The sequence below is a fragment of the Fopius arisanus genome, unplaced genomic scaffold, assembly GCF_000806365.1.
Source record: "Fopius arisanus strain USDA-PBARC FA_bdor unplaced genomic scaffold, ASM80636v1 scaffold00001, whole genome shotgun sequence".
Lineage (NCBI taxonomy): Eukaryota > Metazoa > Arthropoda > Insecta > Hymenoptera > Braconidae > Fopius > Fopius arisanus.
In genome coordinates this window covers 820,459-931,797 of record NW_011887740.1, presented here as the reverse complement: position 1 = coordinate 931,797, position 111,339 = coordinate 820,459, and the positions used below count along the sequence as shown (strand labels likewise).

The 111,339-nt window shown below is 36.0% G+C and overlaps 12 protein-coding genes across 31 annotated transcripts; 7 read left to right on the top strand and 5 right to left on the bottom strand.

Annotated features, from left to right (window-relative positions):
• Positions 1 to 25,253: 25,253 nt before the first annotated feature.
• On the bottom strand, positions 25,254 to 29,077 carry LOC105266779 (tetraspanin-33). Its single transcript, XM_011305225.1, has 5 exons — positions 28,667 to 29,077; positions 28,405 to 28,608; positions 28,090 to 28,263; positions 27,820 to 27,951; positions 25,254 to 27,708 (listed from the first exon to the last, which is right to left on the bottom strand). Exons 1-5 carry the CDS (start codon positions 28,751 to 28,753, stop codon positions 27,472 to 27,474), a joined length of 834 nt encoding a protein of 277 aa, XP_011303527.1. The 5' UTR covers positions 28,754 to 29,077; the 3' UTR covers positions 25,254 to 27,471.
• Positions 29,078 to 29,445: 368 nt separating this feature from the next.
• Positions 29,446 to 44,390, bottom strand: LOC105264693 (glutamate receptor 4-like). 3 transcript variants are annotated; one of them, XM_011301960.1, is made up of 7 exons: positions 44,319 to 44,390; positions 32,400 to 32,494; positions 32,045 to 32,215; positions 30,977 to 31,203; positions 30,682 to 30,896; positions 29,999 to 30,249; positions 29,446 to 29,919 (listed from the first exon to the last, which is right to left on the bottom strand). In XM_011301960.1, the coding sequence occupies exons 2-7, from the start codon at positions 32,489 to 32,491 to the stop codon at positions 29,592 to 29,594; spliced, it is 1,284 nt and encodes a 427-aa protein (XP_011300262.1). In that variant the 5' UTR covers positions 32,492 to 32,494; positions 44,319 to 44,390; the 3' UTR covers positions 29,446 to 29,591. The 3 variants fall into 3 exon arrangements, with proteins under 3 accessions (XP_011300262.1, XP_011300099.1, XP_011300180.1); XM_011301797.1 differs by lacking the exon at positions 44,319 to 44,390 and adding an exon at positions 33,276 to 33,508; XM_011301878.1 differs by lacking the exon at positions 44,319 to 44,390 and adding an exon at positions 33,276 to 33,319 and having other exon boundaries at positions 32,400 to 32,505.
• LOC105264873 (uncharacterized) lies at positions 34,594 to 39,721 on the top strand. Its single transcript, XM_011302078.1, has 4 exons — positions 34,594 to 34,793; positions 35,092 to 35,356; positions 35,527 to 35,768; positions 35,924 to 39,721. The coding sequence occupies exons 2-4, from the start codon at positions 35,130 to 35,132 to the stop codon at positions 36,706 to 36,708; spliced, it is 1,254 nt and encodes a 417-aa protein (XP_011300380.1). The 5' UTR covers positions 34,594 to 34,793; positions 35,092 to 35,129; the 3' UTR covers positions 36,709 to 39,721.
• Positions 41,950 to 47,836, top strand: Bcat (Branched chain amino acid transaminase). 3 transcript variants are annotated; one of them, XM_011302286.1, is made up of 7 exons: positions 41,950 to 42,370; positions 44,183 to 44,302; positions 44,385 to 44,594; positions 45,078 to 45,308; positions 46,815 to 47,124; positions 47,388 to 47,542; positions 47,621 to 47,836. In XM_011302286.1, the coding sequence occupies exons 1-7, from the start codon at positions 42,350 to 42,352 to the stop codon at positions 47,810 to 47,812; spliced, it is 1,239 nt and encodes a 412-aa protein (XP_011300588.1). In that variant the 5' UTR covers positions 41,950 to 42,349; the 3' UTR covers positions 47,813 to 47,836. The 3 variants fall into 3 exon arrangements, with proteins under 3 accessions (XP_011300588.1, XP_011300506.1, XP_011300662.1); XM_011302204.1 differs by lacking the exon at positions 41,950 to 42,370 and adding an exon at positions 42,475 to 42,725; XM_011302360.1 differs by lacking the exon at positions 41,950 to 42,370 and adding an exon at positions 42,732 to 42,902.
• A 1,738-nt stretch (positions 47,837 to 49,574) lies between these two features.
• LOC105265124 (dihydrolipoyllysine-residue acetyltransferase component 1 of pyruvate dehydrogenase complex, mitochondrial) lies at positions 49,575 to 54,320 on the top strand. The gene is made up of 9 exons (XM_011302490.1): positions 49,575 to 50,471; positions 50,772 to 51,129; positions 51,239 to 51,413; positions 51,524 to 52,030; positions 52,326 to 52,502; positions 52,569 to 52,753; positions 52,825 to 52,925; positions 53,547 to 53,722; positions 53,973 to 54,320. Exons 1-8 carry the CDS (start codon positions 50,312 to 50,314, stop codon positions 53,714 to 53,716), a joined length of 1,833 nt encoding a protein of 610 aa, XP_011300792.1. The 5' UTR covers positions 49,575 to 50,311; the 3' UTR covers positions 53,717 to 53,722; positions 53,973 to 54,320.
• Positions 54,321 to 54,824: 504 nt separating this feature from the next.
• Positions 54,825 to 58,421, bottom strand: Pak3 (p21 (RAC1) activated kinase 3). Its single transcript, XM_011302613.1, has one exon. The coding sequence runs from the start codon at positions 57,859 to 57,861 to the stop codon at positions 56,359 to 56,361; it is 1,503 nt and encodes a 500-aa protein (XP_011300915.1). The 5' UTR covers positions 57,862 to 58,421; the 3' UTR covers positions 54,825 to 56,358.
• Positions 58,422 to 59,677: 1,256 nt separating this feature from the next.
• On the top strand, positions 59,678 to 67,600 carry LOC105265278 (lipase 1). Of its 9 annotated transcripts, none has more exons than XM_011302961.1 (10): positions 59,678 to 59,696; positions 61,108 to 61,152; positions 61,243 to 61,648; positions 62,430 to 62,628; positions 63,765 to 63,879; positions 64,849 to 65,098; positions 65,781 to 65,939; positions 66,115 to 66,199; positions 66,639 to 66,781; positions 66,842 to 67,600. In XM_011302961.1, the coding sequence occupies exons 3-10, from the start codon at positions 61,481 to 61,483 to the stop codon at positions 66,989 to 66,991; spliced, it is 1,269 nt and encodes a 422-aa protein (XP_011301263.1). In that variant the 5' UTR covers positions 59,678 to 59,696; positions 61,108 to 61,152; positions 61,243 to 61,480; the 3' UTR covers positions 66,992 to 67,600. The 9 variants fall into 9 exon arrangements, with proteins under 9 accessions (XP_011301263.1, XP_011301415.1, XP_011301188.1 ...); XM_011303113.1 differs by lacking the exon at positions 59,678 to 59,696 and adding an exon at positions 59,986 to 60,145 and having other exon boundaries at positions 61,108 to 61,146; XM_011302886.1 differs by lacking the exon at positions 59,678 to 59,696 and adding an exon at positions 59,986 to 60,145.
• Positions 67,601 to 67,701: 101 nt separating this feature from the next.
• Positions 67,702 to 70,723, top strand: LOC105265753 (lipase 3). Of its 2 annotated transcripts, none has more exons than XM_011303564.1 (7): positions 67,702 to 67,815; positions 68,203 to 68,401; positions 68,763 to 68,880; positions 68,953 to 69,115; positions 69,345 to 69,500; positions 69,996 to 70,226; positions 70,321 to 70,723. In XM_011303564.1, exons 1-7 carry the CDS (start codon positions 67,726 to 67,728, stop codon positions 70,489 to 70,491), a joined length of 1,128 nt encoding a protein of 375 aa, XP_011301866.1. In that variant the 5' UTR covers positions 67,702 to 67,725; the 3' UTR covers positions 70,492 to 70,723. The 2 variants fall into 2 exon arrangements, with proteins under 2 accessions (XP_011301866.1, XP_011301786.1); XM_011303484.1 differs by having other exon boundaries at positions 68,953 to 69,202.
• A 557-nt stretch (positions 70,724 to 71,280) lies between these two features.
• Cln7 (CLN7/MFS domain-containing 8) lies at positions 71,281 to 77,597 on the top strand. Of its 6 annotated transcripts, none has more exons than XM_011303918.1 (10): positions 71,281 to 71,391; positions 73,712 to 73,978; positions 74,558 to 74,699; positions 74,761 to 75,004; positions 75,212 to 75,300; positions 75,503 to 75,719; positions 76,185 to 76,284; positions 76,358 to 76,492; positions 76,652 to 76,761; positions 76,921 to 77,597. In XM_011303918.1, the coding sequence occupies exons 2-10, from the start codon at positions 73,947 to 73,949 to the stop codon at positions 77,433 to 77,435; spliced, it is 1,584 nt and encodes a 527-aa protein (XP_011302220.1). In that variant the 5' UTR covers positions 71,281 to 71,391; positions 73,712 to 73,946; the 3' UTR covers positions 77,436 to 77,597. The 6 variants fall into 6 exon arrangements, with proteins under 6 accessions (XP_011302220.1, XP_011302154.1, XP_011301992.1 ...); XM_011303852.1 differs by having other exon boundaries at positions 71,281 to 71,741; XM_011303690.1 differs by having other exon boundaries at positions 71,281 to 71,909.
• A 1,564-nt stretch (positions 77,598 to 79,161) lies between these two features.
• LOC105266190 (uncharacterized) lies at positions 79,162 to 83,273 on the top strand. 2 transcript variants are annotated; one of them, XM_011304181.1, is made up of 5 exons: positions 79,170 to 79,278; positions 79,654 to 79,804; positions 80,372 to 81,187; positions 82,574 to 82,737; positions 83,061 to 83,273. In XM_011304181.1, exons 2-5 carry the CDS (start codon positions 79,771 to 79,773, stop codon positions 83,172 to 83,174), a joined length of 1,128 nt encoding a protein of 375 aa, XP_011302483.1. In that variant the 5' UTR covers positions 79,170 to 79,278; positions 79,654 to 79,770; the 3' UTR covers positions 83,175 to 83,273. The 2 variants fall into 2 exon arrangements, with proteins under 2 accessions (XP_011302569.1, XP_011302483.1); XM_011304267.1 differs by lacking the exon at positions 83,061 to 83,273 and having other exon boundaries at positions 79,162 to 79,278; positions 80,372 to 81,218; positions 82,574 to 82,661.
• A 2,165-nt stretch (positions 83,274 to 85,438) lies between these two features.
• On the bottom strand, positions 85,439 to 87,001 carry LOC105266312 (uncharacterized). Its single transcript, XM_011304399.1, has one exon. The coding sequence runs from the start codon at positions 86,890 to 86,892 to the stop codon at positions 86,092 to 86,094; it is 801 nt and encodes a 266-aa protein (XP_011302701.1). The 5' UTR covers positions 86,893 to 87,001; the 3' UTR covers positions 85,439 to 86,091.
• Positions 87,002 to 95,278: 8,277 nt separating this feature from the next.
• LOC105266373 (uncharacterized) lies at positions 95,279 to 98,163 on the bottom strand. The gene is made up of 5 exons (XM_011304529.1): positions 97,841 to 98,163; positions 96,917 to 97,225; positions 96,664 to 96,809; positions 96,313 to 96,517; positions 95,279 to 96,096 (listed from the first exon to the last, which is right to left on the bottom strand). The coding sequence occupies exons 1-5, from the start codon at positions 98,013 to 98,015 to the stop codon at positions 95,660 to 95,662; spliced, it is 1,272 nt and encodes a 423-aa protein (XP_011302831.1). The 5' UTR covers positions 98,016 to 98,163; the 3' UTR covers positions 95,279 to 95,659.
• Between the last annotated feature and the right edge of the window lie 13,176 nt (positions 98,164 to 111,339).

Genomic DNA, 111,339 nt, shown 5'->3' with positions numbered 1-111,339 from the left:
AACAGATATAAATAAGGCCCAATATTTGAAATAATCCTCGTGGAAGACGCGTTGGGATATGTAAGTGATGAAAGGGCGCAACTTATGCATACCGTGTAAGTGACGCGCATGAATAATTCAGCCTAATAAAATAATGCAGACACGCTTGGGCGGAGAGTCAGCGCGCGGCTTTTAACCGATAAAAAAATAAAAAAAAGAAAGATAAAAAATCAAGACATTTTCTATGTATGAGCCAACTCCATCCTCCACCAATACCGGATAAAAACCCAACAAAAATAATGGAATAACTCGTGAATTCAGGCGTAACAAAAATTTTATTTCATCGATCCCGCCCATAAACGTTTTATTTACCTACTGCAGAATTGTATTACGGTGAAAATAGAATTGTCGCCATCGAATTACATCTGACCCGATCTAAGCTCTTTCAATTCCCGTGGACTCTTGAGGGATCAGACCGTGCCACCGGAAAAACTAAATAAAATAAAATAGAAAAAAAAACCGAAGGAGAAAAAAAAAAGAAAAGCGAGGAGAAATCGAAAGAAGGCGAAACGATCGGCTGAAAGTGGAAAGAACGATATCCGTCTGGGGAGACATTCAATCGCCCGAAGGAAAATCTTCTCCGATTCAAGATGTCCAGTTGTGTCGACACCAGTCATCCTCTTAATCGCCCCTGTGCCTGAAAACTATCGAATCCACCAATCGATTTTCCCCTCGATTTATGGATTCCCGGGGAATTCCATCCTAATTCCACTAAACGGAATTGTCTTGTTTATCGTTCCAACACTTTATTTCCGGCAAAATTTTACGAGCCATCAACATCTCGCCCTTCAAACTGGAAAACTTTTTAGTCCTCCCTTGAACAAAGGGGCGGCGTCATCCCTTGTGGGAGTACAATATACGTATGGGGTATGATAAATCGGACGTGGAAGCTTCGACAGTGAATGTATAAAATCCCGGTGTTGAAAACGACAAGCTGGGTAGTGAAAAGGGGGATGGTTTTCCAACGGTGTTATATGGCCGAGGGGAACCCAGCATTTTTTTTTTAAGCAGAAAAAAAGATGGTGGCTTTACCATTTTGTCAGGGTTATTTGTCATTCTGCCATCCAACGTCTGCATGGGTTCGTCCTTCCAGATACCTTGTCCAATCTCTATCTATGGGTATCGATTGTCATACCACTGTACTTAATACTGAGAGCACAACACAGATTTATCCCATCAATTGCTCCGAGAGCTGCAAATCTCTCTGATGAGATCCTCTTGCTCGGAGAGCATGTGGTGAGGTGATCCGTACAATAAAAACGTCTGATAATGTATCAACATTTTTATATGATGTCCTCAAATTCCAAATTTCCAAATTTTTAGCTAGACCTAGGAATAACTAAAAATTTGGAAATAAATATTCCTAGGAATTTTGGAATTTGGTTTTTATTAACAATTTCTTTCGGATATTTTTACACTGTTGGGAAATTATATTTGAAATGTCAGGGGAAAATACTTGAAATTTTTAACAATTCTTGATTGACGAATTATTTTTTCTTTTGTTGGAATGTTCTCGGAATTCTCGATTTTCAAGTCAGTACTAGGACTCAAAAACTGTAAAAATAAAATTTCAATTTATTTAAAATTCATTTGTATTTTATATTAAATTTTGGAAAATCGATTATCATTTGACATGCAAGGTCAATTTTTGGGATTTTCAAGATAAATAAATAATTGAATGACCAATTAAAATTGGAATTCCATTCAGACAGGTAAAATTGAATAATAAAATTCAGATTCAGCTGAGCTAGTGATTAAAATCCTCAGAAATTTCGAACAGTTCCCGTTGTTACCACACGCTATCATGACGTTCACAATTCTTCAAATCATCCCAACTAAAACGTTCTAATATAATTTCCACCCTTCAGTTGTATTTCCCTCCACTGAATATTTCACTATCCACCAATTGCATCACCCGCCTCCAACGCCTCCAGGTGTTTGTCCTGTCAGTCGATCCGCCGAGAAAAATAATAAATCTGCAACTAGATAAGAAATTATTCAATAAGAATGATATTCCGAAATTATCCCTCAATATTCATGATTTCGTGGCTCAATTGTGATTGATGTCTCATTCAAGATCCATTCTGATTGTCGCTTGAATAAACTTCCTGATCTCGCGAATGATGTAATAATCCCAATTTGGTATCCTTTCTATGTTCATAATCATCGAAAAGACAGACTCACCTCGCATAATTGTCCATTCGAAATGGAATAAAATAGGATGAAACCCACGCAATAAAATAGTCAGAGGAATACTCCACCGAAAATTTTTAATAACTACAATCTATATCTGCCCCAGCCACCACCGATTACCATGAAATCTCAATAAACACCTTGCATTCCGGTTGGGTGATTCAATTTGCGTCGGTGATCCAGTCAGATACGCTGATGGATATATCCAACGGCGTACAGTGTGAAAGTATGTATATTATAATCATAAAGATTGGGACGACAGGGAGTGAAGTGTTTTTGGTGCTTGAAGGAAAAGGCTTTCATCAGCATTTAAATTGACGCCACATTTTTTTACCGACCTCCAGCTAATGGAAACACGTGTGACGCAAGTACTTTCATCGTGAACGAGAACCATCAGTGAGGATAATTTATTTTTCACACGTTTACTCATTGTCAATTTCTCTTCACTAGGATCAACACTTCATGTGGCAACCGCTTGATGCAAATTGAATGTGAGAATTTACGCTTTCAAATAAAAATATCACAGAGTACTGTAATTTTCTCGGAGCTGTTGCATTTCCTTCCGGACTAGTGAATAGTTAAACGCTTTTTTATCTATATTTTTATGCACTTTTAACAAGCGGCTGTTGCAGTCAACTTTTTGAGAATGGCGCGCACTTGGACAGTAATAGTTTATAAACAATTGTCACAGGGATTGAGTTTATTTCGATTAGTTATTTGTAGTTGGTGTGAAAGAAATTTACTTTTAAAAAATCATTTTTAGAGATGATTTTTCGAGGCTGCCCAACAGTTTTATTTCCGCAATTTAAAAAAAAATATAATTATCAAAGATATACTATTTTTTTGTAACTAATAATCGAATATTATTATTAATAATTGAAGTATTAATCGACTATTTTCGATAATGATAATTATCGATAATTGATCATTTTTATTTTAGAGTCCTAGTGACATTACGTCTGAGACTGAAAATTTGCGAGCCGTGTGCAATTAATGACATTTCCTGACAATTATAATTATAATTGTTTTATTAATTTGAATAACCAATTCATTCGCAATGAACGTCTCTTGCAGATTTATTCTCGGTAATACTGTAGAACATGAAGCTCTTGAACTTTCGCTCACTCGGATCAGAATTAATACAAAAAATTCAATAAATAAAACGAATTGCTACCTGAACCTGAAAATATGTAATTCCCAAATCAAAGTTCCGGGATTCATAATCTCCTACTTCCACACATCAGACTTGCACTTATAAAAAACTAACAAATGCGTAATAACAAATAATAAATAAAAAAAAATCCAGCTTCTTTTCCACCGAAGACGTGCAGACAATCTGCATCTCTGATTCCAAAAAAAAAAACCTTCAAACGATATAAATATTATAAATATTCCCCGATCGAGCGACAGTAGCGCATGATCCACTTCCGCCATTCCAAGAAACCATGGATGATCAATTAACCGACACGTCTGGCTGGTAGATCCCTTAATCGCCCTAGCCAATGAGATTGCAAGCCCCGAGGCGATGAATCCCCCCATGCACCCCTCCATCAAAACGGGGTGGTAATCCACTGGTACATGTGACAGTGGCATCCGACCTGTTCCGAGGTTTATTACATCTTCAACAGAGATAGAAGAATCCCCAAGGATTTCCCTCAGTATTATTTCCACCGATGGAGAATAGTCAATCGTTTTCAGTCCGATAACTTGATATTTTTCAGGTGCGCAGTCTCGCGTGTTACAATTGAGCTTGAACATTGTCCCCCGTAGGGGGGAGGGGGAGGGGGGGATGGTTCAATGGATGCTTTCATAAGTTATTGATTGGCGAGAGCTGAGAGATAGTCGGCCCATTGGCTGTCAGTTGTCATGGCAACCGAACCTGCGCATTTCGCCTGAAACGTTTACCTTAAATGCCCGGGAATTACGCTACGTGATTTTCATCCCTCCGTTCTCACTCCCCCTACCCCCTCACCACCCCATCAACCCCATCATGGAGGACGCTTTAGCGATAATGTAATTTCGTGGAAACCTCGGCGATATTTCTCTCTCCCCTGATCTTCTCGTTCAGCTTCCTCCTCCAGCTACAGCCTCAATAATCATTCTCTTCTGCAAACGCTGCAGTTAATTCCCTCAGTTTCCTCTCGTTTCTCCATCGAGAACAAGTCGATTCGTCGTACTCTCCCCCATTTCTTTCCTTTTTTTTCATCTCCTCTTCATCTATTAAACGAGCCCAATAGGAAAAATCTCGGCGGATCTGATCTGGTGATGACATTCATCAGCCCATTTTTTTTTATACTGTCTTTTTTGGTTTCGTCTGATCATGGGAATTCATCAGGGGTGAATTGGGATGTGCCACACGTTTTGAGTTACTCGTCACGTATAAAATTTTATGCGGTTGGGGATGCGCGAAGACCACCCCCATGGGGGCTGTGCCGCAAACAGGGGAGTCCCCGCATTAGCTAACTGAGCCCTGATTCGTCCATGTATTCACCAGCCCCGGGAAAATGGTTACAAAGGACTTGTCGTTTGATTTTTTTCAAGCTTGGATGACAGTTTTTTTTTTGGGGATTAATCGCGGAATAGTCGCGGTATTAAGGGAAATTTATTCGATCAATTTTCCGGTGAGCCAAATCAATTTTATAGGGTATTAATTAATTTTTTTAGGTCATTTGAATTTTCGGGGAGAATGGGAATATTCAGGCGTAAATTAATTTATGAATTATGATTAATTTATGAAAAAAGAGATACTTGTGGAATTAGTGGAGATATTAGAGAGTCATTGCATGTTTAGGCGAATTGCGATTTTTTTTAATTACTCGAGTTAATTAATTTTTGATATTGATGTGGGGGAAAATTTTTGGAAAACCCATCCATTTACACTTTTATAGAAAAAAATCGTCATTTTTATTGGATATTAATTAATTTTTTCCGATTATATGAATTTTTCGAGGAATCGAAAATGTGCAGACGTAAATTACTTTATGCATTAATTAATTTTTAGGATTAATCTAAAAGAACATTCAGCGAATTAGTGAAAAAAAAATCACTCCAAATCCCGGAGAACTAAATCGTCGAAGTTTTATTGGACATTTAATCATATTCTAGTTTTTAAAATTTACTTGAGTGTTTTGGAAAATCCGAAATGTACAGAAGCAAATTAATTTATGAATTAACTAATTTTTGGGATTAATCTGGGGGAATACTGATGGAATTGGTGGAAAAAATTGGGGCCATTTGTGGAGTACCAGATCATCAGGATTTCATTAAACATTTAAGGGAATTCCAGTTTTTCAAGTTGTCTGGATTTTTAGGCAGCACAAGAATGTTCAGGATTAAATTACAATAAATTTTTAATTAATTAAGAATTCAAGAATGTTTTCCCGTATAGTCGGATTTTTTTTATGCAACTTATTCCTGCAATTTTTTTAATGCAACTTATTCCTGCAATTTGTTTAATGCACCTTATTCCTGCTATTTTGTTGATGCAATTTATTGTTATATGAAAAAGAAGACTGTCACCTCATTGAAAAGAAGAGTTTTTAATTTCAGGATTTTCCAAACTTCTGGAAATAATTATCGATGCAATTTATTTTCTTCACGTGAAAAACTTGAAATCCAACATGTGGCAGTACTTGACTCGGCATTTCTACGAATGAACATAAACTGCGATTTTTTAATGGGGTCTTTCCCTGGGCGTGGCAGCGTCTCGAATTTCTCGAGTTTCATATAGTTCTGAAAAGAATTTCGATCCCAAAAAAAATAAAACAGGCATATAGTTCCCCAAGTTTGGACATGAAATATCTGAATTAGTTAAAGATCTCTAGGTGTCATTTTTCACTCCTGAAATTCGACTAATGAACGTTAATGAATGTCCACAAGAAATGATCCGGGTAATGTATTCACCTCCCATTTCCCCAGTTTATCGAATGGTAAATGACCCCAGGAAATGGTGAAAATGGAATTGTTACTCTAGAAATACCGTCTCGTTAATTCGTCAATAAATTACACCCTTTCTCCTCTCTCACTTTTGGCCTGAGCCAATTATAATTCCGTCGAATTGCCGGTTGCTAATAAATCTCCAACGGAAACCGTATACACAAGGGAGAGTCCAGCAGGTTGATTATTACTGGCATCAGGTCTCCTGTAAGAATATCGCCATCCTTTTTTTAACTTCTCGTCTTTCATCGCCTGCCGAAGCTATGGAATTCACAAAAAACGAATCGAATGAATCAGAAAAGTCCAGTTTTTGGTAATTTACCCGGAGTCTCCATTACCCCAAAATTACTGCTGAAAGCCGATTTTTTAAACTAAAAATTACAATGTTTTCGTGGAATTTTCCCTTAATTCTTTTCCTTTTTGCCTCAATATTCCGGTAAAATTCATTGTACACTTGAAATTGCACAAAAATATTACAGCTTCTGAATCAATATAAATTAAGATTTCTTTTTTAATCAATAAAAAAAAATAATACGACTATAAATATTTAGAAATTTCTGCGGATAATGGCATTTGAGTAATAACTTCCCACGGAGTTCAGAGTTACAACTGTAGTAACTCCCGTATTTTTTTTTGTCTTTTACAGAAAAAAATATTCAATTAAAATGCCTAAATTATGGAAATTAATAAATATTAATAAATTCAATTGTACCGCCATTTTTCGTAATTGTTATTGAATATTTCTACTCGTGTACAAAAAGTTGTGACCAAAATTGAATTATAGTTTCAGCCATATGTCCACGAAAAAAAAACACTAAAATCATTTGACTCGTCATTTACAATTACATCCATTAGGCCTTTCAAAAATTCATCAAAGTCTAGAAAAAAAACCACAGAGAAATTATTGCTCGTAACAAAACGCAGATAGTCCATTTTTCCGCGTCAATCCGATAAACAATTTATCAGAAAACTAAAAAAACCGGTAATCTGGCTAAAGCGGGACAGAACAGGATTAAATCGACTTAATTTTGTATTTTTTTGATGAAACTTTCCCCATCAAAAAACTTTTATTATTTTCCAATGCAACTGGGGCCTTTTGGGCCCGTTACCAGTATTACAAGACACGCTCTTTCATACATTTCTGGTTTTTTCATCTTTTTATTCCACAGTTGAACAGTACTACAATTAATTTATATTGTGTCAAACATTTTCATTTGAGTGTACAAATAACGTCGAACGGTTTATCAGTTAGCCAAGAGGCAGCCCTCAACCACCTGGCCCACTATAAATATGCACCACCCACTCATCGCACCAAAATTAATAGACGCTCCATCCCAACAAATTGATTCGAAGCAAAAAGAAAAGGAACATAGGTACACCGGAGTTATGATCGAGGATTCTAGAATGTGATCCGATATATTTCGCAGAACCGTTCCACCAGTGGATTCCTCTGATCAAGCAATCAGGAACTGGAGCCATTGGAGACTAATACCCGCCCTCAGGAGTGTAATTTCAATGGTAGAATAGAATTAATAACAGTCATTCATCGAAATGCTAATTTATGTCGGAACCAACTGGAAATTAATGACGACAATGTCACAACATTGAAATTGAACGGAAAACTATCGTCTCTGGGCTTCTTAATACATATTTTAATCGCTGTAAAACGACGCGAGAGTCGAGAATCGATTAATTACCACGACTTGACGTGAAGACATTTAAACGTTAACTACATTTATTTTTCCTTCTCGGTGGGTTTGAATAACTCTCGAGGGTACGTCGATACGATCGGTATCACCAAACTTATATAGCCCCGGGATTCGTCGAAAACGCGTCCAATGAAAAACGATGGTAATCCCCGTATACAGTGTTGTCATTAAACTTGCACGTGATAGGTACCATAAATACAATTCACGGGATTCTCCAGGTAAAATAAGCCGTACCACCAGAAAAAAAAAAAAAGTAATAGTGTATTGCGCTGTGAATATTACGTTTATTGTTTCTCACCAATTTTTTTCTACTAATATCCTCAACAATGATCTTGCCCACTGATAAATCCACTCGACTCAGGGGCATTATCATTTCAGAGTTGTTTAACGACAACTTCAAGAGCCAATCCCTGGAATCCCGTTTCTCGTTTACGTGATTTTCTCGGGTTTCTTTTCTGGTGATGTTGGGAGAGAAAAAAAATTCGTCAATGGAAAAAACTGTTGAGACCTTCTGTTCTTGTGAGGAGCTTGTTAGAGAGATCGAATCATTAAAATCTCACCCTGCAACAGAGTCGTTACGAGTTACAGCTGATCGCGAGACGGTTTTTGCCGGGATTAGTCGAAGGTGGGGAATTTTCTGTGGAGATCACTCAATTAGGAGTGGATTATCCATACAACGGCAATCGATCTTTAAAAGTATTTTCAGATTTTATTTATTGATAAATAATATTCATATTTCATCCGATTCGTTTTCCACTTCCTTACTGTTTATTCATAAAATTGTAATCATAAATTAAATGGAATAAACCAAAAAAATTAAAATGGAGGAACTGAACATATCGGTATGCAGGTGAAAGTTTAAAAATAATGAATTCCATATTTTTCGGTGGATATAATAAACAATAATCGAGGAGTTATTTATTGGTGAAGTCATGGTGGCACGTTAAGATGACGATTGGATTGAAATCGTATGGAATCATGAAAAATCATGGGAATTCTGTGGAGTCATATAATTTCATCGATATTTTATGCATATGAAATCACTAGTCATACTTCGAATTTTAGGAGTGGGGGACACAGATTCAAGTGGTTACTACGTGGAGTGGGGGTACTCAAGGTAACAACTTACGCCGAGTGTATTATAACACCAGCCCATTCTTAAGGAACGTTTTTTCATTAAAAAAAAAGGAACAAAAGAAAATTTTGAGACCTACACACGTTGTTAATTTAGCGCGTACCGGAAATTTCATGCAAACGTATTAACAGTGTACTTGAACACCCCTAAACCCGACGACCGTGGGTAAATCTCTTAGATTCCACACAACCGGAAGTCGTAAAATTTTGCCCAACAATTTGATCCATCTGCACTGGTGGAAAGCGTCGAAATTGCTGTGAGAGCGCAGTGTATAACAACACGCAACGTGATCTCCACAAATCGCGGGCACTTTGGCATAGAAAATCGCATCTTCACCATCCCGACATACTATCTCATTTTTTGCCCTCACCGCGGTGCGAAAAATAAAAAGGTGAAAACGGTGCACAGAGGTGAAAGGAAAAGGAAAAATGGCCACGTCTCGAGGTGAAAAAGAAAAGAAAAAAAAAATCAAGGAGTGGATAGGTATTTTGTTGGGGGTATAAAGGGTCGAAAACCAAACAACGTTTTTCCAATGGGTATGGGCGGAGAAGTTGAAGGAATCGCACAGTCGGTTGAGCGCACTAAGCAAACAGTAGTTTGGTAGTTGTTATACGCTCGTAAGACGAGGGAATAAAGTGGGTAAGGAGATGTTAGCTGGTGGTTTGAACCTCCACTGGTGAATATCGGTTGATACTGGAGTGTGGAGGATACCCTGTCTATGACCGAGTGCAAGGTGAAAATTGCTGGCTTTCGACTGCCACTCGTTTCCACTCTATCCTATCCTATATGTTGTATTCACCCACCGACGGCTATACCCGCTAAACTTGGACGCGTTTTATCGACATAAATTGCCTTCGAGAGTTGCCGATCCAACCCAAACGTAATACGGCTCGTGTGCATCGGGCATTCTCAACATCTTTCCACTTGACTTTTTATTTTCGAGGAGGTGCAAAAATACCATAGCGCGATATGGTGTTATGTTCTTTACCCTTTTACTACTGGTTTTTCTCGGTTGTCTATGGGCTCTGCAGTACATTGCATTTTCAGATCGCCGGTTAAACTATTGTAATTATGGTTTAGATACGTTTTTTTTAAACATTTTTTTTTCCATTTTTAACCCCCCAAAGATTGAATTTAAGAATTTTTTCAATTGCTTTTATCGCATTGCCATTCAAATTTTTTTTTTCGAATTTTTATTGAAGTGTTACATCAATTCTCAATTTGAGATTGGAGTTTTAATTGAATTTTAATTGGAGACCGGAATTGAATTCTTTTATCTGCCCTGGGGATTCGAGACAAGCAAATTTTTGTATTTTCAAATTTATCAATTACCAGTTTCTTGAAATTGAAAATTCAAAATAGGTATTGCGTGCATTTTTAATATTGCGAGAGTTTTTCAGGGTAAACCTGAATATTGAGAATTACACGGATTATTAAAAAATTGACAAATTCATCGATGGCTTTGTCCTCGTTCAAAATATCCCATTTTTTAATTAAAAATTTCAGAACCGATTTTTCAATACCGAAGGAAAGTCTTGTCATCCTCATAAATTACAAAATGGAAATTTATTATAGCCCATCCCGGGATAGGCAGAAGAGATAGATCAGGGAAAAATAGCCCACACATCCAAAACGTGTTAAAACCCACCCAACTTGATAGGCCATAGAAAAATAATAATTTGTCTATTTTTTCTATTTTTTTTCGTCAGAGATTCTTCTATTTCTATTTTAGTTTCAGAATACTCAGGATTGATTTTCCGGAATAAATTCACACATTTCGGTTTAGTCTGTAACTTCCGGTTGTGTGATGAGTCACTAGTGCAAAAGATCGATAGTAATCAGTAATACGCGAGATAACGGTTGAACAATTATGGAATTACGAGGGACAGTGACTATTTGTGATTAATTTCGGTAAATTTGTTTTAAAAAATTATCTAAGAGTATTTTTTAGTGGAAAAGGGCAATGAGTGATTTTTTGGTGGCACTCTCTACAACCCCGAGTAAAATTGAGTTAAAATTCTGTTCTAGTGCCTACAAATCAATAATCGATAAGTAAATCGATAATTAAATCGATACTAATCCGTAATAAACGTGGAAGACTATTCGTGGACTCTGAAATGGTGGCGGAAGTGATTTTTTATGGACAATCTTCGATAGAAAAATTATTTGAGATCGTCTCGCGATTGAAATTTAATTCCAGACACTAAAGGAACTAGACTCTGAAAATTTTGTACAGAAAATATATTTCTGACCATCAAATTCATCAATTCCATAAAAGAATGTAAAATCTCAAAATCAATAAAATTAATATTTCAATGCAATAAGTAATTAGGGGAGGGTAATTTTGAATTTTTAATGGTTAACTTTGAATTTAGATTTTGTTGAGATGAGAATTTAAATGGGAACTTTACGCAGAGATTTGAAGCCTTTCCTTGGAGGAAATAATCTTTTTTGTTGAGGTAGGAAATTCCAGAATGCAAATCACCAAGAAAAAATCATAAAAAGATGTGAATAACCCCACCAGCATGTTTTGCACCAATTAAATAACCAGTCATGCATTAACGACTGACAGGCCAACAGATCTGTAAATATTTACTCCATGCATAATGAATTTTCGCTGAAGCCACGTGAGAATTGTCCATACTCATTACCCCATCGATCAATCTTCTTAAATTATAAGACGCGTAATTTCCCGTGCGGTAAAAAAAAATCTTGCAAGAATAACCACGAGGATGAGGTAGAAATTACTTTCGACAATTTTAAACGGCCATGTCAATTTTTCTGCCAAAGAAATTTCAGATAATTCAAAGAGAAAAACCACCACATTATTAATTTTTTAATTACGGAAATTTCCTAAAGATCCAGCGGAAGATTAATTCCATGAAAAATTTCGGGATTTAGCTTGGAAAATTGTGTTCTCTTCTCGAACAGTTCAAATCCAAAATGGACTAGAAGAATGTAATATATATGGATGAAGTATATAATATATATGAGGCAATGTGAACACGAGTTTCGAATAATCCCACGAAATGAATGTAAATTGTTACAACTTCATTTACAGATAAATAATGCAACTTTGAGAAAATACATCGACTTAGTTTTCATTGGATATCTCTCAGGTGATAGTAGATAGCGAAATTTTTATATATACTTTTTTGTAAGTCTCATTTTGCTCTAGAAGAAAGGTTCTCATAAAAATTCTCCTATGTCTCCTAGATTCAAAGATATTCGTGGAATGGCTCTGAATTCCCATGATGTCCATTTTATCCCACCCATCCATAAAGACTATGAGAGTATTTTACCCCCCGATTGATTGAGTTATATCCTTAATATTCTCAATCCTTTTCTCCGTGCATGAAGCGTCCTGCACTGTTTCTAATTTGCGACTGAAAGTTGTTGAAAAACAAAAACCCCGACTGGCCGCAACAATGAAATTGGATGATAAAAGATTTTATGGAGTAACGGAGCGGCAATCTCAGCCGTGAGAAAATTCCCGAGAGTTGATTATAGTTTTTTCCCCGAACATTTGCCTGAAATATTCCTAAAAATAGGTAAAAGTCGAATTTTCACATCGATGGATTTCATTTGATTGGAGTGGAGTGAAACAAAAGGAGAAATAAATGATACTGGTGGAAAAGAGGTCGGGGGCGCTTACCTCAGGGGCAAGTTCGTGTCGAGATCGAATTGCCACGATAGTAATACCACGATCTCGGGATGATCGGGAATAACGCAGAAGAGGGGCAATTTCTGTGGTGAACCTCAGTCGAGGAAGAAAGTAAAGTATCAGTCATTTTCCAACGGGCTCTTGACATTCAATTTGCGACTATATCGGTACTTGGTCATTATCCTTTGAATCCGGTAGGCACTAGAAATTCCTCCCTGTTGTATCGTTACAAAATAGTATGCCTCGAGCACCTAATTTTTATCTCAATCTCTTCTTCGTATCGTCTGGCACTACATCATTTCACCAAAACACTTTCAATTTATACTTATTTCATGAGTCTCAAATAAACAGGTATTGTATAAATGTACGGGCAATCTGCTCACACGAAAAAAAAATACGGAGAGAATATCTTATTTATATTTATTTTTGTTTAACGAAAAATTGTTCACCGCTGCTCTTTACATTTCGAATTCATCTTGAGAATTAAATATAAACTATTAAAAAATGGGGTTAAAGATGGTCTAGCTTCTTTTAGACAATATTCATTGTTTTTTGAGGGTTGTGGCAAATTGTTGATCGGGTTGACGGGAGAAAATGTGCCGTTTTAGCATTTTATCATTATTTTATTACTCACGAGGTTTCATGAATGTGCGATAATTGTCTTGTGTATTTTCTAAAGTTTTATAAATTTTTTAAAGGTGTAGAAAAATTACAGGAAAATGATCGCGCGGAATCAGTTAATGATAAAAAAAAACATCTTTCAATCGTAATTGAATTTTCAATAAAAGTTTCAATTTTCATGCTCAATTGAATTTTTAATAAATCGTAAATTCGAGGAAATTATTGCTTAAATTTTTAACATTCTCACGATTTTTCAGCGCGATATATCGACCTGAAAAAAAAGAATTGTTAAAAATTTCAACTTTTTCCACTGGAAATTTCAAATGTACTCTTCCAACAGTTTAATTAATTTTTAATTAATAACAGCTGACCGGTTTTTGAAGTAAAAAAAATGTCTGCATTTAAGATAACTCAATTGTTTTTCTGAACTTAAACAATTTCCATGCTAAATTAATGAATTTATATTTATGAATCTGACAAGGAGTTTTATGTATTTGTTTTATAAACAATCATGAATTTATTCAAAAAAATATAGCGACCGGTGTAATTTTTTCGTAAGTTCCCATAAATTTATTGCATGTCGTTGGAAGAAAATTTAGGGTGCGAGAGCTGTAATTTTTCTTCAATTTTTTCCCCCGTCCACACGTGCACCACCAATTTTTGAGTCATTTTACGGCGAATCCGTTAGCCGATTTGCTGAACACATCGCAGAAGCCACAACAAATCACCAATGCAGTAATTCCTATCTCCCATTAAATTATGTATCACTGAATCTGCATTCCCATGTAAATTACACTACAATTAGTCATGCAAACACGATAATAAACGTCCCAGTTCCTCTCGGATAGACGCTGATTGGCTTTTTTATTCTTTACAGACGGAATGACTCCAATAAATTCTGCACTCAGTGGGACAAGATTGCTCGGTGTCTAATTAATAACGACCGTGGAGAAACGTCAGTGACAATGTCCTCGTCTGGTTCAGTCATAATCGAAGATGGTATCAATTTGGAGAAATAAATTCCGTCATTTCCGATAGAGCTCTGAGTGTTATCGTTTCATCGACACTCGACCCAGCACACACACACCAACATCCAAACACTAATTCCAACTATTTCCATATTAATGCACTCCCAATGCAAATTGAACGATATTATTAGTTGACTACTGGCCAATTAGACAATTTTTCTCTCGTGTCTCAATGGAAAATTGTAATGGGGAAAAATTATGTACTTTGAAAATTTTTATGAACACTTGAGCATTTTTATCATTGAAAATTCAGTACTTTACGGAAAAACCGGCAAGCTCATAATTCCTGGCCAATTATTCTATAAAAATTAATGGAAATCGAACAAATCCAGGTGAATACATTTTTTAATTACCAGTTCATTGGGAATTCGAATTACATTGTTAGACATTTTTCCCGGAAATTTCCAAAGCTCTTCTTGGAGATTTATTGGATACAAATCGTTTTCTGGAATGTTTTAAAAAATCAGGACATTAATGAATATTAATTATAATGGAATAAATGAGTAGAAACGTACGAAGAAATTAAAAATAAGTAAAAATTTCGTTAATTTGATTGTTTTTCTCTGGAAATTTAATAAATAACTGGATTAAGGGGATTAAAATTTTTGAAAATTTCTGATGAATAATGTATAAATCCCATATAAATAGGGAAATAAATGAGTGCAACCCCAAAAATTTCAATTGCACGGATCGAATAATTCACAAAACATGAATTCTTGAAAAACTACATACTAGTTCCCAATTTATTTAAAATTCCATAAAACTCGTGTAAAATTTGCGATTGATTTAAAAATCTTTCCTGAAATGACAATTCGCTGCAGAATTCCAGAACTCTCTCATAATTTTTAACGAACTTCAATGTTCACTCGTCGCCATTCGAATTTATAAAAAAAAAAAAGTGTTCTCCACCCTTAAATTGAGACACTCGGCAGTTATCGAAGCGAGTGGTGATGTATCGAATGTGACTAGTAAAAATAACAGAGAACGGTTTTATCCATCTTCAAACCCCTCCAATAGCAAATGCTTAAGCGGGGACAAAACGGGTATTGTTGCATTTACACCCTGATCCATGATTCCCCGGCCATTTCCCCTCGCTTCCGATACCATATAAACTATAAACTATCATCCCCGGTAGTTAACTCAAATTGCATTAGGAGCGATGCTGGGGTGGACCCCCTAGGGGTGGGCGTATTGTTGTTGCCAGAGGGTGGAACAACCACCAACACCACCAGAGAGGAGAAAATTCCTCATCGTTTCCAACAGAACAAGCCACTCTGCAGATATAAAGTGTAATTTCACCGAAGGGGCATCTCAACGATTTGGTCTATTTGTTTAATGGGGCCTATTGTCCTGGATGATCCAGCGGGAAATGACGCGAAACAATCAATTTTTATCTGTTATTCCTACACACCAACAAAAATGTTACTCTAGGACAATTGATACAATTCTAAAAAAAACATTACCGAGCTTAATAAAAATTACTTGTATTTTTCCACAAAATCAATAAATTATCAAATTTGTCAAATGTCATGTCAAACAACTTCCGCGATTATTATTATAAAAGAGTGTATGAGTCTTTCCGAACAATTGTTACAACTATTCTCATAAATTGAAAATAATCATTACAAAAATCTTTTTTTTTTTCATTTAAAAAATAAAAATATCCATCTTTTGTTAATTTTCTATAATAACGTTATTTTTAATAATAGAAATGTCATTTCGCGGCTACTAGGTCGGATTGTAATTATTTATAACAATAAATAAAACTCGATTCGTCCAACGCCGACGAAGGAGTGACATAAACAATATAATAATGAATCTGTGACAATTTTAGTGACAATACACTGAACGGTTCGAGAATTTTCACAGGCGGTATCCCTCAAAGTTTATCGTTAAACTTATCTGAGGAGTAAAATTTATAACTTCAATTTTCTGGAAAACCATATCAGGAAAGTCATATACGAAAATTGTGATGGGGTTTGGGGGCTTATTCAACCCAGTTAAAGTAGGCGATAAAACGCACGTATGACAGGACACAGAGGAATTTATTTCCCAACGTCGCCGGCGAGGTACTATTCCTCGGGAATAAAAAAAAAAAATGACACGAGATAAATCGTGACATACTCCTCCCTTCCTCGTTATACGGCATGCCGAGAAGACTTTACGGAAACCGGGGAATATTCAGGAGAAAAATTGCTCTGCATATTGTTGGAAATTGATCTTCCCGCTTTTTTATCCCTTTGTTATTTTTGTCTCGATCTTGTTCACGAATCCCCGGTTACAGGCTGATGTATGGCTCCAGTGATTGTCGAAATTTACGGAAAATGTGACATGTGCTGCTGAGATGAACGATTTTTTTGTTGGATTCTTGGGGCACGTGTTAATGGCTTCCGAATATATTCAATCCAATGAGGACATGTACCCGGAAGCCAATAATTATTGGATATAAATATTTTCAGAAATTCTATTTCGATAACATCCTAAATTCAGTTGGAAAAATTACAAGCTTCAAATATTCACAAGGAAAATTCATCTCAGAACTCCTTTAGCTAATTAGTAAACAATTGCTTTCAAAGTAACAAATTAAATTAATAAATGTGCTAATGAATGCTAATAAGTGCTAAATATTGAATTGAATAAATTTGTTTTAAACAATTAATAAAAATCTTGGGTTTCAATTGTAACTCTAATTGTTTGCAATAATTCAAATGTTAAATTATAAAAATAAATGAGAAAAATATTTTTTATTGTTTCAAATTGAATTTAATAAAAACACCTATTTTACACTCCCGTTAAAAAATTAATGAAAAGCCCCAATGAAGTTTTTATTACCGATCTGAATTTATTCCATGTACCAACAGGGCGACATGTTATTCCAAGGGGGTAGATACGACGATCGCTGCTTTCATCACCATCCAGGTGCAAATCCAAAATAATAACCGCCGACAATAAAAAAAAATCCAAGAAAAACATGTAACATAAAGTTCAAAGGTGACCGCACCAGATGTCACACTCCCTAAATTTTTCTCTCCTCATTTTCCCAATTCTCTCCAACGAGACACGCGCACTAATTCGAAACAGCTTTCCCACAATTTCATAAGTACTCCAACCCCTGAATTACTTTCTCGTCACATAAATTTGAGAAAGCACTTTACCAGGGTGAAATGTATTATCACCGACAATAAAACTGATATTAGCATGTGAAGGGGGATGAGAGTCCTTTGACTTTCTCCGGGGAATGACGGGGCCACGCCTGCTATCGAATTTCGATGGAAACCAGCAGATCTGGCCACCCTGGACTCCAGTAGAGAAAGGCGGAGTGAAAGAAAAAAAAAAATGCCTCATTTTTTCCTCGAGTGGCTGTTTGGAGTCTTGATGTGTGAGAGTCATAAATAACACCTTAAAAAGCTTAGAAAAAGTGTGAAGGCTTCTTTTACGCGCTTCGCGGAGGGTTTTACTGATCGTATAACTATACCGCTATAAGTTTGTTTACAGGACAGGCGAAGTGGTTTCTCAGAGCAAGTCGATTTGTTGAAGAAGCCCCCAATTTTCACATGTGGTCAATCCATTAATTCGATCGAGTGACGATGGCATACTTACAAAAGATTCTCCCCATCCTTTCCATCCTCCCCATCCTCCCCATCCTCCCCATCCTCCCCATCCTCCCCATCCTCCCCATCCTCATCATCTTCATCATCCTCGTCATCGAGCATCTGACACCCCGAAGACGCTCAACCTCTCAAGGGGCTGACAACATTAATAAACACACAACATGATGACTAAATCGAATTCAACAACGAACATGGCGGAATGGAAATGAATATCATTATCACCTCCCTCGACTTTTATCACTCAAATGAATATAAATAGAGTATTTCCAGCCAGAAGCTCAGATGAACAAGATGGACCAGCAACTATGGAGATTGGTGGTAAGAGCTTCTCTTTCGTCGAGATGGAAGATGCGCGGACATAACCGATAAATAACAACGGCAACGAGCCTGTCAGACCCTTGTTAAAAACACCTCTAGTGCACACGTTGATTTTTTTTTGCGTGCCCCCCCTCAAGGAAACCCCAAAGAATCATTGGATGTGTTCAGAGCTTGTGTTAAGAAGAAAATATACTCTAACGTTGCAGAGTAATGTCTGAACCCCAGTGTCTCTTTGGTACTTACTTATCCACTACACCATGATTTTCGTCTTGCATTTCCGGGACCGAGACATTCTCCAATTATTCAACCCCTTCTCCCTCTTTAAAAACAAATAAACAAATTTCCGAAAAGTCCCTTTTTTCGTAATTTCGTCAATTCAGGAAAATCATTTTTTTTCTAAAATCAGGATATATTTATTATTTTTTTTAATCTTCATTTTAACGCAATGGATTAGTACACTTCCATTGTGATATAGAAAATTATAAATTAATATACTTAATTATTGTTATGGGTTTGATTTGTCGAATATGTAATCAATTACGTCTCAAATTTTTATTATTCCTGTTATATTGAAATAATAAATCAAATTTAGGGGGTGACGATTGAAACTTTTGTAATTCGCAAGTCAGAATTGAAGAGAAATCATGATCTAATATTTAATTACAATATGAATAATTAAAACATGACAGATAAATGATTCATTATTATTTTCCACAGTCAGGCTCTCATCAGTGGAAATTTTTGATCCTCAAAAGTCTCTTTATATTCCAGTATTAAAAATTTTTCTGGATATAAAAATAGAATCGCAATGAATCAGTCCTTAATAGTCATCATGAACTCCAAAACTTGCATAATAATCAACAAGCTCTCGGTAAAAATCAATCATTGACCGCATTAACCAACTGTTAAAATAAAATTCACCATAATTCAAATCGTCGGCAATAACTCCGGTTGCGATTCAATTAAAATCACAAAAAAATTTCCAGGCGAAATTCTTGGGCAGTTGGTTGGGGAAAGTTAGCACACATTGGAATGAACGAATGAGCCCCTCAAAAATAACAACAGTTAAACCGAGTAATATTATATCCGCAACCGTGTTGAACCCCGCACGAGTCACGTGAGAGTTAACTTTGCTGGGGCTCTTAATGGGGTTTTGATTTACCTCGTTGGTAACGCCTTCGTAGCGTTAACGTTTTCTCCCAGCCCACTTATACATATATACCTGGCTATTTTCAAGCCATGTTTCGGCAAGTTGAAAATATCGTCGTATCTCTATTACAATGTTAGACACAAACGATGGGGAGAAGAATAGAAGGGGATACTCCAGCCATTTTCTGGATACCTCAGGATAGTACAAAGCCTTATCTTTTTACTGGCTCTCCCACCTCGGGACAACCCGCAACAGGCTTATCTACTTTCAAGACTGCCATCTTTCACGCTTTACTAAAACTCCTGGAATTGCTTCTTATTACTGCACTCTGCACTCATTATTTATCCTCTAATCATTTTCCATTTTTTTGGTAATTAGCTGTGATGAGACGTTCGAATTTCTTTCGAAACATGAGTTAATGCGAACGTTAATGCTTTTGCATTTATCTAGTAGGAATTCATGTCGAAAGTTGGTTGATTTGAGGATGCTCTCCATTTTTGAGAAAATTAGCGTTTTTTGAGTTTTCTGAGAAATAGATAAATGGATGAATGAATGCATGGCGCCCAGAAAATATACAGTTTTGGATAAATTCCTATTGTAAATAAATTAAATTCAGAGATTAAGTGGCGAGAATATGACAGGAAATTTCCGTTGCATTTATTCGGTTCTCAATTTTCATAAAAACCGAAATCCTCTGCCATTCGTGATCACCCATACGATTCTAAATATTAAAAATGAATTAAAAAGATCATACGCCATGCTGTCCTTCGTCAGGGCAATTGTTTATTCTTAAAAATCCATTAACAAAAATTCATTCATGGATTTCAACAGCATTCCAATAACAAAAAGCAATAAGAACCGAAAAAGTGTGAAAAAGCGTAAATGCTCTGCGTAACCCGTGAAGAAAAGATAAGAAAAAGAAAAAAAAAATTGGTGGATTGAAAAAAATGGACAGAATATTCTCAAATTAATGGCGAATTTTGATTTTCAAGGCTCAAAGAATGGGAATTAAAATGCAAATAGAATGAGTGTTTCCATGTTTGAAAAATTCATCCAGTACATTCTTCTCAGTGGAGAGAACAACAGGAGACCCTCGAAATGGCGGTTAACGCCACAAGGACAGATTTACCAGGAGCTGATCCCAGAGGACCTGTCTCCAACCCTGTGACGAAACGATCCCCAGGGTGCGCGTACGTTCATACATGCGAATCGAGAAAATTTACCTCCCATCCTACCAGTTTCCACATACAGATTGTAATTCACCAGTGGACACACTCGAAACACCATAACGAGCACCATCAGCGGGAGCTCGTTACGCTTTTAATCGTTTCATCAACTTGTTGTCGCACCAGCCCCCACTCTTCCACCTCCATTTTTTTTGTTTAATTTCGAAATATGAGGAGAGGATGCACCTGGGGAATTGCGAATAAAAATTAAGCTGCAGGAATAATTGTCAACAGTCGATGCAACTCTTTGTTTGCTGCAGTGTCGATGGGATCCGTGATTGCTTTTTTCTTCTGCTCGATGAACAGCTTTGTTGTAAAGTGAGCGGACAGTCAGCTATAGAAATAATGCAACGAAAAATATTATAAATGAAAAAATTATTTAGTTTAAATTTTACTGCCAAAAATATCACGTTAGGAAAATATTATGTGCTAAAACATTATTATTCCACAATATTACAACAAAATTGGAGCAAGAGATATTTTAGCAGGAAAAATAATTATTGATTATCATAAAAAAAAATAGTGTAAAACATCATGAAAAATTAGATATTATTTTTAATTATTACCGTAAATTTCACTCGTCACAACTATTTCTCAATATATCAATAATCTCTAAACAATTCACAGATAACAATAACAAAACTAATAATAATAATAATTAACTATATTCATGTATAGTATTTAAAAAATAATTCAATGTTATAATATTTCATAATATTTCCGCGTAGCAAAAAAATGATATCACATTTTCAGGGATAATATTATTATATTATTATATTGAATAAAATCTATAGAGGGACTATCGAGAGGATCGTGAACATGATGATAATCGATTTATTCTTTATCGTTTCTTTAGAAGGACAGATCGGTCGACACTCGGTAAATAAAGAAGAAGTAAAATAACTTCGGTTATTGTGGAGATAACAATTATTTCCACTGCCTGAATTTCGCCTTCTGAAACCAAGAACTTAAACCTCTGTGAATAGAGTTGTTAGGTACCTGTTATAAAAAACAATTGTGAAGAGATGGCGAACATACGATTGGAGATGAATACTCGTTTTAATGAGGCGAGGGAAGAACAAGGGAGGATGTAAATTTCCAAGAAAAACTTGGTAAAAATGGATGAACACTTGAAGTGAGATATGATCTCCTAGAATTATGTCTTGATTAGGTAAGCCTGGAGATTTCTGGTGATCCGATGACGACTCACCGGCATTTCCTCGAAGGGGATGCACCCGGGGGATGAGGTAAAACGTGAGATACTAGAAAAAACAAACATCCTTACAACCAAAGACTCCTCATTATTCACCAGTTAGAGAGTGAAAAGAAAGGAAAAAAGAATCTCGAAGAAGATCTTGAGGACACGTTACTTAGCTTCACCGTAAATCTACTGTCCACGGGGTGCATTCACCGTTAGATTTTCGTGCCTTCCTTGAATACCTGTGGTGGATGAATACTGAAAAAAAAATAGTGAAAGTCAATTAATTCAGAATCGAATTTCGTGATTCAGAAATTATCCCCTGAGTAATTCGATTGGACGAGTTAGCAGGGGGTGTATGAAATACGGCGGTTTGGTGCTGTCGTATTCTACTATCTAAATTAATATAAATCATCATTTGTCGGATCCAACAATTCATGGAGCGACGGAGAGCTCGGGTAGATCCTCATAACGTCGTGATGTTTTCTTAATGGACGACACGATAACATCACCCCTCTTTATGTGTACACGCAGATTCGTGGCATCAAGTTCATGCTGCAGGAATAAACTTTTACATGGGGTAAAAAATATCACGGGAGACTGGCTAATTTATTCTTATTTTGTTTAGTGAGGATAAACAAGGAGATCACTATCAATGGTTCATGCTGACTTTTTGGCGTTTTTCATTTTATTTGTCATCTGCAATTCAATTATTTGCATATAACTCTATCAAAATCCCTTAATATATTTTATAATCCTGTCGATTTCTTCGTAACTCTTCAAAAATTCGAAATTTCATCATTTTTTCATTTCCGCCAAATTCCGCCAAATGAAAGCATGTATACGGGAAATTAAATAATTTTTTTTTCTCATATAAAAATATCGATTCCTAATCCTCGATATTAATTACAATTTAATTAATTCATTAATTCTCTTTTCGTGAAGCGTATTACTAATTTATTACCAAAAAATTAAATTAATGAATGTGCAAATGAATGCTAATAAGTGCTAAATATTGAATTGAATAAATTTGTTTTAAACAATTAATAAAAATCTTGGAGTTCAATTGTAACTCTAATTGTTTGCAATAATTCAAATTTTAAATTATAAAAATAAATGAGAAAAATATTTTTTATTGTTTCAAATATTGCATATGACTCTATCAAAATCCCTTAATATATTTTAGAATCCTGTCGATTTCTTCGTAACTCTTCAAAAATTCGAAATTTCATCATTTTTTCATTTCCGCCAAATTCCGCCAAATGAAAGCATGTACACGGGAAATTAAATAATTTCTTTTCCTCATATAAAAATATCGATTCCTAGTCCTCGATATTAATTACAATTTAATTAATTCCTTAATTCTCTTTTCGTGAAGCGTATTACTAATTTATTACCAAAAAACACTACGAGAACTAACGAAAGAACGATCCGCCACTTGTTTATTCTAATAGTCTTAATTGAAATTAATCTCCACTACATGTATGCATTTCCCCAATGAAAAATAAATACTTACAATATATATTATGTACAATTTCACTTAATACATGAAATATAAACTAAACATAATGGAACGTTAATACACAGTGATGTATAATATTGGTGTGTGGGTATTTGTCCCAAAAAAAATTTCTGTCAATAAAATAAAAATCTTTTTTCATATGAATTCTACATGCCTCCGTGTTATTATTCATAACCACGGTTTTCACACCGTAATCGAAATCATGAGCGCCATTAAATTCGTTGGACGTGCCTTAATAGCCGGGAACAATGTTTCGGGTGCAGGGCCATTTGTCATCCGAGAAAATTGAGTCTGCATTGCCAGGGAATAGGGCATCCATACACATACGACAAACGATTGAGCATCTGTACAATTTCTACCCCATATAACAGTGGTCCTCTCCGGGATTCATTGTTCGTGTTTCATGAACTGGCTCGACACCAATACACCTATAGACTCATAACAGGCTTGATGGTATGATATCCCACTGGTCCATGGACTCAAAATCATTAATATATGGCTGGAGGAGCCATTGTTGCGAATTAGGTAGCATTGAACGAGGTTATTGTGGAGATCAACAGGGGGGCTGTACTTTCAGTTTTGGTAGACCTCGCCCGTCGCGTGTCGACTCCCATCCCCTTCCCTCTCTTTCCTTTTTTGGGATGTTATACACCCTTTCCGCTGGAATTCACATTGTTTTTTTATTTTTCTAGAGAATTGTTGCTGAAATTTGCGGTAAAAATAGATCGTTTTTACGTTTTGTTGGGATTTAAGAAGTTGAGGTTTGAGGTTTTAAAGTGAATAGTTTTCGACGTCTTTTCTATTTGACAAAAATTGTACTAGGAAATTGGGGAGATAGTAGATAATTATAAAATGCATACATGTTGTAATGATAATTTAACAGAAAAAAAAGGGATTTTGGTTGAAAAAAATTGTAAATTCGTTATTTAATTCTTTGGAAATGCAACTCTTTCAGGACACAGAGACTCTATGACTTAATTGAATCATCCTACTTTTTCAATCGTTGCTATTAATATCCAAAGCACTAATACGAATATTACTGGATACTCCTGTAATAAGTAAAACGTTGTTGAAAATGTTTGAAGAATTGTTTAAAAATTTATACCGGAAATGCGCCTACATTATTTTAAACTGAGATTTATTTACGAAAATGAGAGAATCGAAATTTGCTGCCATAATTAATTAGTAACAGGAAATAGTGTAAATATGTTCCCATAAACATTTCAACATTTTGAAATTCGAATTTCTTAATTTGGAGTTGATAACTGCTATTATCAAATAAACAAATCACTAAATAAATCACTATCAGATTATTTTGTTTCGTTTTTAATTTCGGGCTTTTTAATAGTTTTAATGTTCAATTTATGAACACAATAAAATTTGAATTTCATAATTATCGATCTTCAATTGGAAATGAGAAATTGATTATTACGGGATGTTGTTCTGAATTAGACGGGCATTCGAAGGATTTGGATTCATGACATCCGCACAGTTTCCACCTTGAATGGATCAGCAGTTCCGCAATCTTCTGCGGATATTTCTCTTTTCATTCCATCTTGAGAACGGAATGTTCAGTGTTGAATGTTATTAAGTGGCGAATGACTGGATTGCTGAGTTTTTTATTAGTCTGTGATTTTTACTGCCAAGACTCAGAAAGAAACCGATTGCGAGAGCTCGATAGGACTCGCCCGCCATCTTATGGAAGTTCTGAAAGTGAAATAATAAAATGGAGACTACGCGTTCATTTTGTTATCCGCAGGGCTTCGAGTTGGTACAATAGATTTCTTGAGATAACGGCGTGATAATTTGCCTCAAAAATGTATATTTGCAGTAATTTACTATTTCAATTTGAATTACATCGAGTTAGATTTAGGAGCAGAGTTATAAAGTGAGATATATCAATTTTATCCATTATACATGATTGTTTATTAATATTCGTGACAGTGTCACTATTACAACAATATACTTGTTTAATAAAAACTAGTAAATATATATTTGCATAATACTAATCCGTAATACCACTTATCGAATTGATAATCTAAAAAATATCACCGAGAGTTTCACAAAAGAGAACTTATCGATAAAAAAGAGCAATGAAAAATCATCGAGAACCAGTGGAAAATCAACAAATCAACCAACGACTGGACAATATTATTGTCAAAGTTTTCTCTTCCCATCGAGAGTAAATGATTGAGAGATTATCGGGAGAGCAGAAACGCATAGATTTTGGCACTGTTAATCGTTAACATTGATTGGGATAAAATGGAAAATTGAATAGAGTATGGAACGCAAAAGAATTGTACCTTTTGACATTAAAATCTCGTACGTAGACAATTATATGCGGCAATTATCATTAATGTTAATGTATATACACATTCTCTCCGGCGCTCGCGTTCCAATCACAAGCTTGACAAGCCATTGAGCTTGCACATTGTTTTCGATTAATTACACAATTCGTTCGAGTCTTCATCGAAGTCACATGCCAGCGTTGTTAGTATCCACTAAGCCATTTACATAAAAATAAATATGATATTTATTCTTAGAAATTGGTCAATTTCGGTCGGCGTTTTCATTCACTATTCTCTCCCTTGTTATTCTTCAATCTAAGTGCAAAAAAGCTTAATCCCTATTCACTTTAAAATCACTAAGTCATTCGTTCTTTCGCAACTACCTGCACGCCAACGGTGCAAATGCAACCGCTCATTTGTGCGTTATTTTCCTGTGGAAAGTGGTGCACTTAAATTACAATTATATAAACATTAAAATGGCTTTCGCAAATGAACCAATTATATTCATTTTATTCATTCCTGCAATGCATTATTGCAAGTATACTTGTGATATTGTGTTCCAACGTTGTTACTGTGTATAAAAGAATCTCAAAGAGAAAATTCTTGAAGATTTACCTCAAAAGTGTCTATTTTAACAGAACCATGCTCTTAATACAAAAATTCTACAATTTCCATTAGATTCCAAGATCGTTCTTCCAAACTTACATATTTATTAAATTAACTTGTTATTTACCCATTCTCTACTAAATCTAATCCTTCTGCAGAATTTGCAATACGATACGAAGGATTTTCTCTCGATTCTTCAATACGTACAATCATCGTGAAAAATATTCAATGGCAGTAATTGTACATTGGACACTGAGAATCATCAGTTACTCGATCACGTGTGAATACTTCGAACACTAAAAGTCATGAACATTGCTGAGCTTATCGCATATAAAACATATAATCTTCATCGATTCTTCAGAGTAGAGTAGAAAATTATTAATCACTTTGAAAGTGCTTTAAATGAATTTCATCTACCCCACCGCTACACTGAGAAAAAAATATCAATATCGATAGGATATTGAGTATTTCCAATATTTGCTTCTCCAGTCGAATAATATCCAGAGACTTTCCAGTCGGTTTCAATTTCGAAAATTATGTTGATGTAGAAACTGATGATATCGAAGACTGTGATTGTCCTTTTTTGATAATAATCATTAATATAAAATGATTAATTGAAATCGTCTCAAGAAAACGGTAAATTAAAAAAAAATGAATAGTTATTGGAGGAGTTTTCACAAAATCATATGAAATATAATTGTCATGATTAAAATGTAATGGAAAGAGTCTGGAAATGATTTAATGAGAGAAGTACGATGTGAGAAGCACGAATACTTCTTTCAAATAAATGCAAATTTGACCAAAATTGTTTTTTTTTCAGTGCACATTACTAAGAAACAATTTGGGACATCGAAACGTTGTGATCTCTATCGAGAAATCTACATTCATATTAAAAGAAATTCGAGATTAACCCTTAAAAATCACCGAAAAGGCGATTTAAGAATGTGAGAAAGAAGAAATAAAAAATTGTCATTATGTTGCTACACGTTCCTCCTTACGACCACCGTCGAGATACTCGTAAAAATAGTCTCTGAAGTAGATTGTTAGTCTTATAAGGGACAATACACATATGACGTAAAGGGAAATGGCAAGGAGTACGAGCACTGCCATACGTGCATTTGCACCAATTTCACCGTCGTGGCCTGCATGTGCATTGCGACCACTGGCCATCTGCCTCCTAGGATGTGAATCAAGTTGATAACGGTAGGCAGAGGCCTGTGGTCAAGCTCAGGACCTCCATCGTGCCCGTTGCATCTCAATCTGTCCCTCGAGTGTCTTAGCCAGATAAATGACGAATAATTGGCTCAGTGCAATACCAAGGGCAATACCGGCTATTGTGTACAGATTGCGCTCTGCCCAGCTGCGGACAATCTCTATGCAACCACTTATCCAAATTCTCTTGCCAGCTTCTGATGGGGGGAGCATCTGAATTTGGTAGCCACACATTATATTCACTAGTCCACTCTGCGAGAAAACAAGAGGAAAAGTCAGATTTTTGTTTAAAAAGAAGGTTTCCTTGTGAGAATAATGAATTTAATAGAAGAAACTTGAAGGTAGTGATCAGAGAGAACTCACAGAAATGTCTGTAGTATTTATGCAACATGAAAATGGCACTCCACAACTTTCTCGCCCAGGACTTGAGCAATTGAAGTATTCGTTCTTCTGCCAATCCAAATAACCTTGTTGACTGAGGCCACAGCACTTAAACTGTATAAGTAAATAATCTATTAATACAACTCCAGGATAATAGTCATTGTAAAGGTTGTAACACAATACGATATAGTCTGGGATACAAGCGGGTAATAAACGACAATAAAAGTTCAATGTATATCCACAAAATCTCACCTCCTGCTGTCCAAAATCGATGAAATTCTGTAAGTCCGGATCCTCCCTGTAGGTCTGAATAATTTTATCCGTAAATGACTCCTCCAGAAGTGACTGAAGTGTATGTGGAAATACAAATCCCACAATAGCAATTCCCATTTCAAATAGGAAAAACGCTAGCAAACACCAGGAGTACTGAAAACAATTTATAATTCCTTAGTGTTAAAATGACAAGTGCCAGGGAGATCCTACAGAAATTCACAATAATTTTTATAAATATGTCAAACTTCCTCGATAGAGTGAGTATGAACAACGACGAGCCCACAGTATACTCACAAATTTTAGAAGACAGGTGTTTTCCCTAAGTGCCCCCACACAACCTGCAAAGCTGACGATAAAAACAACTCCACCAGCAATGACCATAACCAGAGAAATATTGAGCACAACATCATAAACATTCTCCACTCGAACTGATCCCGTTGTCTGCCATTTATCGTAAAAAGCGTAGAGTCCCACGCCAATGAGCAGCCCTCCAAAGAGCTAATAATTCACGGTTAATTATCACTCATTGTACTGTACCAAAGTAACAATAACTTACCCAAAATACAAAGTTGAGGATGAAGATCATGTACTTGACGCACGAACTGACGTACGTAAAATTGTTTGTGCGTCTACGGTTGTACATGGCGAAGGAATTCGTCGTTTAATCTTAAGTATTCCGTTTATATCCCTTTCTGATATCCCTGAGCTACATATGTGTTACCAAAACCCTAGCCAGACACTGAAAGCATCCATTGCCTTATGCACTCTTCTGTAGTTGCTGCATTCTCAACAACCTCCTCCACGAGATATCTCGATGATTTTGTGACACTCGCTATTTTAGGGTCTATTTTAATTAGCTCTAATTATGATAATGCACTCCGAATGATGGACTACCATGGAACTTTTGACAGGTGATTATTAAATACCATTCAGAGAGTAGTCATCAGTTTTATTTCCACACTGAGGCCATCATGCATTGCGATGGGTTTAAGTTTTGATCAGAGAATGTAGAGGCGCTACTGGATTATTCTCGAGAAAATCAGTGGTAAGAGATCGGACGTGGTAAGACCATTCAAGGAATCATAGCTGATATCTTCTAATTTTTCAAGTTTTTTTTGGCAATTTATGGGAAATATGATTTATATGAAAAAAAAATTATATAAAGAAAAGTAAATTTTACAGGAGAGCCGAGAAAATAATACGTCGTTAATTTACCAGAGCTACCAAGGGTAATTTCAATTTCAAAAACTGAAACAATTTTCTTTATTATTATTTATTGTTAAAATTTCAAGAAAAGGTCAATAGATTTAGAATTTAAGAAGAAAATTTCGTGAGTTTTCACTATTTCCAGTTATCTAGTTGTCCTGTAAATGAAAAATAATTCTACAAAAATTCCATAATTATATAGAATTTTTCAAAATATAGAATTCATCAATTGATTTTTGAATGAATTTCGTGTAAATCGACGCAGTAAAAATTTGTCAGAGTAAGAAAATGTTTCTTTCTTTGGGGCTGCTCTCGTTTACCAAGAGATTTTGATTATGGAGTGGGATTTTAAGTCTGAGAGCCTGTTTTCGAAGTTGTTTATCCCATTTCCTCCGGAGATGGTGTCGCCGATGGATGAAAACGATATACTCCACAATAAAGATGATGAGCGAAACGATTACACCGATTGCCAGAACTGTGAAGATGACGTAGACTTGTTTCATTCCGACAACAACATATTTGTCGGGGGGCCATGACAACGGAGGAATCAGCCAGCGATCCTTCAAGGCGTCCAGAAGACCCACTTCAATGAGTTTTAAAATTCTAGAATGAAAGAGATGAGTGGAGTCAATTCAAGTTATGATCATATCAGAAAAACGTTTAATTCATAATTCCTATTTACCCATTATCAATTGGCCGTTTGAATTGAAAACCCTTGACCATTCCTGTGGTGATCCAAGTTGAAAAATATGCTTCTTCCGTTGGAATGAATGTACACGTGCGAGTAGCCCTGGCGCGATGTCTGTCCTCAGCTTCGAAAAGGGCATCTTTGCCGGTTCCATGGCATCCAGTTCTGTACATGTCCTCGGCGACAGAAACGTATTTGATTTTACGCCTGTACTTACGAGATGTGTAGTTCGGGAGGATAATATCCTGAAAGAAACTTCCTTCATTAAATAATATTATCATAAGAAGTATCTTGTCACTCATTTTTCGATTTTGGAATTTTGCGTGAAAATTATGTAGAATATCATCAAACGTGAAAATACCAAGTTTCAAATAAATGTGTGTGTGTGTTTGCATGCGTGTTAATTAAAAAAAAGTGAATCCAAAAAGATTAATGATGAAGCTAAAAATCTAAAATTTTGTGGAATAGTGGATTATTAGGGAGTATATCTCGGCAAAATTTCAGATCGATCGGTTGAGGATTTTTCGAGATATACCAATTTCCCGAGAATCGTTTTTTTCGACTTTTTCAAAAACTACTCATTTCACTTGTACCGTAATATTCTATTTTCTCTGAGTGCCCACTTCATAATTCCGCAATTACGCAAATTAATGTTAATATGGACAAGAACTTCGTACTTGGAACTTGCTGAATGCGAGTGAAGCAGTACTGAGAATAAGTTTATAATCTGTTTTGACCAGCAGCGAGTCAATGCCAGTAAATGGCAGGTGCATTTCTTTATGCGTCATCGATGCAACGAGGGTCGTACTGAAAATACTTATAATCAGCCAAGCGGACGCTCTTCTAGAAAAGGCCATTATCCGGGATCGCTCCACGTGGACAGCTATACTCCCTGATAAATAGCACAATAATACCATTGCAAAAAGACATTCTATTTAAAAAAATTGTGGATAGCTGTATAAAAAAAATCACCTTGATTGCAGAACGCTCCGAGGGTATAAAAAAAATGTTCCAATAGCAGATTTTGTAGAGTATTCCCATGAAATCTGATCATTGCTTGGTTCAACCTATCAAACAGAGCCCCCAGGAGACTGAAGAGTCCTATAGAAATTATGATAGAAATCCAACAAGGCAGAGGAAAAGTCTTAAAGATCCAGGAGTCGTCAGATTCGAATTGTGGCCTGACGTACACTCGGAAGCTGAAACAATTCGAGACGATAATAAAAAAACTAGTAGTAAACCTTGAACCACGAGGAAAATGGATAAATGAGTGAAGTAGATGATCTTCGAAAGCAGAAAGTGACTTTTTCCTTGAATGAGAGAAAAATTTAGTAAAATGTAGTAAACTTATTTGTAAACAATTAAAAATATTTTTGGAGTAAATAACTATTCGGTTTATGTACTCTTCTGATATATTCGCGTCTATTTATTGTTTCTTAACAAATACCTAGTAAAAATAAATGAATATACCCTTAATGACCTAGTTATGTAACATCGGAACAGAAAACTATATTATTTAATTAATATATTCGTTAATTTATTGACACCATTGAGAAGTTATATTTTACAAAATATTTTTCTAATCTTAATGTACCACAAAAAATAATTGAAAATAGTTGAGATCACCAAATATATTTAAAACTTGAATGCACCCTCAGGTACATTTTAATAAATAATAATTTCAAATGTCAATTCTTGGAAACACGTAAAGTTACAATTGAACTCCACAATTTCAATTATTTGTTTTAAACAAATATATTCAATTCAATATCTAGCACTCGCAATCACATATGTAGTCGCGATTGTTCCTCAATTTCATCTGTTAGTTTAACGCAATTTTTTTGATTTACTAAATTGTTGTCTCCGTGCAATTAAATTTTTCAATGAATCCACCATTGATGTCCCATATATTATTGTTTGGGCGACGATAATGAATTTTTTATAGGTCAAAAAATTATTAAAACGAGAAATTTTCTTCGATAGGATCCTTTAGGATAACCTTGGATCCTTAAGGGATGAAATTCCTATAAAATTGCAAACCTATTAGTCCATAAAGGAGTGGAGTAGTCGATGATGTCATTGGTGTTCAGGTAAAATGCCACTCGTGGTACGATATCCACTTCATTACGCCGCAGCATTCCAATGAGACCGATATGGCTTTCGCTGGATTGTGAACCGAATTTCGCTTCGGGTATCTCCACAGCTTCAATCCTAAATAAATCTGTGAAGTAATCATCTGAATAATCTTGAACCTCGAAATACAACCGATAATTAACACTGCAATCATCATTTACTCATCGATTATATAATTACTCCATTATAAAATCGATTACCTGATGATTCAACTTGAAATACCGGAAATATCTTTTGTTGGGGAGGAGTAATTCGTACTCACGTGAAATTCAAAAAATCTGCGAGCATCGTCCACATGTCTCCTAGAAGTCCCGAAAGTTTTGTGCCATTATTTTCGAATGTCATCAAGTTCATTTCCTGGAATAAAACTAATAATATGAACCAGAATAATTAAAATATTCATATTCAGATCGTGATTCAGATTATAATTTTTGTTTATTGTTAAAAGGTATTCAACTCAGCAATCCCTCCGTTTTTGTTTTTCTTTTCTATTTCAGTCTCTATTTCACGCAAATTATTTTTCATATCTCATTCAAGCTTTTTTACTAGAATTAAGAATTTTTTATAGTTGAAACCAGTCACGGGATTATTTTAACCAAGCCGATATTCCGGATTGAATCATTTCGCGTTACCTACTGGAATAAAGACTGGATTGCCACTATTTTTCATGGAATAATCCGGTTTGATATTTAAAATAATCCAAAAACTCGGCTTGATTGGGTGATTTCAACTTGAATCAAATAGGATTCAATTGGTATAGACTTCGGCAGCGGACTGATCCCAGTAACTAATTTTTTTATTGTCATCAAGATCTGGGAGTTTCGGATGTTTACAAAATTCACAGTATATAATATGTTCATTCACATATTAGTGGAGGACCATATGGACACGGCCCACTATATAATTCAAATTTATTCCCATTTTACTTTCCCGCAGTTGACATCTCGCACATTCAGAACGAAATAGTCAGAAAAAGATGCGAAAACGATAAATAAGTATTACGGATACGGCAATCATCTCTCAGAAATTAAAAAAAAAAGTGAAAAATGAGAACATTTGGCATTAATTCCTAAAACACTATTGAAAGAGATAAAATAATATTTTTCCCTGTTTAAACAAAAAATAAATCCAGTTCTACCGTATGATAACCAATCCTCAGAGTTTCTCCCTGAAGTCTAGCTCTTTCGGCTCCCAGACTGACATTATGATTTTTAAAGACCAATTCCCGGAATATTGGAATTTCCCATATAGGAACGAAATCCTCAGCTGTTCTGTCCCACATCAAAATGTTAACTCCCGAACCAATCGACTTCACAACATGAAGAATACTAAATATCGAAAAACTTGACAGAAATTTCATGACGAGATTCAGCCGCGCAGAAAAGATCGACTGAATTTACATGCATGTACTCCCGTGATTTATCCACTTGCACCTGCCCAGCAGAACGCATTACAAATTGTCGTCCATTCCATTATCACTAATGGATCCTCGATTGAGGGTGAACAAAAATACTGGGAATTATATAAAACATCGGGATTACATCTATCAATCGATCCACTTTGAATACCGTTAGGGTAATCTCACGCGAATTCTCGCTACGTAATCATACATTTTCTACGTTTTCCCCAGCCGAATCAGAGATTTATTGCCGGAACAATTTCCGATTGCAATCAGATTATCACTGAGATGTACATGCCTTCATTACGAATAATGGATTTGATGTGTATAGGAAAGCTCAATAAAAAAATCCACAACTTTTTCTAAAAATTTAAGTTTCTACTGGAATCTTCTAGAATTTGCAGTTAAATTGGGATTCTATGAAATTATCAGTGCATTGTATATTCGATAGGAAAAAGTCAGTGAATTTTTACTTATCCGTTTGGTTCTTCTCGTTTTCGTAATAAAAAATAAATATGTGTACGCATGAAATCGAAGTCAAAGAAATGGCTAGTGGATATGTGGAATTGGAATTTCTCAAATTTTAATTTCTTCTTATTGAACTAGATTTCAATTTTCTAGCTTTTACCAATTCAAAAAAAAGCGCCAAACTTGCTGCGCCATGAAAGCGACGCAATGGTTCTCCAGCGCTAGGGCGAGACAATATGGAAAAAATATCGATTATAAAGGAATCGATCTACACGAATTCATCCGCATAGACAATCCATTGCCAAGAAAAAATAATTTGTTAATAATTAAAAAAAATGATTCAAATAAATTCAATGGAAAAAATAGGAGTTTAATATCTGATGGTAAATTTCATTTCTTCACTGACAAACAAACTGGGAGGATAATTAGATTAATTTTTTAAGAACTGAAATTGTTTTTATTCTCGGTTTTTCCATAGTTAAAAAATATCGAAAACCGAATAATCGAGAGTGGAAGTATCGAATAAGAAACATCGATTATCTCTGAAAACAACGGAAAACATCGGTCCCTTCGATTAATCGATGAACGTCGCCCATCCTTACTGCGCCAAGATGGTTGTTCGCCTGTGTGCACACGTCGGCTCGTTATGAGTGCTCCAAAAAATGGAAATTAATGAGTAATCCATCTGCCCCATTACAAAGCTATTGTAAACCTCGAAAAACAACTGGGATGGCAGTCTCGGTGTTTGCCTGTAATTTACCGGAAGTGTCGTTCGCTCCGAACATTTAGGTGAGTTGTTTTCTTGAAAGACGTGCACTTTGACACATTCTCCCTACGTGTTGAAAGTTCCCAATCGAAGCTCCAGCAGGGACATCAAAATTCATGGCTATCATCATCGAATCATCACACGCATTGTATGATAATGAGTGCGATACAGACCGGAAGTTTCAAGGCTGTGTGGACAGGCCAATGAATAAACCTCAATTCAGTCGACTCCAAATGCGCCCGTCCAACTGGTTTTCTAGTGCTACATTCTTTTCATCGCCCTGGAAAAACTCGTTTAATACGCAATATCGGTTTGTTACAGTGAAATGATCTGATATTTGGTGGTAATTGCCTTGAGACATGGCTCGCAGCCAGAAGTACGGCAACGAAACGCTGGATGCGTTGAACAAAGGCTGCTTGGATTCCTATGATGCTGTTGCCTGCGGTCGCATTAGTATTATCGTCGTTATCAGTGCAGTTACTTGTTTCTTTGCTGTCCTCAAGATTGTCAAGTATCATGCCTACAAGCATCCCCAGATGCACCACTACGTTATTTTCTATGTATCCGTCATCCAGTGTTTTGTCTGGTAAGTTGAACAGTGAAGCTCTTGAATTTATCTTTCTCATGAAAGAATGTCCCCTAGAATCTTTCCGATTTATTTCCTTAGGATAATAATTTGGTGGTGCTGTATTCATTTATATAATATTATTGTCCTCTCCACTAGATGCATTCGATTGCAATTTTTTGAATTTTCAGTGCTGCCAGTGCAGTATTTGGCATTCGGTACCTTCAGCTGGACTTTGCTCCGAGTTTTCTGAAGCTCCTCCAGTTCATCCTGATCTGTCATCTCCACTGGTCAGTGGCTGCCAGGTCCAGACACCGGGATGACATCGTTCAGCACGTCGTCAATCCTGTGCTGTGTTTGTACATGCTGTACTGTACCACTGTCGTTCTCATGGGAATGGTGGACATCAGTGGAACCTGGACAGAGTGCCTACGTGAGTTGAACAAAAATGAGAAAATATTGAAAGACCTTTTTTGACTGAAATTCAATGATCTGCCAAACATTGTTGTAATGTCTCTATCTTAATTCACTACTCGTTACGCAAAATCGATTTATTCAATAACGAATTCAAATCTTCTTGTGTCCTAGGTCCCTACTGGCTCATGCTATCAAGCGCAGACTTCCTAGCCGTCCAAGTGTTCGCAGTAGTGGCTCTGTACCTCACCCACAACAGTGAGCACGCTATATCAACCCTGATGTTACCAGCAGCGAATTCCCAGACTCGAGACCTCTGGCTCGTCACAGCTGTCTACGAAGTGTCAGCCGTCGTCTCAGTCGTCTTCGACGCAGTGATGTCGTTCATGGGACGAGAGGAGTCCGGATGCAGTGGAATCTACGGACACGTCCAGATATACTACAGTCTCGTGATGTCCACTGTTTTGGTGCTAAAGTACTTCCTCCCCACGTGGACAATTCTCTGCGTTTTCCAACCTTCAAGGGTCAAATCCAGACCTTCGGAGGTCGCTCTCACCTCCCACTATAATACCGATGGCACCTGCTACAATCAATACAGGAGAATGTTTTTTAATCAGAACGGGGGAAATCCCAGTAATCTTCAGTACCCAGCTATTCCTTATCCCTCGGATTCACCCATTTATGGGAGCTTCGGGGACTTTTCATACACTGACAGCTCACCAGACATCTCTCCTAGCATTGGTCAATACTGGCCTGGAATGGAAGATGATAATCAGGGGTCTTATGAGAAGCATTTTATGAGTGTTGGCAGGCAGAACCTCGAGACTCAGTATCGCATCGATCAAAATCGTCAGAATCTCGAGAAGAACCTGAAAATGCATGAGGAGGATAAAAAGAAGAATAATCTCACTACTATCAATGAGGAGACTGGTAACATGATGGAGAGTCCACGAGACTGACGAGCTTCTGGGGAATATCCAGATGGCTTATCTGTGGCAGCTAGATGCTCTCATATTCAAGGGATAAATCACTCACTTTCTCCATGAGTAAGATGATAAACAGGACTTTTCTGTGATCCCACTGACACCAATAATGCAAGTTTCTCTGGCCGTTTGTTTGATCTTTCTTTGGAAGGATTCGAGATACAGTAGGAGAAAACAACTGTTTGGCTGAAGATGTCATTGTTGCAAGAAAGTATTCTGTCCATTTTTTATAATCGTGAATTCTTATAATAAATTATTTAGCCGAAAATTTGGTAAAGTGAGGTAAGTGCAATTTTATAGACGTTCTTCGCTCGTTGGGATAAGAAAATTATTCATCACGGGATTTTAAACTTTTTTCATTAGCAAGAGAATATTTTCTTGGATCAATAAAATCTTAGTTATTAAAAACAGTTCATTTTTTCGGTACGTGTATCGGTAAGATGGCCTCATTATTATTTTCGCGAGTTCGAAGGTCAATTTTGTTACTGCGTACTATAAAATCAAAAAATTGGTAATTGGGCACTTTTCATGAATTCGCGATAAATTGATAGAAGGAGAATATTTCATTTTTTAATGGTACAATTAAAATGAATAGTGGATGAAGGAGAACATGAAATATATTAAACATTTCTTCGAAAGCCAAGGCTTTGAAATCTTGACTTCTTATCAAAATTAATTGGTATTAAAACTTCTGATTTTTGGAGCAAATATGAAGAAACTTTTGTTATCAAAGATTTGATAATGAGCTATAACAAAGTTCCTTAATATTTCCACTCAAATCAATAGTGTTTCCGATAAATCAGTAATTAACGAAAACGTAAGATTGAATTTATGAAGGATAGACCAATTTTTCATTGCATTAATGTATGGAGTCTTCATTTTGTCTGAAGCTCCTCTAATTCCATTTGTAACATTGCTCACAATCTTATGGAATTTTGAACAAGGTCATTTATCCAGATTAATCAATTGTTTATCATTCATGTACGATATAGATTAAAAGTGTGGATAGAAAATAAATACGTAAGACTGGAAGCAGTCGATGGCAATAGACGTAGGCTAATGCGTCATGCCAATTTCATAAGACTGTATTTGTGGATGTTCGCGTTAGAGTCAACGTCCTTGTTTATTGCAATATCTTTCGATAAGCTGAGAATTAAGGAAGTAGGTTTAATCCTTGTGAGTTGACCGAGAGTTATTTGTACTGAATTGGTAACGATTCGCCATTGGTTAAAGTATGGAGATGACAGAATTACTGGGTTTGCCGATGATAGGACATTGAAAGATTTAATGGGACGATGAAACCATCCTTCCAAATGCTGTGATGAGAGTTAATTAATTTATCGAATGAATTGAACATAGATTTATAGATATTTTATCTTCACTGATATTTCTCGCATTTTTCGGTTTCTCTGATTTGATGCGAACCAATTTTTAAACGAAGTCGAAGATATTGACACTGGAGAGTGGCGAATTAGTGCTTTCGGCTTTTTGACAACACTTATAATTCATTGAATAATTGAATTATGAGTGAAGGGGGATTTTTTCTGTGAAAAGTAAGAGGAATAGAACAAGGCGAAAGTGCTCTACTCTCGTTAGTTTAGGTATACTATTCAGTAAAGAAGTGGAATGTCACAGTTTCGTTAAAAATCAATTGATCTAAAAAGAACAACTGGTTTTAGGAGGAAAAATTAAAAGACTTATTACCGAAAATTTAATGACCTACAAAAAACTCGTTTATTGTATTCCGAGGAAAAGTCCCGAATAACTCAATTCGTGTGTTCATTATTTTCGGCATTTAAACGTCATACAATAAAATATCATTACGGATAAATTGGTAACAGTTATTTTGAACAAATATTGAAAATAACGTTCACCAATCATTGATATACTATTAGTACTTCCTTCTCAAATCGATTGTTTTGAATATATGTCGACAACTAAGAAAATTGTTAATTTACGATTGTCTCATTTCTCCATTTCGCTACTGAATAGAAATTCTCATTAATACTCAGTTTGCATCTTCACTCAAGATATTCGCTGTAGTTTTAAGAATCACTTGTCAGTGATGAGTGATAATCTCGTTATTGTAGTGAATATTTACAACGAAGTTAATCTCAGTAGAGAATTCATAAGAATCAGCTACGACACATCACATGTGTGACAGTTCTATACGATTTGAGGAACATTCTGGTGCATTTTAAAGTCTGGAATGCTCTCTTTTAAGAGTACAGGAACAGCCATTTTATTTTACTCAGGGGAAAACCAGTGAGAAGCTTCAGGACATGATTAATATCTGGTTCCCCTTGTATTTTCCACTCATGTGAGTGATGATATTCACGTGTCATGCGAATTTTTTAATAAGACAATGTGCCAAAATTATCGGTATTGATTCCGATATCTCTCGAGAGAATGCGGAACGAAATTGACTTCACTTTGCATTTCGTATTTTTAATCACAAGATTGGTCTATTTTTTCTTAACTATTTAGATTACTTTTAATGCAATCAGTGCATCACATGTGTAGTCAAACAATTTTGTAAATATAATTTCGACGATAATTGCAGTTATATTCAGATGCTATTTTATGTACAGCAGACTCTCGTTACAGTCGCCTGTATGGGGTTGAAGGGTAAGCTAATTCGAATACGAGGAGAATTTATTTTTCGGCTTTATTTTCCCCGCAATTCAAATCCTCGCCGGACGAAACAATGGATTGCTTACATCTTGGAGCCCCGAGTTACTAGAATGAGCAAAGAAAGAAATGCGATAAAAGAAATGGATAAGAGGTGCGACTATAACGGAGTTCTACTGTAATTATATTTCGTTAGAGGAACCACTGATATTTTGGAGTTTCTGTACATGTAGGACAATTAATAGACGCACTCCATCTGCATAAATGTTTTGTTTGTACTCATAATTTGTACATAAATCTTCGTAAGAATTTAATAAACATATATTGCACGGTAGACTACATTTAATTCGAAATGTAATTCATGGAAGTTATTGTATCTACATACATACGTACACAGTTTTTCAATTGTTTATTTTTAAAATGAATTTAATTAATTTTGAGTTAATAAATCAATAATTATTTTAATGACTTTTATATTATGTTTTCAAAAAAATAACTCTATGATTTTTCATGAATGTAAAGTTGAATAAATTCTATCCATCAATACCAGTTTTAAAAAACTGATATTAATACACTGATCGTATTAGAATATGACTTGTTTTATAGAAGTGTAATTGCATTATTCATCCAGTGAGAAACATCTAGAATGCATTCAACCCATCGCCTTATCGGAATTAACTCGAAGGGGAGCAATTGTTATTTTCTCATGATTACGTACTTGGCATAATCATTTTTTTGTGATTGTACAAGTACAAACATCGAAAGACGCTTAATTCATCCTTCGGGATTTGAGATATTCCCATTCGCAAATTTCTTTCATTTTCATAGAAAATAAACGAATTCGCTCGTGTTCAGACACATGGCGAATGCCGATAGTAAAGACTCATTAATATGCGAATGAATAATATTAATCGGTTGAGTTGGAGAAATAAAAGGCAGAAGAAATTTATTCAAATAAACTCAGAGGCATTGAATTTAAGTCGATGTACATCGATTTTGACACGTGCGGACAGAAATACAAGATTTAATTCCTTTGTTAATTCGATTTACGCTGTTGAAAATTTTTGTCGTGTTGTGAAGTTAATGGTTTATAAATTGCATTTAATGACATTTTGAAAAGTTAGAATTTCGTGGAAAAAACAAAGAGGATTGTCAATTTTCTTTCCAAATTAAAAAATAGATAAATAGAAAACCAGACATTTCCGGCAAGTATATTCTTGAATTTTTACGAGTGACATTGAACGTGACTGCGAATTCATCATACCATTTCAGATATTACTTAAAACTAAAGGGGAGTTGACAGTGAATATTCATATCCGATTGGAAATTCTAATAAGTTGAAAAATTCTTGTTTTCATGTCGCACTTTACAATTACAACATTTTATTGAATTTTGCGTGAAACCTGGAATTTCATAATTTCGAACCCGATATCAGATTCAGAGTCAATGTCCTGAGAGCTGATAGGCATAAGCCCATGAAATTCCATTTTTTTTTTCAGCAGTGTCGCTTTGATCGAATGTAGACGAGTAATTGCTACTCCAAGCACGTGGTGATTAACTCGAATTATCGAAATTTTTATCAAACATGACGAGTTCACTATCATATCAACGCTTTCGAAAATTTAGTCATTATCTCATTGCCGAATGATAACTACACACAATATTTGGGTTACATCACTTCTATGAAAGTATTGAGAACGAAAATAATTTTTTTCCTTAAAAGGGTCTAAACGTCTCAGTAAAAATCGGATGATCTATTTAAATCCCTTTCATCAATAGCCTATAAGATATCCTGCATTACTCTGATTAATTATCATTTTATTATTAATTTCCCTTCTCAAAAGTTTTTACATAAATATAAAATATGGATTTGTGAAAAATCCAATCGTTCTACCAATTCCATAATATAAAAATAAATAAATATACATAAGAAAGCGAAAAATTTCCAATTCGATCATCCAATGTAATAATAAAAAATGTCAAACCCATAAAGAGAAGTGGAAAGCCCCATCGTGCGATATTCAATCATACGTCACCTCTAGCATTTTAGAGTACCAAGAAAATATTTATCCAACCCCAAGAATAACAACCCATGTTTTTCACAAGAGCCACATGATGCATTTGCCCCACTTAAAAAGGGGGGAAACATCCAACAATACTTCTCCAATATATCGATAACCACTCATTATCATTCCCACAATTTTTTCTATTTAATTATAACATAATCAGTGTACACCTCCCGCCCCACCCCCTTTCGCAATGGGGCATTGATTCAGGCATCCCTTCTCCCGCAATTTTTTTTTTCTCGTCGCAATAATATATTTGCACAATACCCTATCTCTCATACGTCAAACAAGCCCATGTTCTCAAATTATCCCGAGTGGGGATTAACCCGCCACCCATTTAACATTGATTGGACAAGAATTATCTATCCGAGTGCTTCTAATTATCGAATGCTCAGCTCAGCAGTAACACAATAGATACATATCCTCTATTTTTTTTCAATTATCCCTATCTCTCTCGAATCATTAATCTGCTCTATCCCCCCTCTGCCCACCAAGACTGATAAATAAAAGATTGACCGGCACTCGATTCAAATTCATTATTCGACCAACAACGGGAGGAAAATTGACACAAGTGCCCTCGACTCCGGTCCCGTTCATTCGTGGTTCCTATTCTTTTATTACAAAGTGTTACCCGTATTAAATATAAGACAAACCGAAATTGCAAATTGCTGATTAACGAATTGCTGATAAATAACTGAAAAAAAAAACAATAGGACACTATAAAATATTTAAATAGTCACATCGTTTTTCTGTTACATTATTATTTCTCCGACAAACTTTTAAAATTCTTGAATTCATTCGGGTAATCAGCGCAAGTTAGTTACGTATTATTCTTGTGGTTATTATTGTTGTTATTGAAGTGTAGTGTATACTTTGACACTGGTTTTTACCTCCATTTAATACTTTTTAAAGAGATAAGGATGGTTCATGCGATGCGTAAGGTAGGTGCAGAAATTTTAATAAAACGTGGAGTTTTATTATGGGGTGTTTTTGAACCGACGGGGCTGAACTCGCGCCTGAAACGGCGGGTTTTTTAAATCCAAACCCAACCTCCACTACATGATACTGAAGATTGTGGAGGTTGGGATCGTTTTAATGGTTGCAATAACGGGTTATTTTTTTTTTTTGTGAATTTCGGGTTAATCTCCCAAGAGTGATAGAGTGCGGGGGCACCCAACCCCCCATGATCGTATGATCGTATGAGATCGTATGGAATTTGTGGTGGCAAGTGGTGGATATCCTCTGATCGAGTGCTCCACGTGCTCCGAAAAGAAGTGTGAAGTGGGGAAGGGATTCGTGAGTTCGCACATGCAAAAATTAAGATGTTTAACTCAACTTAATTCAACTTTAATCACGCGATTAACTTACCGAAAAACTGGGCCAAGGTTTCTGAGGAAAATTAGACAGCCGTGGTTGTGATGTAAAGACGAAGGTTTTCAGTTTATTTATCTGAAAGGCATGTGTTTACATCAGGTATATAAATCGGGTGTCGAGTGTGTAAATATAAATATCTTCTGATTTGAAAGGTTCAAGAATTGTCCCAAAATTGTACGAGCGATAAGAATTGCGATGTCTTTGGTCGAGTAGAATATTCGCGACGAAATCTAAGTAATGATTTTTGGAATAATATTTTATTTAGGGCGCATCATTTGTCATTTTTGCGTTTGAAACTCGTGAGGATAATTTTCCAATCTTTTTGCCGTAGTAATTTTAGTGGTCTCTTATAATAAAATTGTTAAAAGATGAAAATCGAGGAATATGAAAATCAAACAGGTATTCGCTGAAATTGAAAAATTCTAATTTTTTGACAAAGTATCGGGGGAACATCACAATCGAGGAGGTATTCGCTAAAATGGAAAAATTCGGTATTTTTGAAAAACTATCAGGGGACCATGACAATTGAAGAGGTAGTCGCTGAAATGGAAAAATTCGGAATTTTTGAAAAAGTATTAGGAGAACATGACAATCGAAGAGGTATTCGCTGAAATTGAAAAATTCGGAATTTTTGAAAAAGTATCAGGGTACCATGACAATCGACGAGGTAGTCGCTGAAATTTAAAAATTCGGAATTTTTGAAAAAGTATCAGGGGAACATAACAATCGAAGAGGTATTCGCTGAAATTGAAAAATTCGGAATTTTCGAAAACGTATCAGGAGAACATGACAATCGAAGAGGTATTCGCTGAAATAGAAAAATTCGAAATTTTTGAAAAAGTATCAGGAGAACATAACAATCGTAGAGGTACTCACTGAAATTGAGAAATTCGAAATTTTTGAAAAAGTATCAGGGGAACATGACGGTCGGAGACGTATTCGCTGAAATTGAAAAATTCGAAATTTCTGAAAAAGTATCAGGGGACTATGACAATCGAAGAGGTAGTCGCTGAAATTGAAGAATTCGGAATTGTTGAAAAAGTATCAGGAGAACATGACAATCGAGGAGGTATTCGCTGAAACTGAAAAATTCGAAATTTTCAAAAATGTATCAGGAGAATATGACAATCGTAGAGGTATTCACTGAAATCGAAAAATTCGAAATTTTCAAAAAAGTATCAGAAGAACATAACAATCATAGAGGTATTCGCTGAAATTGAAAAATTCGGAATTTTCAAAAAAGTATCAGGGGAACATAAAAATCGAGGAGATACTCACTGAAATTTTTACATTCTATGCCAAAAAATACTTGGAAACTATTGCAAAAAAAATTCGCCACGTATCATCAGATAATGAACTGTATAGTTTTTATTTCACAGCTCTTAGTTCGAGGAAGTCTTTTGAAGCAGATCCATAAAAATGTCAGATACAGTTCATCGCTGAAGATCCTAGACCAGGAGGTGCTTCAGGGAGAACTAGAAGCAGAACGTTCTTTCAAAGTATATTCATCTTCACCTGTTCAAACGGCGACGTATCACTCCGCGGTGTAATCTATTCATACCAAAATGTTTCGCATTTCAGTATTCAGACATTGCAGTGAGACTGGCACCTCCGCACCTGCTCCAACCAAAACCAAATGTCAGTGATCTCCGTTTCGGAAAATACTTTACAGACCACATGTTCAAGGTTTACTATCACGAGGCACTGGGGGGGTGGCAAACCCCTGAGATCACACCTCTCGAAAATTTAGTCTTTCACCCTGCGGCTAAAGTGCTTCATTACGCCATCGAAGTGAGTCGAACAAAACAATCTAAAAAAATGGAGAATACTAATTTTTTATCGCAATTTTGTAATAAAAGGAGTTGAAAACATTTTCAATAAACTGGAATATTTTCTAAAAAACTGTTAGTTTTATGTATGTCCATAATCTAGCGAGGGCTGGGTACGAAAAAAATCGGGAATGTTATGTCTTACAATTATCGATTAATTGTATAAGGAGCAATGCGTGGGGACTGTTCTTATTTAATGCAGTTTCTTTGTTTATATTTTCATCGTTATTTTAGCATATATTCTAATATACTAAAGTGTTAATCAAATGAATACATATACTGAAATAAACTAATATTATTCGAGAAAGCGGGAGATATGAAAAACGTGAAAACTGCCAAAGGGCATAAACATTGAAATAAATTTCCAAAACAATGAGAGTGGATATGATTATGCACTGAAAAAATGAAGAATACTGACAACCGAATGTTGACCTATTGTTTCTAGGCTTTTGAAGGGATGAAAGCCTACCGAGGAATCGACGGAAAGATCCGTTTGTTCCGTCCAGAATTGAACATGGCACGTATGAATGCATCGGCTCGTCGAATGGGCTTGCCAGGTTTTAGCAGCATCGAGTTCATAAAATGTTGCACCAGACTAATTGGTATAGACCAGGAATGGGTGCCCCATTCAGAGGCCTCCAGTCTCTACATAAGGCCAACGATAGTCGGCATCGACGTAAGTCGCAAAATGAGTATCAAGGGAAAGTCATCTCGCAATCACTCAAACAATATATTGCAAATGAACAAAGGTTGAGGGAGATAATCGTATTTTTCAGTTTCTCGAAACGATTGAACGCTCAATCAATCATGGAATTGTCTCATTCCCTGGCTTTTTAACCCCTCACACAACCAATTCCCATTTTGAAAAACATTTAATGCTTTCTGGCACTATTTCCAATCCGTCCATTTTTTTTTACATTTTATCGATAATTTTTATCTATTAACCCTCATTTATCGGAGCTTACTCAAATATTTAAAAAAAAATCGGCGCACAAGTAAAATAAAGTTTTGAATAATTTTTTTTAAATTACAATTATTCCCACATAATTATTATATATATATTAAATTACACCCACATAATTTACAAATTTTTATATTTAATATTTTTACAGTTAGATAAATTGATCTTTAACGATTCTATCATCTTCATGGACGCGCTAATTGCAAATAAACTCATCAAATTAAAAGTGATATTGCATCGTTAATGAGGATTTCTTATCATTCTCGACGTTTAACAAAGACGTAACCTTAGCGAAAGCTTATTATCTCATTTATTTCCCTTTTTTGTTCTTCGATTACATTGTGAGTTCATCTCTCGAGTTATCTGGGGTATCCACAGTTGTCTCATGAAGCGAAAACATTCAAGATACTGCAATTGTATAATAGAGGAATCATACAGAGAATCGTATTTGGTTTAGAAAAATTATTATTTCTTCCGAAAATAATATGAATCGCGTGAATTCAATGAAACATGGAAAACTTCCCCCATTCTCGAGTTATTATCACTTCCGGTGAATAATTGACTATTTGTATGTACTTCGTATATTTGTGCTATCTATTTATTTTATTTTCTACTCGCCTTATCAACCTAACTTCATAAACTGAGAATTTTCATCATCTTCTGTTGTGCCATCGACGTATTGGTCTTAGAAAAAAAAATTCATGCATCGGCATTTTTTTTCTTCTAGAAGTGAATGAGATTCCACAAATTCTCGTAACATCTATTTTTTTAAATAAATTAGTATACATGGTGCAGCATGTACATCGAGAAGAAAATTTATTAATTAATAAGAAAATATATTAATTTTCTTTTATTAAATATTTACTGGTAGGACGTGAATATATTCGGCAAAAATATTTTTTTCGCACTGTATGTGTCGACTTGGTGAATTAATAAATCGATGAATAAAAAAAAATAAATTCTACGTATTCCAATTTAATCTACCGATATCGATGTAGTATCTCAAATTATTATCCATTCTAATTCTCAATATTGTATAATCCATTTCACCTTATAATCATGAAGTTCTGAACATGTGTAATCTTTCTTTCGAGTTAATTTCTAAAGTTCTTTATATCACTATTTTTGCACATCGTATCATTCACTGAATGATCACGAGATGTTCATTCTTCGAAGATAGCAAAAATGAAAAATAAATGTTTTGGTCTTTGATGTTGACAGCCGACCCTGGGAGTTTCTTCATCAGAATCAGCACTTCTTTACGTAATTCTCTGCCCTGTGGGATCTTACTTCGCCGGGGAAAAAAGAACAGAAGGAGTTTCATTGCTAGCTGACCCTAGGTACACGAGGGCATGGCCAGGAGGGTGTGGAGATCGAAAAGTCGGCAGTAATTACGCACCTACAATTAGGGTGCAGAAGGAAGCTGCTGAGAAGGGACTACAGCAGGTGCTCTGGCTCTATGGGGAGGATCACCAGGTTACAGAAGTTGGAACCATGAATATTTTCATGTTTCATATTAATGAGGATGGAGGTGAGCATAATCTCGAGATTATCCAAGTATTTTAATTCAATACTAACATAAAAATATAGAAAATAAAAATTAATAAAAGCGATAGCGATGTTAAAGGGACCCTCCCAATAAAATCTACGGGGTTGAATTTCGTTTTTTTTTCTGGAGCAATAAAAAAATGGAGTGAATAAAAACGGAATTATCAATAATTGGATTATTTTTCGTTCTGTAAATTTACGATGGTTACTTTAAAATAATCAAATCATTGTCTAATCACTTTGCAGAAAAACAATTAGTAACTCCTCCACTAGACGGTTTGATTCTCCCAGGCATCACCAGGTCTTCGATATTGGAACTCGCTCGGGATATAAACGAATTCAAAATAACAGAGAGAACCATTACGATGGAAGAAGTTTGTCGATTAGTTGCAGAAAATAGAGTGAGTCAAATAAAAATAAATCGGTAAATAGAATTATAGGAATGCGCGTCTGATAATCTTTGGGTTCGATTTATGTAGTTATTGGAGTTGTTTGGGGCTGGGACAGCCTGCGTTGTGAGCCCAATTTCCTACATCGAATACATGGGACAAGGTCTCCACATCCCCACGTGTGATCAACCTGAACCTCTCTATAAAAAATTCCTGAAGACTCTTCTTGACATCCAGTATGGTTACGTACCAGGTCACCCTTGGACGTGGGAAATTGACTGATAAACTCATTTCTCTTAATACTAACGTGGAATTAATATCAATGTATGACGAAATTCGATCGAAAAACCTTCCTTAAAAAATGTTATTAAATTTCTACGGTTGAATTTTTATCTTCCTACGATTCTGTGGAGCCGCGACGATTTTGTTGTAGTTCCATTAAAAGTTTAATTTTAATTTATTTTTTGCATCAATTTTATTTCACGGAAAAGTTCAATAAATTTTAACTCATCTTTTTTTATAAAATTCAAAAAACGGTAGAAATTCAATGAAATTTCTTGAAGACAAAGAGGGTTTTTTTAAATAAAATTCAATCATATGCCAATGAAAACGACGCCGAACATCACATGTAAATGCTATCATCATGTATCATATATTGTTCATAGATACCAGAGAGTGTCATGATTCATTTTTGTATTATTTATTGTTAGTGAAACACTCATTACTTCCAGTTTTCTCAAGACATGTACATAGTTGACCGAATCTCTGGAGATTTTTGTAAATACTTTAAATTCTCAATTGATATAGCTCTAGTGTTCGCCGGTTTCTATAAGTGCCAATTTTACAAGATTGCAGGTCTGCGATAAATGAAGCAGTTTAACTACAGTACAGTACAGTAGAGTTTAACTGTACATTTGAAAATTGGTATTTCTGGAAATAAGTCTATTTTTAATTTATCGAGATCCCTTGCTGACTGCGAAAATACATCATTTTTTATAAAAAAATTTCGTCTTAATGTCTTAAAAAATTCCTAGTATCATTCTCTTACTCCTCATTCTGGCATTTATCACTCTGAATTTCCATGTGAATGCAATGCAAATGAGAATAGAAAAGGAAAAAAATGTATAATAAATTATATATAAAAAACGCTCTGGGATTTGTTTATACGTACAATCTGTTCGATTGACCACTGAAGATTCCTCGAATGAAATGATTCTTCCGATCTCCAGATTCCATCCATAAAATCCCGCCACAATGGTAGTAGACGCTCAGTTCTAGGGGTTTGAGTGACACCAGCGGCATCGTAATACTGCACCCCAAGAGAGGGAGGGCGCCACACGCAATGGGGGTGTCGTCCCATCAACCGACTCGGTAACTGCCTCACTAGCAGTCCCGCTGTCAGAGGGACCAGTCAACTGGGTGAATTTTATTTTAAAAATGTGTTACGAAATTGGTATTCACTGAAATTGAAAAATGAAAAATTTTCAAAAAAGTATCAAAGGAGCATAAAAATGGAGGAAGTATTCACTCACATTCGAAAGTTCGAAATTTTTCGAAAAAGTATCAGGGGAGCATGGAAATTGAGGAGGCATTCACTGAAATTGAAAAATTTTAAATTTTCAGAAGAGTATCAGGGAAGCATGAAAATCGAGGAGGTATTCACTGAAATTCGAAATTTCGAAATTTTTCGAAAAAGTATCAGAGGAGCATGGAAATCGAGGAGGTATTCACTGAAATTTCGAAAAGTATCAGGGGAGCATGAAAATCGAGGAGGTATTCAGTGAAATTAAAAAATTTCAAATTTTCAGAAAATAAAATCCACCCAATCGACTGTTCCCTCTGACAGCGGGACTGCTACTGAGCAGTTACCGAGTCGGCTGACGTGCAGACACCCCACCATTGGGGGCGGCCCCCACTTTCTCTTGGGGTGAGGTGACCCCACCGGCGCTGTAGTACCCCACCCCAAGAGAAAGTGGGGGCCGCACCCAATGGTGGGGTCTACCCGTCAGCTGACTCAGTGACTCACTGTCAGTCAGTGATGCCAGACGAGGGTAAGTCCCACGCGTGGGATTTTCGTGCGCATCTTTCTCGCGCACCCTGTAGGTCCCCACTACTGTGCTAGCGCAAAGGCCATGCGCCAAGCAAGGAATGCGCTAACGGCTGCGCACTAGAACGCAACCGAGGAGTGGGGACTAGAGGGACTCTTGTCTGGCATCGCTGGCCTCAGTAGTAGTCTCGCTGTCAGACGGGCCACTCGACAGCGTGAATTTTATTTTCTGCGTTACAAAATTGGTATTCACTGAAATTTTAAAATTTCATTGAGTCAATTAAATTTTTTGCCCCCATGTGACCCTTAACCGGGGTATTCACTGAAGTTGCCAAATTCAAAATTTCAGTGAATACCTCCTCGGGCTTCTCCCGATACTTTTTGGTTAAGGTTTACATGGGGGCTAAACATTTAAGTGACTACATACAATTTTCAATTTCAGTGAATATCAATTTCGTAACGCAGAAAATAACACTCACCCTGTCGACTGGTTTCTCTGACAGCGGGATTGCTACTGAGGCAGTTACCGAGTCGGTTGACGGGCAGACACCCCCATTGCGTGTGGCGCCCTCCCTCTCTTGGGGTGCAATACTACGATGCCGCTGAGATCACTGCAACCACCAGAACTGTGCCTCTACCTTAGTCAATCCTCTTTGACCATACATTTGTAGAATCAAACGACCTTACGTCACAGAGGACATTGAAAAAGGTCAATTCAAATGCCTGGATAGTATATGAAATCTTCGCGCCGAGGTCGTCCATTGAAAATGGCGCAGATGGTGAGGTGTAGAGTCGGCCTGTTATCATTGAGATCTCTAAAAAATCCAGTGTCACGTATTATTCTCCCAGAGAAATACCAGAGATTATGTTTTCACACGAGTTGGTTACTGAATGGTGAGTTAATTATCATCTTATTCCCTGTCTTATCAAAATGAATGACCTGCAGAGGTTAGACTCGTGATTGGAGCAATCACTATTTATTAATTCCTCTGTTCCCACTCTGCAAGTCGTCTGATAAATTTTCAAATCGTTCTTCGACATCTTCAATTATTTATCCCATCCCCTGAACAATACAAAACCTGCTGTTTGATAAATTGTAATCGTTATGCAACCAGGTGTCAAAATCCTCAGATCATCATGTCAGATTTATTGAAGTCAGATAGTTGCCTGCAAATTTTGTTGATGATTTTTTAGTCAAGGGGAAAGAGGTGCTGATGCCCTCTCTTTCTCCAACCATGGAGACGGGGACAATCGTCAAGTGGATGAAGAAAGAGGGTGACCCGATTCAGCCAGGAGATGCACTGGCTGACATACAGACTGATAAAGCTGTCATGACGTTTGAAATGGACGATGAGGGTACCCTTGCAAAAATTGTCGTACCTGAGGGCACCAAAGACATCAAGGTGGGAACCCTCATTGCCCTCACTGTCGAACCTGACGAGGACTGGAAGAGCGTGGAAATGCCTGGGGGCACTGCAGTATCTGCACCTACTCCGTCAGCCCCTTCTGCTGGAGCTGCTCCTGTCCAAGAGGCAGAACCACCTGCTGGACAGTATGTCGAAGATTCGTTGTTTTATTTCTTTTTGTTTTTGATTAAAATTTTGCAGGGAAATTGTGAAGTCGAACAAGTCGACCTGGACAGTTTTGTTTTTCAATTCTAGAGTGAATGTTGCAATGCCAGCATTATCTCCAACCATGACATCAGGAACGATCGTCAAGTGGTTGAAGAAGGAGGGAGATGAAATATCCCCTGGTGATGCCATCGCAGATATTCAAACAGATAAGGCGGTAATGACATTTGAGATGGACGAAGAAGCCGTTCTTGCGAAAATTCTGGTGTGTAATGCCCTCCAAACTCTTGCTCCACATTAATTTCAGAATTAACCACCACTCAAATCGTCAAAGATTCAGTATAACTTACTATAAACTACAAACGACTCCTCTAGGTTGAAGAGGGATCCCAGGTGGAGGTGGGACAGTTGATAGCAGTGACAGTAGAGAGAGGAATGGATCCAAAATCCATCGTCATCCCCACAGCCACGAAACCTTCGGCAAAACCCACAGCTTCAGCATCGAAACCTGCAGGTTCCCCTGCTGCTTCCTCTAAGGTCTCTTCTCCCTCAGCTGGTAGTCAACCACCTCCCAGTGGACAGGTGTATGGACTGGCTGTGAAACGATTACTGGAGGAGTACGGACTCAGCTCTGGATCTGTCAAGGGCACTGGCAGGCCCAATCGTCTCCTCAAAAGTGATGTGCTTTCATATATTCAACAGAATAATCTTCAGCGAGTAGAGCCAGGGGCTGCAGCAGCACCTGCGAAAGCAGGAGCTCCTAGTACTCCTTCAGCACAGCCCAGAGTCTCAGCTCCACGAAAATCAGGGCCCTCAACTTACAGAGATCTCGAAATATCGAACATCAGAGCAGTTATTGCTAAACGACTTGGAGAGTCTAAGGTAATACAATAAAATCTACATTTCTTTCATTTTTCTTTTATTTTTTTTAGCTTGAGCTCAATCATCGGCTAGTTAAATTATCAAAATGAAAGATTTCGTCTTCTTGGAGAGAGCTTGTTTTTTTTTTCTGCAATTAATGCTGATAAATTGAGATTAATCTGTGAACTCAATAGTAAAATGCTGAAATGATAAAGTCAAATTTTATTTCATTACTGAAAGATTCGTATATATTCGTAATAATAATACTTAATAATTCAGAAATTCACGAAATAAAACGAACTCTCGATTTTACCAGCGCGACATTCCTCATTCGTACGCAACAGTCGATGTGAGAATCGACAAACTCACCGAAACACGTGAATCGCTCAAATCCGAAGGCATCAAAGTCTCTGTCAACGATTTTGTCACGAAAGCTGTGGCTCATGCTCTTCTCCAATGTCCTGACATCAATAGTTTATACAAAAACGGACAGGTTAGAGCGAAAACACGTTCTCTTGGAGTGACCAATTGCAAAAATAATTATGGCTGTTGCTTTTAGACAGTGAGAATGCAGAATATCGATGTATGTGTGGCGGCCTCAACCCCCGCAGGGCTCATCACGCCAATTGTATTTAATACTGTCAGTAAAAGCTTGAGTGACATCTCCAAAGACATCAGAACACTCGTCGGTAAGGCGAGCGAGGGTACTCTAAAGCCTAATGAAATCCAGGGCGGAACTTTCACGTTAGTTTTTTATTTTTTATTTCAAGAAATTCTCATTCGAGAGCACACGCTTTAATTCATTTCCATTTTAGGATATCGAATCTAGGGATGCTTGGGATTAAAGAGTTTTCGGCTATAATAAATCCTCCACAGACTGCCATTCTCGCTGTGGGAACTGGTCGTGAAGTTCTGGGTAATAATAATAATGTTTTAATAATCCAATAATAATAATGTTTTACTATCTTGAAAGAATCCATTACAGTTCGATGGAGCTGTCATGTATTATGAATTTCTAACATGTCAACTTCGTTTTTCAATATTTACTTTATAATGGACGCAGTCCCTGATGTGTTGAATACAACAGATGTGGAGATTGGTAAGAGGAAACATTAAACTCTTTGCACTGATAAATTCATAATACATGAGTAATCGCACCTAGTTGTGGGGAGAGGCTATCGTTCCAGTATTATTGCCTTTGAATGGAAGCATTGAATTTGACAAATCCCCAATTTCCAGGCGACTCGTTTTAACTCTTTTCATTTTGACTGAGGTAGCGAATTAGTGTTGATTCCATTATTTGCTAAACTTATAGCCTCCAAGAGAATTCAATGAACGTTTAAGCACTGATTAATCTTGATTTAATCAGGGTTCAATTAGATCTTTATGAAGTTTTCCAGGGATGTATTAAAAATGATATAAAAATTCCATTTCAAAGAGATTCTCATTAAAACTCCATTCAGAAGCAATTTATTGATTTATTGTGATGCAAAAAGAAAAATTAGTCATTCTTTTTTTCATTTTTGTTCTTGGACAGACACTGCACTCAGAAGGGTATCGCTAATGAGTACGACTTTGTCGTACGACAGTCGAGCCATTGATGAGGATCAGGCTGGGGATTTCTTGGCGGTTCTCAGGTCCATTCTGGAGGATCCAGCATTGCTCACTGTGGGGAGGGGTCAACAAGCTATGAGACACCGGCGTTAGATATCAGTACGTATTTTTCAATATTCGAAACTCATTCCTCTAACACAATTACAACGATAACTCTCAAACCTATGTTTTAAAATAATGCTTCAAAATTTGAATTGAATACGTTTTTATTATCAAACTTGTTAATTCGAATTACTTTTTGCGTCACATATTATTCTTTCCTCGTTTGCTGATACATTAATTATTGAAATTGATTTTCTCGCGCAATACAAAGAAATAAACGAGTGATTTCTCAATTAAATTATTGCAGAAATTTAATTGGACTCGTGCCATACTGCCAAGTGTGATCGGACCGACGAACAAAGTGTTCATGATCCAAAGACCGAGAGAAAGAGAAAACGATCTTGAGGATTTCTCCGATAGAGCCCTTAGGCTCAGAATATTAGAATGCAAAAAAAAATCATTCAGCACACTGCATAATTCGGTAATATTAATTTGCACACTAGGGCAATATTGAATGATATCTATTTGAGCTGCTGTATAAAACAAAATTAACCGGGAAATTGATATTCCCTGGCACATGTGGGGAATAACTAACTAGAGTGGAATCATTGGCTCCGTCAATGTAATTGTAAATAAACTATTTATTGACCCACAACCTTGCCCGAATTATTTTTTCATTGTCACGACTATTGCCTCCTCCAGCCTCGGATAAATTACGAGAATTTAGAATTTCCCTGTTAAGCAATCAACAGATGTTACGTATAATTTTTTTTTTCCTCTTCCGGAGCCACCAATAGATAACATATCACTGGTCGGAATTCAAAAGCTTTTTCCACTGATACAATTATTCCTACTTGATGATAAATAAAAATTCAAACGTCGAAAGAATATTTCAATCGATAAAAATAGCTATTTCTTTCCGTTACGTTTGATGATTTTCGAATGGAAATCCGTCGCTTATCTCGATTAATTCACACGTCACAGACCATTACCGTGTGTTACACGTCATGCGACACAGCCAGTGAGGAAGAGGGCCGTATTGCATTCCAATTGAATATCTCTCCACGTTTATTCCTTCCTTCAACGACTTATTTTTAGCACCTCACTCTCTCATTCTCCAAATTGCTCCCTTGAATCTGATAACTCCTGTTTCTTATTCTTGATTTTCAAAGGAATGAATAAAGATACAGTCTAATCTCCATATAAGATACTAATTCGTAATTAGTGTCAAGTCATTCCCTCACTCTTCGTACACTCTACTTAATAGGTGCAATAAAATGAAAATTGAGCGAAAAGATTAAAGAGAATATTGCAACTTATTCAATTAAGATGAAATTGAATAGATATTGATGACAATTGGCAAATAACAGTGTATATTTCAGCCATAAAATTGCAACTTTGAATTTCCCAAATTAATCAATCAATTGCATACTGAAAATCGAATGACAAATTGCCTTGTATCTTATACAAAGACTCGACTATAATTAGTAGCAAAAGCAGAAGTCTTTTTATCATTAAAATTCCGGTATAATTCAATACAAATCGTCTCAGCAATATATACATACAATTTAAGTCGTTTCACACGTAGTTGTATTAAAATTTGAGCAGTACGATGCTCTAGGCACGAGGCTGGATAATTCAATACATTTAGTATAAAATGGATACATTTTTTTTTCATTTACAATTAGTGATGATGTCTTATTTTCCTAATTAATCACCAATTCCCTTCGAACTGTTTATCCTTCATATAAAAAATACAGCACACTTGTTGCGTTTGGTCCTTTCATCACAATTAATACTCTGACTTGATACCATTGCCCCCCTAATTTTGGAAGTCTTAATCTCGTGGGTGAGAAGTGTAATTCGTATCATTAGCAATGAGCATTAGGCCCCTCGGACAAGAGTAATCCGTCCCCGGAATGTTTAGAGTGTACAAAATTTATTCTTTGTAGATAGAATTGGAAAAGTCACTCCATTATCATAAGTACAAGACTTAATCGGTGATATGTGATCTGATATACAAATTAATCTCGTGAAAAATATGATTCTGTGAAGAGAGAGTTAAATTGCTTATAATTTTGGGCATAAAAAAAATGAGATAGTATTAATTTCATTTATATTTCTCTCGTCATTTTTTTTTCTTTGTACCCGCAATGATCTTTCTACTGTCCAACATCATTGATGACACATTATATACACTGATAAGGCTTAACGCTATTACGAATCCCATTTTTCTCTTTGCAATATGATATCTCAATAGCGAAGTAATCAAGTGAGCTAATTCCAATTTTAATTTTGTTAAACGTCGATTGATCGTAAACCTATTCATTTTGGGATTCAATATCAACTTTTTTGTTCAAAATTTCCCCAGCTATAAAAAAGTCATATAAAGCTTTCACCGTAAATCGCAAATAACTTTTTATATACTTTATTATATTATTCTTATGCCTTGGGAAAAAAATACTGAATATTTAATTCTAAAACGAATGATTATCGACTTGAAATGCCCCTCATTACGTTGCAACACTACTATTAATTTCAATTTTAATTGCCCATGTGTCTCATCACCCCAAAGACTCACCAAAACAGAGTTAATGAAAAATATTCCCGCTGAGAAACAGAACACGCTTCTTCTTGAGAACACCGTCAAAGTCTCCGAGTCTCTCCCAAAAACGCCTTTTGCCCCGTAAAATTTAAAATACTTTTTGCAACCGCGCCTGGGCGGCCTCGATGAGTCTCCTGAGGCTAGACAGCTCAGCGCATTTATCTAAAAAGGGATGTGCCAAGAGTTCATCGGCAGTGGCTCGTTCATCGACCTCAACAGCAAGACAGCGCTCAAGAAAATTCTGGAAAGTGGCACTGAGTGAGTTCCACCTGGGAATCGATGGTTTCCCAATGGCAGCGATGAGATAGAGAGCCCTGAGGGGAAGCTCCTTGAGATACGGTGGCTCTCCCTCGATCATCTCGATAGCCATGATCCCTAGGGACCAGATATCGACCTTCTTTCCGTATTGCTTTCTGGTGACAACCTCAGGCGCCATCCAGTAGGGCGTCCCCACCATCGTCTGCCTCTTCTCGTCCCCATCGATATTCGCACAGAAACCAAAATCCGTGACTTTGACAGCACCATTCATGCCCAGCAGAACATTATCGGACTTGATGTCCCTGTGGATGATGCCTTTGGAGTGTAGAAAACTGATGGCCTTGAGGACTTCTCTGCAGACAGCTGCAATCTGTGCCTCCTTCATAATTGTCTCAGTGACGACGTCTGTGAGGGGTCCACCTTCGAGCAACTCCATGACAACCCAGAGATGCTCACCCACAAGGTAAGCGTCAAGAAAATTAACCAGATTGGGATGTTGAAACTCCTTAAGAACATTGATCTCCGTAAGAATGAGATTCTTCATTGGTTGTTTGGAGAGATCGATGTCCTTGATGGCGACTTTGTCGTTGTTGATGAGATCAGTAGCTATGAAAACAACCCCTGATGCACCAGCTCCCACCTCCTTCGTTCTCTCGAACCTGCGATTTGGGTCCCCACACTGGCAAATACTCCTCAACTTCTCGTATACCTCCTCGTCACTCATTTTACTCTCCGACGAGTCCGTCTTCCTCCGGAGTACTGGACTCTCCTCCGGCGTGGCGACACTTTCCTTTATGATACTCTCGGCATCAAGTGTGTAGGAGTTCAAGTCCTCCAGGATCTCTGTCAGAGTCTTCTCGACCCGGTCCTGGGGTACCTGCTTCCTGGGGGTGGGTTTCGGTGGTTTATTCCGCTTGGGTGGCAGCTCCGGTAGTCGCTGGCTGTCCGTCGAACTCGACGTCGATCCATCTGAATCTCCAGACTGATATTTCTTCTTCGCCAGAATCTTATCAATCTCCTGGGACTCCTCCTGTATCAGATCCTCAGTTACAAGAGGCTTGAAGATCTCCTGCTGAGGCTTTCTCGTTATTGAGTAATTGTAAAACGTTATGGCATGCAGCGCCGCTGCTGGGTGTGTGTCCTGTTCATGTTTCGTTATCTGAGAGTTGAGCTGACGGAGCCACGAGTCCGGGAGACCCTCCAATTTTCCTGTTTTCGCATTTTTTATTACGTGAAAACGATGGGATACATCTGTTGGCAAACCGATCTCCCCGATACTCTGATCCGATGTTGATTTCTTCTTTGAGAAGAATTTCGATATACTCAAGCTCATCTTTCAACTGGATTCTCTTTAATTATTCCTTTTAAATAACTTATTGTATTTTCTTTGCCACTTCGGTTTTGGGAGTTTCCTCCGCGCCTCTGGAGACACTTATCGCGATTGCGGTTATCTTTCACACAAGACGTGTAATTTTTATACTCATTTTTTAAATTTATTATTACACCTGATCACATCCGTTACCACTGGAGAACATTTTTGAATGGACAACGTTTTATGGATCCGCGTTTTAGAATAAATTTTATAGGAATTGATTTTTGACGTTTCAATTGTTCTGGGATGATTGTATCGAGTGACAATGAGCTACTGGGGCGTTACATACTTGTTATATTCAGTGTCTCTAGTTTTTCAATTGGCACTCGAGTAAATACAAACGAATTCAATTATTATAGTACTCACACTGACACGCCGTACTAACAAACGTGAACTACTCTATTCTTATTTCCTTCTCTTCCTTTTTTCATTGGGCACCTTTTTTTTCTCCTTATCGGCTCAACTCGCATGGAAATGAGCACAAGACGAGCACAAAGTGATACTGAAACACACGGCCAACGCCATAGCGCTGTCTCGATACTCGATTCTCGATAATCTCGATATTTTTTCAAGTGGACAGGAAAATAATACATCTGGGTGTTGCCATCTTATGGAATAATTGTGAAGCTGGAAGGAAATCACGCTTTTTTAGGGTTTTAATTAATTAAACGGTTGGAAAGATAAAAATTTTGACGTTTAATGGGAGAATCGAGGTTCGGTGATTGCCAGAGTCATTTTTTGATTTTTAATTTGAAAGGCGATTTTATTTGACCGGCAGACGGATATTTATCATCGGTTATCGAGCGAGTTAGGAATCGTTTTTAGAGCCGGTTTGAAAAGTCGATCGGCTGGATATTTTATAATGGTTTTTAGTTTTCTTTTTTCTTTCTCAGCAATTGCAATTTGAAATTTCTGTTGGTAGAGGGATTTTACTTACGTTTTTTTCTTTTAACATTCGAATTAACAGTTAATTCTATATATATGAAATCTATATTCTATATAGATTCCATATATATAGTTTTAAAGACCGGTGAAATATGCAGGTAAAAATAATTTTATGGCACACGTGAAAGAAGAAGCACTTTTCTGCACGCATCCGGCATAAAGAACTCTCTTTTCCCACTAATACCATTAATGTTTATCTGATACATGTGAAAGAATTTTCTGTCACTTGTAGCATATACTATATCTCATCACGTTTGACAGACAAAAATGATTTCTTTCTAAAAACAATTTTTTTAATCAATCAACGGCCAATTTCGCATGAATTCCTTCATAAGGCGGTAATAAAATCCTCAGAGACCGGAAAAATATGATCGCAAAAAAAAAGATTTTTTGCACCACAGTTCTGGTTTAAATTGTACTTTGAACTGTTTTTGGCGAACGGTGACAGTAAAATTGTTTACGTCTGCGTATTATCCCTACCAAATTTCCTAATCGGGGGTTGATTTATTCTCATCGCTCTTCTCTCGAAGACCAGACCAGACTTAATTCTGTCTCGGTTCTCCATATTTATGCAAAAAACCAACAGAAGTTCTGCCTCGCATAACAATGCACGAGTTCGAGAAGAAAGGATAAACAAGGAAGAATGGACAAAGCGGGAAGAGCGGTCTTAACACCAAGGTGACGATGTTGATGATTTTCTGCAGAGGTGCGTCAATGACGTGTGTTTCATATAAGAATCGGACATCTCAACCCGGTTCTTAGTTCATACTCGACTGCCTCGAAATTCTTCGGGAGTTCCTTCGCGGTAGCCCGTTGATAGTCGGGGAAAACACGTAACAATATATAATTAAGTAAAAGAGCTTTTCTGAAATATTTGCACATTCGGTCAATGAGGACATTAACGCGAACAGAAGTTGCGGTGAAATTGATTAGTAGTTAAAGTACAATGAGTAATTACAATCTTTAAAAACTCAAACCTCACAGAAATCGTGTAATTTGCGTCAAATTTCCAGAGTTTCCAGTTTTGGAAAATTTCAGGATTTATTGCCGATATCTCCTTGTTTTCTATCTTTGGGAAATTTCTGGAAAATCGAGGATCAGGTTGGCGTGAAAAAATACATCATTTTTGAGTTTTATAATTACTCAATTACTTGTGACAATCACAAATTTTTATAATCGTGTGTCTATTTTTATAAATTTTTGAGTGTTGTGTTGTGAATTCAGTTAGTTTGAGAGTTAAGGAGATTTTCTTAAATGGTTAGATAACTTTGACTAGGGAGTGGACAAATTTCAGTAAGCGGTACGGTAATTTTCCTCAAGCGGCTAAAACCATATGGATATTTAACGAACCGGTCATTTTTACAGATTTTTTCTCTTCACGACTTACTAATGACTCGCGCGATAACGAATATTATCGCTGTTTCGACATTAGTCAAGTCAATTGTTTAACAAGTTTTAGTACTTCGGTTTTAGTGACTGCGCATATCTGTCCTAATCCACTCACAATATGTGACAACTATAAAAGTAAAAGATAAGAGAAAAACACTCGAATAAAGAAATAAAAATGGAGGTGTCGATTTTTCCAGAATCATTCGTCATTGGGATTTTTTAAAATAAATCGCAAGTACTCAGGAAAATGGAAAAAAGTGATTTTATGGGAGTGGATAAACATTCAGAATCAGGAGGTAATCGTGAAAATTCTGGAGGCTTTTGACCGGTGGAACTTGACATTCAAAAAAATTGTATTCACGCGATATTCATTACATAACTCCACAAGGCAGAATACACTGAAACCTTCGGGGCTGTTCCTAATAGTTTAGCCTCAACGAGTTCTAAAACGTCCATAAGCCGTCATAAATCATCGGATTAATGCCATTACAATGGACCCCATTAGATGTATTCAGTTAAAAATGAGAGCAACAACAGAAAAAAGTGTTTTTTCGCTATATTCGCCTTTTTCATTCATTAAGAATATCTAACAAAATAAATCATAACTCATGACTCTAAGCCATGCAAGTCTTATGAAAAATATTTCAATAGAATAAATTGTACAGAAAAATCGAGTTCACTCCACGTTTATCAAATTTCTTCTTCAAAATTTTCCCCTTTTGTTGTACACGAACAGAAATTTCAGATGAAAATTTCTGTAACTTAATGGTGTGGTGTAATGATAATTCAGGAATTCCTAGAACAAAATCTGAGTGAAAATTACACGGAAAATTCCAATTTTTCTTCATAGTTTTATAATTTTCTCTGCTACAGACGTCTTCGACTTGCCACTACATTATACGACTATTAACCGTGAGGGTAAATTTTATGATAAATCATTCGCCGTGTTGAAAACTTCAATTTCATTCGCCGATTCCGAGACTAATTAGCTAACAATTGCGATTATAGAAAAATGAAGAGAATTTTTTAAACGACAATGCAAGTCCTGTGCAACACGGTGGGGCTGATGACTAACTGATAGAGTGGCTTATCTGTATGACGGGTTGAGGTGAACACCAGTGGCTGGCGATCTGCACATGCGGCTGCAGTTTTAAGTTTTACTGGGAAAAAATCAAATCGCGATTGCTCAACTCAACTGGTGAAGGAGCTTCATTTTAATTTTTTTTTCATTGCCCGGAGTGTAAATATGGAGAAGAAAGGGTTCTGTGTGATGATGCTGTTGGCGTTTTTGCCAAATGGAGTTTTATCCTTGTTTCTACGTGAATTAATTTTTCCGCGAATACCAACATTGAATAGAGTTCGGGCAATCACTGAGGCGCGATCCATCGAGCGAGACTATGCAGTACTAGACTTTGTGAGTATTAATTATAATCAGAGTGATGCTAATTACCATGTGGCATCGATAATTTGTTATTGTATGAGTGCGAATTAATTAAGGGCAAATACTATTGACCGAGTTCTTGAATTTCACATTAGAGTTTAATCCGCGACTGGATCAAGGGTGACGGGTTTAATCGGAGCTGATGACGAGTCCATCGGCTCGCAGCATCAGCGGAGGTGCACAGTCTGGTGGCTAATCAATTTTTAATGAGTATTACATGTTGTTATAGGCAATTGTCAGTCAGGCGACAGTCTGGTTAGCATCCTCATAAAAATTATATATGCTTCGAGATTTTATGTGGAGATAGTGTGGACCAGGTTGTGACCAGCAGATTTTATTTTCGGACTTGTGATCTCAAATTGCGAATCCCAAGTACAATACGGAAACTTTAAATATTTTTAATTGAGATTTCAATATTTGCTGGTGTTAGATAAATCGTAAGTCGCCTTCTGAAAGATAGACATTCAAGGATTTTTAGATTTCATTCCAGATATTAGAAAATCTCTGTTTGAGTCCTCAAAGTCTTAAATTAGATTTATTGTCGGAGGGCTGAAGGTGAAATTCATGATTCAAATTGAGACTTTCAAGTCTTAAGTTGAACTATTTACTCAGTTTAAGTTGAGAATTTCAAGTCTCAAATTAATACTTTCAAATATCGAGTCGAGGCATTTAAATCTTAAAAAAAGAATTCTTCCTTTTAATATAAAGAGACGAATGAGGTGAGCTTTTTTCATCAGTCTTGTATTTTTTTCAGATTGGACTCGTTGAGAAACATGGGTATCCCGCACAGGAGCACAAGGTTGTCAGCAAAGATGGATACAAATTGGTAATCCACAGGATCCCAGGCAGCCCGATGTCTCCTCCACGAAGTGGAAAGCCTGTTGTCCTCCTCCAACACGGGATATTCGGGTCCTCCGACCACTGGGTCCTCATGGGGCCGCAGAAAGACCTCGGTGGGTAATTTACCTGAAAAGCGTATCATAAACCTGTTCTTATCACATATCGCGACTTTGGGACTTAAGGATATTGCCGACATCTTCTGATTTTCCAACTTCAGTGTTTAAAAATAAAATGAAATAAATTAAAATGTTCCTACGTTGTCGGTAAACTTTTGCAAAAATTTACAAAACTTCACGAAAGCCAAAAATTATAAAAAATAGTCCTGCGCAGATGCAAATTTATCACGTTTTTGGAGAAATTAACAAAAAATACGAAAAATCAGAAGATATTGGCAATAACTCCTCAAAATCCAGAATCGGTGCATTCTCTTTTTTTATTATAGATTTCCGCTGCACCTTCATTTATTATTTATTTTTCATTCCGGCGTTATTAAGTGGTTTTGAATAATTGATATAAACCAATAAATTCCTGTGGAATCGCGTCAGTGCGTCAGTGGAGGATTTGAGATACTGCTCTTTCGTTAGTATATGAAACAACTGGAATTTTATAAACAATGATTGTCAAGAGAATATCATCGGCTTTAGTTTCGATAAAAGTATTAAACACTGGAATTTCCGATGAAAACATGAATATTTATTATCAAATTCCACTGCATTGTCAATTAATTAAGAGTTCGTTAAAATTCCTCTACCTGGGAATTATGCAAAGTGTCGTAGAATAATTGAGTGGAAGTGAAAGATTGCAATTGATATTTCAAATGGAGTTTTGAATTTTCAATTATGGAATTCCTTGAAATGTCAGAAAAACTAAGGCCATAATATTTAAGTAACAAGTATCCAATTAGGTAGAAATAATTCTTGATACCATAAAACTTTTTACGATACCACCACCATAAATAAAACCGCTAGGTGATACAGCAACCCCGGGAGATCGTTATCCTCATCAACGCGAAAATCCGGGAAGTTTGATTGGCAAGTTCATGCCAAGGTGAACAGGTTCACTGGCTCGTCTTGCTAATTGAGGATTAAAGTGTTACATACTAGGGAATTCATATTGTTCTCGGTGAAGCTCAGGTGAATAATGACTGTGGATTGATTACTGAGAAGAACTACGGATTTATTGAATGATTACGTTAAGAATGGGAACGCATGAGCCTTGGGTTGCTAAACATCTCCATTTCCTTTCACAGCATTCATGCTAGCTGATGGGGGGTATGACGTGTGGATGAGCAATGTCAGGGGCAACACCTATAGCAGAGAACATGAGGAGTTGTGCCCAGCTGATCAGCAGTTTTGGCAGTTCAGGTGAGGCCCAGGGATCGCATGCTCTGAGAGAATAATTCAGTAAACCTATTTTTTCACGACCAAATAAATTTTTTATGAGTTTTTGTTATTTGTTCGGTAGTTTTTATGAAATTATATCTGGATAGTTTAATCTTTTGATATTTTCATTCTTCAGCAAATTGTAGTAAAAAAAATAGTTCTAATGACAGTTATATCCAACTGAAACGAAAAAATGAATTATTTAATTGTATTATATTATTATTTTTTGTAACTATTCAGGAATTGGAAATGTTTTTCTAAATTGAATGCATCCTCAGGTAGATTTTAACGAATACTAGGGTTTATTTATCGCTTTCTGCAAATTGTTTGCGATTATTAATTTATTTCTCTCGTTAATTTTCACATCATTTTTTTTTGTTTTATACTCAATTTTTTTTTTAATGTTCCGAATTACTCGCCCCGTTGACAAATTAAACGAAATATATTCTATTTATTTGTTCTGTTCTTCATTTTCATACGAATAACCGATTCATTTGAAGATTCAAGAATTATTGAGGGATTAAAATATATAATTAAATATAATCTCAATAGTTCTGATCACTATGAAGGCCCGATAGTTAATTATTAAATGAGTACAGATCAATTAGCAGCAAAGAGGATCAAGATTGGGTGTTTAAAAATGCAAAAATAATTCTCAAGAATAATTTATTTAATAAATATTTGAAATTCCCTGAATTGTCGGTAGATCCAGAAGCTGCTGAAACTCGATGCTCATAAATTTTCCATGAATGAGTGATTTAAGAAAATTTGATAATTTTTTATTTGAAAATTCATGAGTAATTTTCAAGCAGTGAAGTCACGAGAATTGCGCAATAGAATAATATGAGCAACATATTTGCTACATTTTTGTTATTGCCCGTGAGTTATGTCTCTCAGAAACAATTATATTTCATATGGTTACAAGAATCTATGGTGCAATTTATTGTGCAGTTACCACGAAATGGCGGTTTATGATCTACCAGCTGTGATAGATTACGCACTGGAGGTATCCAGAGAGAAGGCGTTGCACTACGTCGGGCATTCCATGGGTACAACCATGACCTTTGTACTTCTTTCTATGGTACCTGAGTACAACGATAAAATCAAACTTGCTGTGGCTCTAGCACCCATTGCCCTGTGGAAGGTTCAGCCCACCATACCCATGACTGTACTCATGGAGCAGAATTTCAATTTTTTCAAGGTACACGGCATTTTTCGAAATCCAAAACTAGATCTATGAGCATAACACATCGAGAAATGCTCTCGTAAAATACGAGATTTGAAAATAATTTACCTCTTTGAAATTGAAAATAAATTTGAAAAAAATTTGAAATTGAAAATAAATCATTCACGATTTATTTAAGTTATAAATTACCAGATCAATCGGGTAATTGAAGGAATAAATACCGTATATTACTCAATATCTTCTAGTTTCCTAGATTGAGATAATGAAGGAGGATTTCAAAAACGGAAATTATGATTAAAATTTAATGTATGAGATTGCCTGTGTAATGGACACGGTAACAATCATAACATACGGCATTTTGTCTAAATGACAGAAATTTTTAGTATTTTAATAAAATCTTTTGACAATATCTTGTTGGTAAAACTCATTGCGCTGTAGGAAAAACGTCTGTACACAAATTTTAATGGAAAATACGAGGAAAGCGTGAAATAAAGAAAAAAAAATCATAATTTCCGGTGCTTGTATCGTAATTACCGATTTTTTCAATCGCAAATTACGATTTTAAAAGCGTAAAGTTTCCTTTCAAATCTTGTGTTTCATGAGAACATTTTTCTGTGAATACAACTATTTATCAAACTAGACAATGTCAAGTTTTATTTTAATAAAAAAATTGATTGATCATCTGCATCGATTCCAGGGGCTTTTGGACAGGAATAATATCGGTGAATTGTTTCCGCAAACCACTACTAATGCCAAGTTGGCCAGAGCAATCTGCAGCGATGGAACGATTACTCAATCGGCTTGCCTGACGCTAATGTCCGCACTTTCCGGGCACGATCCGTATCAAATTAACTCTGTGAGGAGATTTACTTAGTTTTTTTTTTATATTTATGCATAGATCGCTCTCTTACTCCCGCAGTAAAATACACTTTGACCCACTCACTAGACTAGACTATATACTCTCCAGAAAACCTCAAGAACACCAATTCCACTGAGATATTTTCAACTTAAACTAAATTTAAAATTTTCAGACGATTTTGCCGTACATGTTCTCATACTTCCCAGCCGGTGGATCAGCTCAGACATTATACCACTACGCTCAGAATATAAGAACAGGTGAATCATAAAAAAATCATAAAAAAATTCTTGACAAATGAAAACAATAGCACGGAGGGAAAAATTCACGGAGGAAAAAATTAACGAAAATAGTCTATACGTAGAAAAATATTGAACCGCCACACAAATTACCGTGATTTTTTTCCGTGAGGGACAATCGACGAGACATAGCCTTTATAGTCTTAATAAAAATAAACCTAAATACAATCTGTCAACGAAATTAAATAAAATTAGAAATACAAGCAATAGGATTTCATCCTATTGATTTCAATTACAAAAACGTTATCAAAAACTTGCCATATAAAATCAATAATTACTCAGACAATTCGATAATTAATACACATTGTAGTTGGCATTGTCTTTTTCGTCAGCCGCTAAATTATATTCCATACAGTAATAATAAAGGCGTTGTAAATTAACGAATTCATTTTTATCACAGGTGTTTTCCAGCAATACGATTACGGTTACATCCAAAATTTCAAGCTGTACAGCCGAAAGCGACCGCCAGTCTACGACGTGAAGAAAATAACAGCTCCATTCGCGTTGATCTATGGCCCAAACGATCCATTGAGCCGGGAAGCGGTAATTAAATAGTGAGTTCTACCCATTTGGTTAATTAATTGAACGTTAAAATACTTGTAGAATATCAACGAGCTCGCGAGGAGACTGCAGAACGTAGTGACAGTGGAAAAGGTGCCCTACAAGTATTTCAATCATCTCGACTTTATATGGGCACAAGACGCCAGCAAACTCCTGTACGATAGGATAATGGAGTTACTTAAGAGGTTCTGAGGGGTCCGCCGACTGATATTTAAATATTCAAGTGTAAATAAATTCTGTACGTTATTATTCGTGACTATTCACTGGCGTGTTTGTTCATCTCTGAGGCAATCAGCAGATAAAAATTTATTCATAAGATTGTTCATGATTATAATGCAGTTGAAAACAGAAAAAGAGGAAGGTCTCACTCATTCGATTCATGTTGACACTTCAACGAATATCGACGAGCTAAATTAAATAGACGAAATCAATTAATTATTCGCAAATGAATAATTATTACATTAAAATTATATATAACTGATTATGGCTGAAGACCCTCGGGTGATCCAGTGGGAGATCCACTTGCATCTTGTAACGAATCACGTTGAAATATAAAATATAGTTGCCATAAAAGACCTAGTCGGCCGTAAATGAATGCAAGAATACAAATAAAAAATAAAAATTACGTTGAATATTATACTGACTGGATTCCTTCAAGTTCAATTTTTATAGATATTGAATGATTATTATCCTAGCAACCATTGCCCTGAATTATTCCAATTGACAGCGCCCTGAAAATAATCTTATTCTCTATGATCCACGTGTATCAAATTCCGAGACCTCGTGATCTGTCTCCTGACGGTGGAAAAAAACCACAAGGACATTTTTTTGATTGAATCCTCTGCAAAAACTGGATAATGACTGCGGAAGAAATTCATACCATCGAAGATAGATCGAGTTGATATTAGTAATAATTTTTACGCGGTATGAACATGTTTTCAATTGTCATCTGCCTGACGCAGTTATTTGCGTTGGGTGTCAGCAAACCCGTGGCATTCAAAGGGCACCTCAATTTCGTGAGTTATTTTGATTATTTAATATTTCAATATTTCCGAAGGTATTTTATACGTTGCGAACGGACAAGTACCAATCGACAAGTGAATACTGTAACTGCAAGTGTATATTTTATTTTTCATTTCTTTTCAATAAAAAGCTATATAAAAATGTTCTAAATAGGAATCTATGTATATATACATTATAAGTATTAACAAAATCATTTTCATAAGCTAAGTTTTGCGACGAAAAACGGTGACACTGCGTTACATCTGAATTTTCCAAAAGGAAAGACAAATATACAATGCAATTGGTACGAAACATGCCTTTTGGTAGCAAAATATTCTTGTACGTGAGGGTTAATATTCTGTAAGCAATATGTGAATATTCAGACGTGGACTCGTGTCTAGACTGAATTGGTGGAGCAATATGGGTACACACCGGAATCCCATGTTGTAACAACTGAAGACGGGTACAACATACGTTTGGATAGGATATCAGGGGCTCCTACATCACCTGAAGCCCCAGGAAAACCTGTGGTTTATCTACTTCATGGGCTCGGTGTAGCTTCTGAGGCTTGGATACTCTGGACTCCCAATAACAGTCTTGGTACATCAACTACTTTTATTAATAATGAAATTAGCAAACATTTGCAAAATATCTACACCTGCTACACCTGTACAATATCAGTCAATTATTACAACAATGACACTCATACATTTTTTTTAACCCTCCATTTTCTTACGTGTATCGTAATGTACTCTTTTGTACACTGTGAAAAAAATCCATCGAAAATTCCTCGCATTTTAGGAAATGTTCATCATATTAGAGTTTTATGAAAGTTCTCATAATTTTTGGGATTTTAAATTGTTATTTTAGGCGGAAAAGGTGACAAACTACCAATTTTTGTGGTTTCCTTGGATTAATTTACTGCATGAAATTAACTGAATAAATTATTAAATTCTTTTAGCTTTCCTTCTTGCTGATGCTGGATATGACGTGTGGTTGGGTAACATCAGAGGGACCACCCACGGTCGTTCCCATCAGTCTTTGGATCCTGATAAAGATAGAGAGTTTTGGAATTTCGAGTAAATTTTTTGAGTAAAATGCACATATTTTAGGTAATAAAATTTGAATGTTAATTTCGATTGCGTTCACAGCCTCACAACAATTTCCACAATGGACCTGCCAGCACAGGTGGATTTCATATTGGAAAAAACCGGAGAATCAAAGCTGACGATAATTGGCCACTCGATGGGCACAACTTTGAGTTACATATTTCTATCAGAAAAACCAACTTACAACAATAAAGTTAATTTGGTGGTGAGTCTGGCTCCCATTGCCTACTGGCATCCCAAAACTCTGGGGATTATTAGAATATTCATGAATGCTGCTTTTGAAACTGCAAAAGTACGTTGTGACGCCAGTTCAATAATATAAATATTCAATTTGAAAGAATCAGTTGGGAAAATTTATGATCATTCGAAATTGGATTGCGATGGCGATTATTGCAACGATTTACTAATTACAATAATTATTCTCATGTGCACAGCTTTTAGTTGCTGGACCTGATATAAATGCAGAAGTCATGCCACACGGTCCTCACGTCGTGAAATTCGCTGACGACTACTGCAATCCTAATATCAGCGATATATGTTTAAAATTCGCTAATATTTTTATGCAGAAAACGACAAGTCCACTGTCTTTCGTACGTAATTTTTCAATTTTTTTTTTGACCCACTTTTTCTTTCCTACTATCCTCGCTGTGTAATTTTTCAATTCACTCGCATCTATTTCACACACTGAATTCCTATAATCTTTATAAATTTTACGAAATAATTGAATTACGATTGAGTTTATATTGATTGTTCTATAAACTTCCGAATTTTTACAATTTATTTAAGATTACCGGTTTTTTAAATTTTCTGACAGATTGGTGAACGAATTGACTCGAAAAAATATCGTTTGTGCATTTTTTTATTATTTAATTTCGATTTTTCCTATCATTTTCTTATAAAGTTTTATGGATTGACGAGAATTTAGAGAAATGCAGGAAAATTATTGCACGGTCATGAGATTTTGGAAGTCAATGAATAATGATAGAATTCTGTATAAAAATAGAAAAACCGGTAGTATTGACTGAAAGGGAGAAGAATGTAGTCTCGAGTAGAATTATAAATATATTTACATGTTGAAAATTTAGGAGGAACTAAGGCACTTGATGGAATACGCACCGGCGGGTTCGTCTTTACGACTCCATCACCATTATCTCCAGAATATTAATTCGGGTAATTTCCAAAAATACGATTATGAATCAACTGCTGCTAATATTGAGCATTACGGTCAGGAGACGCCGTCGAAATATAATTTGAGCAACATTGATACGCCTGTTGTCCTTATCTACATAAAAAACGACTTCTTCTCTCCGGAGATTGTAAATATGATGATTAATACTCTAAAAAAATGACACAAAGTATTTTTTTGCACCTGGAATTATTGGAACTAACGATTTGTCATTATACTTGCAGAGTACGCGGATTTTAGAGAAGCATCTACCGAATATAGTCGTCTCCGAAGCCGTTCCTGATAAGGCTTTTGTTCATGCTGATTTCATTTTTCATAAAAATGTGAAAGCAGTCATTTACGATAGAGTCATTAAACTCATTGGGGAGATCCTGAAAATTGAGAGGAAATTGTGAAGAGTTATTATAACAGCCACTTACGAGTGAGGGATGAATTTGTGGTAATTCTCGATAAGTCCCCGGAAATTAGAACTTTTTACTATGTTTATAAAAGGACATAGAAAATACTTAGAATCAACATTGAATTATAATATTTTTCTCTGCTCGGAAATCCGTGAGGTGTTTCAGTTATCGACAGCAGATCATTCAAGAATGAAGAAATACATAATAAAAAAAATTGCGTACAAAATGCTGTTGGAAATCTTGAGAATAATGTCCAAAAATTTATAACATTCCCCGAAAAATTCCGGGAATGTTCGATCCTGAAATCCATCAGTTTCTCCAATCCTATGGATAGGTGCCTAGATTCTAAAAAAAAAATGAGTGATCGCCGTCTTGCCTTCAGCAAGTAGTTTCCAACAATGTGAATTTCCAAAAAAAAAGGCAATTAGTTCCTAATATTTTCCTCGTGATATTTTCTTTCCTAACTCATCTACTGATTCATCAAAATGATAATTCGGTTTTCCAAATTTCTGGCAATCCCACCCATATTCATATTCATCAGGTCTCCATTCTACTCGACTCCAGAATTTTTCTACTTGCATTTGAATCTCGCGCCAAAGCGAGCGCCATCTGCGAAACAATTCAAACGCCAGTGCAGACTCGAATTGACCTTAAGAATCACTTAAACAAAGATGCTGTATATTTAGAGAGGATTATAACAAGAATATTGTGCCCGAAACATTCGATAAAAAACAGAGAGCCACAGTGGGAGGTTTTAGTTGTTGTCTCTGCAGCTGCTGCATTGAAATTATGAGAGGAGGGGCTTTTGAACAGAGAGAAAGGCTGAGCGCATGTGATTGTCAGTAACAAGCTCTCAGTACAGTCCGATGACTCGTGCCACACTGGTGCAATTGGGTGCGTGTGTACTTGAATAAATACCCGAGAGTTTGACAGCCGCCATGAGTCCGCCAGTTATCGCTAATTTCTAGAATTTTTCTTAAATGAATCGACCTTCCCCATAGATTTAACAAACAATCCCCCTACATCTGCACAATTATCCACACATTACTCGGTTTTTTTCTCGTATCTTTTTATTCAAAGCATCTTCTTTACCTGGCCATTGTCTCGGCCTCTCGGTCAATCCAAAATAGCAGAGGACATTGCACGTGGAGGAATTTGTGGACGCGAGAAACTTTCAGCACCTGTGGAGCCAATTTCATATGCGCGCAATGTGTTTTTATTTTTATTATTGAAGTTTACTGTTGGTAAATTGATCTTGAGGTTTTACGTTTTTAGAATTGATTTTTTTAATAGCGATAAATTTGTATGACATTCGAACTTTATAAGGCGTCATGTAATGTCTCCAATATTCAGTGAAATTTTAAGAAAGTGGAATGAAACGGTGAAAGTTATCCAAAACTGTGGAGATTCAGGTCATTATTTTTTTCAAGTGCTCAATCTATTGAATATTTCAACTGTCATTAAAATCTCTATGTCTATTCATCATAAAAAACTGTTTTATTTTCAATGATTTTCCATAAATGTAGATTTCACGTAATTTGCAACCGATAATAATTTCAGATGAATAATAATACTAATATTAATTCAAAATATAATAATACTTCTTGAATATTTTTGTAACAGTGGAATACTAAAATTAAATTGGTAATCAAGAAATGTAGAAAATATACGGATATAATTAATGAATAGTTTATTTCGGTGTCTTAAAAGGCCGCTTTGTAATTGCGGATAGCGATTTTTTTTAGAGATACTTTTTGATTTTAGAAAATATGGGACATCATAGAAAATTCCGAACGAGATATCAATAAAATATATATTTATTGAGATATTTAAAATTATTGAAAGCACATAATGAGTCGTTACTGTTTAAAATCAAAGATTGGTTTTAGAAAAAAACCGCCATCAGGCAACTCCGATTGATAGGTCGATTCCACACCGCCATGACACTTGTTACATACTCTCCGCCATGACAGTTTTCAATACATGCTTTTTTTTACATGAGGAGCATGAGGAGGGAAAGGATAATGATAACGGTATACTCGAAGAGAAGCGAGAGTTCATCGCTTACTGATTCAATTTCCAGTCGCAGAGCTCGAACGCAATACGCGCTCTTCATTATCTTCGTTAAATATATTGCCTTTCGGGTGTTAATTACGCGCATGAATGAGTGAGGAGTGCTTATGACTTTCATAACTTCCGTTATCTTTTTTTCTGTCAATCATGACCTAGATCTGTGATTAAACGACCCCAACTTTGAGCGCAAATGTTCATTCAAATATTCGTAATGAGTTAAAATGGAAATTGAGCTGATTAATCAATTAATTTAGTTAATTGCTAATTAATAATCATTTTGGGCGTCATTAGGTAATTAATTAAGTTAATATGGAAGTTGGTAAACGGAAGAACTATAAGAAATCCTTGGGATCGTGATTATTATCGTTATCGAGCTATCGATTGCGCTTATAACGCGGAATAATAATTAATTATTCACAAGTTTGATTTCAGTAATTTTCTGCATGTCATTCGTGTCCCTGTGTAATGAGGGATTCGACGTCCGTTTATTTGTCGAGACTGTACGTATGGAACGCGGAATGTGGATTAATTCGTTTATTATCTCCTCTTTCATTATCTTTGACATATCAGCCTTTCCTATTGTCGATATATAGACAAAAGTCTCTTGATCGTTAAAAAAATTTCTTCATGTCAGAAAAATGTTTTTAGATAATAATAAAATCTCATTTTTTTAAAGGATTTTTTTTCAACTTTTATCTTTGTTTACAATTGACAATTTTAATCATTTTCTTAGAGAGTTATTGAAACGGAAAAACATACGATTTAAAATTGCTGGAAAACTTTAATCGATACTAGATAATTTGATAAAAATTTCACAAGTATTCTGTTTAATCAAGGAAATGTTTTCTAGCAGAAAGAAGTGATTGTTTTAAATTTGATAAATTACTTTGGATTTGATTTGGTATGGTAATGGAATGAAAAATGGAAGATTAATCTGTGCAGAAATTATTAAGGCTAACATATCGTAATAGTTCATCAGTTAAATGTCATGACAATATTTCATCACACTACAGTCGACCGGAAATCGTCCGATAAACATACGATAAAAAATACTACAAAATATATTGCAGTTGCCTTGATCGGTTACAATATTCACACGGTGTATTGCGTTTGTGATTCATTTTTTCGATTATTTTTTCAGGGAAACGAGTGGTTAGGATGTCAATGGACAATGGACAGTGAATCGCAATTCGTTATTTACTCACGTCTCAGATGACGAATACTCAGGATATAGTACGAACATTCGAGTTTCATTCCAACGATTGTTCGTCATATTCGTCTGTTCATACAGATGTGATACATATTTATGATTGGCAAACTGTGTGAATGGACTTTCATCGCGTGTCTTGAAAAAGAGGAAATTATCACTGAGGGATATGGAGCGCTTGCGCAAAAGATTTTTGAGAAGGTATACTAGGGTACAGAGATTGACGATTACTTTTCAAAGTTTACAGATGCCCTTTTTAACCAGAATTGTCGGTTTTTCAAGTGTTTTGATAAATTGTTAATCGGATTGACGCGAAAAAAAATAGCGATTTCGCCTTTGATCATTATTTAATGACAATGCTTCTCCGGTTTTGTTTCTAAACTTTTTATAAACTTATAAGGCTTTAGAAAATACAAGAAAATTATTGATGGCGCATGAAATTTCGTTTTATATTTTTTTTTATATATTTTTTTTGATTAACCGGATTAACACAACCGGATATCGCAATATCTCGACTTGTAATATTTTAGGAGGGGGGATATCTTGAGGGGTAATATTATTATTGACTAAAATTTAGAGCGGCGGTCGCTGTAATTTTTCATAAAAGGGGGTAGAACATGCTTACGTGAAAAACTGTCAATTCTTACAACGATAAATTAACGGCTTAAAAAAAATATGGATTTTAGAAAATATTTGATTAATTTAAAAGGAGCGGGTCTATTACACAAAAATCATTTTAACAATTTATTAAAATGGCCTAATTATCTGGAACTGTTTTAGGAGGCCGATAGATACCGATCTGGAGACACCTGAAGAGCAAAAAGAAAGATGGAAAAGCATATACATAATTTACTTCACAATGTTTCTAATGTCGCTGGGTTTCAGTATAATATTGTCGAGTATTTGGCCGTACTTAGATAGTGTAAGTGTTTTGAAATGGATTTTCCAATTAATTGAATGCCTGACTGATGTGGGGATTTTAGTTGGATCCAACGGCTGGAAAGATATTTATGGGCTACGTTGTAGCAGCAAATCCATTTGGGCAAATGTTATTTTCACCACTGATCGGTTGGTGGGGAAATAAAAGAGGTTCTGTGCGGTTACCAATGCTCGTAACTCTCGCACTTTTTGTTGTTTCCTCTGCGGCTTACAGTTTAGTACAGATCCTGCCAGGATCGCCGAAAATTTGGATGCTCACTGCCAGACTGGGGATCGGTATTAGTTCCGGTAAATAATTTTTTTCCATTTATATTGTCAATAGACGATTGTTCTCGGAACTCTTGATCGCGCATTGTCACTTGACATGACGAAGTTCTCATTTCAGTTTCTTCTGAGTTCCAACGAATTCCATTCATAACATTAAAAAATCTTTTTTTCTCTGTCGATGACATCAATTTAATGGACAGCGCTATTTAATTGCAATTTTATTTTTAGCAAATATTGCCCTTACGAGATCGTATCTTTCGGCAGCAACAGTATTAGCAGAAAAGATTCAAGCTGTTTCCATGGTATCTCTTGCCCAGGTATGATTCACTAGCTTCCACATTTAATGGGGCCATAAAACGTTTGCGATAATTTTGTTTTCAACAGAGCCAGCGTAAAATAGCAATATTTATGTTACTGTTACTAATACTAATGAAGCAAATGAAAGTAGATTCTGAGTCATTTGTGTGCAGTAACATTAATTTATGATGTTATCCTTTCCATTTCTATGTTCATATTTAGGTGTTGGGATTTGCCGTTGGGCCAGCCCTTCAGGCAGCAGTCACCCCAATAGGCAAAGGTTTTACGTTGCTGGGATTGCCCATAAATATGTACACAGCACCCGGCTGGTTGAACGTCATCATGGGAATAGCGAATTTTGTTCTGTTTTTGCCATATTTTTTCAAAGAGCGACACATCGCTACTCGTGAAGCCATGAGGGACCTGGGGAAAGTAACTGGTAACAGAAATTTACGGTCTGAATGAGTAGCTATCAGTATCGTGTCGTGTGCAAACGTCGTTTGCTAATTAAGTATTGAATGTTGAGAGATTTTCTATATAAGATTTTTTATGGGATTTCTTAGCGGATTTTTAATCAAATTTTGGTACTGAGGATAAATTTTTTTGGGGGGTACACTGAGAAAAATTCAGTAAAATGTAAATCTATTAGTGTCCGAGCGAAAACGCTCGTTATTATTGAATTAGATTTGAAACAATCAAAAATATTTTTGAAGTACCAATTTACCGATTTTTTACGAATTTGAAATAAGAATAAATCAATATACTGTTAATCAGATAGTTATATAAAATCGAAACAGAAAAATAAACTATTCAATTCTATTATATTAATTTTTCGTAACTATTGAGACGTTGAAAGGTATTTTTAAACTACTTCAATTCGCAGTTTTTTATTTTTTTTTTGCAGAAAAAGAAGCGTGGAAAGCTTATAAGCCAGATTATTTAGGAGCTTGGAGTTTGATACTCGCTTTTGGAATTCTAGTCTTCAATTTTATATTATTGGAAACGTGAGTCCTTGAATTTCTAGGAATTCGACGTTTAAACGGATCACAAAAATGAATAAAAATGTTTTGGTTGAAGGCTTGGAACACCTCTCATGCTGGACAATTTTGCTTGGACAAAACAAGACACAGTGGGGGCTATGGGAATAATGATGAGCGTCGGTGCAGTCCTCGCTTGTCTATCATTTGCAATGATCGAGCCTTTGTGCAAAAAGTAATCTCCATCACAAAATAAATAAACAATAAACGTATATTCCGCAACTCCGCATATTAAAAAAAAACGCATGCCAAACATTTTTCATTCCACGTGAGAACACACAAGTTAATTCACACTATTGTTAACTGAACTGATCGAATGATTTCTGATGATCAGGTTTAATGAACGAAAAATGCTGATCTGGGCAGGTTTCTTCTTGATGATAATAGGCAGAGTACTCATTATTCCATGGGGACCAGGAACACCAAGAATGGCGGAACTAGATCGTGAGTGATTTCACCTTTTCACCGAATTCCAAAATTAATTTAACTCCATTCAATATATGTATTAATATCCGGTTATTATCAATAATTAAAACCAAATGAAAAATCAATCAGTGAAAATTCGGATTGAGTATTATGGAGCTTTTGAATTTCTTTTTGCAGCAATAACCAATGCGACAAGTACGGAGAATGGCAATGGTACTGAAATAATTGGATGCCCAAGAACTCAAGAATGGTGTTATCACACTCCCATGATGACTCCCCTTCAATGGTTTATTGGCTATGTATTTACAACTATTGGTTACCCCATAGGGGTAACACTGACCCAAACAATATTCAGTACAATCCTGGGACCACGTCCGCAGGGCCTGTGGATGGGAATGCTAACGGGGACTGGTTGTGCCTCTCGAGTTCTGGGTCCCGTCTTCGTTGGTTACATCTACACGGTCTGGGGACCTTATCCCACCTTCGGAATAACCGGCTTTACCCTCATTGTGGGTATGATCTGGCTCATGTGCGTTGATAAACGATTAATTCCAAAAGTACCGGAAAGTAAGAAAAAAACTCAAAATGGAAATGTCGAGGTGGAGCTGCCGCTCTTCGGTGCACCAGAGAATCAGACCAATGAGATCGAGATGCAGAATTTGAATGAAAATTCTATACACAATGATAAATGATCTTGTGCTTTTTTAAAGCATGTGTACATATCTGTTGCAGATTTTTTCTGCGCATTAGACAATCATGTGAAATTTATTTTTGTATATCTCTAAGAGACGATCCGTGATCTTGCTAGTTATTTCAGTCTCAATTAATAAATAGCCAGTTAGGGTGAACATCAAGTGGTTTCTGTTAATTCCCTAAATACTTTTAATATTTAACCCGTAAAATACTTGGATTCATTTTGTTTTCATAAAAACATCTCTAAATTAAATCTGAAAAACGAAGTATGAGATTTCTAAAATGCAGGAAACCCGTGCAATATTTTACTGATAAATTTTCTGATGAGTTATGCAAAAATTTCATAATAATTAATTTATCATAAATGATAAGAGTATATTACAATATGAAACATAAATCACAATAGGAAAATATGATAAATGTTTAATTGATTCCGGTCAAGATCGGAGTTTTTCACGAATCTTACACAATCGTATTTATACTGCCTTTATTTACTCTCGCGTATGTTCTCAAGTGTGGAGTTTGAATGGAACAGTTAAATACCGTAACTTCACCGCTCTTTACGTCAGCCAGGGCCAACGACGTGGACTGCGTATTCGGCGGTATATCTGTAATGAAAATTGACTTTTTATGTGAAAATTGAGAACTGAGCGTCGGCACTAATCAATTCGAAATCCCTGCACGTGTAGACACTCTATTGATGAAATGGGTGATGTCACTCGATCGTCAAAAATAATTCTTAGCCGTAATTATGAAAAGCTTTTGTTCCTTTTAAATAACTATTCCCTTAAATAACCATGGAAGTGGTATTCACGGGTGCTGGAGGGTAGAAATACTGCATAAGACTTCCGGAGTCCGCACGATATCCGGTGATCCGCGGGACGTATATTTTTTACTTAATCATCACTCACGGGGAAATTAAACCGACTACTGAACGAAATCTCTCATATCCTGAGACAACAACAGGCATGGGGCGATCGATCTTCTCCGTTTATTTGAGTACTTACAGAACGTAAACACATGTACCGAGATAATCCTCGGTGTGAATCTATTAAACACTTGCCGAAAATATAAATGACAATTGTATGAAGAATTGCAATCTCTTGCAGAATTTTTATATGGCAGTATCAAAATTCTTTCAGAGGCACTACGACATAATTGCCAAGCGTCAGGGTAAATTTGGAAAAGAATTTCTCTTCGTGCAGTTAACGAATTTGAAGTGATGATGATAAATTCAAGACAAAAGTGGCTACTTTGGAGATACAAACAATAGATAACCGATTCTATCGTGATGATAAAAATGCACAATCACGAAAAGGGGAAAACTACGGATGTTGTTATGACCGAGCGATGCGTATACAGAGGAGGTACTTCACACTCGAAGAAGAACGCCCGGTTTTTTCTCTATTGGAAGGTAACTGTGCGAAACCGTCTGATATCATCATCCGCTGTTGCGTTTTTCGCCAGTGATAGAGATGACCACTATTTTAGGTCCTTCTTCTCTCTCACGAATATCCCCGGAACTCGATATGACGTAGGATCCTCCTACTCTCGCTGCATGTTATCCCAACGTCTCGTCAAACAGGATTCGCTTTCCAACAAAGATTTATTACTATTTGCATTATTATTTTATGAACATTGAGCAATTCATCATGACTTGATTCAGAGGCTCGAGGAAAACACCGCAAACACACGTAATAAGTCATCGGATAGTATCGAATATCATCACCTGCAATATTAGAGTTTTTTTAGACTTTTTCAATTTCGCGTAAAACAACATAATATTTTTAACAACGACAAATCCACATGAATTTTATCTGCATTTTCTGGGTGAAAAATCAGGTGACGTCTTCGGTATTCAATAAAAATAGTAAAAATTGACGTCAAGTTTTTCCCGAAAATTTAATTTAATATTTGATATTCGCAATGGATTTTACTATTAAACTGTCTTTGAAATATTAATAATTGTTTATCGTGGAAAATAAAAATTTAGTTAATTTTCTAGTTTAATAAGATCTTGGAGGAATGATGTCATCAATTCAATTAAAAACTTGAGAATTACATGGCGACTGTTACTGGAAATAGAAAGAAAATTATTTTAGAAATTGAAATTTGATATGAAAATGTTGTAGAAAAAAACGGAAATTCGGATGATAGATTTGAATTGGGAGGAAGTGAACGGTGAATCTTCAACGGGCCTTGAATCCCCACTTTCAGGTGTCCACACGCAGAGTTAAGGTTTATCCCCCTTCTTGACCAACGGAATAGATTTTGCAGACAAGTATCAGTTTAATATTGGCAAGCGCATAGATAAGTCCACCCTTGGGACCCAACATGTGGGTCAATCCGGGATTTCTCGTGTTCTTTGGTGAGTTTTCAATGCAAATATGAAATTCACATTCCAAGAGGCAGATTCGAGGCAGTTGTGAAGTGATCAAATGGTTCACATTATTTCTAGAAATATTTTTCATGGAATCTTTCTCGATGCTTGAATAATAAAATCATAAGAACCTCGCAAATTTTGGGATGAATCGAGCAGAAATGGAAATTCTGATTCAACTTGAAATATTAAAAATAATTGTGATGTTAAAGGATCGATGAAACTTTTATGTTAGACATCTTCATGTTGTTTTTTTTTAAACTCTTTTGGTACTATGGATTCATCTCAAAAAAGGTTTTCGAATATTCAGAAAATTGACTGATGCTTCCACAATAATAAATAATCCAGCACCCAAATGTTAAAGATATAAAAAATGTTTAGGGTGTATTGATTGGATGATATTTTTTGGATTCAGGGATAATTCTCAAAAATTTAACTATTGAATTGAATAAGAATTAGTTCGTCCTGAAAATTCGATATCATTAGCTTAAAACATCAAGACCATTGTAGCAAGATATCCGCGAATGGTTTGACCTGGACTGAATTTTCCAACAGGATTTCTTCATGTGACGCAAGCAGAAAGGGAATTCCCAGATGAGCAGTCGATAGTGCATATAGACGTGCAAAGATTGAGACCAAGAAGTTGGAAGTCTCATCAATCGAATGGTGGCGATATTGAGGGAGCATTTAAGGTTCAGTGGACAGGAAATGGGGATTTTCAGGCGCGCCAAGTAGAAAAATCGAGTCTTGAGAGGGAGTTACCCCCCTGGGATTCCCAGGTGGAAAAAGGGTCCGAGGAGGATACGATTGACCCAGAGCCATCATTGCCATCGTCAATTCTCCAACCGCCATTTGAATTCTATTCATCATCTATCCACGACTTCGCCAATGAAGACACGACACTGTCGAATGACTTCGAGACCTCATCTGATAATAATTCCACGATAAAGACATTGAGAATTTATGAGATTACGAAATCCAATTCATCGAGGGGATTTCGCAAGGGAAATGCTATCACAGCTGGACGATCCTTCGTTATATCCGATCCGAGTAGTGAAACCAAGTCCTCCAATTCTCTTCGATCAGTTATTAGAAACAAAAATCTTACGAGATTGAACGGTGTCAATCGTGGAAATGATAGTGGTGGGAGTTATTCTGGGGCTAATGGAGTGGATGACAGATCGGGAGGGATAAAACCCAGGACAAATGTAATAAGAGCCAATTCTGGGAAAGGCAATGCACCCAGGGGCAACCGCAAATATCAGGCTAGGGTTGACAGTGATGAAACGCTCGTGAGAAGAAACAGTTGGGGGAACACGAGGGACAATTGGAGGCGGCCGGTTAATCGGCCCAATCACTTCAGGTTTAGCGGTCAGTACTTTGACCATTATATCTTCTTACGGTAATGGTTTATGCTAATTCAATCTAGATATTAGTTCCAATCACTTTCCTCTGTGTGGATTATGTTTCTGTGGTGAAGAAATGGAAGATCTTGGGGTGATATTGATATACGGTCGGTTTCATCAGTTTCATTGATGAGAAAAAAAGTACTTTTCATGATGAAGACTTATTATCCTCTTATACATTTTGTAAATCGTGACAATTCGTCGTGAGTAATTCGTCGTTACATTGAATAACGAACATATAGTTTTTTAATTCATCTGGGGCTTTAGGATCTATGACGTGTTCGGGGCGGTATGTGATTTTCCTCTGAACTCAAATTTTTACTTCAATCAAATGTTTATATCACAGATTTTCGGGTTGTGAATAATATTTTGGTTAAACATAAAAAACGCAGCAACGAAAAAGCTCACCCTAAGGGACGTTTTATCGAGACATGAACGTGCTGTACAGAATTGCAAAAAATTTTCAACAATTGATGAATTAAAAATAAATTGACTCGATTATCGTGAATTTCCATCGAATTTCCATTGAACAATTTGAGTAAAATCTAGTTTTTACTCGATTTTTTTCTTCGAATCGCACGTGATCGATGCGAAGAATCTAATTTCATTGAATCGATCTAATTAGCCGACACCAAGAGAATTCATTGAATTGATCAATATCATTAACTCCGGAATAGAGTGAACTATCGTGTGAACGAGTGAAACTCGATCACACGGTGATATTTTCATTCAAGTCGAGGGAAAATGTTGGTACCGAACAAAGGGACGGAATAAAGACGAATCATGACGGATGAGTCTGCGGGTCATTCGATCAACAATCGAATGAACTGATGAGCCACATGTGAATGTGGGCACCACCCGCTGCATTAATCTAGAACGCTTGCTACAATTAGGGATGGGTGGGGTAAAATGGACACCAACGTTAAATAATGTCGCTAATCGTACATCGACATTGTCACAATTCGTTGGCATCATACAGCGTCTAAATAGTTCTACAATAAACAAAAAAAGAAATCAAAATGAACACTTCAATTTTTTCTCTAATGACAAAAAAATTTCACTGCTTCACTCAATTCATTTAATTGTTTACAGATTTGTTTCATAACGAAGTTTTTAACAAGTTAAATTTCGGAAGAACAATTAGGGATAATTTCTCCCTAATATTTTTTGAGTGGTAATTTTTTATGTCCAACTCATCTACTGATTCGTCAATTTATCATTCAGTTTATTTTGGTCTGAGAGAGTTGGAGAAAATTTTCCATTGCAAAATAAAAATGAGTCTTTTGAAATTTATTGGGTGTCCATTTTATGCCAGGCTCCCCTGCACTTACTCACTTTCAATGACTAATAGATTCCGGTGTGAAAGTCGGCGCAGTACCGGGGGTTGCCGGTCGTGACTACCCAGTGCACCAGGAACACACCCACCACCATCTCCAAAATGTCGTGGGCAGGTTCCCATGTCCGAAGGACTCAGAAAAACATTTTTATCTCGCGGATCGAGCGTCGCGTTGTCAGGTAATGATCAGCAATTATTTATATTTTATATGAAGCGACCACGAGATAAATTGATAAAACTTTTTTGAAACTTCCTGGAGAATATAACAGTAACTCAAATTTTACAATTTGATTCAATTTTTTTTGTGAATTATTTATATTTTATATGATGCCACCAAGAGACAAATTGATAAAACTTTTTTGGAATTTCTTGGAAAATATGACAGTAATTCAAATTTTACAATTCCACTCAATTTTTTAAAAATGGATTTCGAAAATCAGGATCTGAAAAGCATTTCGCACCGGAAGAAGACGCGATCTATCGTATTTTTAAAATATTTCAGATATTCTACGTGTGTTATGGAGGCGAAACTGGAGTGCCCATGGTCTGCCCCAATGGCACATTATTCAATCAGGAAATCCAAGTCTGCGATTGGTGGTTTAATGTTGTGTGTTGAATGTTTATTAATCGTAAGAAGAATCACCACATGAACATTACGTGACATAAACCAATAATGTATAATATTTCCTAGAATATACGAAATATTTACAAAATATCCAACACACCGAGACAATTATTCAAAGACAATCCAGAATATGCGACTCTTCAAGGGATATTCAACTGGTAAAAAAAAGCCTGGATACGATTGGATAGTTAAGATTCATACAAATAACGCCTTGAAATAACTTCCAGTTGACGCATGACCCAAATAACCGCGGAAGTTGTTAGAATATTCCCATCGACGATAAAAGAAATAAACAGTAAATGTAAAATTGCAAAATGAGAAAATCTCATCAAAAATCCGGAAGCCCTAACCGCTGTGCGAGACTATAAAAATTCCCCCCCAACAGTTTTTTTGATTCATTAGGACAACCCCAAGGATTTCACAGTATTTCCCCCATCGTATTCCAAAATCCTATCTCGAGAGATATTACGAGGGTACAACAGAGGGGGTTAATCTTGTATTTTGCCCTCAGACTTTAACAGCACCTCGCCTTTTCTTGCCTCCACCCACTGGCTTTTGTAATCCCATACATGTGAATATCTATAATGCATAGTTCAACATCACCAATGCATTCCCCTGTTTGTCGTGGGGGTCCGGGGTTTCGGTGAAGGGTCGAAATTTCGACGAGGGGGCGGTTTATTTTTGGGGGATAACAAAGTGGTGGATCCAACTGACGATATGGGGGCATAACTCGAGTGACTCACGCCTAAACGCCATTACAAATCGCAAGATACCGAGGGTGACTATTTATTCACGGATAGACGTTTTGTCGAGGAGATAAGACACTGGCTCATTCGGTACCTATTCGTACTTGCGATTTGAGATTTGATCTTATCAGCCGACCCTCCCATCGAGAAAATCACGTATGAAATCATTTTGACAAAAACGTATCACATTCCAACAAAATTTCTCTTGAATTTATACAAATTTTTTTATCCATCTATTCACTCGTAAATAAATTATCCATGTTCGCAATTCTCTCGTTTACGTATTTTTTTTGGCATAATTCCTCATTTTCTTTCGTATTGCGGTGAGACATTCTGTACTTTTTCCAAAGCTTATTATACAGGCTTAGGAAAAATACGTGACTTATCTGGTTCATCTCATTTTTCGTGGAGTTATAGGTTTCCATGTGGAAATGTGGTCTTCATGGTTTACCTCAAATTCAATTTTGGTTCAATTTTGCGGGGTTTTCAAATGAAATGATTTTTTTCAGGACTTCAGTCTGGATTCTTGAATAACGCGCAAAAATAATTACCAATAAAATGATAAATAGTGAATAAATCATGAAAATATCAGAATGCAATGAATTATATACAGAGATACAAATCCATTTGTTTTTCTTATTTGGTAGAAGTTCCAGAGATATTGATAACAGTAGCGCAATTTTAGGGTCGTGATGGAATTTATTTGAGAGTAAAAAAAAAATGTTGAAACGTTTTTCCCAGTTGTTGTTATCCTTTTTCATTTTTAATCGGCGTAAGTGTGCGGAAGGAGACAAAGGGCATGATAATAACACAGGGAATATGCGTGTTGTATTCGGTGGAGGTTTTTAGAGAGGGTTCTCCCCTAGTGGCTTCTGAAGAATGACAATGTACAGGATATAGAAAAAAAACTGTAGCCCCGGTTTAATAAAGTTCGGCGGATGCATTGACTTTTCGACAGCGGCTTCTTTATGACGAACCATGCAAAATTGATCTTCAATATGCGACAGATGATTTTGAGAAAAAAAAACAGTAGGAAATTCGGGAAGGCATAAAGTACGAGTGTTGCATATTGATGGTGAGTGTAGATACGTTTTTTGGATGCTGCACTGGGGGAGGATCTGAGATTTATCGGGCGGGGTACTGACCTCCTGGGACAGCCGCGTTTTATTGAGTTCCTGCATTAAATGTTACTGGAATATCTCACGATAACAGCAGAATGTACTTTACAATGTATTCAACCAAAAGTTTCATACTTTTATGCTTCCAGTAGTCCAACTCTTTTTAATCCAATATACTACTATTTTACTATACAAGTGGAAAAAAGTACTTTTTCATGTGTATTGTATAAAATGTTATAATACTCGTGAAAAAATACCCTTTTTTCACTTGAATTATGAATACTAGATTACAATACGAATGCATTATGTAGTATTTGTCTTGATACTATTAAGGAAAGGAGATTTTTGGCAGATGAGAGGATTTTAAGTGGAAAATCGGAAAAATTTGCAATTTTTTCGGGATTTAATAAACATGATTTAATACACTCAATTCCATAAGACAGAAAATCAAATGAAATCAGTTGGATACAGTTTCTGGTTTCCAATATTTTACTGAAAATAGATTTAGATACAAAATTGAATATCTCCTAAATCAATGATTCGATTCACGCGCGGAAATCTCGGTGTAATCTCGGCCGTGGGAAGAACAACAATTTTTTTATTTTCATTCGCTAGGTTAAAGGTTATTAATTCATTGTATCAATTCTAAAGAAGAAAAAATTTCCCATTTTTTCAGTGCAAAAATAATAAAAAATTTATTGAATTACACCATTCTTCATTAGAGTACTTCATTAATTAATTGTAACAAAGATAAACTGTTCCAGGATCAATTCATCAATTCATGAAAATTCTAGAACTCAGTAGCACATAATTAAGGAACACTACCAGAAGTAGATTAAAAAAAAACATCCAGAGTCGCCTTTTATAATGAAATACCACACAAACTTCTCTCCCTTCAGCTGCTAAAATTCCCAATCCAGAGTAAAAAAACTCCAAACGAATTCCTCACATTCTCAAAAAAGCTGAGCGCCTTATAATAAAATATGTATAAACCCTCGCATCTCGAAAGTATTGATTCAATACATACCACCCCGAACGACCCTCTTAATCTAATCCATCGAGTTTCTTCAACCTAGACTTGGACTTCTTCTTAACTTTTCCATTGAGCGAAACCCCAGCAAGTGGATCCCGTGGTTTGATTCCCTTGGGGAAGGGCACAGGATTCTTGGCAATGTCAGCCCCGAGACAGGCTTTAGCCACCGACGTCAGTCTTCTCCTCATCGTGACGGTCCCAGAGGGTCTGATATTAACGATTTTGAAGGGTTTGTCGTCCCTCCCAGTGCCAAAAACGCAGGTGAGACAATCCGAAGTATCGTGACTAGTTGCCTGGTACTTCTCCTGACCGATTTTCATTTTAGTTTTAGCCCCGAGGTGGAGAATTTGTCCTTGCAGTTCTAGAGGCTCGACAGACTTGGGGACATCGATAATCCAGAGCTCATCGTCCGGGTCCACGTCCTCTAAAGTGTAGGTTTGACTTGTGGAATCAACCACTAGCTGCTCCATCGAGACCAATTCCTCTAGGTTGTGAGGACGATCCACCGCCTTGTGGGTGTTCTCCTCGGTGCTCCCAGGGTTCCAACCATTGGAGAACGACAAACTCCCGGTGAGCGGAGTCTCCTCATTTTTTTCAGTCTCCTTTCTCTTTAAGATACTCTTCCTGATTGTGTTCTCCTGGACAGGAGTACTCGTCGCCTTGACTGCTGTTGTGTTTATCGTTATTGACTTACGGGATCTCTTATCCTTGGGCTTTGGAGAGCTTCTTGCAGACTCCTCCATCAGCACCATCGATCTGTTCAGGGCTGTGTTTATCTGTGTCAACCTGTCCTCTGCTTCACTCATCACCATTGTTTTATTGTCCGTTTTTTTTTCTTTTTGACAGGATTTTTGGAGCACTCACATGTGTCACGAGGGTCTCAAGAGGTTACGTTTTACGCTCGTCCTCGGAGAACACCGGGTTACAGAGGGATTGCATAGAGGGCACCAGAAACTCGGTTTGAAATCTGTAGCGAACTGCTCGACTGAGAAATTTATAGTAAGATCCGACTAATAAGTGGATTTCCATTTTTTATTGTTATTGAATGTTTACTGTGATATTGCAATGAAAAAGCGAATTCTTTAGGTAAAAATTACCGCCCTTCGCGATATTTTTATCGAAAATTGTTTAATTTCGATTACAAGCGAGATTTAACTTTGACATTGTTTAAAAAAAGTATTTTTCATACAGAAGAATGTTTTTTATGCAATTGTATATTGAATTCTTTAGGTTTTTCTGGGGAATTGTTTTATATGTGATAATTAAATTAAATTATTTATTTCAAGTGCCTCATAATCCGGGAGTATTGCCCATTTCTAGGAATCAATGACAATATCTTCTTATTGTTAAAGTGTTTAGTAAATTATTTAGAAATTTTGAACCAGATTGCCATGGAAAAATATACAATCCATAGGTTTTATCACTAATCAATGAGTCACAAATTTTGGTAGAGAGAAAAATACTCGAAAAATGACGGACCTTTTACGTAAACGTGAGGCTACCTTGATCCTTAGGGAAAAGTCATGGAAGTACCGTGAAAATAGTCCTGAAGCTATCGTAAAAATTCCTGCTCACTAGGACAATTTTTACGGAACTCTGTACTTTTCCCCGAAACGCAAAATTACCCGACGATTACGGAAGAGTTCCGCAATCTTTCAAGTCTTTTTTTCTCCGTTTGTTTTTAAATTCTCGACAAGGTTTTGTGATTTTTTTGAACTGGAGACATTGAATAATAATAAAACTTCGAAACAACATATGTTTTCACTTCAAATTGATTAACAATTTTTTTAATTCGGAAATTCGTTAAAAAAACTTGAAAAAAGAGAAGATATCGGTAAGAATTCCTTGCATTATTGAAATTCATAAATAAATCGCTCATTCAAACGTAATTGGAAACAATAAGCTGTGCAATACTTCTGATAGTCTTCAATTCCTGATATTCATTGCAAGATGAGCCATCCGATACTTCAATTATCAAGAATCGGAAGGAACAGCTGAGAAGTAGGCTTAATATCGTAGTGTCCTATTACCTATTACCCCGTGCAACAGCAAAATTCGATATCCCCCATGGAATAATGGTATAGCTTGTATCAGAGTAATAACAGATTAAGGTTTAATCAGAGGAGGCTTATACAAACTATTCCCCAGAATCGAATTTTAACAATACAAACGGTTCAGCGGGGTAATTGAGCGATACTTGGGAAAATCAATTAACGTGAGAGATAATCAAATTGACGGAGCTGTGTTAATTAACTGTTACAATTTATTGGAGCGAGAGAGGACATGCAAACAATATGAGATTGCATCTGCGATTAATTGCATCGGTCTGGGGCATTCATTGGAGTAATAACCCCTGAATAATTCACATTTTTTATTCTCCTGTCATGTGTATATCAAATTTTATTTTTAAATTTGTGATAGCAAATTGAGATTTTCCATTATTTTCCATTCAAAGTCTGCATTCAAGTCTTAATTAGTCTTAGTTCCATACTCTGGACTATGAAGAAATCTCGAAAAAGCTGATCTATTTTTATTTTTTATATGTTAAACATTTTTTTCTCTCCATTGGAGAGGAGAAATTCAACATTCATGTACAATTATTCTGATAGTCATTAGCGTGGTGTCTGTCATCGCGAGATCATGTCTGTATTTTTTTTTTCTTCTCCATTATCTAATGAGTCCATCTCATTCAAGGATGTGTTATTCTCTGATGGGAATGAGCCTCAGGCTGAGCACAGCCCACCTATCACTCTCTCAGGAAAGTCGATGAGGTTTGTGCGGCGACTCTGTCTACAGCGATGTCATTACTCTTCCAGGGAACATCACATTGACAGAAAAAGGAGGAATATGGGTCGATTCTTCGCTTTGTGAACGGTTGCCTTGGATAGAGACTTCTGTTCAGAGACGGATTCAATTTCACTCGTCTTGGGATGAATATTATTCCACGTTGGTGTGTACTTTTGCTTTCTGCTCCTTTTGTCTTCCCTGTTTCCAATTACCTGGTGAACATTCTAATTAAACACTTCTGAGGGGCTGGGGGGTGGATTGAGAGTTTTGAGGGTGCTGGTTCTCTCGGATAGAGGGAAATAATCGATTATCGAAAATTTCAAATATTATTGGATAAACAACGAGAATTTTCATTTCTGAATGATTATTTTACGAGAATTCAGAAGATGAGGAATAATATATGTTTTTGCATTTTCTAATTATTTAATTACTCACAAAGTTTCATGTTTCATGATTGTGCAATAATTTTTGCGTGTCTTCTAGTTTTCTTAATTTTTTAAAAGACATTCATGACATCATGACATTTTGGGAGTTATTAAATAATAATAAAATGGAAAAAGGGTATATTTTTGCAACAACTTGTCAGAAAATTCAGAAAACCGATAATTTTGGGTAGAAGGAGGCAGAACGTCCTTAAAGCCCATAGAATCAAGGCAAGATAGGATTTAACTTCATTTACCTTCGCGAAATACAAAAAAATGTTAAAAGATGGTAAAAAGATTGTAAAAAAAATTACTGACTCGAAGTCTTTTCGATGAAAAATAAATGCTCGAAAAAAATATAATAAAGATGTAAACAATGTTAGTCATTGAAATTATCGGTTAAACGTAGTGTATTTATTCGTCGACGGGTTTATAAAAATTCAAACGCAAGATTGTTCAATCGTTGCCCCGTCGAGCGGAATAATTAGCCTGGGGGCAAACGCCAGGGTGTATATGCACAGAATGGAACGACCCGTTGATGGAATGCGTACAGAGTAAGTAGCCTGGAGCGCAACAGGCGGCGTCCGGAATTTGCATTCTGGTGGAGGGACACTTTGTCTCGACAATAATTGATTCAATTACGCCAGGGTATCCCCAAATTACGCTCGGTTTCCACTTCGTTTTGGGTCGTGACTCTGATGATCAGGTCAATCCTGGCTCGAGTGAACATACTGAGAGATAAATTTTGTAAAATGCATTAATCTATTAGTTTGCAACCAAAAATCCTGGTTTTTATCAAATTTGATTTAAAACTAGTTAAAATTTTTTTGGAGTGAGTAACTATTGGATTTGTTTAATCTTTCAATAGATTCGCGTTAATCTATTGTTTCTTAACAAATATGTTGGGAAAATAAATAAATATAAACTTGACTTAGTTATATCAAATTGAAACAGAAAAATAAATTTTACTCTATTATTATTATTTAATCAATTTTATTTTATTTTTATTTTATTTTTATCAATTTTTTGGAAATCTTGAGAAGTTAAAAAATAGTTTTATAAATTTAATGCATATTCAGGCATATTTGCACAAATACTGTTTTCAAATTACAATTCTTGCGAACAATTAAAGTTACAATTGAAGTCCGAAGTTTTAATTAGCTGCCTTAATCAAACCTATTCAACTCAATATTTTACACTAGCGATCACATGTGTGTGTGACTATTCATTAATTTAATTTATTACTTCCAAGAGTTCTTTCAAATTAACCATTTTTTTCCTCAGGGCAGACGAATGAATATCGCCAATAAAATATTATAATTGAAACCAAAAATTAACGTACGCAAAAAATAAATAATTCAATTCATGATCGCATCACAGCATTTTAATAATTCAAGAACACCTTAAGTTTCAAACCTCATTATGAAAACAGGGAATTAAATTCAATTGAATTTTTATGATTTTCAATAGTTCTCGTTGGGGTATAAAAAGTAAAGCGGGGATTTAATTGAATATTGATATTCTATGACCACCACGTGACTTGGAATCCAAAAGTTTAAATAATTACTAAATAAGCCTGTTTTTTTCTGTGCGAGGGGTAATAAATTACCGGAATTTCGATGGGTCCAGTGGTTTTTTTCTAACGGTACCTGTGGTCCAGGCGCTTTATTTCACTTTCAGTCTCATTTTCGAATTAAATATTTACCTTGCAGGCCTTTCATTATGACCAGCAGTAAATTTTCAGGTTTTGACAGGTAAATGAGGGGATGTCCCCGAAGTAATCGAAAATGACTAAGTTAGGGGCTTAATTTTCAATCATAAACAGCTCACTCACTAGTCGAGAATCAATAAAACAACTTGTTGCAAAAAATGCAATGTTTCAGGTGCAGATTAACTGTCTGAGACAATAAAGATCTGGAGTATTGAATGAATGAAAATGCGTGACTAACCGCTGGGGAATGAAGCCTTTAATCACTATTTGAGTACCGGACTAACGACAGTTTAATGGATCTCTGATTTGCTATTGGAGTGCTCTTGGGAAACCCTATAGTGTAACAGTTAATGACCGTGAAAATCCGTGTTTAATTTATCCATAAAGTTCAAGGAGGGATTTAGTCGAGGTATTCGCGTTAAATTGTTTTTTACAAATATTCTCTTAAGATTCTAAGATTGTATCCACAATGTTAATGAATTCAATTAAATTGCAAATTTTTGACGAGCATCTTCCATGAGCATGGAGCGCATTCTGTAAAAAAAAATCTCCAACAATGTGAGATAACCATTTCATTGCAAAATGTCCGAAAGCTCAGGATGATATGGCGCTCAAATGGAAGCTTTGACATTCCGTGAAAACGGAAGAGAGAGTTTCCGTGAAAAAAAGTCTAAAGCACTCGATACTCTCAAATATAAACAGGAATGGGGTATGAAAGAGAGATGACGTCTTCCATTTGTCAGCGCAAAAAGGACGATCCGGAGTCTGAGGAAAACTCACGTCAGAAAGATTTTGCACAGAGAGAAAAAGTTTCTTGATGTTGAAAAAATCATTTCGCAATTTAGAAAATAAATTCTTAGGGAGCTGCATTCCTGAATCAAATATATTTTATTATCGATGAATATCGATGAAAAATTTATTTTCCCAGAATTCTAATAACAATAATAACTACATTATTATACTCGAATTAACTATAAAATATACTTCATATAAGTATTGATTTTCGTCCATAAAGTATTAAAAATTCTGAGAGAAAAGTGAGTAGGAAAATTGATTAAGTAAATAAATAAATCAAAAAAGGTAAAAATTTTCAAAAAAAATCTGAATATTCTTTTTTTAAAAAATAACGCCAGTGTCGTCCCTAAATTCTCGTCTATGAATGACGAATAAGGGGAACAGTTAATTCTTCCGTCGAAAGATTTTGAAATATTTTTTTCTCTGAAGAATGAGGGAGAGGGAGGATCGGAAAGATGCATCAATACAAGTAACATTTGCGCCCAAGGTATGAACGAGTCGTGCGGTTGCATTGGCCTGACCGTTATTGAAGCAGAATGGACTCCACCCGCTTTATTCCATCGTTTCTTGTGGAATAAAAAAAAAATAAGAGAAAAAAGAGAGGCGAGGATATGATAGCCCTGGAGTACGAAAGGAACATTCTGGGGAAGACATGCGCACGCCTGGTTTGGGGGGGCCTGAAAGCCATCTCCTCGGTGTGACGATCCAGTGGGCACAGCGGGTGTACGCCTCGTATTCCATCTCTCTGTGCGGTCCATATCCACAGCACGTGCGTTTTTCACCTCAAGTTATTCTTCGTTACTTCCTCACAAGTCAATGCTCACACACCTATCCCATACCCATACTTTATACCAAGCAAATTTATCGTGCCAGCTGGTTAACGAGTCACAATCCCTTATTGACTCTCTGCACCTTAAATATTTCGGTTATTTTACACCTGCCCTGCCTGCCCTGCATGGGGAGCTTGTCTTCTTGCCACCAGTGAATCATGATCTTGGAGACAAATTTCTTTGAATTCTTCTTATTTTTCCTCGAAGCTACTGGAAAAAGTGCGGAGCTACTTCTGTATTTGGATTTGTATTTTTTCGCTGTGGACTTATCCATTGTTTTCGCTCGCCTTCGCAACAGGATTCCGCGGTTTGACACGCGTTGACAAAATATTACTGTCCTTTATCGCCTCGCTTATCACAGAACATCTTTGTCATATTTCGATATGATTTGAGACATTTGACGTAAAACACTTATGGTTCGGCTATCGTGATGTAAACCAAGTGGATTCGCTGTAAATGAATCTATTACCAAAGATTAATCAAAAAAATTGTAAAGGATAAAATAATGTTTCTCCTAAATGATGAAGAAGAATAACTGGATTTTTTCGAGACCACGTTTTAGTTGATATTTCAGAATTGAAGAAGGATAGCGACATTTTTGTACTTGAACTTTTTGTAGGGAAAATAAAGAGTTACAAGAAATGTCATTACGAAAAACCACGATTTTTCTTTGATTTTGAAGTATTTGTTAAAGATTTGCCTTTACGAAGTTTCACTGACAGTTTACGCCTTCGTTTAATTATGTTCACTAACTCTTGAATTTATTATAATTATTCTCGAAAGAAATAATAACGTTCCATACAATAACGGAACTCCGGGAGAATATGGGGCAAATGGCTATTTTAAGTATCACCGATCGATTTTCAAGAGGAATGGAAACTTTAATAAGCGGTGGAATGTTAAAAGAAATTAAACCCCACAACATTTATTGGAATCGATAAAAATGAGGAAAATTCAGAGAAATCCTTGACTTTCCAATGAATTTTAGGATAATTAAAAGGACGTAAAGTCCGTTGCACTAAGCAATCATCCTCCATCATATAGCATTGCAGGAATTTCATTCTCGGAACATTTGATAACGAGGGGCAACAGAAAACAACGACATCGTAAAAATAATTGCGCCTGAAATTTGGTTCCTCGCAACTCCCTAGACCGAACCACCAGCGTAAAAAATTGAAATAAAAGGGTCTTGGTCGTAATTCAGTTAAACATGGTTTTCAGGATAATGATAAAAGCTCGGTTAACAAGGATCATAACGAGAGACCGAGACGGAGATGGATAATCGGGGATTTATAATGAAACGATATTACGGGTTTATATGGATGTGATGAGCGGTGTCGCTAATTAAGTTTCGGGTGGAGCTAGAATCGGAAAATTCAAGTCGAGTTGTTGGACATTTGATGAACGTTTCGAGAGTCACTGGAATATTTTTACCTCTATGTGCAATGGCGAATCGATACTGAAATTAGTCATGAACACGTGCCGCGATATGACACGGAGTGGAGATAAAAATAATTATCACTGAGTCAATATCAAATAACAGTAAAGGATTTCAAGCGATGATAGCCTGAAGTATTTGTCAATTATCATTAATGAGAAGAGATTTATGATCTTTGGTATGTGATGTGGTGGACAGACTGTTGAGTGCATATTGTCTAGTATCCGTTTTGCTTTTTATTCGATAAAATAAGAATGGGGTCTCGAGAGGTGAATATAAAAAAAATTCAGCACAAATAAAAAATGAACTCGTGCTGTCACCGGATGCCACCGGAAATATAAATAATAATATCCATTTTTGTTGGACACGATTCTGAACCATCCGCAATGAACTTTTCAACCAATTTTTAATTAGTTTGTCGTGAGATTTTCTCATTATGTTACTGGCAAACCTGCTGAAAAAAAAATGATGAAAACACTCTGGAAAACCAGAAAGGACTGGGGGTTTTCCATTAATGTACTTTTACGTGAAACTTTCTTAATTCAATGAAAAACTTATTCCATCTCTTCATATCCGTGTGCCAGTAGATGGACCGAAGCGTTTATCAAGATTCCAAGAGGGATGGGGGTGGAGGCGAAAAGGGACACAGAGGGAAAAAGTTTTTCCAACATCTTATATAACTCGCTGAGACCCAAATGCTTCCGACTGCATATTTTTATGAAGTTCAGCACAGGCTCTGTGCATTTTTCTATTATAATTGTAGAAAAAAATAAACCGATGATAATGAGGAATTCATTCCGTTTATTTCAACATTTCTCTTTTTTTTATTAACCACTCATGGAGTATGAAACTATACACTAGTAAATAAATAACTTCTACCAATGAGATTTTAGGTCAGCATTTTGGGAGTGTATTTTTTGTAGAAATTTAATACAAAGGATTTGCTACAATTTAAATATTACATATTTATTATTTGGCATTTCTCAACTATTTCACTTTTTTTTTAATTTTCATAGAATATTCAGCAAAAGGAAAACGAATAAAAAAGTAGAGGAAAATTTGTCTTTTTAATTAGAGGCACTGTACTTTGTTTGTTATTCAAAGAAAAAATGGTAATAAAATTATTTTCACTTGCATTATGGAAATGTCAGACACTTTGTATTTTAATTAGAAAAATTTCTGTTTTGTAAAAATTTTATATGATAGAGTGTCGAAATATAAAAATGGAGATAGATTACAGTGAAAAACCATACTCTCTTAAAAAGACTGAATACTGATTTGTCATGCGATTTTTTAATTATTTCAAGTCGTTTATAATTTCCACTTCAATTCCAATCGCTAAATATTAAACAAAAAAAAAATAAATAAAAATCGTTTTATCGAAAAAAAATACACGAATAGATGAAATTAGATGATAAACTTATTTTTTCTTCTATTTCGAAAATATCGTACATTTTTTCGTTCATTCGAAAAAATTTCCTATATCATAGAATAATCCCTGAAATTGAAACAGAAAAAAGTGAAGACAGAAAGGGATTATTTCCTTATATAAGAATTTCGTATGAAGGTGTGTCAGTATATAAAAAGAAAAACTGATTACGATGAGAACTCGTAGTCCGCCAGTTGAGAAGAGACTGGATTCTGGAAGGCCGGTGTTTCGGAGATGTAACCGTAAGGACTTCCATGCGTTGAAGGTGCAACATCGACCATAGAGGAGGAAGGAACTGAGCTGCCTGTGTCATCTGTGGATCTTATTGAAGTTATGATGGGCTTGGTGTCGTGCTCCACTGGCTTTGCCATGTACTGTTGATAACTGGGGATTGTGGAAGGTCCTGGGGCAAGATCTTGAGGAGGCTCTGCATGAGTCGATGTCGTTGGCAATTCCAATTTCACTTGCACGTCGCCCCAGGTGTCGACTGGATTGTTCATCATCTTGAGTCTCTGTGCTTTCTTACGGTTTGAACATACTTTGTTCACGTGCCTCACGAAATCCTTCGTGGGGAGAATCCACCCCAGTCGCATGTTTACCAAATCTACAAATATTTTCATTCATTTTTTTCCTACACTCGGATTTTGTAAGATAGAAATTGCAAGTTTTCAACTCAATTCTTATCTCAATGCATTATCGCATATTTATTTATTAAGTATAAATAAACCAGAAGAACTAATTATTTTGGAAAATTGTACTATGACACAAGGTGTAATTATTTTTATGAGCCATTAATTTTACAGACATGACATGAACGCACCGTAAATCGTACGGAAGACAGCTGGATCGATGCCTTGGGCACCTCTGCTACCCTTTGCGGACAAGTGTGCTAATTGTTTACCGTAAATTTCTACGAGTATATCAGTGGTTAATTTTTTCCAGTCCATTCGATCCTGACACCGATGAAATATTGCAGCTATTGTCATTGGAGGTAGAAATCCCTCAAGATTAGACTGGAGGTTCACCTATTTTCGGGAGAATTCAAATATTAAGGATCAGCACGTGCACAGCAGTCTGCGCATATCAATCTCGGATGGTTAAGAACTTAAGCGAAGAGCAGGAATAGTTCCCATGAAATATTTTCAAGGGAATGGGCAGTTTCATTTATTACCGATTCTGGCTCGATGATGGATATTGGATCTGGCTCGGGCTCCTCAATAATTGTTTCCTGTTTTCGAGAAACCTTCTGCTGCTTTTTGTACACTTTCTCCATCAATGGGAGCAGCTTTTGAATGAATTTTATACTGTCGGCTGTCACTAAAAAATTATGACCGTCAGGGAACGTTGCAAATGCCTTCTGTTCTTGGGGTAATTTTTCTAGTTTTTTTCTTTCAGTATTAGGGGGTAATGAGGGGTGAAAATACCGGTGGAAAGAAGAGATTTCACTGCTTTCAAGTCATCGTCACTGTCATCTCCAGGCTCATTAGCTGATTCCTCCGAGCTTGATTCACTGCTCGATGAATCATCAGAGTCACTGCTTTCATCCATGTGTTTCGATTTCCTATGTTTTCCTGATTTTTTTCTCTTCCTCTTAGATTCTTTCAGTTTCAACAGCTTTTTCGCTAGGGACTCGGACTTTTTTATTGTTCCTTTTGCTAATTTGTTCGTGGACATTTGTACTATTACTCCTGTCTCGGGGTCGACTGTTATATTTTGCAACTCTGTTTTATTTTCTGTAATTATGGGGAATTGACGATTTGAAAAAATTGATTTTATTGCTAATTTCATTAATAAAAGTACAATAATTAAAAAGCAAACTTATAAAAAATGTTCTCAATGTGAGATGTAAGCAAAATATAACTTTTTTTTTATCAAAAAAATTGAATAAATTGTTAAACAACAATAAAATATGAAAAATAATATTTTTACAGTACTTGACGTTCAAATAAATCTCTTCAAATGAAAAATAATATATCGATAAAATAGTTTGATAGAAATCGAAGCCATCAACATTTTTTTGGACTGGTTACGGGTATTAATACCCTATGTTTATGCGCGCGTAAATTTCGCGATTTAAAATTCAAAAGAGTCGATGCCCGCGCGTTCGCATTAAAGTAGAACACCCATTGGCTGTAGAATCGCGAGTTCACATCTGTCCCAACTCAAGGCCTGGGTATTCCCTCCTACCAGTTTTCCCCTTCTCACCAGTGACTGGCATCAAACCAGTTTTCAAACCTTTGGAAATCAGCTGATCCCGACAGTGCTGCCATTGAAATACAAAAAGCATTCGACCGATTCGTTCAACGGTCTTGGTGTTTCATTCACCCAAAAAATATAACTCAACTTACGCTCAATTTTCACTATCTTGGCAAGACGCATCTCCGAGACACCAGACAGCAAATGACGACACTTGAGATTCACAATGGCATTCTCCCGGCGATACTTCTCGGGAATCATCTGGCACTTGAGGATTTCCGTGCGCTTCGACTGGATCCAGTGCACCAGGGCGAATCCTTTTCCCATTTCTTTATGATTCTGGGTGACTTTGGGGATTTTTTTTATTGTTCTGGAGAGATTTGGGTATGAATTTTATGCAATGATGGCGCTACCAGGGAAATGGCGTGGCAAGTTCGCGCGAACAAGGCCGAATAGGTTTCAAGTAGGACAAAGACTGGAACACTGTGTGCGCCGTAAAACCTGCGTCGCAGCTGCCAGTCATCCCCACCCGGCTATCGACCAGTCTTGATACACTAGGGTTTCAGCAGGCTGCCTTTTGCACTCCCAAAAAATTCCTCTACAAATTCCACCTAATGGTTTTCACATCCTAATTTCGACCAATCAGAGTTGCCAGATGGATAAAATAGTAATGTACGCTACAAGGGCTGAAAAGTATTTTGGCACCGTGAGAAGATGATTTTATGAGAATTCGCGTTGAAAGCGCGCATTGTGACCAAATATGTTGCGAAAATGATTTTCAGAGCGTGTGGTATATGTGACTTTATGTTACCAGGCTCAACTAACTGAGTATTTTTATTGCCCTAGGGAGGTAAGTAAAAACGAAGGCGATCAGCGGCCACTTACCTCTCTAGGGCAATAAAAATACGAGGTTAAGGCGAGCCGAGTGACATAAACGCTCTTTTGAATTTATACGGGAGGTAAAATGGACCCCCTAAGCAGAAACTCGTTCCTCAACGATTTTTACCACTCAAATCACTAGTCCGTAACGTCAAAAACATCCACCGAAATATATTTCTCATTATTTATTGTATTTATTATATAATCATTACTGAAGAAAAAAACCTATAAAATGGAAGATGAGTCCATTTAACGCACACGGTCCATCTTACCCACACACAATCAATCAAATGAAGTCGATAATGCGTAAAGTTGATATTTTTCAAACGACCCAGTTGATATTTCGTTCGGGCCTTGTCATGATTACCTGCTTAGAATATATATAAATATATATAAATATGTGAAAGAGGCGTCTAGCAACACTAGGACAACTTCACGTCAGTTTTATTTTTGAGATTCTCCTGGTTACAGGTGAATTAGCATAGTGGTAATTTCGGAGTGGCTCATCAATTGTTTTCCATGATTTTGACAGATTTACGGGCAAGGTGCTGCTGGTAATAAAACCAAGTACATTTTTTTCTATATAATGTCATTACTCTATTTTTATTCTAACTTCAAAAATAAAAAATCGTAAACTCAAGTGAAAAATTACTACACATTCAATGTAAATATCGTGAAAATGTGGTACCGGTTCTTGAAACATTTCTTTGTATATATACTTTCCTTTGTATATATATACTCCCATGTGGTTTTATGATTCCATATGAATTTTTAATAAACGTCATCACGACCACAGACTTTTTTACACCGTGGGAATGATTAATCTCGATATTCATCAAATAAACGGGCTATCGAACCTGGTAAATATGCTTTCGCCAATTTTATACCGGGCTCACTGGTAGTAATATTGTAAAAATGTTTCTGCCTACCCATTATTCAATAATAAATATATTCCGCAGGCCGTCAAAGAGATTTCGAACTATTCGTGGTGGTTTATTCCGTTCCATTAATTTCCGATGAGATAACATCGTGTTCCATTTTTTTTTCGTATAAAATTGGTGAGTAGAATCTCATAGATTTTTTATTTCAATGTTTATTTATTCATTTAGAGTCACATACATGGCGTATTTTTTTATCTCGAGACTCTTAAGATTTGTATTTTTCACAGGAGAGATGTTATATTTTTCTCTGGATATTTTTCATTCGATAAAAATAATTCAAGTCAGAGATCTCTGATAAGGTTAATAAAATCAAAAAAGTAGAGATTCCGAATCATTTGTCACGGTTTATTCGATTCCATTAATTTCTCATGTGATAAAATCGTGTTTCATTTTTTTTCTATTAAATTGTTGCGTAAAACATGGATTTTTCATTTCAATTTTTATTTATTTATTTAGAGTGGTGTGAATAACGACTTTTTTAATCTAAAGAATTTAGAATATTTACTATATGATGGCATATTTTTTTCTCTCCTTTTCATATTTTCTATTCATTAAAGACGATTCGAATTATTAATGATTTATTTAGCTTAACGATTCCACCGTTAAGTATTTTATTGATTGATATTGATCATTTGAAGGAGAAAATAAAATTTTCCGTGATTCTACCGTGGAAATAAAGTGGAATGGAGGGTAAAATTTTTAAGAATGAAGAAAAATGAACTGAAAAATGATATTAAATTTTGAGGATTCTTGCGATATCGTAAAGTAGTCTGTGATATATGAGGGCGATTACGATTCCTGGATCGTCATTTACTTTAACAAATTCAAGCTGAATCGCAGGCGATTCTCCCAGGAATTACACGGAAGTGGGACGGTTCTTGAATTTCAAGAGATCACATTTAATTCACCAACGGCCACTTCGGTATTCAGCGTAGAGTCTCAAGACTCTTCACGATCAATTTCCAATAGCTCTCCGCTATCTCTCCCTGGTACATATGCAAGCACAAGCCCGGATATCTTTTTCCCCGAGTTTCCAGCGATATTTACTCTGAAAATTCCACCCCCTGCCCCACGTGAATTAATTATGCCGCAAGGAAGATTGCCCGACGAATCGGATTTTCCACGTTTCTGCACTACATCCAGGGGCATGTCTGCGATTGATTTCTCTCCATCCGCTGATTACTTCCCTCCACTGTTACGAAGCGGGAAAACTTTGCAAAATCAATTTTAATTATTGTTCCATTGAATTTCAAATTCTTCCACGAATATTCATTCCCAATTTCGGGATAATTGAAACAATTTTGTTGAGATTCGATGGTTATTTATTCACCACTCGATATGAACAAATTACATAAGTACAATTAAGGTGAATCGATGTCCTCATGTACTATACAGTAAACTCAGTATAATTCGGGTGTTTCATCCGAAATTGAAATCAGGACTCGTTACTGGCTGTTATATTTTGCAACTCTGTTTCATTTTCTGTAATTATGGGGAATTGAAAATTTGAAAAAATGATTTTACTGCTAACTTGAATTAAATTAAATTATTAAAAATTGCATAGCTCTTATGAACATTTTTTTTTATATACAAAATTTTTTTATAATTGGTTTATAATTCTCACGTAAATAATAATTATTTTAAATACCAGGTGCACGTCTGTACACCTATGAATCTGAAAATTTTATTTTTTCCGAACAATCGAATTATTAATTTTAATTAATTAGTATTAATTATGTACTTTCACTACAAAATGAAAAAGTATGGATCAAGACTATATTGCATATATTGTTATAGATTTGATTCATTATATATAGGCTGGAAAGGAAGTGAATACTTTTTTGGTAATACCTGCCACTACGATCCGCTCGCGAATTTTTTAATCCCACGAGTGAGAAAATCTATCCCGCACTGTATTTCATGCGAAATTCAACATTAAGACGTGCATAAAAAACGAGAAACGCATGCGTCAGCGTGCGTAAGTCACCATTTACTGCCTAAAATGACGTAAATATTTCGCATGTACCATACATGATGATTACAGGCACGCAAAGCACGTCCTAACTGCGGTGCTGTAAATTTGGTAGAGCGATAAAATTTTTCGTGCCACAAGAACTTTCGTAAAAAATGAGCTTACCCGCATTAAAGTTTTTAGGCTATTTGAATTTGAATTTTCGGAAGAATCTCTTAATTTTCCGAGGTGATCTATGCTTGTGAAAAAAGAGACCAGAACCCTTGACTTTTACAGCCTCATAGGATTAACGTTTATGACTATAACGGCAATAGCTGTGCGCTCGGCAGTTCGTTGAAGCACAAGCTCGTTACTTCTACAAACACTCGCCCTAATATTATTTCTCCTCGTCCTCCTCCATTTTTAACAACCAACTTGATAATTAGAATAAAATACACGGCTTTTTATGTAAGGTGGGATACGAAAAGGGGCGGAGGGCGAGGTTTTCGAATTGGGCCTGACCAAATATTGGTGTAATTGCCGTCATTTCTCTCCGGAAAATGAGGGGCTTCCGCTCTATTAGTCTTGCTTTGATACTCATCTGAATTCACTATTCTGAAGATTATCTCCTCTGGAATTCTGTGGACCTCACAACGAAAACAAGTAGATGAAATCAATGAGACAATAGTTTATGACCTGCAATTGAGTGAATGAATCATTGGAAGGGAGTGGATGATGAAGAATTACCATAATGATTATCGTAAAGTTTCGTCGATGTTGGGCAATTTGATGGAGCATAAAATGTGGGGCATAATATGTTTTTTCAATTTCCACGAATTTATTGAACTCGCATTTACATTTTTCCATTGATCCTCTTTTAAATAAAGAATGTGAAGGTTTTTTATGGACTTTATTTGGGTATTAATAGTTGGGAAATAATTCCTTCTCAACCTTGAAGAGTTTATTTCTTTGTATATGTAGGGATTTTTATGGATTAATATCATGACATTTAATGGATATATTCTGTGTCCACAAGAGTCCGCCGGAGTTGACGTCTTTAGTGCCATTTTTTAATAAAAAACATTTAAATAATATTGTATGCAATAATATTTGAATAATGTTATCTGTCTGGTATCTATGTCGAATGTTAATGGCGTCTGAACAATCGAAATGGAATTAATTTGCAATAAATTTACAGTTCGTTGAAGTATAAATTGAAAACAATATCATACAGAATTAAAAATCCTTTTTCCGTAGTATTTTTTAATTTTTGTTGTTCAGAAATCGGAATTGGGAGGATTTTGGTGGGAAATTACATTGAGAGTTCAAGTAAAATAATTTGATATATTCAATAAAAACAATTTGACATGAAATTTGTGAAGGATTTACGAATCAATTAATTTCTTGAATATTCTGGTAATTCTCTATTTTCAAATCCATATTCCACTGATCCAGTGAATAAGTTGAAAAATCTAGTAATAATTTCTCTGAATTCCCAATCTATTGGAAATTCTATTGCATTTTTTCTTGAATTTTTGTGATGAGCATGAAAATTTAAGCTCTCACTGACGAATCAATTATCATTCAATATGAAAAATCCACTTTTTTTAAATTTTCAATATAAATTAGAAATTTAGTGACACTTTTCAATTGAAAGAGAATTCAAACTCATGTAATTGAAAATTCGAATGACTTTGTGACTGAAATTTCAGGAAATTTTCGACAGTTCCAAACGCGCAAATGTATTTTATATTTTCGAAAAGTTGAAAATCACAGGAGAGCAATATTATCGGGGCTGTTGCGATGATTATTTCATTCGTGTAATCAGTTCTCCCCTCCAATTCCACCAAAAATCCCATCCCAATAATCCAGAAATATACAATAGCGCAATCAATTAGAATTTTCATTATTCCCAAAAATGCACTTTAACAATCATTTGACAAAACGTTTTATTCGATTCACCTTAAACCCTGACAATTTGATTCAACTAAGCTCTGCATTACATGCGCGTCCTTTCTCTAGTTTTCCTCAACTTTGCGTGGAAAATTCGTGAAAATTCAACAAACACTTAAAAAAAAACGCAAATAAATGGGTTACAACTGCAGTACTTCCTCCAAACAAAGCAATTTTTATCCTCCGTAATAAACCGAAATAAATCATAAGCCACACACGTACATGAATAAAATAAAAAACGAATCAAAATTTATGAGTACCAAAAGTCCCCCGAGAGACTCCCTCAACTTTTCTGTCCCGTTATCTACCCGCGTATTGCCTCGTTGCTGAGTATTTTGCCAAGAATCTCACGAGAAACCCGGGCTCTCGAGCAGTAGTGTTTCTTTTCATCTTTCACATAATTTATAACTTTCAACCCAGAGACCCCCGGTCTCAGTTGCACTGAAGAGGGGCTTCTCACTCAAGTACAGAAGTCTTCATTGTTCATGCACGAATCCATCAGTGCGATATTTCCGTTCATGTGTTGGTCGAGTCATTACCAATCCTAATTGAGTTGTTACATTATTTACGATAAAAAACTTCCGATAACAAATCACAGATTATAGCAAAAAAAAACCATTATTAATTCTCATTGATTCTGTACCTCATCCAAAACTTTCTTGCATTGATGATAACACAAAATTTTATCATAATCACGTTCCATTTTCCCTGGAAGACAAACAAACGAACAGTTCCTTCACGTTACGTTCATTTCATTCATTGATTCAAATCATGAGATGGAAAGAACAATTTTTTTTCATTATTTTCTTAGCCGTATCATCTTCTTACTTTGAGAGATTCCCCGGGAAATTCTCTTTTTGCGAGCGGATGCTGAGAAATCCTCAAGTTATGAGGTCCTTAGAAATGGAAAAATCATTGCAGATAAATAGAGAGAACGGATTAGGTATTTTCTCGCTCAAGTGAGCACCTTGACCTCTGGGAAGTGGTTGAATTAACGGTGGCATTCCTTCGGAGTGGTCCCGAGACGGTGGACACGTATGGACAGAGGTCAGTCACGCCAACCCATCGCCGGAAGAGCTTGACTTTTGCTTTTTCTCCATTTTGGGGGGGCAGGGAGTCATGCACAAAAAAGCTCTCTCGACGTTTATGGACTGTCAGGCCATTTTCGAGGAGTAAAATATTGCGGATGCGGCGGGAAGAGATATATGGGGTCGTGAAAAAATCATGTCTATTAAATTTTTTAAAAGAGAGAAAAGTCTGGAACTATTCGAATTTTCTCAGGATATGTTGCCGTAAGAAATATATGCGAAACGTCCATCATATGGCCGATTCCATGGATTTTTATGGATATCTTTTCAGTGGTTCATGAAGAATACTCGATAAATACATGTAACACCTAAATTTGAAAATAGTGTATTACGATATAAATGAAAAAAAAAAGACATTTTTCATAGTACGGGATTGGAATTACTTTTTTTCGTCTATTATGTAAAATTTTATCTGATGGGTCTGATGCCAGAAAATGTGTGCTTTTTTTTCACTAGCAATATGAAAATATTTTATTATATTTTTCAATATATTTTTAATTTAATATAAATTTTTGATGTGGGAGGACAGGAGGCCCTTTTGTTTCTCAAGTGGTGGCTCGTCATTTTGAAAGAGTGGAGAAACTTTATGACACATTTCGGGTCAGTAATATTGAAGAGCCAGACGACACTTTCTATTTCATGATATTAATATTTGAAAACTGTATCTAAAGAAAATAGGATTACGTTGGTACTTCAGGTGAAATTTTCATCATACGGTTAAAGTTGTGAACTTGAAATGGTGTCAGTACGAAGGGAGAAATTGACTTGAGCTGAACTTTACAGTTCTATCTATTCACTATTGATTTCTAGGGGAAATATCAAACGACCTTTTTTGTTGATTACACTTTCTATTTAATCAAATTAATATCTGGGTACTGATTGATCGATATTCGTTGCTTAATTCTGATTTACTTGGTCTTTCCACCGTGTCATCGTGATCTATCACAAGAAGAGTTTTTAAAGAAAGAACAATATCTCGAACTTGAACAAAAATCTTGAAACCTCATGCAATCGAAATCGTGACGAGTTAAATTTTAATAAAATTACCCAACACTCGTCCTCGGAAGCCCCCAAGAAGTAGAGAAACGAGGTCAGGAAGAAAGAGAACAAGTTCGTGGGCGTGAAAATATATCTACATTGTATTTCTCCCACATTATGCAATCCTCATAACGCAACTGAATCCAAACAGGCGAAAAATTGTGGAGAGAAACAACAGTACCCATCCTACAATGAGAAAAAAAAAATACTGGCGAAGAAGATTTACCTGATATAAGAGAATATTCTCCAGTTAATTTTTTAAGTCGTGAAATCCCCTGGTAAATCATTTTGTTCTTACACTGGGAGAAAGAAGTCTCTCAACAGGAAGAGCTTCTCCTGCCCCTGGGAATTTTTAAATGTTGCAGGAAAAAAAAATACGAAAATCACTATAATAATAGTGCAGCAATGACTTTGTGAACGTAAACCAGATTTGTACCAGCTTTTATAGGAACTAGTTGAGATTAAATTTTCTGAGAGTAACTCGTAAAATTTACGATTCCAACGTATTTGTTCTAGAAAAATTCACAAATAGTACTAATTCAATGGCTACTATATTTCAACTCAATAAAATTTATGGAATTAAAGAGAAATATTCGTCTTTTAGTACTTAATTTCCCTCCAATTTACTGGAAAATCATGAAAATAAATGTTTTACCTGACGATTACATGAATGATCACGTAATTTCTTCAAACGTTTTTCATTTTAGTGGAAGTTTCATAGAACGCAATATCATCCCCAATAAATAACTGCAACAATAGAAATTGTTGTATGAAGTTTATCAGATTGACGTATATTTTTTGTTCGGCGATGTGTTTTTTCTCATTGAATTCCGAATTAGAATAGTTGTGCTAGAGTCGAGAGAAAAAAGGCAGAAAAAAATATATATCTGTCATTAGGTTAACCACTGGCCACAAAGAACTTCCAGAAGCCAGTTGTTGGTAAGAAATGGCGTTTGTTGTACGAGGAGAGAAATAAAATGTAGGTGGAGGAGAGACGAAGAAAAATAGTTGGACAGATCGTGGTAATAAGATACCGAATGTCTATCGAGTGAAGATCGAAACACGCCTCTTGGAAATTTTCGTAGGCGTGAAAGCGACTCGTTGAGTCGTTAGTTAGGAACAGAATCGATTCTCGAAGATGTTTCAGAACCTTAACGAGAAAACCAACGAAAGTTGGAAGGTTAGCTTGTTTAATTCCTCCTCATTTGATTTCACTTCTTCGGGGAATAGATTTTTATTTTTATTTTTTTTTTCGTCGAAGTTTACGGGCTCGGGCTGTGTTGTTTGCCATTAAAGAGATAGGGAGATAGGGGCTTTATAGAATGAGGAAACGAGCAGGAAAAAATCAACAATGGGGCATAACAATAGGTAGTGGACCCCAATATGACTAGTCAGTCCAACAGGCTTCATCCCCTGCAGTTTTTCCATTTATATTTTCCAAAACATATACCTGAATCACTCGGTCAACTTAGACGTGCTGTGAACTTTTGAAAAACTATTTTTCACAGCTATAATTCACTTTTTGATAGTTGTAACTTCCATTTTTTCACTCTCGCTTCTTGATTTTTGTGGAAATTTATGAGATAACACTGTGGTCTTTCAAGAGACCACGGACATGTTGATTAGGCTATTGAAATGCTGTTATTCCAGGAATAATAACAGTCAAGTAAATAATTTAATAGGAGAATTACATGGGCAATTGAAGAATTAATTATAGGAAAGACGTTGATTCTAGAGAGAACTCGAGGAGACTGAGGAATGTACTCAAAGAGTTGTTGCGATATTTTTCATTCAGATGCTGTTATTAATGTTTTTTGTTTTTAATTGTTTTGCCCTCTACGTGCACGAGAAATTGTAAAAGGCATCGAGCTTTAATGATCTGGAATAAAACATTATTATGATAACGACAAATTATTGTTGAGTAAACGAATAATTGACGAGGAGGTTTTTCCTTTTAGTTTAATTAAGTTAATTGAAATGACTAGGTAGAGATATATTTTCTGTAATGACGTAATCTGATAACGCATGGGGGTAGTGAAGTTTTGAAAAACTTTTTTCACAGCTATAATTCATTTTTCGATAATTTTTTTTCTTGCCCTTTTTTATTTTTATGGGAATTCATGAGATAAGGTTGTGGTTATTCATAAAACTACCGGGAAGTTGATTGCGGTATTAAAATACTGTTATTCCGGAAATAATAATAGTTGAATAAATAATTTAATTGAAATATTATGGACCCCTGAGATATTAATGAGAGAATCGCAAAGAGAATAATCGACATGGGTTTTTCCCCATTTATTTTAATTAATTTAATTGAATTGTAGGCACAAAAAATATCTTTCAGTTGAAGTAATTGAATTAATGGAATTGTTAGGCATAAAAAATATGCGTTGTGTAATTATTTATCCCAGGGCTTTAGGGCGTTGTTTTTTTTCGGCTCAAGTTCATCTTTTTTGATCCTTTTTTTTTCGGGGGTGTTTTCATTTTTACAGGAATTAATGGGATAACACTGAGGTTTTTTCGATAAGCCACGAACATATTTATTGCGGTATCGAAATAAATGTAATTGTGCTAGTTCGCAAATAATAACAATTGAGTAATTGAATTTCAAAATTGTGGACAACTGCTGAATTAATTAATTAATTAAGTGAGAATGAAATCACATAAATGGAATAAACTCCATTCTGTTACATTTAGTTTAATTACAATAATTACAATAATTAAATTATCAGTAATACAAAATAGACTTTCTCTAATCGTTTTCTCAATTTCCTTTTCACTCCGGAGTTCCTGTTTTCATGGGAATTGATGAGATAAGATTGGGGTTTTTCAAAACCACAAGGACGTGGAGCGAGTTATTAAAACAGTATCATTTCAAAACTGATAACACTGGAATAAAGCTGATGATTAAATAAAATGCAATTGAGTTCAAGAATTAATTACATTGAATAGAAATACTAGTTGTACGAAGAAGTGATTAATTCTTATTCTTTATGCTCTCCATTTAATCGAATAAAATAAATGGCTAGTCCGAAACAAAAAAAAAATAAGTTTTCTGTAATTATTTGACCAGCACAAGTAGTTTAATCTCGAACCAGAGATAACGGCGTTTTTTATAACCATCAAATTGACTCGGACCCCAATCGTTTAGTATTTACTCCTCGGAATGAGTCTAAGCACATACGAGAGGGATAAAAAAATTACCAACACGTGGGATAACGACTGCGGCCGATCAAGAGTACATGCATGGCAGATCGAGTCTGGTTCTCTTCGAAAAAAAAAAAAACAAGATAAATAAGCATCGTGTACGTGCGTAATATAAACGATAAACTGAATTTCGCTGTGAAACAGTGCCACGCATTGTTCGTAAAATCGAGGGATTATGTTTCGTTCGGGCGATTGAAATAATCTCACGATTCTCCATTAGACGCACCAGTTGCTGTAACAAATTGCATGGGAGAAAAAAATTAATGAGGGAACAAAGATGTAATCGGGAAAGGAAAAATGAGGGATGAGGGACTGATTGAATTGATAGAGCGTTTAAAATTCCGGGATCAAATTTCTAGGGCACATTCTCATGGTTTTCGGGGCAGAGTTTTCGATTAATGACTCAGGGAACTTCTTTGGACAATAGTATAATTTTGGTATTAATTGTAATTCGATGGAAAGGGTCATATGTTATTATTCAATTTTGTCGTTTTCCCTGCATTTATGTGAATACGGGAAAAATCCACGTGCCATCACTGGAATTTTTATGGACAATTCCACTCTGGGTGGACCAGTGAAAGTTCTGGTTTTCATTTTTTCATTTTTTCATTTGTTTAGGTGAAGCTCTTAAAATTCCTAGAGTCATACAGCGGTAGTACATGAATGGAATAAAGAAAATTTTATAGTTTCATGGCTGAACCATTGATTGGATTTAATATTATTCAATGTAAATAATAAGAGAAAGATTCAATGAAAATTATAAGACTTGAGCTCGTTTATCGATTACGGAGAGGTCTGGGAAAATTTACATGGCGATATCGTAATTTTTCCCAGCACAAATAAAAAATTACGGAACACCAAATAAATTCCTAATTTCCCCAAAATATTATTTTCTTCATTAAATCCCCACAAAATTGACAGAAAGGTACAGCAAGAGCACGTGCAGGAAAAATATTTCATCCCCGATTGATACAAAACAAGTTTCATTCGGGTGGTAAGTCGGGTATTTCATCCCGGAAATCATAAATGGAATAATGAAAAGAGTCAGGATTCGCCGTGAGGCTGTAAATCCATTGATCGTAGGATTGCCCGGGGCCTCTTTGGAACCACAGGGACTAGTTTTCAACCGCAGCATCTAGTAAGGAATGATGGAAAACTGGTGGAGAAAAGGTTGTGAGGAAGACGCAGGGCACAAGGGCTGGAGGACGGGTGGCAAGAGGAGTGTCCCGGTGGTCTTTTTTTTTTTTTTCATTCTCATGTATGGAGAATCGACAAGGAAAGTCACCCAGGGGCATAAGGCTCTGACAAAAGCCACTGTCTACCCCGAGGAAAAGATCGCGGCAATATTTTGACAATATACCAGTATTGATGGGACGGACCCAACTATTCTCTTCTTATTCCCTTGAGAGAGATTGTAGGCCTTTTTTTTTGTATTGGAGGGAGAGGGAAACGTTTATGGAGTGGATAAATGCGACTCGTGTTGATACTTGAGGGTTGGGGATGGGAGGGGGTGCATTGTAGTTGAATCCACAAAGTATCGGTGGTGAATGCAATCTGGTAAATGTCCTGTGGAACCTTGCGTGTGTGAACCATCTACCTGGCATTCCTGGAGGGGATGAGCTACCTATGACACAATAACTGCGGTAGATTCTTGTCGGGGAAATCCTATTATTTGACCTCCGGCGGTTTTTTCTTTTGGGCATCAGTTTCAGGGTTTTACATTTTTCGGAATAAAACTCGAAGGGTATGTACGGAAATATATACATGGAGATAAATATTTAATGGAATTTATGTTTTGTTGTACTTTTTGGAATGGACAATTTAATCTCATCATCAAGATGGTGATGATGATAATGACGGGGTAAAATGTTGATAGTTCGTAAGTTTGAACGTAAAATAAAGTAATGTTATACAAGTTTATTAATTTATGAAAAAATATCAGAGGAAACGGAGTTTATGGTTAATAGAAGGAAGTGTTGATGTGGAACAACGAAGAGATTTTTATAGAATGAAGAATGTGAATTTAAATTTTTTAATTAAAAAAATTAGAATTTAGCTGAAGAATTTGAAAAAAAAATTAAGTTGAATTCGTCTCGCCTTACTCTACTTCTCTCCTAAATTAATCATTAGAGATGCTAATTGTCTTGGTCAACCACATCAGGACTGCGTCTCCATTTGCTCCAATTTCCCCTCAGTGCCGTTTACCTCTCATCGTTGTATTCCACTTTACCCTATTCATTTATTCCAAACAGAAGAGAGCGAAGCCATTTGTCCCTGTCTCCCTGGACGTTCATTACAAAATCCTAGTTCCACTCTTCAGTCTCATTCTCAACAAATCAAACAGTGATTAACGTTTTTTGGGGGCAATAACGGGACGATCAGACAAAGCACTCGAACCTGAGGATTTTCCTAGAGAAATGGACGAGGGATCCTTTCGTGCAGTATAATTTCAATGCTATAAGGTAAATGTGACTATATTCGTTTCTGTCCCTGTCCTCGTTCGGATGTCGTGGATTGTCGTCTTTCAATCATTCTGACAGTCTCAAGGATCTGCCACGTGGAGAATATCATAGTAAATTAATTATTTCAGTTAA

Excerpts from the sequence above, each read along its gene's own strand:
- LOC105266312 (XM_011304399.1), bottom strand. The coding sequence starts at position 86,892 with ATGGTGATGAGTGAAGCAGAGGACAGGTTGACACAGATAAACACAGCC.
- Bcat (XM_011302204.1), top strand. The coding sequence starts at position 42,639 with ATGGAATTTGTGGTGGCAAGTGGTGGATATCCTCTGATCGAGTGCTCC. Across the intron at positions 42,726-44,182 it reads GTGAAGTGGGGAAGGGATTC|CTCTTAGTTCGAGGAAGTCT; the intron begins GTGAGTTCGCAC and ends TTTATTTCACAG. Across the intron at positions 47,125-47,387 it reads TCATATTAATGAGGATGGAG|AAAAACAATTAGTAACTCCT; the intron begins GTGAGCATAATC and ends ATCACTTTGCAG.
- LOC105266190 (XM_011304181.1), top strand. The coding sequence starts at position 79,771 with ATGTGGGTCAATCCGGGATTTCTCGTGTTCTTTG. Across the intron at positions 81,188-82,573 it reads CAATCACTTCAGGTTTAGCG|ATTCCGGTGTGAAAGTCGGC; the intron begins GTCAGTACTTTG and ends AATGACTAATAG. Across the intron at positions 82,738-83,060 it reads ATCGAGCGTCGCGTTGTCAG|ATATTCTACGTGTGTTATGG; the intron begins GTAATGATCAGC and ends AAAATATTTCAG.
- LOC105265753 (XM_011303484.1), top strand. The coding sequence starts at position 67,726 with ATGAACATGTTTTCAATTGTCATCTGCCTGACGCAGTTATTTGCGTTG. Across the intron at positions 68,881-68,952 it reads AGAGAGTTTTGGAATTTCGA|CCTCACAACAATTTCCACAA; the intron begins GTAAATTTTTTG and ends TTGCGTTCACAG. Across the intron at positions 69,203-69,344 it reads CTGCTTTTGAAACTGCAAAA|CTTTTAGTTGCTGGACCTGA; the intron begins GTACGTTGTGAC and ends TCATGTGCACAG.
- LOC105266373 (XM_011304529.1), bottom strand. The coding sequence starts at position 98,015 with ATGGGAAAAGGATTCGCCCTGGTGCACTGGATCCAGTCGAAGCGCACG. Across the intron at positions 96,518-96,663 it reads CCATCATCGAGCCAGAATCG|GTGAACCTCCAGTCTAATCT; the intron begins GTAATAAATGAA and ends TCCCGAAAATAG. Across the intron at positions 96,097-96,312 it reads TGTCTTCCGTACGATTTACG|ATTTGGTAAACATGCGACTG; the intron begins GTGCGTTCATGT and ends AAATATTTGTAG.
- LOC105266779 (XM_011305225.1), bottom strand. The coding sequence starts at position 28,753 with ATGTACAACCGTAGACGCACAAACAATTTTACGTACGTCAGTTCGTGC. Across the intron at positions 28,609-28,666 it reads TCCTCAACTTTGTATTTTGG|CTCTTTGGAGGGCTGCTCAT; the intron begins GTAAGTTATTGT and ends GTGAATTATTAG. Across the intron at positions 27,952-28,089 it reads TCGATTTTGGACAGCAGGAG|TTTAAGTGCTGTGGCCTCAG; the intron begins GTGAGATTTTGT and ends TTACTTATACAG.
- LOC105265278 (XM_011302961.1), top strand. The coding sequence starts at position 61,481 with ATGGAGAAGAAAGGGTTCTGTGTGATGATGCTGTTGGCGTTTTTGCCA. Across the intron at positions 66,200-66,638 it reads CGCTCAGAATATAAGAACAG|GTGTTTTCCAGCAATACGAT; the intron begins GTGAATCATAAA and ends TTTTTATCACAG. Across the intron at positions 66,782-66,841 it reads ATCCATTGAGCCGGGAAGCG|AATATCAACGAGCTCGCGAG; the intron begins GTAATTAAATAG and ends AAATACTTGTAG.
- Pak3 (XM_011302613.1), bottom strand. The coding sequence starts at position 57,861 with ATGAGCTTGAGTATATCGAAATTCTTCTCAAAGAAGAAATCAACATCG.
- LOC105264873 (XM_011302078.1), top strand. The coding sequence starts at position 35,130 with ATGGCTCGCAGCCAGAAGTACGGCAACGAAACGCTGGATGCGTTGAAC. Across the intron at positions 35,357-35,526 it reads GTCATCCAGTGTTTTGTCTG|TGCTGCCAGTGCAGTATTTG; the intron begins GTAAGTTGAACA and ends TTGAATTTTCAG. Across the intron at positions 35,769-35,923 it reads AACCTGGACAGAGTGCCTAC|GTCCCTACTGGCTCATGCTA; the intron begins GTGAGTTGAACA and ends CTTGTGTCCTAG.
- LOC105264693 (XM_011301797.1), bottom strand. The coding sequence starts at position 33,497 with ATGAAATTTCTGTCAAGTTTTTCGATATTTAGTATTCTTCATGTTGTG. Across the intron at positions 32,495-33,275 it reads TGAGGATTGGTTATCATACG|GAAATGAACTTGATGACATT; the intron begins GTAGAACTGGAT and ends GTTTTATTCCAG. Across the intron at positions 32,216-32,399 it reads GCAGATTTTTTGAATTTCAC|GATTGAAGCTGTGGAGATAC; the intron begins GTGAGTACGAAT and ends AGATTTATTTAG.
- Cln7 (XM_011303918.1), top strand. The coding sequence starts at position 73,947 with ATGGAGCGCTTGCGCAAAAGATTTTTGAGAAG. Across the intron at positions 75,301-75,502 it reads CCATGGTATCTCTTGCCCAG|GTGTTGGGATTTGCCGTTGG; the intron begins GTATGATTCACT and ends GTTCATATTTAG. Across the intron at positions 76,762-76,920 it reads AAGAATGGCGGAACTAGATC|CAATAACCAATGCGACAAGT; the intron begins GTGAGTGATTTC and ends TTCTTTTTGCAG.
- LOC105265124 (XM_011302490.1), top strand. The coding sequence starts at position 50,312 with ATGAAATCTTCGCGCCGAGGTCGTCCATTGAAAATGGCGCAGATGGTG. Across the intron at positions 51,130-51,238 it reads GCAGAACCACCTGCTGGACA|AGTGAATGTTGCAATGCCAG; the intron begins GTATGTCGAAGA and ends TTTCAATTCTAG. Across the intron at positions 52,031-52,325 it reads AACGACTTGGAGAGTCTAAG|CGCGACATTCCTCATTCGTA; the intron begins GTAATACAATAA and ends CGATTTTACCAG.